Below are 144,179 nucleotides of genomic sequence, written 5' to 3'. Positions count from 1 at the left end.
TCCTTCTAGTTGTAGTATTTCCACTCAGCCAGCTTTCTTATGGTTCTGGATGGTGTCAGTTTTATCTTTTAGTTATAGTTTTGAAATTGTTGCGTGAAGCAGCAGTTTAGGTGTTTACTTATGCTGCCATATTGGTTTCTCTCAGGAATTGACTTTTAAGCCAATCGGCTGAGGACCAATTGCAACTAGAGTGGGAGAGCTGCTATGCAACTCTATGGAGCAGAACTGGCTTCAGTGGAGTATGGTGCTCACTGACTATGCCCCTTGAATGTGTCCCTCAAGGATGTGTAGAGTTGTAACCTGGTATGGTTTGAAGCTGTCACTCGTTGCACTGGCTTTAGGACCTCCCAGGAGGTACAATATTAGCCACTGCCTGGGGCCACCCAGCAGGAACTATAGAACCATTTTCAGATGGCTGCTGCTTGTGTTGGGCTTGGAAGTGCCCAGGCAAGGTCAAACTGTGAAGCAAGGCAAGCTGCTGTTTGTGCTGGGACTTGAGCCTCTTATTGAAAGGCATGGAGAATGCTGATTCCAGTTAATGCTGTTGCTTTTTTGAGATGTTTTAGGAAAGTCTTAAGCCTGAGCCAGGATAGAAAAGCCACTGGAAACAGCTTAGGTAACCTGCAGATTGGATGGGGTGGGATCTCAGGGAATCACCAAGGCAGAACGAACAGTATGATCAGGGTAATGGAAACTCAGATATGGCTGCCAGTCAGCTATGCAATGGGGAAGGACTTAGCACAGGAATAATGACTCCTACGAGCACCCCTGTCTTGGAGAAAGCTGCCCTTAAGTTTTTGCTCTTATGCTAGACAATCCAGTTCCTCCTTGTAAGTCCTTATATCTTCCTAAGCCACTTCCCCAGCACTAGAGTTTAGAGAGAGCAAGTCCATGTAAGTTCCTGCACCAGCCCTTTAAAAGGAACTGCCTGGGTCTACAGCAAACTCTGTGTCACTCAGACACAATACCTTCTGTTTTTTACAGCCCAAATTTATGGGGACTTCTCTCACCAGCACTAGAACCCTGGGCTGGGGGTCTATTGTGAAGCTGGGATCCCTTGCTCCTCACAGGAGGCCTCTGCAACTGAGATATCCCTCCTGATTTAAAAAAACAACAGCAACACAAGGCCATATGTAGGTATCAGGCTAGCCTATTCTGCACCTCCACCCTTTCTACCAGTTTGCATATGCTTTCTTCTTTGCTTCTCTAGTTGTAGGATTTCTTTTAAAAATATACATTTTATTGATTTTTTTACACAGAGGGAGAGAGAGAAATATTAATCAGCTGCCTCCTGCACACCCCCCACTGGGGACATGCCCACAGCCAAGGCACATGCCCCCGGCCGGAATGGAACCTGGGACCCTTGAGTCTGCAGGCTGACTCTCTATCCACTGAGCCAAACCGGTTAGGACTCTAGTTGTAGGATTCCATTCAGCCATATTTCAGACAGTTGTGAACAATGGCTGTTCTGTACTTTAGTTGTAATTTTGATGTGGTGGCGGAAGGCAGTGAGTACCAGCATACCAGCATTTATCTATGCCCCCATCTTGGTTCCCCACAAGGCTAGTGTTTAAAATTGAAAGAGCAATAAGTTCCTTCAGTCCTCTCGCCATGAGAGGAATATACCATTAAAACCTGGCTCATCACACCCCCAACAGCCCTGCCCTCATCTTACCTGCTGGCTTGGTGGGAACAGCTGGGTGCCCTACAGGTAAGGGAAAGGCCAAGGGCCCCTGCTGTCTTGGGGTCTGGTCACTCTGGGACTCTGGGGCTGGGTTTAACCTGCTGTTGTCGCCAGTGCCACCCACCAGACTGATGAGAACCATGGGCACCAGGGGCGGTGGCAGGACCTGGGTGACCAAGAGAATCATGTAATTGTATCAACCCTCAGCCCAGGCCACCTTGGGCTCCTCAATCTCAATCTCTCAGCATCCCCATGGGTAGGAGGTCAGGCAGGGGCAGGAATTGAACCTCCCCTAATGCCCAATTCTAGCTGTCAAGGACAGGCAGAATTGGGCTTAAATTCCTGCTCTGGTGGGCACGGCTTAACCCATCCGTTCCTCCAAACCCTTTTCTTTCAAGTGGAAATAATGAGTGCCTGCAACAATGAGTAATAACTTGCTGAATGCTTCCAACAACCCTGTACGGTAGGGACTGTCCCAGAGCCACAATCTCTTTCTTATTCAAAACCCAGGGCCAGCCGAAACCGGTTTGGCTCAATGGATAGAGCTTCGGCTTGGGAACTGAAGGGTCCCGGGTTTGATTCTGGTCAAAGGCATGTACCTTGGTTGCCAGCATATCCCCAGTAGGGGGTGTGCAAGAGGCAGCTGATCGATGACTCTCTCTCATCGATGTTTCTAACTCTATCTCTCTCCCTTCTTCTCTGTACAAAATCAATAAAATATATTTAAAAAAAAAACGAAAACAAAAAACAAACAAACAAAAATAAGTAAAAATAAAATAAAATTGAAAGAGCAATAAAAAGCTGCCCAGACAATAAAAAGCTAAAAGGGAGCTGGAACCAGTTTGGCTCAGTGGATAGAGCGTCAGCCTACGAACTGAAGGGTCCCGGGTTTGATTCCAGTCAAGGGCATGTACCTTGGTTGCAGACACCTACCCAGAAGGGAGTGTGCAGGAGGCAGCTTATTGATGTTTATCTCTCTCATTGATATTTCTAACTCTCTTTCCCTCTCCCTTTCTCTCTGTAAAAAAATCAATAAAATATATATTTCTTAAAAACCACCATGACCCGTATATCTGTTGTCTACAAGAAACGCACCTTTGAACAAAGGACTCACACAGACGGATTGTGAAGGGATGAAAAAAAAAGTTTTTCAAGCAAATGGAAATGGGGGAAAAAATCTAGAGTAGCAATACTTATATCTGGCAAATTGGACCTCAAAGTGAAGGCCATAACAAGAGATAAGGAAGGCCACTTCATAATAATAAAGGGAGCACTTCAACAAGAAGATATAAATGTGGTAAACATATATGCACCCAATACAGAAGCACCAAAATACATTTAAAAAAAAAAACTTCTGGAGGATACCAAGGGAGATATTGACAGCAATTCAATCATAGTAGGGGACATAAATACCCCACTAACACCACGGGGCAAATCCTATAAATAAAAAATCAGCAAAGAAACATCAATTCTAAATGACTCACTAGATCAGATGGAATTAATTGACATCTTAAGAACATTTCACCCCAAAGCCACAGAATATACATTCTTCTTAGGTGCACATGGATCATTTTCAAAGATAGACCATATATTGGGTCACAGGCAAGGTCTCTTCAAATTCAAGAAGATAGAAATCATATCAAGCATCTTCTCAGATCACAATGGCATAAAACTGGAAATCAACTACAATAAAAAATCAAACACCTGGAAGCTAAATAGCATGCTATTAAACAATGATTGGGTTATCAAAGAGATCAAAGAATAATTAAAAAGCATCATAGTAACAAATGATAATGAAAACACAACAATCCAAAATCTATGGGACATAGTGAAAGCAGTCTTGAGAGGTAAGTTCATAGCTCTACAAGCTTAGCTCAAAAAACAAGAAAAGATAATAATAAAATATCTAAGTCTATAATTCAAAGACTTAGAAAGAGAACAACAAGAAAAGCCCAGAATAAGCAGAAGGAAGAAAATAATAAAGATCAGAGAAGAGATAAATGACATATAGACCAAATAAATGAATGAATGAATGAATGAATGAATAAAACAAAAAATAAAAAATAAACAAATACAAAAGATCAACAAATCCAAGAGCTGGTTCCTTGAAAGGATAAACAAAATTGATGAACCTTTAGTCAATCTCACCAAGAAGCAAAGAGAGAGGACACAAATAAAATCAGAAATGAAAGAGGCAAAGTAATAACTGATCCCACAGAAATAAACTATTTTGAAAAATAATATGAACAACTCTATTCTAACAAAATGGACAACCTAGATGAAATGGACATATTCTTAGAAAAATACAAGCTCCTAAAACTTAATCAGGAAGAATCAGAAAACCTGAATAGGTCGATAACTACCGATAAAATTGAAGCAGCGATCAAAAATCTTCCAGCAAAAACAGAGACCATGCCATCTTGAAGAAGAAAACTGCTTGCGACTAGGATCTTAGCCTCACCACCACCACCCAGTCTGGTCTTGGTAGAAAACCAGGACCCTACAGCCACTCTGGTAGAAGACCTGCGACCACAGCTGCAGACCCAGGGACACTAAGACTCCAGGCATCTGGCTGCAGATTTCTGTGAGTCACAAAGCCAATCCCCCTCCCCCGCCATTCCCGTGGCAGTGGCATAGGAACCACCAGACCCTGGCTGCACAATAGGGCTTTCTGCACATATATAGCAGCGGCAGCTCTACCTGACTTTGAGCCTTGGTGTCGGACACGGGAAGTTTGTTTCCCGAAACCAGACTCCACACCCAGGCAGGGAAACTGCTGAATTTGAGCCTAAGTGCACATCACTGGTGAGATTGCCTCCAGATCCCACGCCTATGCAAGGCAGGGAAACAGCACTGAATTTTAGCCTGGACTTGTAAACTCAGGAAATTTGTTTCCTGCGACCTGGCTCCACACCCAGGCAGGAAGACTGTGCTGAATTTGATCCTAGGTGCGCATCTTTGGGGAGACAGTTTTCTGTGACCAGATCCCACACCCATGCAGGGCAGGGAGATAGCGCTGAACTTGAGCCTGGGTGCATGGACACGGGGAGTTGTTTCCTGCAGTGCACACCTGCATGACCAGACCTCACAAACACACTGAGCGGCAGTGCCACCTGACATTGATTCAGGGAAAGCGCACACAGAAACCTGTTTTCTGCAGGGCAGGAGTGGACTGCCTACCAACCCAGTGTAACTTTGTAACCCAGTCTTCCAAGCAGATAAGGATCCTGAATCTCCACGCAAGAGGCAGCAATGAGCACCACTGACTAGAGTCTGTTTCTTATTGCATGCATCTGGGATCCCTGATTCCCAGTACATTCACACTAAGAGTCAGCGACTCCAATTCTTGTCACATGCACACTCAGAGACCCTATTCCTGGTGCGAGATAGGACCAAGCAACAGAGACTCTGATACTTGATTCTCAGAGCAGACACAGGAAGCCTCTGACTCCTGACACACACTAGGGGACTTTGATTTTGCCACACCCCAGCGGGTTCTCTGTTTCAACATGATGCAGCCAGGGCCCCTGATTCTAGGTGCACACACAAGGCCACACTGAGTATCTGTGACTCTGACCCAGGGTGAGTGTGGCTACCACCAACCCACTGCAGCCACACGTCTTGGTGTCAGAGTTCCTCAGTGACACTTGGGGTGCAAAATTCCTACTGCACACGGCCGAGGGCCCTGCAACTAGATATGTGAACCTTCTGGTGATAGTCAGAATAGAGAGACAATGAAACAATCCCCAGAGGAGAGAAATGGAGGAATTTCCAAGTAAGGAAATAAGTGAAACAGAAGCATGCAACACGACAGAAAAAGAATTCAGAGTAATAGTCATACAGAGCATACACCAGATGGATAAGAAATTCAGCAACCTATGTAAAAATCAGGAAGAAATAAAAAATTATATAGCTACAATTAAAAAACACAACAGAAGGCTTCAACAGTAGACTAGAAGAAGCAGAGAACTGATTTAGTGAGTTAGAAGATAAAGTACAGAAACAAACCAAACAATCCAAAATGTATGAAGATACCTACTTTAATTACTTAAATAAATTAGATTATTAAATTATAATCAAGGTTTTCAGCTAAATGAAAAGCCAATAATTTTATAAATAATTCTAATAAAGACCAGAAACAGTGATTGCTTTATCAAATAAAAATTAATATATGTTACTTATATACATATATTTTAAATTTTATGAAGGTTTTGGCCTCTTTAGAAGGGCAAAACAAAGTAACTAAATATTTCTTCCAGTTTGAAATTGAATTATCATGGATTAAAGCAAAGAATATCCTTACATGATATTACTCTACAATGTCATTATAATTTTTGATATTTTATAACAGCATATTGTACATTTATCGCAAACAAACTTATAAACTAATTCTTTGAATGTTTGGCAGCAATTTTGAAAAGCATATGAAAGGATTTAATCCCTTCCACTGTGTGGAAGGCCCCTTGAGAAGGCACTTGGGCATTCTATATTGGCCCTTCTTGCTCTTTTTGCCGAAGAGGGAACAACTTCTCACAATCTGATTACTCACAGTTGTTGCCTAAGTTTTCAAATTATGCTGAGGTTGAAGCCTTGTGGTGGCTGGTACCATGTATCTGTCTCTTGCCCAATGGAATAAGCTGGACCTTCCCTAGAGAAGAAACTTGGGTTCCCCAAGATATGTGATCAATGCCAGGGCCCCGCCAGCAGGTGAGGGGATCCCAAGGCAGGTACTGGGCATGGAGGCCATAGAGGCATAAGCTACCAAGGAGACAGAACTGAACCTCACATCACCCTGCTTGGCCCTGGAGGATGGCTGGTTAGCCAATGATGGGTAAGATTCCTCAAGGAAGGAACAACCTAAGACAGGTACAGCCGCAGAGGGCCATCAGGAGAGAACTTGGGGGTCAACAAAGGTGGGGCACAGACCCTCACCCCCCCAACATTGCAGGGGCTTGAACCTTCACCTCTTCTGAGGGAGGTCTCCTGCCCCATGGCTGCTTTGTGTTTCCCATGCCCAGCTCAGATCGGGACCCAGGTGACTGACAGAGACTTTTCCACCTCAGATCGGGACCCAGGCAACAGAGACTTGGCCGACAACAGTTGCCCTATATCTAAATCTAGTCTAATACCAAGAATGTTTAGAGCCTTCTCAAGGATGCAAATAATCCCTTGCATTAATATTTACCGGGTAATCTAAAAATTGTTAGAATATTAAATTTTACAGTAAATAGGAAGTTTTACAGTTTTCAGATTAACTTAAATTGGTAATTGAAATAAGTAAATATTCAAGAAAATTTCATTATACAAAAAGTTGTTTCTAAAGTATTAACTAAAATTTCTATTGGTAGTTCATTCCATGGTAAAATTGCTTAACACGTAATGAACCTAAAAACAGTCATATTTTTGTGCCAAAAAAATTTTTTTTGACTGCATTATAAAATTTTTCCAAAAGCCACCTAATAATTAAATCAAAAAAGGGGGGATAGTGGGAAAATATTATGTAAGGAAACATATTCAAAAATTTTTTTTCTTTAAAAAACTAATTTTTATCTGTAAATGCTAATAGCAGAATGAAAAATACACATGATGTCAGAATAAGCCAAAGGAAAATATCATTTGGGCAAAAATTTAAAGGGATCCCAGGTAAAATTTATAGAAAAGATTCCATTATTAACTTTTGGTCGAGAATATGTTTGTATATTTTCAGGGAACAACTCCAAGACCATGTGGATTACTGCAACAGAGAAGAATTGACAGGAATACTCCAGCCATAAAGACAAGAGGGAAAACAGACCAGAGATGGAAGATGCTGACGACGCCTTGCTATATTAGCAGTCAGCAGATGTGCGTCGCTGCAGGTTGCCCAGGACCAAACCAGAGGTCGGACCTGCATTACCACTATTTGTCCACCATCCGGATACCATTGCTGACATAGACTCAGAACTGTTGGACATTAAAATTTGAACTCGGAACTTTGGACATTGACATTTGGACTAAAAAACTGTTGGACATTGAATCTGGGATTCAAAAACTGTTGGCCCAGAAAGAAACTTACTGCAGACTGATTTCATTTGACTCTCAGCATAGCCATTGTTGCTTGTTTCATTTTTTGTTTATTTCTAGTCTGCATATGCAAAAAATTTTTAAGGAAACGGGGGAGATGCTGGAAAACAAATCAGTTTCACTAAAAAAGTTGTTGATAGGAAGCCAGGAAGGCTGGTCAACAACCTTAATTGCTCTAACCTTTAGTTGAGATATTGTTAGCTGAAGCAGAATCTACCTTGTTTGTCCTGTGAAAGTTTCTTTTTTTTTTTTTTTTATAAAAATATATTTTATTGATTTTTCACAGAGAGGAAGAGAGAGAGATAGAAAGTTAGAAACATCAATGAGAGACGCCGAGACCGGTTTGGCTCAATGGATAGAGCGTCTGCTTGGGGACTGAAGGGTCCCGGGTTCGATTCCGGTCAAGGGCATGTACCTTGGTTGCGGGCATATCCCCAGTGGGGGGTGTGCAAGAGGCAGCTGATTGATGACTCTCTCTCATCGATGTTTCTAACTCTCTATCTCTCTCCCTTCCTCTCTGTACAAAATCAATAAAATATATTTTAAAAAAAAGAAACATCAATGAGAGAGAATCATCGATCAGCTGCCTCTTGCACACCCCCTGCTGGGGATGTGCCTGCAACCAAGGTAGTACATGCCCTTGACCGGAATCGAACCCGGGACCTTCCAGTCCGCAGGCCAACACTATATCCACTGAGCCAAACTGGTTTCTGCTGTCCTGTGAAAGTTTCTGTTATTTCCTGCCTAAGGGCTACATGTAAATTTCTGTTTATGTTGCCTAAGATGTTTTCCCCAAAGCCTCAATAAAAGGGGATGGCAGGCAAGAGCAGGGAGTAGTTCTCCCACTAGAGTTGGACTACCGCCTGGCCCCCCATCTGGCCAAATTGAATTTCTTCAAGTCCTTTTCATTTGTGTGTGGCCCTTTTCCAGAAGCTGAACCCTGAATTGGAACTCTTTCTACGTGGGCCGTGAAAGAGAGTCCTATAAGAGTTACCTACAAAGGAACACTCATCAGATTATCAAATGATTACTCAACAGAAACACATCAAACTACAAGGGAATGGAAGGAGGTATACAAAGTTGCAAAGCAAAGGACTCAATCCAAGAATACTCTATCCAGCAAGACTATCAATCAAAATTGAAGGGGAAATCAAGAGCTTCGAAGACAAAAAAAGGCTAAGGGAACTTATCACCACCAAACCAGCAATGCAAGAAATGCTAAAGGGAATACTGTAAAAAGAAGAAATAAACAGGTAAGAAGGAAAACAGACACAAAAAATAGATATGATGACAAACAAATACCTTTCAGTAATAACTAAATGTAAATGAAGTAAATACTCTGATTAAAAGACATCAAGTACCTGAATGGATTAAAAAAAAATGACCCATATATATGCTGTATGTATGTGTATATATATATATATATATATATATATATATATATATGTATACATACAAGGATTAAAAAAAAAAAAAGACCCATAGAACCACCTCGGTAAAAGGGGCTCACACAGATTGAAAGTTAACGGATGGAAAAATATCTTTCAGGCAAATAAAAATGAAAAGAAAGAAAGAAAAAAAAAAGCTGGGGTAGCAATACTTATATATGACAAAATAGACCTCAAAATGAAGACCATAACAAGAGATAAGGAAGGCAACTTCATAATACTAAAGGGATCGATACAACAAGAGGATATAACCCTGATAAACATATATGCACCAAATGCAGCAGCACCTAAATACATAACAAAACTCCTGGCAGATATCAAGGGAGAGATCAACAACAATACAATCATAGTGAAGCCGTTTTGGCTCAGCGGTAGAACATCGGTCTGCGGACTGAAAGGTCCCAGGTTCGATTCCGGTCAAGGGCATGTACATTGGTTGCGGGCACATTCCGGTGCGGTGTGTGCAGGAGGCAGCTGGTAGATCGACATTTCTAGCTCTCTATCTCTCTCCCTTCCTCTCTGTAAAAAATCAATAAAATATACTTATAAAAAATAATAAAAAGAAAGCTGCCAACAATACAATCATAGTAGGGTACTTTATTTTTTTTTTAAAATAAATCTTTATTGTTCACATTATTACAGGTGTTCCTTTTTCCCCCATAGCCCCCTTCCACCTGATTCCCCACCCCACCCTATGCCCTTACCCTTGCCACTGTCTTCATCCATAGGTATAAGACTTTTGTCCAATCTCTTCCCACAACCCTCAGATCCCCTTCCCCCTGAGAATTGTCAGTCCACTCCCTTTCTATGTCCCTGATTCCATTATATTCACCAGTCCATTCTGTTCTTCAGATTTTTTTATTCATTTGATTTTTAGATTCACTTGTTGGTAGGTATGTATTTGATGTCTTTTTGTTGTTCATAATTTTTATCTACCTTTTTCTTCTTCTTTCTCTTCTTAAAGAATACCCTTCAGCATTGCATGTAATCCTGGTTTGGTGGTGATGAACTCCTTGAGCTTTTCTAGTCTGTGAAGCTCTTTATCTGACTTTCAATTCAGAATGATAGCTTTGCTGGGTAATCTTGGTTGTAGGTTCTTGTTCATCACTTTGAAGATTTCTTGCCATTCCCTTCTGGCCTGCATAGTTTCTGTTGAGAAATCAGCTGACAGTCGTATGGGTACTCCCTTGTAGGTAACTGACTGTTTTTCTCTTGCTGCTTTCAAGATTCTCTCTTTGTCTTTTGCCCTTGCCCTTGGCATTTTAATTATGACGTGTCTTGGTGTGGTCCTCTTTGGATTCCTCTTGTTTGGGGTTCTGTGTGCTTCCTGAACTTGTAAGTCTATGTCTTTCACCAGGTGGGGAAAGTTTTCTGTCATTATTTCTTCTAATAGGTTTTCAATATTTTGTTATCTCTTTTCTTCTGGCACCCCAAAAATTCGGATGTTGGTACACTTAAAGTTGTCCCAGAGGCTCCTTACATTATCTTCATATTTATGGGTCCTTTTTTCTTTTTGTTTTTCTGGTTGGGTGTTTTTTGTTTCCTCATATTTCAGATCTTTGTTTTGATTCTTGAGGTATGTTGATTTACAATTTAGTTTCTGTACATTCTTTATTTCAGACAGTGTATGCTTAATTTCTGACTGGTACTATTCCCCCCCCCCCTTTTTTTTTCCATTCTCATTAAGATCCTTGAAGGTCTCATCAAGTTTCTCAGTGGTTTTTAGAAGATTCTTGAATAACCTTATAAATGTGATTTTCAAATCTATGTCATCCCTTAGTTTGCTTTCCTCCATTTCTTTCACTCGTGACATGTTTCTGTGTCTCTGCATTTTGGCTGCTTCCCTGTGTTGATGGAGCAACTTTTTGTGGTATGTGACCTATAGGGGCAGTAGCTCAGCCTCCCCAATCACCTGAGGTGAACAGTCTTGGAACATCCCTTTTTGGGCTGAGTACAAAGTCTTGGTGTAATTAAGCCTTGATTGCTGTTGGTACACTGAGAGGAATTGTCCTGGCCAATTGGCTGTGGGGATCTGCTGTGTCTATAATGGAAGAACTGCTGCGCTAGAGACACGCTTTTGGTGTAGGCCTTATTTCAGTGGGGCTTTGGTGCTCACTCAGTCTGCCTCTTGATGAGTCACTTATGGATGTGAGGAGTTGAAATCTGTGTCTCACACTGACCACTAGGTACTCTGGCTTCTGGATCTCCAATGGGGGGCAGGTCAGATACTGTTTCAGGCCACCCTGAAGGAACTACAGTGAAAACCAAAGTCCTCTCCTCCCTGCTTGGGATTTATAGATAATGGAGCTCTCTAAACTAGTTTGCAAGTTTGCTAGGTTAAGTGGCAATAGTGAAGGCCATTCATATGCAAAAGCCACTGCTTGGAGCTTGGGTGAGTTTGTAGGTTGTGGGGGGCAGGGTTTTAGGACGTCACTAGGCTAGGGCATGGCAAACAGCAATGGCTGGCAACCAGCTGTCCTGCGCCTCTATCCGTGCGTCCTTGCGCCTTGCATAGCAAACAATTATTCCTCTGCGCAGCTCTGCAAGCAAGCCACCCTCACTTTCCGGCCCTATGGCAGACAGCCCAGCTTCTCCCCATAGGAGTTTGGGTCCTGCGATCTCCCCTTCAGATTGAAGAAAGCAATGCCTGCTGCCAGCTGGGATCCGCCGCCAGATGTTATTGCGCGCACGTGTGCCCCCTTACCTCACCTTTTCAGCATTTGTGCACTGAATGCTCTTTTATCTTTGCGTCTAGTTGTAGAACTTCCACTCAGCCAGTCCTCCTATGGCTCTGGGTGATAGATGTTTTGTCCTTCAGTTGTAGTTTTGAAATTGTTGTGCACAGCCACAATTTAGGTGTTTACCTACGCCACCATCTTGGGTGTCCCCTCTGTAGTAGAGGACTTTAATACACCACTGACTTCACTGGATAAATCCTATAGACAAAAAATCAGCAAAGACACTGCAAACATAAAAGACTCACTAGATCAATGGACTTAACTGACATCTTCAGAACATTTCACCCAAAAGCCACAGAATATATGTTCTTCTCAAGTGCACATGGGGCATTTTCAAAAATAGACCACATATTAAGCAACAAGCAAACTCTTGCCAAATTCAAGAAGATTGAAATAATACCAAGCATCTTCTCAGACCACGATGCCATAAAATTAGAAATAAACTACAATAAAAAAAAAATCAAACACCTGAAGGCCAAATATCATGTTATGAAACAATGACTGGGCTACCAGAGAGATCAAAGAATAAACAAAAAGCACCCTGGAAACAAATGTTTATGTTCTCATAAAAAAAAGAACAAAAACACAAGAATCCAAAATCTATGGGACATAATGAAAGCAGTCTTGAGAAGGAAATTTATAGCTCTACAAGCCTACCTGAAAAAAAAAAAAAAAAAAAAAGTAGTAAATCATATAAATCTATAACTCAAACAATTAGAAAGAGAGCAACAAGAAAAGCCCAGAGTGAGCAGAAGGAAGGAGATAGTAGATGAGAGCAGAAATAAATGACATAGAGACCAAAAAAACAAACAAACAAAACAAACAACAACAACAAAAAACAATGAAACCAAGAGCTGGTTCTTTGAAAGATAAACAGATTGAGGAACCTCTAGCCAGGCTCACCAAGAAGCAAAAAGAGAGAATTCAAATGAACAAAATCAGATATGAGAGGGGCAAAATAACAACAGACCCCACAGAAATACAAAGGATGGTTAAAAAATACTATGAACAACTCTACTCCAACAAACTAGACAACCTGGAGGAAATGGACATATTTCTAGAAAAATACAACCTCCCAAAACTCAATTGGGAAAATTCTAAAGATTTCAATAGGCCAATAACTATGGAAGAAATTGAAGCAGTCAACAAAAAGCTCCCAGCAAACAAAAGTCCAGGGCAGACGGCTTCACAGGAGAGTTTTACCAAACATTCGAGGAAGAACTAAAACCTATCCTCCTCAGACTATTACAAATAATTCAAGAAGGAACACTTCCAAGTTCATTTTATGAAGGCAGCATCACTCTAATACCAAAATCAATTATAGGCCAATATCCCTCATGAACATAGATGCCAAAATCCTCAACAAAATTCTAGCAAATTGGATCCAGCAGTACATCAGAAAGATCAAGTAAGGATTTATCCCGAGGATGCAAAGATGGAAGGATGATACAATATCCACAAATCAATAAATGTGATACATCACTTAAAAAAAATGAAAGATAAAAATCATATGTTATCAATTGATGCAGAAATTTTTTTTAACAAAATCTAACACCTCTTCTTTATCAAAACATTCAGCAAGGTGGGAATAGAAGGATCATACCTCAACATAATAAAAGCCATATGTGACAAACCCACAGCCAACATCATACTCAGTGGACAAAAACTAAAACCATTTCCCGTAAGAAGAGGAACACAACAGGGATGCCCATTCTCACCTCTCCTGTTCAACACAGTACTGGAAGTATTAGCCATTTTGATCACACAAGAAGAGGAAATAAAAGACATTCAAATTGGAAAAGAAGAAGTAATACTGTCTTTGTTTGCAGATGACATGATATTGTACAGAGAAAACCCTAAAGACTCCATAAAAAATTATTAGACTTAATAAATAAATTTGGCGCTGAAACCGGTTTGGCTCAGTGGATAGAGCGTTGGCCTGCAGACTGAGGGGTCCCTGGTTCGATTCCAGTCGGGGGCTTTACATTGGTTGCAGGCACATCCCCGGTGGGGGATGTGCAGGAGGCAGCTGGTTGATGTCTCTCTCTCATCGATGTTTCTAGCTCTCTATCTCTCTCCCTTCCTCTCTATAAGAAATCAATAAAATATATTTTAAAATAAATAAATGAATTTGGCAATGTAGCAGGATAAAAAATTAATGCCAAGAAATATATGGCATTTCTTTACACCAATAAAGAACTTAGAGGAAGGATACAAGATGGCTGCACAGGTAAACACCTAACCGCAGACTCACACAACAATTTCAATAAAATACAACTAAAATATAAAATGGACATTACCCAGAACTACAGGAAAGTTGAATGACTGGAAATTCTACAACGAGAAGCACGGAGAAAACCAGAAGGAAGAGCGGAGGAGCTGTAAAAGCCTAAGGTACGGAGACACGCGGCGCATGCGGAGAGGACGGAGCTGGAGAGGAGGGCGGCTGAATGCCTGGCTGGCGTTCCCTAGTGGGAAGCAAATAAAAGCTCCGGACTGTGCTGAACCCCAGTTCTAGGCCAGACCCTGGGGACCCAGGCTCAAACAGATGGAGCTGGGCTGTAAAGCGGAAGCCCGGGGGAGCGGCCAAAGGAGGTCCCGGAGGCTCGCACATTGCGCGCAAAGAAGGGATGGTTGGCTGTGCCACAGGATTGCTCTGGCAGGAAGGAGACGGGCTCCAGACTGCTCTGAACGCCACCTCTAACTCCACTTCCAACTGAACTGAACCCCAGTTCCAGGCCCATTGGGGGAGAGACTATTGGGTAGCAGGCGAAACTCGAGAGCACCTCACTCTCAGAGGTGCTTGCAGTGAGTACTGAAGGACCCTGAGGAATACTGAGTCTCAGGAGCCGCATAGGGCGGGGCTGAAGGAAGCCAAGGCTGTAGGCTCCACCCTGAAACTCCGCCCCATCAGGGAAGCTGCCTGCGAAAATGCCGAGACAACGAAATAGATCACAAACGAAAGAAATGGAGGACAAAAAGTGACTGGATATAGAGTTCAAAACCACACTTATAAGGTTGTTCAAGAATCTCTTAGAAAAGGCCGATAAAATAAATGAGACCTATGAGGATATGAAAAGGGATCAACTAGAAATAATAAGGGATCAACAAGAAATAAAGAATACATTGCCTGAAATAAAAAATATTATACAGAGTCCTAAAAACAGAATGGAAGATCGCAAGAATCAAGTCAAAGATTTGGAACAAAAAGAGCCAGAAGACACTCCTCCGCAGAAGCAAGAAGACAAGAGAATCCAGAAAGTTGAAGATAATGTAAGAAACCTCTGGGACAACTTCAAGCGAACCAACATCAGAATTATGGGGGTCCCAGAAGATGAGAGCAAGATATCGAAAACATACTGAAAGAAATAGTGACAGAAAACTTCCCCCACCTGGGGAAAGAATTAGACTTACAAGTCCAGGAAGCGCACAGAACTCCAAACAAAAGGAATCCAAAGAAGCCACACCAATACAAATCATAATTAAAATTCCAAGAGCAAAAGACAAAGAGAGAATATTAAAAGCAGCAAGAGCAAAGCAGGTTGTTACCTATAAAGGAGCACCTATACGATTGTCAGCCAAGTTCTCAACAGAAACCATGCAGGCCAGACGGGAATGGCAAGAAATATTCAAGGTGATGAATAGTAAGAACCTACAGCCAAAAATAATCTACCCAGCAAAGCTATCACTCAGAATTGAAGGCCAGATAAAGAGCTTCACCAATAAAATAAAAAAAAGCTAAAGGAGTTCATCACCACCAAACCAGAATTATATGAATTGCTGAAGGGAGTTCTTTCGGAAGAGAAAGTAAATAAAGATAAAAACTATAAACAACAAATACGTAATTATCAACAAGTGAATCTAAAAACCAAGGAAATTAAAAAAAAAATCTGATGAACAATATTAACTGTTGAATATAATAGAATCAGGGGTATGGAAGGAGAGTGAACTGATGATTCTCAGGGAAAAGGGGAGAGGGGGATCTGGGAAGAGACTGAACATAAACTGTGCACCTATGGATGAGGACAATGAGGGGTGGGGGAAGGGTAGAGGCCAGGGTGGGAACCTGGTGGAGGGGAGCAATGGAGGGGGGGGGGAGAGGAACGTTTGTAATGATATGAACAATAAAGACTTATTTTTTTTAAAAAAACTTACAGAAAGAGAGACTAAAAAAGCAATCCCATTTACCATCGCACCAAAAAAATTAAGATACCTAGGGATAAACTTAACTAAGGAGGTAAAAGAACATATGTAAAAAACTACAGGACACTGAAAAAAGAGATAGAGGAAGACGTAAACAGATGGAAGAACATACCTTGTTGGTAGAATCAACATCATCAAAATGTCTATACTACCCAAAGCAATGTAAAGATTCAATGCACACCCCAACAGCATATTAAAATACCAACAGCATATTTCAAAGTCTTAGTAAGAACTCTCCAAAAATTCATCTGGAATAAAAAAAGACCCAGAATAGCTACAGTAATCCTTAGAAAGAAGAACAAAGTAGATGGGATCTCAATACCAGATTTCAAACTGTATTACAAAGCCACTGTTCTCAAAACAGCCTGGTACTAGCACAAGAACAGACATATAGATCAATGGAATAGAATAGAGAACCCAGATATTGACTCAAACCACTATGCGTAATTAATATTTGACAAAGGACGCATGAACATACAATGGAATCAAGACTGTCTCTTTAATAAATGACATTGGAAAATTGAACAGATACATGCAAAAAAAAATGAAGCTAAACCACCAACTTACACCATACACAAAAGTAAACTCAAAATGGATCAAAGACTTAAACATAAGACGGGAAACCATAAAAATACTAGAGGTATCCACAGGCAGCAAAATCTCAGACATTTGCAGAAAGAACTTCTTCACTGATACTGCTCCTAAGGCAATACAAAATAAAGAAAAAATAAACAAATTGGACTACATCAAAATAAAAAGCTTTTGCACAGGAAAAGAAACCATCAACAAAACAACAAGAAATTCCACTACATGGGAGAACATATTTGCCAATGACATCACGGATAAGGGTTTAATCTCTACAGGGAACTCACACAATTTAAGAAAAAGAAGATAAACAATCCAATCAAAAAATGGGCAATGGACCTAAATAGAAACTTCTTGAAAGAAGACAGAAGGCCAAGAAACATATGAAAACATTAGAGGCTTGGTGAACGAAATTCATGCACGGAGGGTGGGATGGTCCCTCAGCCCAGCCTGCACCCTCTCCAATCTGGGATTCCTCTCACAATCCAGGACTGCTGGCTCCCAACTGTTCGCCTGCCTGCCTTCCTGATTGCCCCTAACTGCTTCTGCCTAACAGCCTGATCACCCCCTAACCATTCCCATGCCAACCTGATTGATGTCTAACTGCTCCCCAGCCAGCCTGTTTACCCCCAACTTCCCTCCTCTGCTAGCCTGGTCACCCCTAACTGCCCACCCCTTAAGGGTTTATTGCCCCCAACTGTTCTCCCTTACAGGCCTGGTTCCTCTCAACTGTCCTACCCTGCAGACCTGGTGTCCCCCAACTGCTTTCCCTGCTTGCCTGATTGCCCATAACTGTCCTCCCTTGCAGGTCTGGTCCCTCCCAACTGCCCTCCCCTGCTGGCAATCTTGTGGTGGCCATCTTGAGTCCACATTGGGGCAGGAACTTTAACCACATGGGGCAGCCATCTTGTGTGTCTCAGTGATGGTCAATCTGCATATTACTCTTTTATTAGATAGGATAGAGGCCTGGTTCATGGGTGAGGGCTAGCTGGTTTGCCCTGAAGGGTGTCCCGGATCAGGGTGGGGGTTCCCTTGGGACGTGAGGCGGCCTGCGAAAGGGGCCTGTGGTGGTTTGCAGGCTGGCCATGCCCCCTGGCGACCCAAGTGGAGGCCCTGGTATCTGGAATGTATTTATCTTCTACAATTGAAACTTTGTACCCTGGAACAAAGGCCTGAGCCAGCCAAGGTAGCAGAAGCTTGACTTCCTTCATTGCCCGAGGAAACCCTAGCCTCCTGCTCTTCCAGCTCTGGGGCTGCCTCCATTTCTGTTGGAATTTATTTACCTTCTATAATTGAAACTTTGTACTCTTAAGTGGGGGCCTGGGCCCCCCAGGGTGTGTGGAAAGCTTGGATTCTTCCATTGCCAGGAAAACTCAAGCCTCCCTCTTGCTTTGTGGCTGCAGTCATCTTGGTTGGGGTTGGTTGGAGTTAATTTGCATACTCGCTTTGATTGGCTGGTGGGTGTGGCTTATGGGTGTAATGGAGTGCTGATTAATTTGCATATTACTCTTTTATTAGATAGAATGCTCAAATTCACTAATTATCCGAGAGATGCAAATGAAAATGATAATGTGGTACCATCTCACCTGTCAGAATGGCTGTCATCAACAAATCAATAAATGACAAGTGTTGGTGAGAATGCAGAGAAAAAAAGAATCCTTGTACACTCCTGGTGGGAATGCAGATTGGTTCAGCCACTGTGAAGAACAGTATGAGTTTCCTCAAAAAACTAAAAATGGAACTACTATTTGACCAAGTGATCCCACCTGTAGGAATATATCCCAAGAATCTAGAAACCAATGAGAAATAATATATGCAGCCCTATGTTCATCCCAGCACAATTTACCATAGCTAAGATTTGGAACAGCCTAATGCCCATCAGCAGATGAGTGGATTAAAAAACTATGGTGCATCTACAAAATGGAATACTATGCTGTGATAAAAAAAAAAAAAAAGGAATTCCTACCATTTGCAACAACATGGGTAGAACTGGAGAGTATTATGCTAAGTGAAATAACTCAATCAGAGAAAGATAAACATAACATGATCTCACTCGTCTATGGGAAATAATGAACAACATCAATTGTTGAACAAAAACAGACCCAGAGACAGGGAAGTATCGATTAGACTGTCAAATCTCAGAGGGATGGTAGAGGAGGGTGGGGGTAAGGGGGAGAGATCAACCAAAAAACTTCTATGCATGCTTATAAACCTAACCAGTGGACACAGACAAGAGGGGTGTGAGGGCATGAGTGGGGTGAGAGTTGGGAAGGTAATGGAGGGATGAGGACAAATATGTAATACCTTAATCAATAAAGAAATTTAAAAAAATTATTCCAGCAAACAAAAGCCCTGGTCTGGACCCCTTTACAGGGGAGTTCTACCAAGCATTCAAAGAAGAACTAAAACCTATCCTCCTCAGTCTATTCCCAAAAATTCAAGAGGAGGGCACACTTCCAAGCTCTTTACCCTAATTCCAAAACCAGATAAAGTCACCACAAAAAAAGAGAACTACAGGCTAATATCCTTGATGAACAAAGATGCTAAATTCGTCAACAAAATTCTAGAAAATTGGATTTAGCATTACATTAGAAAGATCAAACACTATGACCAAGTGGGATTTATTCCGGATACAAGGATGGTACAATATCTGCAAATCAATAAATGTGATACATCACATAAACAATCTGAGAGACAAAAATCATATAATCATATCAATCGATGCTGAAAAAGCATTTGACAAAATATAACACCCTTTCTTGATAAAAACTCTCAGCAAAGTGGGAATAGAGGGATCATACCAAAATATAAACTAAACTCATTTACCCTAAGAACGGGAACAAGACAGGGATGCCCTTTTTCACCACTCCTATTCTATATAGTACTGGAAGTGCTAGCCATAGCGATCAGACACAATGAATAAAAGGCATCCAAATTGGAAAAGAATAAATAAAACTGTCCTTATTTGCAGATGACATGATAGTATACATAGAAAACCCCAAAGACTCCATAAAAAAAAAAATTAAAAAAAAATAGAGCTAATAAATGCATTTGGCAATGTCGCAGGATACAAAATTAACACCGGAAATCTATGGCCTTCTTATACACTAACTAGAGGCCCGGTGCACAAAATTTGTGCATGGGGGGAGGAGTGTTTGTCCCTCAGCCCATCCTGCACCCTCTCCAATCAGGGACCCCTCAGGGGATGTCCAACTGCCCATTTAGGCTCAATCCCACCCTTTAGGGATCACGCCTAAACGGGTAGTCGGACATCCCTCTCACAACCAAAAACTGCTGGCTCCCAACTGCTCCCCTGTCTGCCTTCCTGATTGCCCCTAACTGCTTCTGCCTGCCAGCCTGATCACCCCCTAACCACTCCCATACCAGCCTGATTGATGTCTAACTGCTCCCCTTCCAGCCCGTTTGTCCCCAACTTCCCTCCTCTGCCAGCCTGGTCACCCCTAACTGCCCTCCCCTGCAGGGGTGATCACCTTCAACTGCCCTCCCTTGCAGGCCTGGTCCCTCAACTGCCCTCCCTTGCAGGCTTGGTGCCTTACAACTGCCCTCCCCTACTTGCCTGATCACCCACAACTGCCCTACCTTGCAGGCCTGGTCCCTCCCAACTGCCTTTCCTGCTGGCCATCTTGTGGTGGCCATCTTATGTCCACATTGGGGAAGGATCTTTGACCACATGGGGGCAGCTATTGTGTGTTGGAGTGATGGTCAATCTGCATATTACTATTTTATTAGATAGGATAGAGGCCTGGTGCACAGGTGGGGGCTAGCTGGTTTGCCCTGAAGGGTGTCCCTGATCAGGGTGGGGCAGCCTGAGTGAGGGGCCTGTGGTGGTTAGCAGACTGGCCACGCCCCCCAGCGACCCAAGCGGAGGCCCTGGTATCTGGTATACTTTCTACAATTGAAACTTTGTAGTCTGAAGTGAAGCCAAGCCTCCTGCTCACTCTGTGGGGGCAGCCATTTCTGTTTGGATTTGTTTACCTTCTTTTTTTTTTTTTTTTTTTAATATATTTTATTGATTTTGTACAGAGAGGAAGGGAGAGAGATAGAGAGTTAGAAACATCGATGAGAGAGAGTCATAGATCAGCTGCCTCTTGCACACCCCCGACTGGGGATATGCCTGCAACCAAGGTACATGCCCTTGACCGGCATTGAACCCGGGACCCTTCAGTCCCCAAGCCGATGCTCTATCCATTGAGCCAAACCGGTCTTGGCAGATTTGTTTACCTTCTATAATTGAAACTTTGTAGCCTTGAGAGGAGGCTTAGGCCGGCAAGGGCAGGCAGAAAGCTTGGCTTCCTCTGTTGCCGGGGAATCGCCTCCCTTCTGCTCTCTGTGGCTGTAGCAATCTTGGTTGGGTTTATTTGCATACTCACTGTGATTGCTTGTGGGCATGGCTTGTGGGCATGGCCTGTGGAGCAGAGTGATGGTTAATTTGCATATTACTCTTTTAGTAGGTAGGATAATGAACTCACAGAAAGAGAAGAGAAAAAAAAAAACAATCCTATTTACCATTGCACCAAAAAAGTTAAGGTACCTAGCAATAAATTTAACTAAGGATGTAAAAGACGTGTACTTGGAAAACCACTGGACATAGAAAATAGAGATAGAGGAAGACATAAACAAATGGAAGAGCATACCATGTTCATGGACTGGCAGAATCAACATAATTAAAATGTCCATACTACTCAAAGCAATCTACATATTCAATGCAATACCCATTAAAATACCAACGGTATATTTCAAAGATTTAGTACAAACTCTCCAAAAATTCATCTGGAATAAAAAAAGTCCCCAAATAGACACAGCAATCATAAGAAAGAAGGACAAAGTTGGAAGGATCACAATACCAGATATCAAGCTATATTACAAAGCCACGGTTCTCAAAACTGCATGGTACTGGCAGAAGAACAGACATATAGACCAATGGAATAGAACAGAGACCCAAGCCATTATGCTCAATTAATATCTGACAAGGAGGCAAGAGCATATAATAGAATTAAGACAGTCTCTTCAATAAATGGTGCTGGGATATTTGGTCAGATACATGCAAAAAAATGAAACTTAATCACCACCTTACATCATACACAAAAACAAACTCGAAATGGCTAAAGGACTTAAATGTAAGATGGAAAACCATAAAAATCCTACAACACTCCATAGATAAAAAAATAGCAGACATATGTCGTAGTAGTATCTTTAGAGACACAGCTTCTAGGGCAATAGAGATTAAGGAGAAAAATAAATGGGACTACATCAAAATAAAAAGCTTCTGCACAACAAAAGAAACCATCAACAAAACAATAAGAAAGCCCACTGTATGGGAGAACATATTTGCCAATGATAATTTCTGATAAAGGTTTAATTTCCAAAATTTATAGAGAACTCATACAACTTAACAAAAGGAAGAAAAATAACCCAATTAAAAAATGGGCAAAGGATCTAAATAGACATTTTTCAAAAGAGGACATAAAGCCCAGAGACATACGAAAACCGTTCAAAGTCACTAATCATCCAAGAGAGGCAAATCAAAACAACAATGAGATATTATCTCACACCTGCCAGAATGGCTCTTATCAACAAATCAACAAACAACAAGTGCTGTCGAGGATGCAGAGAAAAAGGAACCCTCGTGCACTGCTGGTGGAAATGCAGACTGGTGCATCCATTGTGGACAACAGTATGGAGTTTCCTCAAAAAGTTAAAAATGGAACTTCCATTTGACCCAGTAATCCCACTCCTAGGAATATATCCTAAGAAACTAGAAACACGAATCAGAAAAGATATATGCACCCCTATGTTCATAGCAGCACAATTTACCATAGGTAAGATTTGGAAACAGCCTAAGTGCCCAACAGCAGATGAATGGATTAAAAAACTGTGGTACATCTACACAATCGAATACTCTGCCACTATAAAAAAAGAAGGAACTTTTGCCTAAATCGGTTTGGGTCAGTGGCTAGAGCATCGGCCTGCGGACTGAAGGGTCCCAGGTTCAATTCCGGTCAAGGGTATGTACCTTGATTGCGGGCACATCCCCAGTGGGGGGTGTGCAAGAGGCAGCTGATTGATGATTCTCTCTCATCAATGTTTCTAACTCTCTATCCCTCTCTCTTCCTCTCTGTAAAAAATCAATAATATATATATATATTTTTAAAAGTAACTATCATTTGTAACAGCATGGATGGAACTGGAGAGCATTATCCTAAGTGAAATGTCAGAGAAAGATAAAGATCACATGATCTCACTCATATGTGGGATATAATGATCAACATAATTTGATGAACAAGAATAGATCCAGAGACAAATGGCAGGGGAGGTTGTGGGAGGACTGTTAGAGAGTAACCAAGGGATTTTTATGCATGCATATTAACATATCCAGTGGACACAGGCACTGAGGTGGTTGGGTTTACCTGGGGCGGGAATGGCTGAGGGGGGTCACTTGGGGAAAAAGAAGATATATGTAAAACTTTAGCCCTAATGTGTTTGGCTCAGTGTATAGAGCATTGGCCTATGGACTGAAGGGTCCCAGGTTCGATTCCAGTCAAGGGTATGTACCTTGGTTGCAGGCACATCTCCAGTAGGGGTGTGAAGGAAGCAGTTGATCGATGTTTCTCTCTCATTTGATGGTTCTATCTCTCTATCCCTCTACCTTTCTCTCTGTAAAAAAAAGAAATCAATAAAAATATATTTTAAAAAAACTTTAGACAATTAAAAAGAAAAATAAATCCTATCTAATAAAGAGGGAATATGCTAATTGACCTTCACGCCGTTGCAAAGATGGTGGTGCCCACAGTCAATAAGGAGGGAATATGCTAATTGATGCCCCGCCCTCAAAGATGGTGGTACCCACATCCAATAAAAAGGGAATATGCTAATTGACTGTCACGCTCTGAAAGTCACGCACCCATAGCCACAAGATGGTGGTGCCCAGTCCCCTTAGCCCCACTGGGGCAGAAGGCAGGTGGCAAGGCCAGGTCCACCCCCAGGCAGGCGCAGTTGCTCTGTGTGCCTGCCTCCAGAGTCCTCTCAGCTTCTCAGCCACCCAGGGCCAGCCCAAGTTGCAGGCAATCCTCGGTTGGTTGCTTCCCACCTGCCCAGGGCCGGCTTGAGGTGCAGGCATGCCTCATATGATGGCTGCTCAGCCGCTCAGGGCTGCCTGAGACTCAGGTAATCAGTGCTGCCGAGGCTTGTGCTGCTGGCAGTGGCAACAGCAGAGGTGTGATGGGGTGCTGCCTTCCCTTAATTGCCGGGTCGCCTCCCGCCCCTGAGGGCTCCTGGACTGTGAGAGCGGGCAGGCCAGACTGAGGGATACTCCCTCCATTGCATGAATTTTCATGCACTGGGCCTTTAGTAAACAAATAAAATACGTAGGAATAAATTTAACAAAGAATGTAAAAGACCTGTACTCGAAAATTGTAAGACACTGAAGAAAGATATTGAAGAAGATACAAAAAAGCATATATTGTGTTCATGAACAGGAAGAATATATTTAAAATGTCTATACTACTCAAACCAATATATATTTAACACAATTCCTATCAAAGTACCAGTAGCATATTCACAGAACAGGAACAAATATTCCAAAAATCTATATGGAACCACAAAAGACCCTGTAGAGCCATAGTAATCTTAAAAAAGAAGAACAAAATTGGAAGAATCACACTATCTGATATCCAAGTATACTACAAGGCCACAGTAATCAAAACAGTATTGTAATGGCAATAAGAAACAGACATATAGACTAATGGAACAGAAGAGAAAGCCCAGAAATAAGCTCAAACCTTTACGGTCAATAATTATTTGATGAAGGAGGCAAGAACATACAAAGGGCTAAAGATTGTTTATTCAATAAATGATGTTGGGAAAATTGGACAGACACTTGCACATATATGAAACTAGACCACCTGCTTACACCATAGACAACTCAAATTGAATTAAAGACTTAAATGTTAAACTTGGAAGAAAAGAAGCAGTAAAATCTCCGACATTTCTTGTAGCAATATTTTTTCTAATATATCTCCTTGGGTAAGAGAAACAAAGAAAAAATAAACAAATGGGATTACATCAAACTAAAAAGTTTTTGCACAGCAAAGAAAACCATTAACAAATGAAAAGACAACCCACTGAATGGGAGAGCATATTCACCAATGATACATCAGATAAGGGGTAATATCCACAATTCATAAAGAAATTATAAAATTCAACACCAAAAATCAAACAATCCAATTAAAAATGGGCAAGGATCCTGAATAGATACTTCTTCAAAGAGGAAATACAGATGGCCAAAAAACATGTGAAAAGATGTTCAATGTCAGTAACAGCAGAAAAATGCAAATTAAAACCACAATGAGGTATCACCCCACACCTGTCAGAATGGCTATCATTAATTAATCAACAAAAAAGTTTTGGTGAGGATGTGGAAAAAAAGGAACCCATTGTGCACTGTTGGTGGGAATGCAGATTGGTGTAGCCACTGTGGAAAGCAATATGGAGTTTCTAGAAAAATTTAAAAGTTGAACTGCCTTGTGAAAATATACAAAGAAACTGAAACACCAATTCAAAGGAATATAAGAACCCCTCTGTTCACTGCAGCATTATTTACAATAGCCAAGATTAAGAGACAGCCCAAATGTCCATCAGTAGATGAGTAGATAAAAAAGCTGTGGTACAGCCCTGGCTAGGTAGGTAGGTAGAGCATTATCCCAATGTGCTAAGGTTGTGGGTTTGATCACCAGTCAGGGCACATACAAAAATTAACTAATGAATGCATAAATGAGTGGAACCACAAATTGATGTTTCTCTCTCTGGCTCAATTGGTTGGAGTATCATCCTATACACCAAAAAGGTTACCAGCTTGATTCCCAGTCCTCGATTGGGGCAAATATTCCAAAAATCTATTTGGAACCACAAAAGACCTCAAAGAGCCATAGCAATCTTGGGGCATGTCTGAGAGCCAACCAATCAATGTTTCTATCTCTCTCTACCTATCAAATCAATAAACATATCTATCCTTGGGTAAGGACTGAAAAAAATAAGGAAATCATATCCTTTGCAAAAGTATCGATGGACCTGTAGAGTATTATGCTAAGTGAAATAAGCCAGTCAAAGAAGGACAAGTACTAAATGTTTTTACTTATATGTGGAATCTAATGAACAAAATAAACCAGCAAACAAAATGGAGATAAACTCATGGATACAGAGAACAGACTGGCAGCTGTCGGGAGTGGGGTGGGAGAGTGGGCACTGGATGAAAAAGGTGAAATGATTAAGCAAAAAAACAAAACTAAACAAAACAAAACAAAAAAAACCCTCAAAAAACAAACAAACAAAAAAAAACAGCTCATAGCCCTGGTCAGTTAGTTGGAGTACCATCCTGTGCATGGAAGGGTTGTAGGTTCGGTTTTCAGTCAGGGCCCATACCCAGGTTGTGGGTTCAATCCCTGTTTGGGGTACATACAGGAGGCAACCAATTAATATTTCCCAAATCAGTGTTTCTCTCTCGTCTTCCTTCCTCTCTATCTAAAATAAATAAAAAACATACCCTTGGGTGAGGATTAAAAAACAACAACTCATAAACAGAGGGGGATGGGAAAGGTAGGAGAGGGTAAAAGTGGGATAAGTGGTGAGGGAGGGAGACTTGACTTGGGATGGTGAAACACAATACAATATACAGATGATGTGTTATAGAACTGTACACCTGAAACCTATGTAATTTTATTAACCCTTGTCATCCCAATAAAGTCAATTCTAAAAAAAATTTCACCTCACACCTGTCAGAATGGCTATCATCAATAAATCCACACACAATAAGTGTTGGTGAGGATGTGGAGAACAGGGAACCCTTGTGCACTATTGGTGGGAATACACACTAGTGCAGCCACCGTGGAACACAGTATGGAGGGTCCTTAAAAAATTAAGCACGGAACTGTCTTATACTCCAATGATGTTCCACTTCTGGGCATGTATCCAAAGAAATCTGAAATACTAATTTGAAAGAATAGATATACCCCTATGTTCATTACACCATTATTTACAATATACAAGATATGGAAGCAGCCTGAGTGTTCATCAATAGGTGAGTGCATAAAAATGTGGTAATACATACATACAATGGAATATTATGCAGCCATAACACAAATGAAATCTTACCATTTGCAATAGCACTGATGAATTTAGAAGGTGTTAATTAGGCTAAATGAAATCTAAAAGATGAAAATAACAAAATTGAAACAGACTCATAGACAAAAAACAGATTGATGGTTGCCCCAGGGGAGATGGTTGGGGGACTAGGTGAAAAAAGTGAAAGGATTAAGAAGTATAAACTGCCAAAACCGGTTTGGCTTAGTGGATAGAGCGTAGGTCTGTGGATTAAAAGGTCCCAGGTTCGATTCAGGTCAAGGGCATGTACATTGGTTGTGGGCACATCCCCGGTAATGGGTGTGCAGGAGGCAGCTGGTCGATGTTTTCTCTCTCATCAACGTTTCTGGCTCTCTATTCCTCTCCCTTCCTCTCTGTGGAAAATCAATAAAATATATTAGAAAAAGAAATAAGTATAAACTGGTAGTTACAAAATAGTTATGGGGATCTAAAGTAAAGCATAGGGTAGAGAGTCAATAATATTGCAATAACTATGTATGGTGCCCAGTGGGTACTAGAAATATAGGGCGGGGGGGACACTTTGTAAAGTATGATTGTCTAACCTGAAACTAATACAAAATAATAATGAATGTAAACTGTAATTGAAAAATAAAGTTCCTTTAGAAAAAGAGATTTTATTGTAAGAAATAGGCTTACATAGTTGTGGGGACTGGCTAACCAAGTCCAAAATTCATAGCATAGTCTCTCAAAAAGGACAGGCCGGAACTCTTAAACACAGACCGAAGCTACTTACGGTTCACTGCAGGAATTTCTTCTTCATCAGGGAAGCCTCAGCTCTGCTCTTAAGGTCTTTCAATTGATTGGATCAGGCCCACCCAGATTACCTAGAATCATTTCCCTTACTTAAAGTCAACTGGTTATGGACTTTAATCACATCGACAAAATACCTACCTGCACATGAAAATTAGTTTGATTCAATAACTGAGGACTGAGTAAAGTTTCAAAAGAGTTTTATTGTAAATAAATATCTAACAATAAAAAAATAACTATAGCTTAACCAAACTGACATATCAAAATAACATTACAAAGTAGTAGGAGGAAGAGGGGATAGGAAAAGAAAAAAAGAGAAGGGAAAGGAAAATAAGAAGGAAGAGGGGGAGAAAGAGGTGTAGTAAAAAGGGGTTTAGGAAAAAGGAGAGGGAAGATTCTAGATAGTTAGCAGAGGGTTTCCATAACCAAGGTTATGATGATAAGTAGAAGAAGATGAAAAGAATAACAAGTTGAACCAGAAACATTACAACACAGATATGAAGCATAAGCATTCTCCATGAAGGTATTACACAGAACCACTAGACAAAATGTCTTATCACATACTCCGCAGAAGAGGAAGGATTCTGTAAGTAAAACAAAAAGAAGTGGAAACAGTTGCCCTTGGCAGCAGTAGCAGAAATGGATGTGGAATGGATGACTTGCTGCCACGGTGTTCAATAATCACTGGATAGAGCCTCCTCATGGCCAATCAAAAGTCATAGTGCCACTATGCTGCACACCTGAAACTAATACAAAATAACATTGAATGTAAACTGTAATTGAAATTTTTTGTTAATTTAAAAAAAATCATTGTGCTATAGTCTTTGATCTAGAATTCCACTTCAAGGGATGTATTCTATATTTAATTTCTTTATAATCTATATATTACTCTATATATAGCCTGTAAATACATGTTTGAAATGACACATGTACAAAAAGTATTCACTAAAACAACTGTTTGCAAGAGCTAAAAGTTGGAGGTAATCTAAAAGTTTACCAGTAGGAAATTGATTAAATAAACCATGGTACAGCTAGCAGTGAAATACTATGCAATCACAAAAATGATGAGCAACTCTATATGGACTTACTTGGGAAGAGTTCCAGCACATGCTGTTAAGTAAAAGAAGCAAGGTGCTGCCCTGGCCAGTGTGGCTCAGTTGGTTGAGTGTCAACCCATGCACCAAAAGGTCACTGGTTCAATTCCATGTCCAGGTTGATACGTGGGGGGCATGTGGGAAGCAACCGATAGATGTTTCTCTCTCTTGCTCCATCTCCCTTCCTCTCCAGAAATCAGTGAAGGAAAAAAAAAAAGCAAGGTACAAAACAGTGAGCATATAATGCTACAATTTGTGGTGTTTTTTTTTTTCTTCAAGGAATATATAAATATATGTTAATAAATTAATTTAATATTTTTGGGAAAATATTACAAACTGATAACTGCCTACAGGGAAAAAAAGTAAATTGAGGGATAGAAAGGGGAGGAAAACTTACTCTTTACCACATAGCTTTCTGTACATTTTATTTTTTGCACTATACATTATGTATACAAAAATTAAATACTCTATGTAATGTTATAAGGGGATGAGGTTGTTGTAAATACTGTGAATCTGTAGGATGTTATAGAATCAACCAACTTTCTGACCTCTATCTGCTCTCCAAGCGCCTCATACATGATTGAATGGCACTTCTACAAGTAAGTTGCAAAGCACTTCTATGGAATGATGCCTGGACAAAAATCTGAAAACTAAGGAGCATAAGAGGGCATTTCCATTTTCTACTCCTACTGAAAGCAGGGGTTCTGGAAGAGCAGGGAGGATATGATCAGTAGTGAATACAGAGCTATTTGATAGTGTCAGAGAAAACAATTTAGCCTCCTAAGATATTAGAATGAGAGGGTTTTTCTGCTACAGAGAGAGCACAATGCATAAGGGCTAGCGATATTATTTACTTAGAGACATCCTAATCTGATTATATGGATTTTAGACAGAAAACAAAGTAAGAGTTAGAAATATGTTCAAGTGAAACTAAAATTGATTGTAATAGAGCACATTAAAAATGGCATTAAACCCCTAGCTGGTTTGGCTCAATGGATAGAGCGTTGGTCTGTGGACTGAAAGGTCCCAGGTTCAATTCCAGCCAAGGGCACATGCCTGGGTTGAGGGCTTGATCCCCAGTTTTTGGGTGTTTTTTTTTGGGGGGGGGGGTGCAAAAGGCAGACTATCAGTGATTCTCTCTCATCGTTGACGTTTCTATCTCTCTCTCCCTCTCCCTTCCTCTCTAAAATCAATAAAAATATATATAAAAAAGAAAATGTCACTATAGTAAAACATCATTAAAAAAAAAAAAAAAAAACCCACAAGAATGACATTAAAGCCCTGGCCAGTAGCTTACTTGATTAGAGCATTATCCTGGTACGCGATGGTTGTGGGTTTGGGTCAAGGTACATACAAGAAGTAATCAATAAAATGCATAAATAAGTGGAACAACAAATTGATGTTTATCTCTCTTTCAAAAAAAAAATCAATTAAGCCCCGGCCTGTGTGGCTCAGTAGTTGGAGTGTTGGCCAGCACACTAGTCAAGACCATGTACCTGGGTTGTGGGTTTGATTCCTGGCCCTTGGGTAGTGCGCATGCGGGAGGCAATCAATCCATGTGTCTCTTTCACATCAACGTCTCTTCCCGCCCTCTCTCTGCCTCCCTTACACCCTTCTACTTTAAAAAAAAACAATGGGGAAAATATCCTCAGGTGATGATTAACAAAAAAAAAAATTTAGTCAATTAAAATTTAATAAATAAATAAGTAAATAAATAGAATGGCATTAAAGAAAGAGTGACAATACAGTAGTCCCCCATTATCTCAGGGGGTAGGTTCCAAGACCCGCAGAGGATGCCTGAAACCGCAGGTAGTACTGAACTCTATATACAAGGTGAAGCAAAAGTAGGTTGATAGTTGTGAATAAAACACAATTTGTTCTTGTATTATTATTTATTAATTATTGTATTATTTTCCATACAACTGTAAACCTACTTTTGCCCCAACCTGTACACTACGTTTTTTTCCTATACATAGATGCCTATGATAAAGTTAAATTTATAAATTAGGCACAGCGAGAGATTAACAATAATAAGAAAATAAAACAGTTATAACAATATACTATAATAAAAGTTATGTAACTGTGGCCTTTCTCTCCCTTTGATCATCAATCTTATAATGGAGAGGGCTACTACATGTTAATAGGCTGAGAGCATATAGCGTATTTATGCTGGACAAAGGGATAATTCATGTCCTGAGTAGGACAGAGTGAGATGGCTTGAGGTTTCATCACCCTACTCAGAACAACGCACAATTTAAAAATTATGAATTGCTTATTTCCGGAATTTTCCATTTAATATTTTCAAACCATGGTTGATTGGAGGTAACTGAAACCACAAAAAGTGAAGCTATGGATAAGAGAAGACTACTATAGAGAACAGAAGGGGTTGCCACCTTCACAAGATTGGAAAAGAAGTGAAAACTAATATTAGAGTCCAAGATGCTTTTTTTCCTCCACAAACACCCTCGACTTGTTTTTCTCACTGTTTGCTTTTCTCAGAGCCCTTTCCACTGCACTCTCTGGGGCTCCTGTTCCATGAAAAACAAACTATACTACGCCCTGGTTTTCTCCACTGAACAGTACCTTCCATCCCTTGCCTTTACTGAACTGCGGTTCTCTCCTGAAGCTCCTGTTTTCCTGCGTCTCCTCCTGAAGGAGACTGCCTCTTCTCTCACACTGACTCCCACAAAGACGGCAGTGGACAGATGAGGAAAGCTTCCTCCTCGCTCCTTGTTGCCAAGTCCATCACTCATGGGGAAATAATTTTTGTTCCTTTGAGGCTCATAGTACCTGGCTTCGTAACTGCTTACACAACTCTAAAACTATCACCCCAACCTCCTTATTCAGGAAGAATTCTTTAATCTAGCTTTCAGTTTTCATTTCTGCCCTGTGTCTTGTCATCAGCTAAAACTCCAGAATTAATCTAGGTAACCATCTGACTCCTGGCTTCCCAATTTCTTAACTTTTTCGATTGCCAGCAAGAAAATACCCAAATTCCTTAGTATGACAGAGAGCATCCTTCTAGTCACCAGTCTACTTTATTTCCTGACATGGCTTCTTAGGTACTGTATATTCCAGCTACAGAAAATACTTCACAGTTCTCCAAAACCACTGTTAATTTATTCCTTTTATCATTCTCATGCCCCTGTGATGACAGTTTCCACCCCCCACTTAATTTGTGTGTTGAGCAGAAATATGAATGATGCATCTAACAATCCAGCTTTCCATTTCCTACTCTGCCTTTATCCAGGAACTTTGTTTTCCATTCCATTTCAGCCTCCACTCTCGGAGCCACATCCTAGACTTCTTTGTTGCCCAGAAAAATATGACAGCTAAAATGTTAAACCCCCATATCACAAAAAGCCAGAAAAGACTTTCAATTCTGCCCAAGATTGACTAATTTATCCTCCTCCCTGAAATAACAATGGGCAAAGTATATGACACAACACTTTTCAGACATTCCACATCAGGCAGCACATAATAATGGTCACAGAAAGAGGAGAAACAAACCAGATGAGTCATATGATTGTCCTAGCATACTATCTGGAGATAGATTCTAAGCCACAGGACAGATAAGTGAAACCCAAGTGGAGCCCAGCAGTCTCTCTGAGTTGAGAAGACATAGTTGGGAGTCCAGGGAGGACAAGGAAGCTCAAGTTCACAGGACACTACAGGAGAGCAGAGAGATGTACAAAGAGAAAGCTCTGGAGATTTGCAGAGGATGCCCCTTGAGTATTGAGTAGCGAATGAAAGTAAAGAAACTACCTAAAGTTGGAGAAAGAACCACCTGAAAGTATTAGAGCGGAAAATACTCAAAGCTCACACAGGGACTAGATGGCTTTGTGTTCCCACCAGTTCAAGTGAGAAAACTTACATAACTCACAAGACGCTAGGTGGGCCAAAACCGGTTTGGCTCAGTGGTAGAGCGTCGGTTTGCGGACTGAAAGGTCCCGGGTTCGATTCTGGTCAAGGGCATGTCCGTTGGTTGCGGGCACATCCCCGGTAGGGAGTGTAGAGGAGGCGGCTGGTCGATGTTTCTCTCTCATCAACGTTTCTGGCTCTCTATCTCTCTCCCTTCCTCTCTGTAAAAAAAATCAATAAAATATATTAAAAACAAAAAAACAAGACACTAGGTGGAATACTGAGAAGGGCTTTGCCTAAGTAGTGGAGCAAAATTAGCCTGAGACTAACAGGCTGCTTTGATTCTGGCTCTAAAAAAGCTTAAAAGCTAGTCTCAGAAAGATAAAATTGGCCTGACTGGCAGGAGGTCATGGTTCGATTCCTGGTCAGGGCATATGCCCAGGTTGTGGGCTCGATCTCCAGTGTAGGGAGTGCAGGAGGTAGCTGATCAATGATTCTCTCTCATCATTGATGTTTCTATCTTTTTATCCCTCTCCCTTCCTCTCTAAAATTAATAAAAATATATTTCAAACAAACAAAAACTAGATATGCCTATAACCATGTTCAGACTTACTATGTGACAAAATGTATCCAAAGTGATGGTACACTTCTGTAGCAAGATTTCTATTGCACAACCTCCTCAACAACACCGGTGTTACCAGACTTTGTAATATTTGTCAGTCTGATAAGTATAAGTGATCTGATTGTGGTTGGACTTTGCATTTCCCTGATCTTGGTCATTTTTTCATTATTCATTGGTTTTTCCTGTGTCCTCTTCTGTGAAATGCCTATATATGTCTTTTGGTTAACTTTCTATTGGGTGGCTTGTCTTTTTCTTATTGATGTACAATAGTTTATATATATATATATCCTGAATAAATAAATAAATACACACACACACACACACACACACACACACACACACACACACAAAGGAAAGTTATTCTTTACCAGTTATATGAATTGCAAATATCTTTTGCCAGACCATGCAGCCTGTTTGTCTTTTTTTAAATATATTTTTTATTGATTTTTACAGAGAGGAAGAGAAAGGGACAGAGAGTTAGAAACATCGATCAGCTGCCTCCTGCATACCCCCACTGGGGATGTGCCTGCAACCAAGGTACATGCCCTTGACCAGAATCGAACCTGGGACCTTTCAGTCTGCAGGCCAACTGAACCAAACCGGTTTAAGCCGTTTATGTCTTTCTTAAAAAGTATATATTTATTGATCAATGAAGTCTTTTAATAGACGTTGGTATTTTAACACCGTCAAATATATCAAACTTTCTTTTATGGTTTGTGCTTTTAAGGTTTTGTCTAAGAAATCCTTCCCTAAACTGGAGTTACAGAAATATTCTCTCACATTTTTGTCTAAAAAGTAAAAAAATAAAAATAAAAATAAATTGCCTTAGCCGGTTTGGCTGTGAATAGAGCATTGGACTACAGACCAAAGGGTCCCCGGCTCCATTCCGGACAAGGGCACATACCTTGGTTGCAGGTTCTTCCCTGGACCAGGCCTGGTCAGGGTTCGTGCAGGAGGCAACCAATTGATATGTGTTTCTCTCACATTGATGTTTCTCTCTGTCTTTTCCCCTCTCTTCCACTCTCCCTAAAAATCAATAAGAAAATATCCTCAGGTGAGGATTAACAAAACAAAACAAAGACAAAGTAAAAATTTTTTGCCTAACACATCTAAGTCCTTAATCCATTCAGAATTGATCTATTTCCTATCCTACCACTCCACTGATCTCCCAATTGCCAAAATAATGGATACTTTTCAGTTCTTACTTGACTTCTCTGTTGCATTTTAAATACTGATTATTCGTTCATTCCTCATTCTCTTCCACCTTTGGCTTCTGGTTAGTACACTCTGAGTACTCTAGCTCCAGTTTCTCCAGCACATCAACCTCATTTCTGCCTCAGTCTTTGATTTTGCTGTTTCTCTTTGCCTAGATCGACCTTCCTTTGACTTGATAAAAAGCTGGATCTTTCTTATTTTCAAGTCTTAGCTAAGATGCTACCACCTCATTAGAGACTTTCCTGTCTATCCTATCTAAAACAGGACCATCCCCAAAACAACAATGCGGTACTATCTCACACCTGTCAGAATGGCTATCATCAACATATCAATAAATGACAAGTACTGGCGAGGATTCCGAGAAAAAAAACCCTCATGCACTGCTGGTGGGAATGCAGACGGGTGCAGCCACTGTGGACAACAGTATGGAGTTTCCTCAAAAAACTAAAAATGGAACTCCCATTTGACCCAGTGATCCCACTTCTAGGAATATATCCAAAGAAACTAGAAACCCCAATCAGAAAGGATATATGCACCCCTATGTTCATAGCAGCACAATTTGCCATAGCTAAGATTTGGAAACAGCCTAAGTGCCCAATCAGTAGATGAGTGGGTTAAAAAACTGTGGTAAATACTACGCTGCGGTAAAAAAGGAGTTCTTACCATTTGCAACAACATGGATGGAGCTGAAGAGCACTATGCTAAGTGAAATAAGCCAGTCAGAGAAAGATAAATAGCACATGATCTCACTCATTTATGGAATATAATGAACAACATAAACTTTTTGTTGAACAAAAACAGATCTAGAGACAGAGAAACATGGATCAGAACTTCAAACCTAAGGGAAGGTAGGGGAGGGTGGGGTAAGGGGGAGAGACCAACCAAAGGACTTGTATGCATGCATGTAAGTCTAAGCAATGGACAAAGACAACAAGGGGGTAAGGGCATGAATGAGGGGGATGAGGGGGTAAAGGGAGAATAAGGACACATGTAATACCTTAATAAATTAAAAATAAATAAATAAAACAGGACCATCCCCACCCCAAACCAGTCACAACTACTAACATATCACCTTCATATATATATATATATCTATATATATATATAGATATATATAGATATAGATATAGATATATATTATTTCAGAGAGGGCGAGGGAGAGAGAAACATCAATCTTGAGGGAGAATCATTGATTGGCTATATCCTGCACACCTCCTACTGGGGATCAAGCCTGAAATCCGGGCATGTGCCCTAGACCAGAATGAAACATGGGACCCTTCATTCCGCAGTCCGATGCTCTATCCACTGAGCAAAACCGGCTATGGTTTACCTTCTTTTATTTCTAATATAGTTTGTTTTGTTTGTTGTGTGTTTTCATAAAACGTATTTTTATTGATTTCAGATAGAAAGGGAGAGGGAGAGAAAGAAACATCAATGATTAGAGAGAATCATTGATTGGTTGCCTCCTGTACTCCCTTCACACTGGGGATGGAGCCCACAACCCAGGAATGTGCCCTGACCAGGAATCAAACCATGACCTCCTGGTTCAAAGGTCAATGCTCAACCATTGAGCCACACCAGTGGAGCAGATTTTTTTAATCCTCACTGGAGGATAGGTCTTATTGTTTTAGAGAGAGGAAGGGGCGGGGGGAGAAACATTAATGTAAGGAACTTCAAACGGTTGCCTCACATACACTCCCTGACGGGGAATCAACCTAGGTATGTGCCCTAACCAGAAATCAAACCCACAACCTTGTGATGCACGGTACAATGCTCTGACCAATTGAGCCACCCAGCCAGGGCTATGTTTATTTGTTTACTGTATGTCTCTTTTCCACTAGGGTAGAAACTCCATGAGAAGAAAAATTTTTACCTATGTTTGTCACTGCTATGTCCCAGTGCCTGGCACTTGGTAGGCACACTATAAATATTTATTGACTGCATGACTGAATCCTATATGCCTCCTTATTTCTTGCCTTCTATAACAATTAAGTCAGCAAGCACGGTTGAGTGTACTTCCTACATATCTCCCAAATAGATCCCATCTTCTTCAACCCAAGTAGCATTGCTTTACTTAAAGTCCTCATCACTTCTCACCTGAGCTAATGCCATAGCCTTGTAACAATCAACAATGATTTTCTCTGGTGGTGGGATTACAAGTTTATACCACCTTTTTACTTATCTATAATTTTCTACAATGAGCAATAACACTTGAACAATACTAATTTTTAAATTAAAAAAAAACATATACTTTGAACAACACGAATACTATCAGGTAAAATTATGCAATTGTGAGAGAGAAAAAGACTTGGAGGTAATGTGAAAAAATAAAAACGGTTGTTGTGAGGGGAGGCGGTGGGAAGCCAGTGCCGCTGCAGTGCAGGGACCCACTAGCCCTCCCCGCATTCTCTAGTCCCTGCTCCATCCCTCCAGCACCATCTATCCAGGATGCAGGATGTGAGCACCATGGCCTCACCACTGACCCTCCCGCTGGAGGAGAATGAGTCTGAAGGGGTGTAAGCTGTACGTCCAGAAGCACGGTGTTCAGCAGGTACTCAAGAACTGCATCGTGCATCTCCAAGCCTGAGAACCCCATGAAGTTTCTTTGCGAGCACTTCTTCTTTTTTTTTTTTTTTTTTTTTTTAATATATTTTATTGATTTTGTACAGAAAGGAAGGGAGGGAGATAGTTAGAAACATCGATGAGAGAGAGTCATCGATCAGCTGCCTCTTGCACACCCCCTACTGGGGATATGCCCGCAACCAAGGTACATGCCCTTGACAGGAATCGAACCCGGGACCCCTCAGTCCCCAAGCCGATGCTCTATTCGTTGAGCCAAACCGGTCTCGGCATCTGCGAGCACTTCTAAAGGCTGGAGAAGGGGCCTCCTGTGGACACAGAACCTTGACCCATAGGAATGAGTTTATTTCTTCCCTTTAAAGCAAGTTCTTAAAAAACATTTTTTTGAGCAATGCATACCTTTTAAAGAAAAAAGTTTCATGCCGAGACCGGTTTGGCTCAATGGATAGAGCGTCGGCTTGGGGACTGAAGGACCCGGGTTCGATTCCGGTCAAGGGCATGTACCTTGGCTGCGGGCATATCCCCAGTGGGGTGTGTGCAAGAGGCAGCTGATCGATGACTCTCTTTCATCGATGTTTCTAGCTCTCTATCTCTCTCCCTTCCTCTCTGTACAAAATCAATAAAATATATTTAAAAAAAAAAAAAAAAAAAAAAAAAAAAAAAAAAAAAAAAAAAAAAAAAAAAGTTTCAGAAGTAGAAAGGAGAAATATTAGGTCTAGTAATAATTAATGTCGTTTTCTAATACTTTTTTTAAATCAAATTTATTTAAACAATACAACAAAATTTAATCAACAATATAGTTGCCGTTGTTTTCTACTACTTGTGCCCAACGCTCAGGAAGCATTTTAATCCCTTTGTTGTAAAATTCTTGTGATTTTGATGCAAAAAATTCGGTCAATGCATTTTTGAGGCATTCTTCATTATTAAATTTTTTTCCAAGAAAGTTTTGCAAAGAATGAAACAAATGGTAATCGGAAGGGGAAATATCAGGAGAATATGCAGGTTGAGGGAGAACTTCCCATTCCAACTGGCGCAGTTTTTCAGCAGTGATTCTTGCAGTATGCGGTCGTGCGTTATCGTGGTGAAGAATTACGCCCTTCCGATTAATCAGCGCGGGTTCTTTTTCTCTTAAAGCTTGGGCTAACCTTTCCAATTGGGCACTATACACTGCACTTGTAATGGTTTGGGTAGATGGTAAAAGTTCATAATGAAGAATTCCTTTAAAATTCCACCAAACACACAACATCACCTTTTTCGCATACAAGTCAGGTTTTGGCGTGGGCTGCGGAGCCTCATTTTTGTCCAACCGTTGAGGCCGCCTTTTCAAATTAACATACAGCACCCATTCTTCATCTCCAGTAACAATTTGCTCTAAAAATGGCAAACGGTTTTGACGAGAGAGGAGCGAACTGCAAATTGTGACTCTTTGATTATGGTTGTTGTCGGTCAACTCATGAGGAACCCATTTTCCAAACTTTTGGACTTTGCCAAGTGCACGCAATTGATTGGAAATTGCTTTTTGTGAACAATTTAAAGTTGTCGCAAGCTCTTGTTGGGTAATTTGAGGATTTTGCACCAAAAGAGCTTGAAGAGCTTCTTGATCAAAATTGGACACACGGCCTCGACCACTCTTGTCATCTAACGAAAAATTTCCCTCGCGAAATTTCTCAAACTAACGCTGGCATTTTCTGGCGCTAACTGCATCTTGACCAAGAGCACTACAGATGTTTTTTGCAGCCTCACTTGCTTTTCTTCCTAATTGGAACTCGTAAAGCATGCAGTGCCGAATATGCTCTTCATCTGCCATCTTCTTAGCCCTAGTTTTGCAACAAAAACCAAACCAAACACAAACTTTTTCAAGCAAAACTTGTTAATTGCACTTCACACGTTCTGTAGATACCACGTGTTTGAAGGTTATGTCAATACAAGTCAACGCCAAGCAAGATTTTAAACGAATGTTTAAAAACGACATTATTACTAGACCCGATAAAATTAATTTGACACCTTCTTAAAAGACAGTTATTGTGTTCGAGTAGTGGGATTATAACTGAATTTTTCTTCTACCAAAATTTATTTTCAGTATTTTTTAGGATAAAAGTATGTTTTTTATAGAAAATTCTCTACATAAAAATTTAAAAAATAAAATGAAAACCACCTTCATCCAATTGTGAAGATATAAATACTATTATAAGTTTCCTATATTTCCTCCTAGACTTTTTCTATATTTATTTGTTTAAATCCTCACTAGAGGATATATTTCCACTGATTTTTTGAGAGGGGGGGAGGGAGTGAGACAGAGAGAAATAGTGATATGAGAGAGACAAATAAATTGGTTGCCTTCCATACACACCCTGACATTGTTCCAGGGATTGACCTTGCAACCTAGGTACATGCCTTTGACTGGAATCGAACCCGGTACCCTTCAGTCCACAGGCCAATGCTTCAACCACGGAACAAAACCATCTAGGGCTATATTTTTTAAAACAAAAAATGTGGTCATCTTTAATTCTGTATACTGCTTATCTCACTTGACATTGCATCATTTGAGCATTTTTCCACGTCCATCTTGTGGCTGTACCATAATTCTTTATTGTAATTTAATCCTTTATTGTTGAAGACTCATTGTTTCCAATTTTTAATACTAAAAATAGAGTACTTTGATGAGCATATATTATTTCCTTGGAATGATTTTATAGAAATAAAGTTACTTAAGATGAAAATTTCTTTTAAAAAAATATATTTCATCGATTCTTTACAGAGAGGAAGGGAGAGGGATAGAGTTAGAAACATCAATCAGCTGCCTCCGACACCCCCCACCCCACTAGGTATGTGCCCACAACCAAGGTACATGCCCTTGACCGGAATCTAACCTGGGACCCTTGAGTCTACAGGCCGATGCTCTATCCACTGAGCCAAACCAGTTAGAGCAAGATGAAAATTCTTAATGCTCTTGATGCACAGGGTCAAATACCTTTCATCAAAGTAATACTAACTTACACTCCCACACACAGTGTGTCAGTGCCTGCTTTATCACATCCTCATCACGACATTTTTAAAAAATAAGTATTGTGTTGGAGACTTCCATTCAAGATGGTGGCATAGGTAAATACAATACTCACCCCTTCCCATAACTACATCAAAACCATACTATAGAATAATCATCATTCAGAACCACCTGAAATCTATAGATGAATGAAAGTCCTACAACTAGGGAATTAAAGAAAAATCCAGTCCTCGCCGGTCTGGCTCACTGGATAGAGCATAGGTCTGTGGACTGAAGGGTCCCAGGTTCAATTCCTAGTCAAGGGCACGTGCCAGGGTTTCGGGCTTGTTTCCCAGTGCAGGGCATGCAGAAGGCAGCCGATCAATGATTCTCTTTCATCACTGATGTTTCTCTCTCTTTCTCCCCCTTCCTCCCTCTCTGAAATCAATAACATATATTTAAAGAAAAAAAAGAAGTCATATGCAGACTGGTAGGAGGGGCGGACACACAGAGTGGGCTGGTCCACCCCACACACACGTGGCAGATAAAAATCAGATGGACATCTCAGCTACAGAGTTCTCCCCTGAGGAATGAGGAGTCCCAGCACCACACCACGCTGTCCAGCACAGGATTCTAATGCCAGGAAGAAAATTCCCCATAGCTTCTGGCTGTATTGAAGCTGAGGGAGATGGAGGGCTTCTGGAGTCCCAGGCAGTTTCTCTTACATGGCCCATGCACAGGACATACTTGGGACTTACTCAGACTCACTCTCTCTGAATTCCAGTGATGGGGCAGCAGCCTCAAGGGCACCAGAGACATACAGGGAGAAACTGGATTGTTTGGCAGCAGGGCGAGAGCTGGAGGGGCAGCTTCCTCTTAGACCCATGGTTGGCAAACTGTGGCTCGTGAGCCACATGCAGCTCTTTGGCCCCTTGAGTGTGACTCTTCCACAAAATACCACGGCCTGGGTGAGTCTATTTTGAAGAAGTGGCATTAGAAGAAGTTTAAGTTTAAAAAATTGGCTCTCAAAAGAAATTTCAATCATTGTACTGTTGATATTTGGCTCTGTTGACTAATGAGTTTGCCAACCACTGTCCTAGACAGAAGTGCTGGCAGAGGCCATTATTCCTTTGATGAGACTCCCCCCAACAGAACCAGCAGGTGGGTGCCATATATGACATTCCATCAACCTGGTTCACACTGTTTGCCCCACCCTAGTAATCCCTGAGGCCCAGCCCCACCCAAATTTTGGACCAACCCAAAATTCCAGTGGCTTTCCAATACAAATGGCCTGTCTTGGCTCAGGCTTCAACTTTTCCTAAAATCTCTCAAACAAGCAGCATCTGGCTCAGCATGCCTCACACCTCTCGCTAAATTGTCCCAGGCCTAGCCGGCACCAGTTTGGCTCAGTGGATAGAGTGTTGGCCTGCGGACTGAAAGGTCCCGGGTTTGATTCCGGTCAAGGGCATGTACCTTGGTTGTGGGCACATCCCCAGTAGGGGGTGTGCAAGAGGCAGCTGGTCGATGACTCTCTCTCATTGATGTTTCTTACTCTGATCCCTCTCCCTCTCTGTGAAAAATCAATAAAATATATTAAAAAAAATAAAAATAAAAAATAAATTGTCCCAGGCCCAGCACTTGCAGCAGCCAGCCAGCCTTGGTTCCCAGCTTGGCCTCATCTAGGCACCTCCCAAGTCTAGTACAAGTAGCAGCCATCTGCAGATCGCTTTGTAGCGTATGCTGGGTGGCTCTGGACAGAACGCAGGTGGTAGTTGACCTTGGCCTGCATCTCCCAGGAAGCCCAGAGCCAGCATACTCAGTGGACAGTTTAAGACCATGTCAAAGCATTACCACCTAACTGCCTCCACAAGCAACATGCTCAAGTGGAAGACTCAGTGGGCATCGGAGCTCTACTGAAGGAAGTCCTGTTCTATGGGGTGGGTCTTTCCCAGCTGATCCTCCACAGTGGTCAGAGGTTGGTGGTCCTTGCAGCTGATTGGCCTGGGGGTAAATCCCTCCCATTGACTTGCCAACAGTAATCAAGGCTCAACTACAAGAGGAAGGGGTACTCAGCCCACACAAGGGGTTCGGAGGGCACAGATGCACTTCAAGTGCCCAGCTTAGGAGATTGGGGAGAATGTGCCACTGAACCCTTACAGAACATCTACTACATTAGGCCACCCTATATCAAGGCTGGAAGATGTAGCAGCTGTACCTAATATATAGAAAAAAAATACAGAGAGGCTGACAAAATGTGGAGACAAAGAAATATGTTCCAAATGAAAGAGAAGAAAGCGCCAGAAAAAAATTACAAAATGGAGACAAGCAATCTACTAGATACAGAGTTCTAAAGAATGATTATAAGGATGCTCAATGAACTTGGTAAGAACCTCAACAGCATAAAAAAGGACCAATCAGAAATGAAGGCTACACTAACTAAAATGAAAAATAATTAACAAGGAATCAACAGAGTAGATGAAGCCAAGAATCAAATGAGCGATTTGGAATATAAGGCAGCAAAAAGGACCCAATCAGAGCAACAAAAAGAATCCAAAATGTGAGGGTAATATAAGAAGCCTCTGAGGGTCCCAGAAGAAGAAAGAGAATAGTAAATTGAAAGTCTATTTGAAACAAGGGACAGAAAACTTCCCTAATTTGGTAAAGGAAATAGACATAAAAGTCAAAGAAGCGCAGAGTCCCAAACAAGATGAACTCAAGAGGGCCACACCAAGACAAATCATAATTACAATGCAAAAGTTTAAAGACAGAATCTTAAAAGCAGCAAAAGGCAAGCAGTTAGTTACCTAAAAGGGAGCACCCACACGACTGTCAGCTGATTTTTCAACAGTAACTTTGCAGGCCAGAAGGGAGTGGCAAGAAATATTCAAAGTGATGAAAAGCAAGGACAGCTTAAGATCATGTCTAAGCACCACCACCTAACTACTTCCACAGGCAACACGCTCAAGGGGCAGACTCAGTGGGCACCAGAGCCCTACTGAAGTAAGTCCTGTTCTGTTGTGACCAGAAGGAGAAGAAAGAGAACAATAAATTTCACTTCTTGGACTTTTATGTCTATTTCCTCTACCAAATTAGGGAAGTTTTGTCATTTTTTTCAAATAGATTTTCAATTTATTGTTCTCTTTCTTCTCCTTCTGGCACCCTTAGAGGCTCCTTACACTACACTCATATTTTGGATTCTTTTTGTTGTTCTGATTGGGTCCTTTTTGTTGCCTTATATACAACCAAAATTACTTAATCCAGCAAAGCTATCATTTAGAATCTAAAGACTATATAGTTTCCCAGACAAAAAAAAAAAAAGGATAAAAGAGTTCATCACTACCAAAGCACTATTACATGAAATGTTAACCCTTTGTATGCTATAAGCGTCTATAGTAACAAGCAGCAGACCTTACCCACATACACTTCTCGGAGGAGGATCCAAGATGGCTGCACAGGTAAACACCTAACTGCAGCCGCACACAATTTCAATAAATACAACTAAAATATAAAATGGACTTCACCCAGAACTACAGGAAAGTTGACTGACTGGAAATTCTACAATGAGAAGGAAAGAGAAAACCAGAAGGAAAATCAGAGGAGCTGTAAAAACCTAAGGTACGGAGACTCGCTGTGCGCTCGGAGAGGAGGGGGAGGCTGAGTGCCTGGCTGGCGTTCCCTAGCGGGAAGGAGAAAAACTAGACTGTGCTGAACCCCAGTTCCGACAGCACTGAACCCCAGTTCTGGGCCAGACCCTGGGGACCCAGGCTCAAACAGAGGGAGCCTGAGTGGTGAGGCGGAATGCCAGGGGAGCGGCGAAAGGCAGAGCCCCCGGAGTCGCGCACATTGCGCGCAGAGGACGGACTGTTGACTCTGCTGCCAGATTGCCCTAGCAGGAGGGAGACAAAAGCTCCGGACTGTGCTGAGCCCCAGTTCCGACTGCCCTGAATTCCAGTTCTAGGCCAGACCCTGGGGAACCCAGGCTCATCCAGAGGGAGCTTGGGCTGTAAGGCGAAACCCTGCGGGAGCGGTGAAAGGCAGAGCCCCTGGAGGCGCACACATTGCGCGCAGAGAAGGGACAGCTGGCTGTGCCACGGGATTGCCCTGGCGGGAAGGAGACAGGGGCTCCAGACTGTTCTGAACGCCACCTCCAATCCCACTTCCAACTGAACTGAATCCCAGTTCCGGGCCCATTGGAGGAGAGATTAGACTGTTTGGTAGCAGGCAAAACTCGAGGGCACCTCACTCTCAGAGGTGCTTGCAGAGAGTACTGAAGGACCCTGAGGAATACTAAGACTCAGGAGCTGCACAGGGTGGGGCTGAAGGAAGCCAAGGCTGTAGGCTCCACCCTGAAACTCCGCCCCATCAGGGAAGCTGCAAAAATGCCGAGACAACAAAATAGATCACAAACAAAAGAAATGGAGGACAAAAAGCGACTGGATATAGAGTTCAAAACCACACTTATAAGGTTGTTTAAGAATCTCCTAGAAAAGGCCAATAAAATAAGCGAGACCTATGAGGATATGAAAAGAGATCAACTAGAATTAATAAGGAATCAACAAGAAATAAAGAATACATTGTCTGAAATAAAAAATATTATACAGAGACCTAAAATAGAATGGAAGATCACAAGAATCAAGTCAAAGATTTGGAACAAAAAGAGCCAGAAGACACTCCTCCGCAGAAGCAAGAAGGCAAGAGAATCCAGAAAATTGAAGATAATGTAAGAAAACTCTGCGACAACTTCAAGTGAACCAACATCAGAATTATGGGGGTCCCAGAAGATGAGAGAGAGCAAGATATCGAAAACATACTGAAAGAAATAGTGACAGAAAACTTCTCCCACCTGGTGAAAGAATTAGACTTACAAGTCCAAGAAGCGCACAGAACTCCAAACAAAAGGAATCCAAAGAAGCCACACCAATACATATCATAATTAAAATTCCAAGAGCAAAAGACAAAGAGAGAATATTAAAAGCAGCAAGAGCAAAGCAGGTAGTTACCTATAAAGGAGTACCTATACGATTGTTAGCCAATTTCTCAACAGAAACCATGCAAGCCAGACGGGAATGGCAAGAAATATTCAAGGTGATGAATAGTAAGAACCTACAGCCAAAAATAACATACCCAGCAAAGCTATCACTCAGAATCGAAGGCCAGATACAGAGCTTCACCAATAAAAAAAAGTTAGAGGAGTTCATCACCACCAAACCAGAATTATATGAATTGCTGAAGGGGGTTCTTTTGGAAGAGAAAGTAAATAAAGATAAAAACTATAAACAACAAATATGTAACTATCAACAAATGAATCTAAAAACCAAGGAAATTAAAAAAAAATCTAATGAACAATATTAACTGTTGAATATAACAGAATCGGAGGTATGGAAGGGGAGTGAACTGACGATTCTTGGGGAAAAGAGGAGATGGAGATGTGGGAAGAAACTGAACATAAACTGTGCACCTATGGATGAGAACAATGATGGGTGGAGAAAGGGCAGAGGGTGGGGTGGGAACCTGATGGAGGGGAGCAACAGAGGGGGGGACAAAAAAGAGGAACATCTGTAATAATATGAACAATAAAGATTTTTTTTAAAAAAATCAATAAAAACATAATGAAAAAAAAAAAAGATATACTTCTCATTCCCCCTACTGCCAATGCCTCAGCCAGTTTAAGTTTCTGTTATCTCTCCTCCAGCATCACTCCTCCCTAGTCCACTCACTTTCACACTGCTGCCAGAGTAATCTAAAATGATGATTTGATCCTGAGCCTTGTAATCACCATGCTACATATGTTCTCTATATTCCACATCCAAAACTACGTCCCATGAACAGACCATGTAGTTTCTTGCCCCTAAGCACTGTTCCCTCTGCCTAGAATGCCCTGTTCCCTTCCCTCCTTCCTATTCTTCATAATCCATCACAAAGGTCTCCTTTGGAAGACTTCCCATTCTTACTCCATAAGTAGTTGGTAATTACTTCCTCTCACCACAGAACCTTATAAATATATATTGCAATGATCACTTTTTATTACTTATTTACATATATACCTCTTATTCTAGACCTAAGTTCTCTGCAATTAGAAACTATATTTTGCTTCTGTATCAGCATCTAGCAGATTGCTTGATAAAAATGGGTGGGTTGATAAATGTTGAATTTATGACTACCCTGAACCTACTCAGTCTCCCAAACCAAAATTCTAAAAGCCACCTTACATTCCTTATCTTCTTCCACCCCCAAATGCTAATTGCTAATTGGTCATCAAGTTCTACTGATTCTACCCCCTAAAGATCTCTCGAATGCATCCTGATCCTCCCATCTTAATGCCAAAGCCTTAGTTTGGGCCCCATTACTTATTACTTGAACTAGATTTGCTCCCCTCCAAACCACTCTCCACACTACTGCTTCATTTTTTTTAAAAAAAGTTTTTATTACAAAAATAATACATACTTGTAAAAAATCCAAACAATACAGAAATAAAAGCACAGTACCCCACCCAGCATACATACAACCATATATACCCCCTCATCTCCAATCTCATTCCCCAGGTTATATCACTGTGAACAGTTTTAGCAAATATCCTTTTAGACCCTTTCCTTTGCACACACAAATATATTTAAACACATATAAATATACACACATGATTTTGTATTTTACAAAAATGGGATCACACTTATTACATGATTCTTCAATTTCTTCATTCAATATACAGAAAATTTCTAAAACACAAACCTGATTATATTATTCCACTAGAGTTCCTCGTTTCCTATAAAATTCATATTTATTAGCATCAAAATCAAAGCTCTCAATATGCTTACTGTCCATCTTTCAGTCTCCTCTCTAGCCAATCCAGCATTAAAGGAATGGAATTAAACCACCTTAAATCCTTTCTGGAACAAGGCAGGTACAAACAAACAAACAAACAAACAAACTAGGAACACACTCTGCATTTCTAGACTTCAGCCTTTTCACTTCATGTTACATTCTGCCTGGACTTTCCCATCTGGCAAGCTCCTACTAATTCTTCAACAATCAGCTTATAAATTACCTCAAGGAAGACTTCCCTGACTTTTTCAGATATGATCACTCCTCTATTTTCTCCTATACTTTATATCTAGCTCTTGCACTTCTCTCGCAGAACTGTAATGCTTTATTAATATGTTTTGAATTTCACTCCCCTTCCCCGAACTTGATGGTGAGCTCTTTGGGTAAAAGGAATGTGTCTTATTTAGCTTTGCATCCCAAGGATCTGATAGAGTGCTTATAATGAAGCAGATGTTTTATAACAAATCTGTGGAGAATTTTATGATTTTAGGAACATTTACTGAGTACCTACTATGCACAGAACCATATCCTAAGCATGAAAAGAAACAGAAGACACAGTCTTTGCCCCAAAGAACTTACCATTTTCCTATCATTTCATGTGGGGTTGGGGGACAGAACACATTTACATGGCAACATATCACTTTTGACATACAGGCTGTTTCAAAGATTTATAATCATTTGCCTCATAACCCACTTAGGAATAAGGCATTGCATAATTAAATAAATAATAAAATGGGCAGTTTTTTTCAATAGGTTTATGTTTTCAGCGTGGCATAGAGACCACCAGAAAGAACCCAATTCCCTGTCCCAGCAGGGGGGCTGTCACCTGTTCCAGCCTGCTAGAAAACTGAAATGATACCATGCTTGGAAAATTTCTAATATACCAAGGGGACATAAACCTATTAGTCCTTTTATAATTTCTCCTCCTTCCACAGAGAAAAATAATACAAAGAAAAATAAATGAAGTTAAAGGCAGGCACTGAAGGAGGAGGAGATTGCTCTATTTTTATCAGTGGAAGGGGGAAGGGAGTTGCTTGATTTTAATTCAAAGGGTGACATTGCCCCAGGAAGATCAGGAGAGGCGATTAGTTCATTATTATTTACTTACTATTTTTTAAAGGCTAAGGTGTTAATCTGGTGATTTCAGGATCAGACACTGTACAAATATAAACAAATTGAATCACCTAGGCTGGAGAACAGGGAAGGCTGACCAAAGAGGCCCAAAGGAAGCCTCATTCATCAGAGTCCAAGTCACTGTCCCCAGCAATGGAGTGGAAATCCTCACTGTCCTCCTCGTCCTCTGACAGTTGGACCTGGCTTAGCACGCTCGGCCCAGAGCGCTGCTCTTCCTCCTCATCTTCTTCCTCCTCTGATACCTCATACCCACCGATGCTGCTGAAGCTTGTGTCTTGGGTGTTCGACTTGGGATCAGGCTCCTCATAGCTCCCATAACTGAGAAGAGAAACATGTCATCTCTCAAGCTCGGGCATCACCCTCTAGCTGACCAGTCCCGTTCTTGGTGCTACCAGGGGATCAGCCCATCTCACCTCCCATGGACACTAAAATGACTAGTTCTGGACTGTTTTACAGGTCCCTAAGAGAAAAGTGATCCTGTTCAAAAATGTCAACTTGCCAACTGCATATCCACAAGAACCTGAATGAAACTCCCCTATGCCTGAACAACACACTGCCAGCTTATGTAACCATAATGCTCTGATAGCCTCATAGTTTCCTCTACCACTCACTGCTTCACTCATATACATTTCTAATTAATCAATAGTTCTAAAGATTCTATTTCTTCAATATATCTTGTCTTTATCCCATTCTTCCCATCCCTACTCTGCATGCCTTGCCTTAATCCTTTGTTATCTCTGGCCATCACCACTGAAATCAGTCTTTATGCCTCTAGTCTTATTCTCCTTCATTTAATCACACTTCTGCCAGAGTGTGCTTTATTTTTTGTTTGTTTGTTTATTCTTAATTTTACTTTTTAAAAAGATCACATAAATAATGCACATTCACTGGTTTAAAAAAAATTAGAATACACAACCAGAAAAAAAGAAGAAAAAAATCACCAATAACTCCATTACCCAGAGGTAATCTTTTGATACATGATCTTCCGATTTTTCTTTCTATGCACTTCACTTAAATGTTTAAACATTTTTTTATTTACAAAGTTAAAATACTCTATATATTCTTTAGGAATCTGTTGTTTTCCCCCCCACTAATGATTATAATGAACATCTTTATAAACATACATCTACAGAATCATTTTTATAGATGCAAGGTATTCCACTGTATGGCTGTGACATGATTTATTTAACAGTTTCTCACTAAAACATTTAAGCTGTCTCTAGTTTTCCCACTATTAGAAACAATGCTGTGATAAACATCCTTGTACAAACATCCTGATGGTGTTTTATTATTCCCATAGCATTTCCTAGACATTAAATTTTGGGGCCAAAATGGATGCATAACTTTCAAAAATTTTTATTTCTGATTCAGCTCAGTTTCCTTCTCTAATCAGCTTCCCTATCCCACTTCTCCCAAGTCCCAGAAAAATCCTGTGGTTGTCTATCACAGCACTTTTTATGTCAGTCATTTGTTGACCTGTTTTAGGTTCCCCATGAACTCCACAGAGAAGGGATCACATCATAGTGACTTTTGTACCTGTGATAAATATTTGCTAAATTAATAAATTAAGACTACCTGGCTACCTCTGGCTAGATGTAGAATATGTATGTATTTTAAATCCAACATGTCCAAACACAAATTAATTTTTTCCTCCTTTCCCACCCCACCTTATGACTGTTCTTCCTCTTTTCCATCTCAGTGACATACCCATTCATTATATGCCTGATGTTCTGAATCCAGTCCATCTACCCACTAAATAGCTCTTAAATATGTCCCTTCCTCCCCCATCTCTAACAGATCCAGTTGAGATCCTTATCATTGTCATAGAGTTATTTAATACATAAAGTTGATATTACTTCCTTTTCTATAAATGATTCCCATTATACCAAATCCAAATGTTTTAGAAAGCCATTTAAGGTCTCCTGCAATATAAAATGTTGCTACCGTGTTTCCCCGAAAATAAGACATCCCCGAAAATAAGACCTAGCGCAACTTTGGGAGAAAAAATTAATATAAGACAGTCTTATTTTCGGGAAAACAGGGTACTTTTAGAGCCACATCTCCCAACAACCTCCCTTCACTCTGGAACATACTTTGTTACATTTCTGTGCCTTTGAACATATTACATCACTAAGGATCTCCTTATCTGCTGCAATTTATCTACTTAGTAGACTACTATTCATCTTGTAAGGCCCAGTTCAAATGTTACCTGTCTGTGAAACTTTCCCTGATTACTCCCAAGCAGGGTGAGACACCTCCTCCTCACTGGTGACTTGACACTTTGTACTTAAATTTTGTTATAGCACTTATCACATTGTATTTGTGATGATTTTGTTTGTATCAGTTTTTTCCACTAGACTGTGAGCTCCTCAAGGGCAGGATAAATCTTGCTCCTCTGTGTATTCCCAAGGACCTACCACAGTGCCTGGCCCTTGTAGGCGCTCAGGAAATATTTGATGAATGAAAGTAATCTGACGCTGGGCCCTCTGACATCATAGCTGGGCACTGATGCCACAGCCCTGTAGCATGTTGCTGTCGATTACCTGATGTTGCTATCCTCCAAACCATGAGAAGCCTCCCCACCGTCTCCCTCATAGGACATCATGCTTTCTTCATTTTCCATGCCCATCCTTGTATTCTCCTGAAGCATACGGGGCTGTTTGGGTATTATCCCACCAGATCCCACATCAGAGTCACTTCCACTTTCACTCAGTTGGATAGCTGTGAAAAGAGATTCTGAGATAAGCTTGACAGAATTAACATCTTTGGCTTGTTCTTCCAAAACTAGTTACCCCACACATGTATATAGGCATCTTGCCTGGACTTCTCACCTCACCTAGGGTCAATAATAGCAAGATCTGTAGTTTAGAAACTGAATCCAAATAACCTTTTCTCTTTTCCATCTCAGTCCAATCTATCTGTTTTACTCCTGTCTTGTTCTCCTATACTTTTCTCTTGCCATTGCCACTGACCCACAAAACATCTAAAAAAAAAAAAAAAAGGGATATTTTTTCTTAATTTTCCTTCCTTATTGCTATAATATAACACTTAGGCACTGTCATCTTTTGTATCTCCTGTGTTTTATTTCTTCACTTCCTGTAAGGCTAATGAGTTTGATCAGCCTACAACTGAGTCTTCTGTACTCTGAGGTTTATTAGAACTTCATTAAAAGAGCATATGTGGTCAAGAGCTTCCTATCTAGTCCTGAGGGTGCTATGGTGAGCTACCCAGTTACAGAAGCAAAGGAGCAAAACTTACCAGAGAAAGGATTATCTCCTTCTTCATCACTCCCAGCATCTTCCTCATCATCTTCTCCTTCAGACATAAGCAAATCCTCATACAGGACACTGGCTTGAGGCTGTTGCACGGTTCCTTCCTCTTCATCTGCAAGATCACCATCTGCATCTTCACCTTCCTGAATAGGACCAGTTGGGGGAGTTAAAATCCAATTAATCACCCAAGTAAGAGACCAGACACCATCAGCCCCCCTAGCTGCCTCACAAGAAACCAAGTAATTTTAGTAGCTAGACTTGTTTAACTGGTTCCAAGGATTAAAGTTAGACTGAGACTTACTATGGAGACTCTCTGATATTGCCTTGGGATTTGGCCTGCCCTCTACTGGTTGGGCTCCTAACATATAAAGGTATAATATAACCATAAGCTTTCTGTAAGCATACTCACTGGGGCTGGAGTCTTAGGTTTCCCATCCTCCTCCTCATCATCATTATACCCTTCAATATCTACATCAGAGTCTTCCTCGCCCAGCCTACCTCGGCCCTGGCAATCTGAGTCAGGAACACAAATAGCTCATCATTGAGGGAAGTGCCTGGAGGAGGAGTTAATGAGGACTCTCACGCTGGATGGATGCTCCTCCCTGATATCCTAGCCAACCCCACAGTTAGTGGGGGCTGCATTTCCCCCATTCATTCTTTGGAAATCACAGGGTAAAAAAAACAATGAACAGGAAGGTCCTTGGTCTACTCTTACTATATCATCAAAAGGAGACTCTTCCATTCTAATCCAAACTTTCCTTAGCTTGAGCTGAACTCGTTGAGATAGAAAAAAATCCTTTTGGGTTTTGCACTCTTCAGTAGAACCCCGACTGAGATCAGCTGATAGGATTTCTGGCTTCAGAACTATCTTCTGCCCTGGCCAATTTGCTCAGTAGTTAGTGTCGGCCCATGGACCGAAGGGTCTCTGGTTTAATTCCTGGTCAAGGGCACATACCTTAGTTGCAGGTTCTATGCCCAACCTCAGTCAAGTGGGAGGCAACCAATTAATGTGTCTCTCACGATTTTTTTTTCTCTCACCCTCCTCCCTCCCTTCTACTCTCTCTCTAAAACACAATGAAAATAAATATCCTCAGGTTAAGTTTTTAAAAATTAATAAAAATAAAGAATTATCTTCTGATACCACTAAAAACGGCCAATTAAAAAAAATAAATTTAATTTCATAAATAATTTTAATTGATTATAGCATATATACAGTAGAGTAGCAGAGCAATTATTTTGAACTCTGTCTCTGAATACAGCTGCTCTTTTTAGTTACCTGTCAGGTTACTCTGATGTATCATATACTTTTGACACTTGTGCCTTCCCTGAAGTTCTGCTGTTTCTGACTCTGCCCATGGGGACAGACAGTAGAGTAATTTTGGTAGATAGACTTACTTATCTAGTTTGAAAGATTAAAGTCAGACTGGGACTCACTATGCAGACTCTCTGATATTGCCTTGGGATTTGGCCTGCCCTCTACTGGTGGGGCTCCTATATCATATAAAGGTATAATGTAACCATAGCTTTCCATAAGCATACTCACTGGGGCTGGAGTCTTAGGTTTCCCATCCTCCTCCTCCTCATCAACATTATATCCTTCAATGTCTACATCAGAGTCTTCCTCACCCAGCTTACCTCAGCCCTGGAACATCATGCAACCTACCACCTTCCCACCTTGAAATCAAGCACATTCTTAACCTGCATTCCCAGGACCAATGAGCTCAATTATCCTTGACACATGTCATATATCACCACCACCATTCACACTGAACTATACTACAAATTTCACCAAGAGAAAAATAATATCCTACCTGTATTACCAGCTTTTCTGGAGTGGTAGTGGGAATATCCAGGACAGACATACTGCTCTCATCTTGAAATACAGAGGCATCTCGAGACATACTGAGAGATGTGTTGGTATCATACAAATCAGGTGGCTGTGGCACAAATCATATAACTTAGCTTCTATTTAGAACTACAGAGAATTGACCTTTAGAGCACTCACTGAAAAAAAAGGTCATGCAGACCAATCCAATTATTGAGAAATCACAGCTTGAAACAACTTTATCAACATGTTTTGGGGAATCTTACAAATGTTACTCTTTCTAATAAAGAGTTATCTAATGTGTATGCTCATTAGATGCCTGAAGCAAAAAGTATCAAAGTTATGGGACAATTCTATGTTCTCACAACCTTTCTGATCAACAACATAATTTCTTCTAAGCCTTGCCTTATTGTTTTTAGGCCCAGGGCTGCATAACAGTGCTACTTTGATTGGTTTAGAGATATCTAATAGGAAATGAGATTAAGAAATTTCAATACCAATAAGAGCTCATCAGAGGATGCTATGAGGCAAAATGGTGTGAAAACTCATGAACTTTGAAGTAAACTGCCTTGGGTTTGAGTCCTGGCTCCATCACTTGCTGAGTAACTTTAACAAATTACTCAATCTCTCCAAACCTTGGTTTCCTCAATTGTAAAACATGGTTGTTGGGAGATTTAAGAGATATGTATAAGCTCCTGGGATTCAATAAATTATAGATACCTTCTTCCCTTTCATGAAGAGAAGAAGGATTTAGCAAATAGACTTATTCAGTGACGGTAGGGCAGGAAGGACGACCAATAAAGTACAGGCTGAAGAAATAGGAAAATGTTCTCTGAGGGTAAAAATATGCTATAAAAAAAACCATGTTTTCACCGAAACCGGTTTGGCTCAGTGGTGGAGTCGGTCTGCGGACTGAAGGGTCTGGGGTCCGATTCCGGTCAAGGGCATGAACCTTGGTTGCGGGTGCATCCCCAGTGGGGGGTGTGCAAGAGGCAGCTGGTCGATGTTTCTCTCTCATCGATGTTTCTAGCTCTCTATCTCTCTCCCTTCCTCTCTGTAAAAAGTCAATAAAATATATTAAAAACAAAACAAAACAAAAACACCATGCTTTCAAAGACTAGTTAATAAAATAAAGTACTGCCGAAACCGGTTTGGCTCAGTGGATAGAGGGTCAGCCTGCGGACTGAAAAGATCCCAGGTTCGATTCCGGTCAGGGCATATACCTTGGTTGTGGGCACATCCCCAGTAGGGGGTGTGCAGGAGGCAGCTGATTGATGTTTCTCTCTCATCCATGTTTCTAACTCTCTATCCCTCTCCCTTTCTCTCTGTAAAAAAAATCAATAAAATATATTTAAAACATAAAATAAAATAAAGTACCTATAATGTGAAGTGAAAACAACAAAAGTCAAAACCTTCTTGACCAATTTCATTTTAAAAGTTTGTCTATAGGCCTGGTTGGTGTGCTCAGTGGTTGAGTGTCATCCATGAACCAAGAGGTCACCAGTTCAATTCACGGTCAGGGCACATGCCCAGCTATGGGCTTGATCCCCAAATAGGGGGTGTGCAGGAGGCAGCTGATTGATGTTTCTCTCTCAACAATGTTTCTATCTCTCTATCCCTCTCCCTTCCTCTCTAAAATCAATAAAAACATTTTTTTAAAGTTCTCTATAGCCCTAGCCAGTTTTACTCAATGGATAGTGTGTCAGCCTGCAAACCGAAAGGTCCCAGCTTCCAGTCCAGTCAAGGGCATGTACCTCGGTTGCAGGTTCCTTAGAAGCCCGGGCCCTAGTCAGGGCACATGCAAGGAGGCAACCAATCAATGTGTTTCTCTCACATCAATGTTCTCTCTGCCTTTCCATCTCTTCTACTCTCCCTAAAAATCAATGGAAAAATATTCTCAGGTGAGGGTTTAAAAAAAAATGTTTGTCTATAAACACACACAAGTGCATGTACACACATATATCACAGATTTGAAAGAAACACACCAAATGTGCACAGTGGTTAGCTCTGAGTAGTAAATTTTATTTTAGGGAACTTATTCTTTATATTTTCTAATTTTTTTTCTCAATGAACATGTTAATTTTATTAAAAAACCAACATGTTACTTTGTGATTGCTGGGTTTTTTTTTTGTTTGTTTGATTGTTTTGTTTTTTTTAACAAGCAATGCTGTCTGAAAAGAGGGTTTTGGAGAAAGGTAGGCCAAACAGAATTTAAAGGATTACAGAGCAAATAAACTAATTATGGAACAGAAGAGAAAATCAAGAAACGAAAGGCTCTGTGGGAAACTGCAAAGCAAGCAGTTTTAAATAAAGCATTAAGCTGAATGTATGATGCAATGCAAGCTAGGCAGAAATGGCTGAGTGAAAATAAATTGACTATCATCATTTAGAGCTGGAAGTAAAGTATAATTACTACAGCCATAATTGTATTATGACAGGTTAAACTTATGCAACACTCTAATAACACTTGGGTTTGAGAGTAGTAATGAGTAAAGACAATCACTCATGTGCATCTTTCCTCAGGTTAAGAGGTAATGAACTGGGCTTATTATTTTAAAATTTGTATGTATGAGTAAAGGCAATGATGAGAGGGTGAACTGGAATAATGAAAAGGAACTATCTATACCCTATTCTTCATAAAGACCCTCTAATTGCACCAAACTACAGCTACTGCTCAGGAGGGAGAATAGTTGCCAGGTTTTCTTTAGCCTTTTGAGATAGCGTGGGAAAGGTAGAGAAGAAAGAAGACTTTCAGGTTTAAGGCTCTGACTTACCAAAGAACTAGGCCATGCTGTCATACATTAGGCAAACCATGTGCCACTTTGTGGCTAGAATGTCCTGGGTAAGAAAGGCTAAAACCCAGGCTTTAACTTACCGGTACCAGAAAACACCTGTGGAAGCTGTAGGCCTATTATTAGCAAATAAGGCCTTCCTGGGCAACATCACTCACCCAAACCCCCTTGACCCAATCTGCCCAACACACTTCAAAAGCCTTTTCTTGTTCTGGGCCTGGAAGAAATATTTTAGGAGTCTTTATACATGGCCCCTCAGTAACCTATGTTTTGGAATGAAAGAGAGAGTAAAAGATAGATAGGACAAGTGCATGAATGATATAGACAGCAATAATCCAAGTGAAATCATTTAGGTTGCATTAACAGTAATTAGCAAAACCTCAGTAGAATAAAGTAAGTTTTTCAATGGGAACTGAGAAAATTTTGCATTAAAATATTTGGTTAGGCCAGCTAGCGTGGCTCAATGGTTGAACTTCGACCTATTAACCAGGAGGTCAACAGTTCAATTCCTGGTCAGGGCACATGCCTGGGTTACAGGCTTGGTCCCCAGGGTGGGGCGTGCAGGAGGTAGCCAATCAATGATTTTCTGTCATAATTGATGTTTCTATCTTTCCCTTTCCCTTCCTCTCTGAAATCAATAAAAATTATTTAAAAAATGAATTTCGTTAAATTTGAAAGGGCCTTTGAAAACTTTGTAGACAACTTTTGTAAAGAAAATAAACATTTACTGAATGTTTACTTAATGTGCCAGGCTAAAATTAATTCATTTCATATTTATAATAATCTGGAAAAGTACATTATAGAGAAAAGGAAACTGAGTTAGGAGATTAAGCTAACTTCCCAAGTTCACAAAGCTAAAAAGTAGCAGAGCTAAGATTCAAACCCAGGCCTACTTTATGTGAAACTGCATGTATCATACTTTCCACTTTACCTTAGTGCATCCAATATAGTAAGCAAGCTATATTCTGGGTAAGTTCTATTTTTCAAATATGCCATCTTTCTAAAAGTATAGTATTAATGAAATATACTCATATATTCAAGGGTAAGAACACAATCACTAAAATTTCTTATTAATCCTATTCTCTAGTCTTTGGGCATATAAATTTAAGATGATATTACCTGTCTCATTTACGAAGAGTAGAAATCAATCAGAAAAATAGGTGACATCTGAGCTACACTAAGATACTTTTGAAGGAATGAGTAACCAGGCATATATAAGGCATAGGAACAATGTGGCCCACATTTATAATTGAGAAGTCTATACTCTAGGGACGTACCAGAGCCCCAATTCATAGATAAGGGAGCTCCAGAGACTCAAGAGGAAGGCCTCTGGCCACAGTAGTCAGGAATCTGGTTTTCCTTAATACTGCTTAAACAACTAAGACCCACCCCCTCATTCATCTGACACCTGCCTCTTCTGAATTCAATAAGGCCACCAAGACCCATGGCCCTCACTCACCTTAGCCTTTGAGAAGACAATAAAGCACACGAAAGGCATATGAGGAGGAAGGACAGAGAAGAAGGGTATCTCAGTAAATACAGCTGTTAACGTGATCCCAATTTCCCAAACCAATAGAACTATAACAGGAGGTTCCTACAAGTATCACATGATCTCACTTATATGTAGAATCTAATTAACAAAATAAACTGATAAACAAAACAGAACCAGAGACATTGAAGCATGCAATAGACTGACATATTTCAGAGGGAAGGAGGTGCCGGTTGGAAGAGATTAAACAAAAAAAATTTATAAGCCTATATGCATAACCCATGGCTACAGACAATAGTGCAGTGAAGGCCTGGGGAGGGGATAGGAACAGGATGGAGGGGGCCAAGGGGAGGAAAAAAGGGGAATCTGTAATATTTTCAACAATAAAGATAAATTAAAAATAAAAAAATAATGAGGTTCCTAGTCCTCAGACTCACCTGAGGTGTATAAGGCCCTGGGGTCATTGGGTCCAAACTGTCTAGTTCTGCTTCTTCCAAAGCTGCTTCTTTAGCTGTACAAATATCCTTCTCAAGTTGAGTCAAATGCTCATCATACTGAGAAATAAAATCAATGAATTAATTAAAAATGTTTTAGGCACTAGGGATACAAAAGTAAACAAAGCAGACAAAAATTTGTCTTCATGGAGCTTCTATTCTAGAGGCAGGACACATGACAATTAAATAGTTAGAGAGTGTCCCAAAAAATGTATACACACTTTAATAGATGATAGCTCAATTTTTAAAATGAAATGTATTTTAATAAACACTGCCTTTATAATTATTTCAAGTGTGTGTACAGATTTTTTGGGACACCCTATATAGTTTGTTAAAAAAAAATTAGTCTTAGGTGGGAAAATAAAGCAGGGAAGGAAATAAGGGTTATGGAGTGAGGGTGGGGTGAGCATGATGTTACATTTTAAAATAGGATAGGCAGAGAAAGCCTGCTCACTCAAGGGAACAGTGGGATTCCATAAAGCTAAATCCCAAGGGGACCTCCTCTTTATCACCTACCTCAGTCAATGTCTGGTAACAGACATTCACAATCTCCTGAGCAGTCTTAGTATACTGACTTTCAGGCCCTATAAATGAAAAATGAAAATGCCATTACCTTTATAGACTTCAGTTCCAAAAATTTACATTCTTTCACCAACATTGGTATTCCATTATTATCTTAGACCAGTGCTAGGCAAACTGAGGCTCGTGAGCCACATGTGGCTCTTTGGCCCCTTGAGTGTGGCTCTTCCATAAAATACCACATACCCTAATTAAGTTAATAACAATGTACCTACCTATATAGTTTAAGTTTAAAAAATTTGGCTCTCAAAAGAAATTTCAATCGTTTTATTGTTGATATTTGGCTCTGTTGACTGAGTTTGCCGACCACTGTCTTAGACCCCAAATATCATGCTTCAGCCTTAACTTGGACTCTTGCTTTATTTTGGAGGTAGAAATTTTCAAACATGTTAGAAAACAAAGATTCTGCTTGCCAGCGTGGCTCAATAGTTGTATCAACCTATGAGCCAGGAGGTCACTGTTTGATTCCTAGTCAGGGCACATACCTTGGTTACAGGCTCGAGCCCCAATGTGGGGAGTGCAGGAGGCAGCCAATCAATGATTCTCTCTCATCACTGATGTTTCTCTCTCTCCCCCTCCCTCCCTCCCTCCCTCCCTCTCTCTCTCTCTCTCTCTCTCTCTCTCTCTCTCTCTCTCCAACCTCTTCTACTCTGAAATCAATAAAAATATACATATACATTTAAAAAAGATTCTAATAAACTACCATGTACCCATTATTCAGCTTCAATGACTATCAACACATGGTCAATCTTGTTTCATTTAAACCTGAACTTTCACACTCCTCCCAAATTATTTTAAAACAATTTCCAATATCATTTCATCACATCCATAAACAAGTATGCATCTTTAAGAACTCTTTTTAAAAATTAGTATGTATAGCTCCAGCTGGTGTTTCACAGTGGTTAGAGCATAGATTCCTGGTCCTAGTTGGGGCACTGGTGGGAGGCAACCAATAGATGTGTCTCTCCCACATCAATGTATGTCACTTTCTCTCCCACTCTCTCTCTTCTTTCACTCTCTCTAAAAATTAATGGAAAAATATCCTTGGGTGACAATTAACAACGAAGAAAGTATGTATGACACTATAATGCTGTCAAAACCCACAGAATGTACACCACCAAAATGTAAACTATGGGCTTTGGGTGGTAATGATGTGTTAATATAGGTTCATCGATCATAACAAATGTACCACTCTAATGCAGGATATTAATTGGGAAAGCTGTGCATGTGTTGGGGCATATGGTATATAGGAAGTGGCAAAGAGGAACTCCCTATATCTTTAGCTCAAATAAAATAAAGTCAATTAAAAAATCCAACTATAGTTGATAAGGGGGAGAGATCAACCAAAGGACTTGTATGCATGTATATGAGCCTAACCAGTGGTCACAGACAACAGGGGAGTGGAGGCATGCGTGGGCAGGGGTTTGGGATGGGAATGGGGAGGATGGGGACAAATATGTGATACCTTAATCAATAATGAAATTTTTAAAAATAATAAAAATTTAAAAATCCAACTATATTACATCTAAAATAATGAACAATTATTCAACTTTTTAAAACAGCCAATCAATATTCAAATTTCCCATAATTTAATAAATGTTCACTTACAATTGATTTCTTTGAATCATAATCCAAATAAGGCCCACACATTGCATTTAGTTTGATGTGTCTCTTTAAGACACTTACTTATTAGGTGATTTAAAAAAAAATCTTTATTGTTGAAAGTATTACATATGTCCCTTTTTCCTCCCATTAACCTCCCAGTCTGCTCCTGCCCTTATAAGGTGATTCTTCCTTTTTTTAATATTTTTTAATTGATTTTTACAAAGAGGAAGGGAGAAGGATAGAAAGTTAGAAACATCGATGGGAGAGAAGCATCAATTAACTGCCTCCTGCACGATCCCCACTGAGGATCCAGCCCACAACCAAGGTACATGACCTTAGCTAGAATCGAACCCGGGACCCTTCGGTCTGCAGGCCAATGCTCTACCACTGAGCCAAACCAGTTAGGGCTATAAGGTGATTCTTAACTGAACTACAGTTTTCTATATAGCCTTTGTCATAAGTTGCAAACTGGTGGCTTACAGGTCAATCCAGCTTTGTTTAGCCCATTAAAAAACTGTCCAGTTTGTGAAAATGGGTTGAGCTATACACCCATTATATACACTTTTTGTATGTAAATTATACCTCGATAAAAGTTTATCAACAATAAAGATTTTTTAAAAAAAATTTTTAATGTGAATTTGCAACATTTAACAATAGAAAGATTTCAAATAAAAAGACAAATATCTAATTCCTCTTAAAAACTGAAAAGATCTGGCAACACAGGGTCAGCATGCCCACAAGGCACCAATTGGCTGGAACTGAGCAACAGTTGTCCTACCAAGTCTGCCTAACTCATTTATATCTAGATCCTGAAGGCATCTGAGATTTTAATCCCTGCCTTGAGCACTTTATAATATTCTTTAATAAACTGTTTATTTACCCATTCATAAAACATTCTGAGTATCTTCTATGTGCCAGGCATTACATGCAAAAATGAGTGAGATATAGACCATATCCCCAAGAAGCTTATAGTCTAGCACAGTGAAATAGACTATAAACAAATATGGAATGCTATTTGTGAAAAAAATACATACAGGGTTCAGTAGATACACAGAGGAGGAAGTGGTAGATTCTGGGAGGTAAGAGGGAAAGATGAATTAGGAAAGGCTTCACAGAGGATGTGAAACCTGAGTTATACCTACTGTTTATCAAGAGGTAAAGGATAAAATATATAGCACATTTGCATGTAAAGCTTTCATGCCATACCCACTCTAACCATTATAAACTACAATATTATATGAACAAAGAAGTCTCTTTCAAGTAAAAACTCTCACAAATATATGCCATCTATTCTTTAAAAGATGTAAAATAAAGCTGTGCCCTCACACACTTTGTGCCAAATAAAAATAAATCAGAAAGAAAACTAAGTCAACTATCAGGATATTTAGGGCACATAAATACAGCCAGAGCTGGCTCACAATCAAGAATAGTCTGCGTGCCCAAGGTGGGTGGGGCTCAACTGGTGGGTGTGGCAACCAAAAGGTTGCTGGTACAATTCCCAGTCAGTACAATTCCCAGTCAGGACACACACCGCGGGTTTCAGGAGGCAGTCAACTAATGTTTTTTTTCTCTGTCGTCAATCTCTCTCTCTCTCTCTCTCTCTCTCTCTCTCTCTCTCTCTCTCTCGCGCCCACCCCCCCCCCCTTCCCTCTCTCTAAAATCAATAAAAACATCTATTTTTTAAAAAGAATAGTTTGAGTAATAAGATTGCAGCTCAAATTTCGAGTTCTAATCTCCTAGGGCCACCAATAGGTTGGTCTTCAAAATACCTACTCAAAATACTGACAGAGACAGATTACAAAGGTTATCAGACAAGCATTCATGTTGATAGTAATGCATGATGCTAGAGAAAAAGACTGTATACAGGTTACAGGCCTCCTTTGCTAAACAAGCCTCTTACAGTACAGTGGCTCTCCTTTTTACAAGGACCTGCCTCATGGCAAGATCCCAGACTACATATTAAGATTCAGCCCTTACTCTATCTCAGTTCTGAAGCCTAAACAAACTAATGCTTCAACACTGCAATGCTCTCATTTACAACAAAGGGAAATTTAGTTTTATACAACTGCAAAGTTTTCTCTGTTATTTTTTTGAGGATGGGACTTCTTATTTCCCCATTTTCTTTGCAACACACAACTCTAAAGAAATACCCACTAATATACCCAAAATACACTTTACTATAAGCAAAGTAGCATTGAAGTATTTTTGGTGAAAGATGGTGGTGGAGTTGGCAAACCACTCAACACCATTAAAAAAGGAAAAAATAAGTAGATGTTTACTTAGCTCTAGCTATACCAGAAAATTAATAGGATGGTAATGAGAAATTCATCAACCTCCTAAAACTGTAAACAAAATTTTGAATGTTATAAATTTTTCTGGGTACAAAATCTGTTTCTTCATCAAACTCTCAAAAGGGTCCATAACTACATCCAGAAAGCTAAAAATCTTGCTTTATATTCTGAAGCAAACAGGAGCTTAAAAGTAAGATAATCAGCCGAAACCGGTTTGGCTCAGTGGATAAAGCGTCAGTCTGCGGACTAAAAGGTCCTGGGTTCGATTCCGGTCAAGGGCATGTAACTTGGTTGCGGGCACATCCCCAGTAGGGGGTGTGCAAGAGGCAGCTGATCGAAGATTCTCTCTCATTGATGTTTCTAACTCTCTATTCCTCTCTCTTCCTCTCTGTAAAAAATCAATAAAATATATATTTAAAAAAAAAAAAACAACTAAGATACTAATCAGCTCTAGGTTTAACAGCTTAGGAAGAAGAGAATCCCAGTGAAGAGACATACAAAGATTACAGGGCTGCCCAACCACTGTGGCTCAGTGGTTGAGCATCAACCCATGTACCAAGAGGTCGCTGTCTTGATTCCAGGTCAGGGCACTTGCCCAGGTTGTGGGCTGAATCCTCAGAAGATGCTGTACAGGAGGCAGCAATCTATTTTTCTTTCTCATTGATGTATCTATCTCTCTCTCCCTTCCTCCTCTCTCTAAAAAAATCAATAAAAACATATTTCACAGACCTAAAAAACTCTTCAAAATTCATATGAAATTAAAAAAAGACCCCAAATAGCCACAGCAATCCTGAGAACGAAGAACAAAGTAGGAAGGATTTCAGATTTCAAGCTGTATTACAAAGCCACTGTTCTCAAAACAGCCAGGTACTGGCACAAGAAAAGGCACATAGACTAATGGAATAGAGAACCCAGACATCAACCCAAACCACTATGCTCAATTAATATTTGACAAAGGAAGCATGAACATACAATGGAATCAACACAGTCTCTTCAACAAACAGTGTTGGGAAAATTGGACAGATGCATGCAAAAAAGAAAGAAAGAAAAAGAAACTAGACCACCAACTTACACCATACATGAAAATAAATTCAAAATGGATAAAGGACTGAAACATAAGATGGAAAACAATAAAAATACTAGAAGAATTCACAGGCAGCTAAATCTCAGACATATGCCGAAACAATTTCTTCACTGATACCACTCGTAGGGCAATGGAAATTTAAAAAAAATAAAAATAAACAAATGGGACTACATCAAAATAAAAAGCTTTTTCACAGCAAAATAAACCATCAATAAAACAACAAGAAAGCCCACTATAGGGGAGAGCATATTTGCAAATGTTATCACTGATAAAGGTTTAATCTCCAACATCTACAGGGAACTTATACAACTTAATAAAAGAAAAATAAATGATCCAATAAAAAAATGGGCAACAGACCTAAATTGAATATTTTCAAAAGAAGACAGAAGGAAGGCCAAAAGGCACATGAAAACATGCTCTAAGTCACTAATTATCCGAGAGATGCAAATCAAAACGACAATGCAGTACCATCTCACACCTGTCAGAATGGCTATCATCAACAAATCAACAAATGACAAGTGCTGGCGAGGATGCAGAGAAAAAGGAACCCTTGTGCACTGCTGGTGGGAATGCAGACTGGTGCAGCCACTGTGCAAAACAGTATGGAGTTTCCTCAAAAATTTAAAAATGGAATTCCCATTTGACCCAGTAATTCCACTCCTAGGAATATATCCTAAAAACTAGTAACACCAATCAGAAAGGATATATGAACCCCTATGTTCATTGCAGCACAATTTACAATAGCTAAGATTTGGAAAACAGCCTAGGTGCCTGTCAGCTGATGACTAGATCAGAAAACAATGGCACAACTACACAATGGAATACTATGCTGCCATAAAAAAGAAGGGATTCTTACCATTCGCAGCAACCTAGATGGAAATGGAGAGCAGTATGCTAAGTGAAATAAGCCAGTCAATGAAAGAAAAATACCACATGATCTCACTCATTTATGGATATCAAAGAACATTATAAACTAATAAACAAAAAGATACAGAGGCAGTAAAGCATCAAACAGACTGTCAAATTACAGCGGGAAGGTTAGGGAGAGACAGGGGAGAGAAGAGATCAACCAAAGGACTTGTAAGCATGCATATAAGCATAAGCAATGAACGTAAGAAACTGGGGGTTGAGGGCATGTATAGGAGTGGGGTGGGGTGGGGCAATGGGAAGATATGTACACATGTAATATATTAATAAAAAATGGGGGGAAAAGATAACAGGGCCACTATCCTATATACCGTGTTTCCCTGAAAATAAGACATCCTCCAAAAATAAGACCTACTTACAGGTTTCCTTCTGAGTGAAATATAAGGCATCCCCTGAAAATAAGGCCCCCCCCAGGCTCTGTCTCAGAATGCTATTGCTAAATGTGAGAGATTTGGTCCACTGATTCTGAAAGAAATGGAGTCACAAAAAATTCACCAGGAAATTCAGGAATTGGATTGTTATGATGATGTTCCCGAAGATGATGACATGATTGTCATTGAATAAATTAGTAAATTCTTGATACTGTAGGATTCACTGTTTGTCTGGTTTATGTTGACAACTATTATACTACCGTACCGTATACAGGTAATAAATTTCCTTTACTGTATTTTCATTTAACAATAAACGTGTACCGTATTCTTCTTCATGGAAAAATAAGACATCCCCTGAAAATAAGACCTAACGCATCTTTGGGAGCAAAAATTAATATAAGACACTGTCTTATTTTCGGGGAAACAGGGTAATAAAAGAAAAATATGCAAATTAACCAAACTGTGGAACAACGGGTCACTATGACATGCACTGAACACCAAGGGGCAGATGCTCAATGCAGGAACTGCCCCCTGGTGGTCAGTGCGCTCACATAGGGAGCGCCACTCAGGCAGAAGCTGGGCTGAAGGCTGGTGAGCGCAGTGGTGTAATGGGAGCCACTCTCGCCTCTGGATCCCAAGGGCTTCTGGACTCAGAGAGAGCACAGGCCAGACTGAGGTACCGTGTGCCCCCCCTCCCCCCACACCGCATGAATTTCATGTACCGGGCCTCTAGTAGGAATAATAAAGTACTGAGGCTACTGAGGGGGGAGGGGGTGAAAGAGTAGAAATTGAATTCCAATTTCCCAGTCCATAACTGGTTATTATACAGGAAATCATAATTACTATATAGAAAGTAATTTTCAGAATGACTTGAAAATGAGTATGAAAGATATGGCTATGAATGACCACTGTACCCTATAGGAGAATAAAGTACCCATTTACGAAAAAAAAAGCTTTTCTGAATATATTTTGATGTCTCTCTCTATTAAATCATGGCTAAGCAACCATAAATGTCTTATCAAAAAATATTTATTTAGCCCTAGCTGGTTTAGCTCAATGGATAGAGCGTAAGCCTGCATACTGAGTGGCCCAGGTTCAATTCCGATCAAGAGGATACACACAGGTTGCAGGTTCAATCCCCAGTAGGGGGGCATGCAGGAGGTGGCCAATCAATGACTCTCTCATCATTGATATTTCTTTCTCTCCCCCTCTCCCTTCCTCTTTGAAATCAATAAAAATATATTTTAAACAATTTTTAAAATATATATTTACTTTAAAAAAGAGAAAGAAGTCATGGATATGGACAACAGTGAGATGACTGTGTGTGGGGGGAGCATGGAGGAGGGCATCGAGGGGATAAATGGTGATGGAAAAAACAAAAATGTCAAGTATATTTTGCCTCATTCTAAATAAGAATTGGCAGTAACCTACAGTATCACATATAATTCAAACCCAAATGTCCTTAAATAGTGGTAATTCCAATGACAGCTGTTGAAAGTTGATATTCCACTAAAATCAAGAAAATTCCTTATGTTGTTTCGAGTTAATTCACCTCTTTAGTGATGCAAGAAGAAAGAAATTACCAGTGTTATGTTTCTAGTTAGAGAGGGAAAACAAGTATCATTGCTATCTGAAAGGTTTCAGAGAAAAACAGCCATCAAGATAGTAAGCAGCCTTGCACAACTAAGGAGAAGAGGTTTGTGATCACTTGTAAGCTCACATTTCCTTTGAGAACCTTTCCACGAATACTAAAAATTACTCTTCCTACTGAGAAACAGTATTGTGCCAAAACAAGCACAGATTATTATCTTGACAGTAAACAAATGGTGTGGGTAATATACATGTATTCCAATATGAATCATCAAAATTAAAAAACAACACAATAAAATAAAATCTCAATAGCAACAGCCATCCCAGCCGGCATGGCTCAGTGGTTGAGTGCTGACCTATGAACCAGGTCTCAGTTTGATTATCAGTCAGAGCACATGCCTCAGTTTCAGGCTTGATCCCAAGTGGGGGTCATGCAGGAGGCAGCCAACCAATTATTCTCTCTCACCATTGATGTTTCTATCTCTCTGCCCCTCTCCCGTCCTCTGAAATCAATAAAACAATTTTTTTAAAAAAAGCAATACACAGCTTTAACAAATACCAGATTTAAAAAACATATTTTTATTGATTTTAGAAAGTGAGAGGGAGAGATAGAAACATCAATGATGAGAATCATTGATCAGCTGCATCCTGCATGCCCCCTACTGAGGATCGAGCCCCCAATCTGGGCATGTGCCCTTGATGGAAATCAAACCTGGGATCCTTTAGTCCACAGACTAAAGCTGTATCCTCTGAGCCAAACCAGCTAGGGCAAAAATACCATATTTTAAAAGAAAAAAACACATCTGCACAGCTAATTATTAAAGAAACTAGAATTACTAAATTCAAATATACATAGTCCAAAGATCTCAAAGAGATAAGATTGGGCTCTCCCAATCCTTATATATTTATCTCAAACTAGGTCCAGAAAAGGTGAAAAGGGAAGTAAATATAATTTTTCAGACTCTAGCTAGGGTCTTCCCATTACAATGAATACTAGAGACCTGGGGGTCCCTCTAGTGGGGATCGGGCTTGTGGGGATCGGGCTGAAACCAGCTCTCCGGCATCACCCAAGGGGTCCTGGATTGTAAAAGGGCAGTTCTCGGGTGAAGCACCCCAGAATTAGGGTCCCTCCTCTCTAGTTCTGGATGTGTCACCCCAACAGCAGCTGCCAGGTCACTGCAGATCAGCAGCTCATGTGTTGAGTGTCTGTCCCCTGGTGAACAATGCACTTCATAACTACGTCAGAGCATCTGCCCCCTGGTGGTCATTGCACATCATAGCTACCGGTTGGACGGTCAAATGGTTGGATGGTTGCTTAGACTTTTATACATATAGTTGAACCCAATGCAAATTAAGATTTTTAGTTTCCAAGATAAGAGGTTTGATCTCTCAAATCAGAATAACAGAATCTAGACTACCAACATAAGAAGCTATAAACAAGCAGTCACCAACAGGTGGTCCGTGGACCACTGGTGGTCCATTCCGAAAGATTGGCAACCGCTGCAATAAACTATCCATAGGGGAACTGGGGTAAATAAATCTCACTGGGCAAGTGTAAGATTTATATTCAGGATCTGATAAAACTTCCCCCCAAAATCTAAAATTGCTTCTTTATTTCCAAATGAACCACCATTCCATGTATATATCTATATCCTTGGCTAAACACACTAATCACATATCTCTACAATTAGAAAAGTTACAATATAGACACTTCAAAACACCTTTTTCTGTAGAGTAAAATTTGTAATAGGGCTTGACTCTTCATATGTAACCACATTGCTATTTGCTCCACCCTGAGATCCCGCCCCATGAAGCCATTGCTGTTTGCTCCACCCTAAGACTCAGCCCCATCCAAGCTGAGTGCAGAGGCTTTTGCATATAAATGGCCTGGTCCTTTGAAATTTAAACATACCTAACAAACTGCAGATGAGTCAGTGAGACTCAGAACATCCAAAAGAAGGCCCAAGGCTCTGAAATAGCTTGCCTTGCTTCACAGCTGGGCCTCATCTGGGCACCTCCAAAACCCAACCAAAGAACAGAAATCTGCAGATCTCCCCATAGCTCCTGCTGGGTGGCCTCAGGGAGAGCCTAAATTAGCACCTATTTAAAGATCCAAGAGCCAGTGTGCCCAGGGGTCAGAGTAGGACCATCCAGATTACAACTCCTCAGATCCATAAAGGACACACTCAGGGGGCAGACTCATTGAGCACCAAAGCTCTACTGAATCAAGTCTTGCCCCATAAGGTGTCTCCACCACATAAGTTCTACCATCACAGACACAGCTGATCCTCACAGCCAATTGGCCTGAAGGTCAATTCCCACCAATGATATCAACAACAATCAAGGCTTAACTACAACAAGACTGTGCACACAGCCCACAAAGGGGTGCACCAAGAGTGTCCACCTCAGTTAACTGGGGAGGCTAAGCCATTGGGCCCTATAGGACACCTAACACACAAAGCCACTCTATCAACTCATGGAAGCAGCCAAAATGTGGAGACAAAGAAACAGGTCAAAAATGAAAGAAATGGCCGAGACCGGTTTGGCTCAGTGGATAGAGCGTTGGCTTGGGGACTGGGGGGTCCCGGGTTCGATTCCGGTCAAGGGCATGTACATTGGTTGCGGGCATGTCCTCAGTGGGGGGTGTGCAGGAGGCAGCTGATTGATAACTCTCTTTCATCGATGTTTCTGACACTATCTCTCTCCCTTCCTCTCTGTAAAAAATCAATAAAATATATATTTTTTTTTAAATGAAAGAAATGGAGGAAAGAAAACTACTGGATATAGAGTACAAAACCATGGGTATAAGGTTTTTCAAGAATTTTCTAGAAAAGGCCAATAAATTTAGTGAGACCCTCGAGGATATGAAAAAGGACCAACTAGAAATTAAGCATACACCAACTGAAATAAAAAATAATATACAGAAATCCAACAGCAGACTAGAGGATCACATGAATCAAGTCAAAGTTTTGAAATACAAAGAAGCAAAAAAACACCCAACTGGAAAAGCAAAAAGAATCCAAAATTATATCCTCTGTGACAACTATAAGTGTACCAACATCCGAATTATGGGAATGCCAAAAGAAGAGAGCAAGCAAGATACTGAAAACCTATTTGAAGAAATAATGACTGGAAACTTCCCCCACTTGGTGAAGGAAACAGACTTATAAGTCCAGGAAGCGCACAGAGCCCCCAAAAAAAGGAATCCAAAGAGGAACACACTAAGACACATCATAATTAAAATTTCAGGAGCAAAAGACAAAGAGAGAATATTAAAAGCAGCAAGAGAAAAACAGTTAATTACCTACAAGGGAGTGCCCATGATTGTCAGCTAATTTCTCAACAGAAACTATGCAGGCCAGAAGGGAATGGCAAGAAATATACAAAGTGATGAATAGCAAAAACCTACAACCAAGATTACTCTACCCAGCAAAGCTATCATTCAGAATTAAAGGTCAGATAAAGAGCTTCACAGATAAGAAAAAGCTAAAGGAATTCAACACCAAACCAGTATTATATGAAATGCTGAAAGGTATTCTTTAAAAAGAGAAAGAAGAAAAAGGTAAAGATATAAATTATGAATAACAAATACATATCTACTGTGTTTCCCCGAAAATACATCCTCCAAAAATAAGACCTACTTACAGGTTTCCTTCTGAGTGAAATATAAGGTATCCCCCCGAAAATAAGGCCCTCCTAGACTGTCTCAGAATGAAAATTAATTTACCGTAAACTGATCACTAGGGCCGCCCCGATTGGTGTCTAGCAACCAGTGACGTTACGCAGAGTCCGGACATCACTGCTGTGTGGAGGTGGAGCGGAGGTCGGAGTGAGCGTTGAGTGTGGGGCGGGAGAGAGGAGGAAACTTTCACAGATGCGTGTAGAAGAACAAGAGGATTAGAGCAGACAGGATGCGGCAAAGGTAGTGAGTGCTGGTCTGTCTGTGGTGACACTACCTGATGCTCGAGGCCACCCTCATGATGACTGAAGGTTCTCAGTCAGTGGCAGACCCTGCTCCAGCCCAGATCCAGGCCCCAGCAAGCCCAGTGACAGTCCCCAGGCAGGGCCCGGGGGTAAACGTCTGATAAAGAGGTAGGGGGGATATCTGGTGAAGGTGTTCAGTGGCACAGGGGTGGGGGGAGGGGGATCACTTAAAATGACACAGGAGGATCAAAAGGGGTTACTAAAATGGTAATCCCCCCTCTGATTCTCCTGTGCCATTTTGATTCCCCCCTCTGATCCCCCCTGTATCATTTTAAGTGATCCCCCTCCCCCACCTTGATACCCCAATTCCTTTTTTTTAATCCCTAGAAATGAGCACAAAAAGAAAAAGCTACTCTGTGGAGTACAAGAAAGGAATCGTGGAAGACTCTTGGGGCTAAAATCTTACTGCTTTCTGCAAAGAGATGTTGAGTATCCGATTGGTCTGAAAATGGCTAGCAGAGTATGGTAACCTCATTGAACAAGTGGACAAGGGAAATGCTAAAAAGCACAAGTGTGGATCAGGTCAGCAACCATTATTTTCCAAGCTGGAAGACCTGATCTGTGAATGGATTGTTGACAGGAGAGTAAAGGCTTTGGTTGTGAATAGGGCTCAGATTCAAGAATTTGCCCTTGCAATGGCACCACAGTTTGGCATAGCCCCCGAAGGCTTCAAAGCATCACAACACTGGCTGGATAATTTCCTTCAGCTAAGTGAACTGTCTTTAAGAAGATCTACAACATTGTTTAGGTTGGAAAATACTCAAGTTATTAAGCAAGCACTTGCATCCAAGTCCTTTATTGATGATGCTGACTTCTCTAAATACAATCTTTCCAACATGATTGCTATGGATGAAACTGCAGTGTTTATGGGCCAATCATCTCAAACAACAATTGAACAGCGGGGTGCCTCCTTAGTGTACATTCCCTCCACTGCTTATGAAAGTGCACGTGTTTCCTGTATTTTGGCAATTCGTCTGGATGGCACTAAAATCCCACCTTTAATCATTTCTAGGGGCAAGAAGGAAAAGACTGAACGTGTTTTGGGTGATTTTATTCTTGAAACTGGAAAAGCATGGGCCACACAAGCAGTTATAAGGAAGTTGGTCGATTTAATGCTGCCGCTTGTTATGTGAGGGAGCCAAATAGGTCTGCTAGTCTGGGATGCAGCCAGCACTCACTGCGCTAAAGACATGGAGACATTTCTTCACGAAAGAAAAATAGATCAGATGATTCCCGCAGGAATGACGTTCTATCTCCAGACTCTTGATATTGCAATAAACAAGCCATCAAAGACAATTTGCGCATGGAAATTAATGACTACATTGAAAATAAAATGGAGAGATATCTGCGTGGAAACTTTGTGAAACCTAAACTGCAAGAAGTTGTGACTTGGGTGAAGAATTCATGGGAGAAAATCACTGACAGTTGAATTGCAAATGCACTGCACGCAGGCTACCTTGACAAGAAGTACTCATTTAAACATGAGAGATTTGGTCCACTGATTCTGAAAGAAATGGAGTCACAAGAAATTCACCAGGAAATTCAGGAATTGGATTGTTATGATGATGTTCCCAAAGATGATGACATGATTGTCATTGAATAAATGAGTAAATTCTTGATACTGTAGGATTCACAGTTTGTCTTGTTTGTGTTGACAACTATCGTACTACCGTACTGTATATAGGTAATAAATTTCCTTTACCGTATTTTCATTTAACAATAAACGTGTACCGTATTCTTCTTCATGGAAAAATAAGACATCCCCTGAAAATAAGACCTAACACATCTTTGGGAGCAAAAATTAATATAAGACACTGTCTTATTTTTGGGGAAACGATATCAACAAGTGAAATCTAAAAATCAAGTGAATAAAAAATCTGATGAACAAAATAAACTGGTGAATATACCAGAATCAGGGGCATAGAAAGGGAGAGGACTGACAATCCTGTGGGGAAAGAGGTATTGGAGGTGCGGAAGAGATTGGACAAAAATCATATACCTATGGATGAGGACAGTGGGGGGAGGGTAAGGGTATGGGGTGGAATGGGAACCGGGTGGAGGGGAGCTATGTGGGGGGGAAAGGGGGCAATTGTAATAATCTGAACAATAAGGATTTATTCTTAAAAACAAAAAAAAAGCCTAAGTGACCATTCGACCAGTAGCTATGATGCGCACTGACCACTAGGAGGCAGATGCTCAATGCACAGGCATGGAAACACAGAACTGATGAATCTCAGAGGCAAGGGAGGAAGGTGGGAAGAGATTAACCAAAGATCTTACATACATATTAGAGGAGAATGCATGAATCTGTGGGGTCCATTGGCTGGTTTAAGTTATAGTCTTAAGTTTTACAGAAAAATATTCAATTAGCAATGATTTTAAAATATTGATAATTTCCAATGTTTGGAGAGGTTTTGGATAAAAAGCCTTCTAAGCCGGGACTGGTTTGGCTCAGTGGATAGAGCGTCGGCCTGCGAACTGAAAGGTCCCGGGTTCGATTCCGGGCAAGGGCATGTACCTTGGCTGCGGCCACATCCCCAATAGGGGGTGTGCAAGAGGCAGCTGATCGATGATTCTCTCTCATTGATGTTTCTAACTCTCTATCCTTCTCTCTTTCTCTCTGTGAAAAATCAATAAAATATATAAAAAAAAGCCTTCTACATCACTATTATTTTTACTATAAACAGGTATAATGTTTTTTGAACACTTACCAAAATTTGCTACAAAAATGTTCCTACAATGCATAATGACATCAATAAAATATAAAACTAGTAAAAAGCTGCTTGCAAACCAGCAATATAAATGCTCAACAAAAGAATGATTATATAAATTTATGATACATATATCTATACTATGGAATACATTAAACAGTGATAGATATCTATCTGTATTAACGTAAGACAGGATAAGTAAAGTTGTCAATTCCCCCCAAATTGATCACCAGGCTTAACTCAATTCCTATCAAAAACTTTTTTATAGATATAGATATTTTTCTAAAATTTATGTGAATTTTAATAAGAAAACAAATTAGAAAAATAATAAAGTATGTCAACTGTAAATGAAAGAATTTAAAAAATGATTTACAGCCGAAACCGGTTTGGCTCAGTGGATAGATTGTCAGCCTATGGACTGAAAGGTCCCAGGTTTGATTCCGGGCAAGGACCTTGGTTGTGCGCACATCCCCAGTAAGGGGTGTGCAGAAGGCAGCTTGTCGATGTTTCTAGCTCTCTATCCCTCCCCCTTCCTCTCTATAAAAAATCAGTAAAACATATCTTACCTAATAATAGACAAACATGTAAATTGGCTGTACCTCCGCTATGCCCACAACCAATCAGGAGTATGCAAATTAACCCAACAAAGATGGCAGGTTAATTTGCATATGCAGGCACAGAGTGATAGGCCTGGGCAGGATGCCCGCTATGAGGGGGAGAGAAGAGGGCAGAGGGAGCATCAGGAGCGGTGCTCTGGCTGGGAGTGAGGACTTGGTGGTTCCGAGGCAGCTGGGAAAAAAGCCAGGGTAAGGAAGGCCTATTCTTGCATAAATATTGTGCGACAAGTCTCTAGTTTAAAAATAAATAAATAAAATGATTTATAAAAGAATAAAGTGAGGGGTAAGTTACTCTACCTCAAGCATGTCAAACTCATGGTCTGCATGCAGCCCACAACGAATACTTTTGCAGTCCAGCCAATGTAACAATATGTAAGTTTTAATAAAAATTTCATAACTTAATTTTTACAATGTCCTGTTATACATAACTATTAATAACCAACTAAAACATTCGCTGATGACTAATTACTATAATCCTGTTGCATTCATTCCCCATATGCACCATACGCACAGGCGCACTATTTCTCTCCACTAATACTAGCAGCCAATTGTCATGTCATTAGTCTTACACTGACTTGTTTCATGTGCGCAACAGGAAATAGTTCTCTTTCAGAGAACAAGAAAAAAAGTTTTGTGTTACACTTATTAATTTGTGCAGTTAATTCAGTGTCTGCTAAGTTAATGTTCAAGAAAAAGTATTTATTAAAATGTTCTATTATTTTATGTTAACGATTACTCATTTATTTCAGCCCTTTTATTGAGCATGTCTCTATCTAAATAAACCTACGTTTCCATAAAAATTGAAGCTTTTCTTTTTGTGGCCCACATAAACTTAAACCTTATTTGGCCTGTGTTAGCCTTTGAGTTTGACATGCTTGCTCTACCTGATGAGACATACTATACAGCTCCAGTTATCATGCGATAATCCAGGGAGCACACACGGAATATGGTGGGCATGGAACATGGTGGGTATCTGCTGCAGCAGACTATGGAGCAGGTGAGTAGACCAAGGCGAGCCACTGGTCGCTGTCATCAGGGCAAACCTCTGTTGGTTACTGAAAATTCTTTGTTCCTGCATGCTGCAGTCCCACTGGGCACTTCACCCAGTGCTGGTGCCGGCCATGATAGTTTAGTAGGTGTAAGCAGCGGCTGCCAGCCCCAATCACCCATGAAGGCTTCTGCATCTCTCCCTGCTCCTGAGGGGCAATCGGGGCAGCAGCTGCCACTTGCACCCAAAGACGGTGCTGGCCTTGCTCACCCCCGTGGCAGGAGGGCCAGGTGGAGGCAAGGAGGATGGGCCAAGACCCACACCTGTGCCCACTGCAGCCTCATGGCTCAAAGTTCCTTCCAAGGTGCACAAATTCATGTACTGGGCCCCTAGAAGATATATAAGATCAATGGAACAAAATAAACCCAGAAATAGATCCACACACTCAACTGATTTTTTTTTTTTTTACACAAAGGTCCTCAAAGCAATTCAATGTAGTAAGGATAGTCTTCTCAACAAATAGAACTAGACATCTATAGGCAAAACAAAACAAAACAAAACAAAAAACCCCTCAACCTAAATCTCATACTGTATACAAAAATGATTTCAAAATGGATCATGAATTTAAATGTAAAACTATAATTTTTTTTTAAGTATGAGAGAATCTCTGTGACTGGGTTAAACAAAGAATTCTTAGACATATACCAGAAGCACAATCTATATATATATATATATATATAAAAAGGCTAACATAATATGCAAAGTGCCCCCTCAGAAGTTCGACCAGGAATTTGATCATTAGCTATGATATGTGCTGACCACGAGGGGGCAGCACGGAACAAAGGCAGGCCCTAGTTGCAGTTGGAAGACCCTGAGTGGCCCTGATCGCCAGCCAGGCCTAGAGACCCTACCTGTGCACGAATTTCGTGCACGGGCCTCTAGTACATAAAAGAAAAAATTGAACAACTGGACATCATCAAAGTTAAACATTTCTACTCTTCCAAAAACATTGTCAAGAGATGAAAAGACAAGACACAGACTGGGAAAAAAATCTCTGAAAAAGGCCATGTACATAAAATATATAAAGAACTCCCAAAACTCATTATTAATAAGAAAGCAATGCAGCTCAAACTTGGGCCAAGAAGTGAACAGGCATTTTACCAAAGAAAACACACAGATGACAAATAAACTCATGAAAAAAATGTTTAACATAATAACCATTTAAGAAATGTAAAGTAAAAACCATAGAGATACTAGTAGACCACCAAGTAAATTTTTTAAAATAGCAGTAATACTTAATACTGTAGAGAAATTGAATCTTTCCTACATTGCTGATGGGAATGTAAACGGTACAGGCACTCTAATAGTGTGGCAATTTCTTATAAAATTAAACATGTTTATCATCACACTCTTAGGCATTTATCCCATAGATATGAACATTTATATTCACACAAAACCCTGTATATGAATGCTTACAGCAGCTTTATTCATAATCAGAAAATACTAGAAATCTGAATGTGCTTCAGTAAATTAAACAAACTCTGGTACAATGGAACACTAACTCAACAATCTTTAAAAAATGAACTGATACATACAACAATTTGGATGGATTTTAAGAGATGCATAGTGGGAAAAGTCAATCTCAAAAATGTAGTATTAGTCTTTATCTCACACGCTCAAAAGTCAAAACTATAGAGAGGATCACATAAATGGTTGCCAGGGAAGAAAGACATTAGTGGGTGGATGTGGAGAATTGCAGATACAAAGAGGTAACATCAGAGAGTTCTTGTGTGGTGACAGAACAGTTCTAGTAGTATATCTTGTCTACGGTGGTGGTTACATGCTGGCATAAAACTGCATATAACTATACACACATACGCACAAATGAATATAGATTTTTTTAAAGGTACAAAGTGCATAAGGCCCATAATCTTGTTAATAGTAATGGACCAATATTAATTTCCTGGTTTTGATTTTGAACTACAGCCATGTAAGATGTCACCACTGGAGGAAGCTACATAAGACTCTTAGTATTATTTGTACAATTTCTTGAGTTTATTTTAAAATGGAAGTTTAAAAAAGAGGATCAGGATATATTCATGAGCAAATAGCAAATTATAGAATAATTATGAAAATGACAATTTCTTAAACAAAAATTTAAAAACACTACTTATGTTTGTTAAACATGTTTATGTAAGTATAGAAGAATATGGAAAGATATACACTGTTACTTCTGAGGAATGAAACTATGGGAGATAAAAATGAAAGGGTAGGCAAAAGCTTTCATTTTCAATTTTATGTATTTGTTTAACTTTCATTTTCAATTTTATATATTTCTTTATTGTGTAACTTTTTGTTTTTTAAATAAGTCTACCTTACCAGGAATATGACAGGTTAGAAAGAGGTTAAGTCTACAGGTGGAGACATACGCCAGTTGACTATTATATTATAATAATCTAAGAGGGCTTCAGTGATATATTGGAAGTTGGGGGTTTATTCAAGGGAATAAATGAGGTTTCCAGATGTAGCTACTGGGCGATGCTAGTGTCCCATTAAATGCAGATTGGAAATAATAAAGGACTAAATTGAATAAAGGACAGAGGAAGAAAGTTTAAATAAGGAAAGGATGTTTCGTTTGAGGTATGTTTGAAGTTCCACTGGGACAGCCAACAGGAAATGTTCGGCAGATGGTTGGAGATATTAGGTCTTTGCCCATAATTGATGAGTCATCAGGAAAAATATGGTGGTTGAAGTTACAAAAATAGGCAGAATATCATTCAGCAAAGGATAGAGAGAATCACATAAATGATTGCCAGGGAAGAAAGACAGTAGTGGAGGAAATGGAAAAGTAATGGAATGAGGTAGGAGAAATATAAGCTTAAAGTTATAAAGCCAATCATACTATAGTTTCAAGAATCGTCAATGATGTCAAATACTAGGGTGTAGTCAAGATAAGAACTTAAAAGCACCCACTAAACCTGGCAATTATGTGAACCTGTTCACTTAGTATGTTGGGCAGGTTAGGAGCCAAATTAAAGCTACGTGAGGCAGGTTAAAGAATAGGAGAGATGTTAGGTACTCATTAAAAAAAATCCAATCTATGCTACAAAATTAAGTGAAATAAGAAACAAAAGAACAAATATTCTATGTACTGTATGCCTCCACTTATATGATACTCAGAAGAGAAAAACTCATGTACAAAAAGTAAAGTAGAGATTACCAAGGGCTGAGGGAATGAAAGAATGGGGTTATTCTTTAATGAGTACAGAGTTTCTGTTTGGAGTGATGAAAAAGTTCTAGAAATGGATAGTGGTGATTGCACAACACTGTGAATATACTTAATGCCACTGAATTTGTTTTGTGTATGTTTTACCACAATAAAAACAAAAGTCTGGCTGTGAAGAGCAAGGATGACAGCAAGAGGCTGAAACAGGATTGCAGCGGATTTATTGAAATATTTCTTCAATGATATGAGACTTAACTTTCATATAAGAAATTTCTTATACCCCTAATTCACTGGTGAAGGAAGGGCGATTTCAGCCTTATATGTTCTCCACTGCAGCAACCAAATCATTATTTACTTTCCCTTGGAGAAAAAGAATATCTCTACACTGAGGATCGTTTTCTACTATGCTAGAGGTTGAAAACCAGCTTCCTTGGAGCCAGATTTGGCCTCTAGATAGATGTTTTCATTTGGCTCACAGAGTTTGAAAATTTTTTAATGTTTTTATTGATTTTAGAGAAAGAGGAAGGGAAGAGGATAGAGACATAGAAACATCAATGAGAGAGAAACATCAATAGGCTGCCTCCTGCATGCCCTTACTGGGGATCGAGCTAGCAGCTCAGGTATGTGCCCTGACCAGGAATCAAACCAGTGACCTCTTGATTCATGAGTTAACCACTGAGACACAATGGCCTGGCTAAAAACTTTTTAAAACTATTACAAATATGTAAACATTGGAATGAAAAGAATGTCACCAAAAATTCAGATTTCCAGCTTCACTTGAAAAATTAAGAGCTAGCAACACTGGCTAGTCATTTCCTTAGGACAACAATCAGATTGAAGTACATGCCACTTTAAATGGAATATATACTGTTACAGATTACACAATCTACACTTGGCCCACTTCACTCATTTATATTACCTGCCTGGCCCCTCCCTAAAGATCACTTAAGTTGGAGATCTCTGCTCTTCACCTTTACTCGCCACCAATCCACTCACATTCACCAAGGACTTTCACACCTAGTATAATTTTCCTTTTGGCTCCAAATCCCTCCAGTCATGGTGGGTTACTCTAATGTTCATATGTACTACCTCACCAAAATCCTTACAAATCTTCATAATGGTTTGCACCTTTTACTCCCAGGAAAAAATACCCCTGGCTATATCCAGAATGTTCTTTACTGTAAACTGCTTTGCCTCTGATGTTTCAATTCCGATATCCTTCTTTCTCATCACAGTCTTGTATCTGTCCACCCTTTTTGCTCTCTCTCTGACCTCAAGGACACTTACAGGCCCATTAATTTGGGTTTCCCAGTCTACCAAGCCTCTTCTGGATTTAGTTTCTTCCCTAATTAACCCCTATGCTTTGAAAAGTAAGGTAATGTTCAGTAGTATGCCAGAGTTATGATATAAGATCATTATAATATATTTTCCTTCATCAGCAATTTTACTTGAAGATGGAAGTTGGGTGGGATATAAAATAACAAATTTGAAACAGGACAAAATATAAACAGAGAAGCCTAATACTAATTTGCAAGATAAAACATGAGTTACCAAAGAAATTACAAGCTTTTATAGAGCTGCTTTGGATACTCTTCCATAGAGACTATGCAAGTGGCAATCTTCTGCTACAAAGAGTTCTTAGGTGACAAAGTTTGAGAAGCTCAAACTTTTCCTTCTTGTTAACACCTTCAATTCTCGATCTTTCCCACATCCAGAAAGCAAAATCCCAATCCTGAAACAATGATGTCATCTGCTTTCTCAGTTCCCTTACTTGGTTTGATGAATACTGACAATGAAAATTACACAACTGTGCCAACTGATGTTCCTATAAAAACTAAGTCTCCAATTTCAGCTGGACCCTCAAAGGTTGCTCAACATTTCTAAAATGTCCGTAAGTCAGCTCCATTTCAAATTCCCTACAACAGATAATTTAACCACTAACCTACATTTCTCTTCAAAATCTCTCTCTCACCATCTCACCCACTCTTAGCGTAAGACCCTGTTTGCTACTCTAGAGAGAAAGAGAAGCATAAACTTTTCTTTGTCTATCTTGTCACTTCTACAGGGACATTATTTCATATCCTCATTTTTCCTTCTCTTTCACCTACACAAAGTTCCACTCTGTCCAACATATTGATTACAGTCTTCCTCCTTCCTGTCACAGGCAAATTTCAGTTTCCACTTTCTTACTTCCTAGTCATTCACATCCAAGTCTGGCTTCTGATTCCACCAGTTCACTGAAATAGTTCTTTCAATGACCATTCTGTTTGGTCTCCTCTATGCACTTGACCTCTTCTTATAGCCATTTCCTCTTCTGTTTGTTTCCAGGACATTGCTCTCTTCTGTTTCCCTTCTTTCATTGTGGCCACTCCTCAGTAATCTCCACCTGACCCCTTAGATGTTGGAATTTGTTATTCTATTCTCATCCTACATTCTATCTTAACAGTGGCTCTTAACTTTTTTGAGTCACACACAGCTTTGATAATCTGATAACGTTTTGGTATTTCTATCCAAAAAACATACAGCCGTATTTTATTACAGCATCAGGGGGTTCAAGAAATGCACACTATTCCCTATTTGAGCTCATCTATTATATTTTCATATGGTGGTAATTTGAAAAAATACCCTATTTACAGTACAAACTTCTCTTTTGAGTTTTAAACCTGTTATATAGCTAGCTATCTCCTAAAAACATTCACTCAGATATCCTACCTCAATACAAAACAATTCTCCAAAACCACTTCTCCTATACTTTCTATAATTAGTCTATGGCACCACCAGTTGCCCAGGTCAGAATTCGGGATGTCATATGATTTATCCATCCATCCAAAAGTGGAAATTTGTTTTTTCATTACGAAACTATTATGTGCTCAATTTGAATAATTAAAAAACCTACATACAAAAAAAGTATAAAGAAAAAACTATACTCATCTCTCCTTTTAGTAATCCTACTCTACAGCAACAATTGAGCTAAACAGTGACTGATCCCTTTAGGTAGGGTATGTGCTCTCCAGTTCATCAGTCTCTATATTGAGCCCATTTCACTCATTTATGTCTGGCCTCTATAGTATCTGAACTTACAACCCCTTCTGTATATACTGTTGAGTAATCTAGTTTCCAGTAATACATATACTATATCTATATAAAATATCTATATATTGATAAAATATAAAGTAACTTTGATACTTTTATTCTCACCTGAGGACATGTTTATTGATTTGAGAGGGAGAGAGAAAAAAGCATGTGAGAAACATCAATCAGTTACCTCCTATTCACACCCCAACCAGGGATTGAACCCACAACCTAGTTATGTGCCCTGACCAGGAATCAAACCCACAACCTTTTGGTGTAAGGGACGACACTCCAACCAACTGAGCAACCCAGCCAGGACTACACAGAATATATTTTTATATCAGCTTATACAAATATACCTTACTTATTAAACTACCATTTTGATAGCCAACCTGTATTCCATCATATAGATGCACCATAATTTATTCAATCAATTTCCTATTGTTGGATATTCAGAATGCTCCCATGTTTTTGCAATTATGAACAATGTTGGATTTATACACACACACACACACACACACACACACACACACACACACACAAGTGCCTTTGAAAACTTGTGTGGAGTATTCCCTGGAGGAAAAATTGCTTAGATAAAGGAATGAACACTTATACTCCTCTAAAAAGTTAGTACCAATTTATGTTTTCACCATCAGCATTTGAGTACTTGGGATCATCTTGAATTTTCTGTCTTTTATCCATACCCCCAACTTTCAACCACTTATGAAGATACCAATTCTACTTCCTCAGTACCTTTTTTTTTCCCAATTGAACTGAGAGAGGAAGGGAAGGCGGAAGGGGAGGGAGAGGGAGAAGGAGAGGGAGAAGGGGAGGAGGAGGGGGAGAAAGAGAAAGAGGGAGAGGTGAGGGAGAGGGAGAGGGACAAATAGACGATTGGTTGCCTCCCACAAACACCCAACCAGGGATTGACCACTAACCTGGATTATGTGTCTTGAATGGAAATCACACCCACCACCTTTAAGTGTATGTGACGATGCTCCAAACAACTGAACCACACTGACCAAGGCCTTCCTTACTATCTCTAAAGTATGTCCCCATCTTTCCATTCTTAATGATACTTACCTTAGTTCAAGCCCTCAAGTGTTTTTAACCTGGATTGTTGGCAAAAGTTTCTTTGTTAGTCTCTAATCTCATTCCCCTTTAATCTATTCTTCAAAGAGCTTCCAGTATGATCTTACTAAAATAACTTTTTCCTTTTCCTTTTTAAATATCTATTTTTATTGATTTCAGAGAGGAAGGGAGAAGAGAGAGATAGAAGAATCAATGATGAGAATCACTGATCAGCTGCCTCCCACACACCCCACACTGGCAATGGAGCCTGCAACCCAGGCATGTGCCCTGACCAAGAATCGAACCATTACCTCCTGGTTCATAGGTTGACACTCAACCAAAGCTACACTGCCAGCCCTCTTTAACTTTTAAAGATTTAGTATGCATACTATCTATGCCTTTCATAATTTGCCCACATATCTTTAAAAACTCATTTCTTCCCACCAAAACTAGCTCCTACTCTGCAGCCTAGACAAACTCAACTACTTTTCACTTCCTTTTCCAAGGCACGCATCTACTTTTGCATTTGTTCTGGGTATTTTTTCAAATTATCACCTACCTGGAAAGTCTTCCCTACTCTTCTCCACTTGATTATATGCTTAGGATAGTAGGTGATCAATAAAGATTACCTACTATAATCATCATCCTTTAAAAGTTAGCACAGAGGTCACCTCTTCTAGCCCAGCTGGGTGGCTCAGGTGGTAGGAGTATCATCCGTACACCAAAAAGGTTGTGGGTTCCATTTCCGGTCAGCACACATACCTAGGTTGAGGATTCCATCCCCAGTCAGGATGCATTTAGGAGGCAACCGATTGATGTTGTTCTCGTTCTCTCTCTCTGACTCTCAAATCAATGAACATATCCTCTGGTGAGGATTAGAAAAAAGTCACCTCCTCTAGGAATAGTTTCCAGTTTTCCATACTAGTATAAAACTTGAAAAACATGCAAAAGATGAAAGTGAAGATTATCCCAACCTTTTATCTCAGAAATAACCACTATTATCACATTCATGTTTCCTTCCAAATTTTTATATATACATCTTTTTTAAAGCATAACTGAGATAAAATCAAGTTCTGTTTTCTACTTTTCTTACTCAATATTGTGAGCATTTTTGTCTTGTGTTTTTTATTTTATATTTTTATTTCAGAGAGGAAGGGAGAGAGAGAAACATCAATGATGAGAGAGAATCATTGATCAGCAGCCTCCTGCACGCCCCCCTAATGGGGATCAAGCCCTCAACCTGGGTATGTGCCCTGACTAGGAATCGAACCATGACCTCCTGGTCCATAGGTTGATGCTCAACCACCAAGCCACAACGGCCAGGCCATTAGTTTGTTTTATAAAGAGCTTTTAATCCTTATATAATAATCCATCACACAAATGGCACAATAACTAAACATTCCCTTTACATTAACCATTCAGGTTATTTCTCATTAATATAAATAACATTATCAGAAACATCATTGTCTTCATCTCTGACTAGGATAGATTATCATCCTATCACCATGTACTAATAAGCACTCACATGCATCTTATTATTTAATGCTCAAAATAAGCCTCTCAGGAGGGCATTATTATTATTCCCATCATACATATGGGAAAGCAAAGGCTGAGTTACTTACCCTAAGACACAATGCTATAAAGCAGTGGGGCTAATATTCAAATTCAAGCCTACGGGACTATAACCATTTTTAAGTCTCTCAATGCTGCCAAAGAGCTTTCCAGAAATGTCTTACAATGTAATACTGCCAACAGCAATATGCAAGAACACCTGCCTCAGTGGCATTGAATATTCCATTTTCAAAAATTGAGCTCAGCCCGGATGGCATGGTTCATTAATTGAGCGTCAACCTATGAACCAGGAGGTCATAGTTTGATTCCTGGTCAGGGCATATGCCCAGGTTGAAGGCTTCATCTCCAGTGGAGGGCATGCAGAAAGTAGCCAATCAATGATTCTCTCTCATCATTGATATTTTTATTTCACTCCCCTCTCCCTTCCTCTCTGAAATCCATTAAAATATTTTTTTAAAATTGAGCTCATCTAATAGGTGAAAAAAAGGTACGACTGTTTCAATTAGCATTTTCTGGGTTTTTCTTACTGCCTTATATAAATAAGCTCCTTATCTTAAGCCAGCTAGCCCCTGGCCAAGTACCCTTTCTAAAGACTCCTGCTTACTAACATTTGTTATAATCATTATTGCACATCTGCGAGCCTACCAACACATCTATATTACCAGAATTATGGCTGATTAGGTTTAGGTGTTTTCAGGAGACAATAATGGATAACTGACATAAGGGCATTTCCTCTAATTTCCAAAGCAATAAGGAGATCTCAAGAGAGAAAGTACATTATTTTAACCCAACCAAAATAGAACAAAAATCGAGGATTCATCTTCTACCACTTCCCTTGAGGAAATATACAGGTAGTAGTTAAATACAGTTCACCAAACTTATCCTGTTCTTTCATTCCTCCATGATATTGAACATTCTGTTCTCTCTGCCTAGAATGCCCATTTTTTCATGTCTTTCTGGGTTGTCCCTCCTTTCACCTACCCCTCCAACTCTCTGATCCTTCTATCTGGCAAACTTACAGCCATACTACATGAGCTGCTAAATATTGCTATAGAAAAGCCCTACAATCATGTGGATTTTTAAAAAATATATATTTTATTGATTTTCCACAGAGAGGAAGGAAGAGGGATAGAGAGCTAGAAACATCGATAAGAGAGAAACATCAACCAGCTGCCTCCTGCACACCCCCTACCGGGGATGTGCCCACAATCAATGTACATGCCCTTGACCGGAATGGAACCTGGGACCTTTCAGTCTCCAGGCCGATGCTCTATCCACTGAGCCAAACCGGTTTTGGCAATCATGTGGATTTTTTAAAAAAATATATTTTACAGAGAGGAGGAGAGAGCGATAGAGAGCTAGAAACGTCGATGAGAGAGAACATCGACCAGCTGCCTCTTGCACACCCCCTACCGGGGATGTGCCCGAAACCAACGTAAATGCCCTTGACCAGAATCGAACCTGGGACCCTTCAGTCCGCAGACCGACGCTTTACCACTGAGCCAAACCGGTTTCGGCAATCATGTGGATTTTTAATTGAGATCTCAGTATGCTAGTCAATTCTCTCAAATGCCCCCAGGTCCCTCTTCTATTTTGCTTAATGAGTTATATGTGATCATCATTTTGCTACTTAATTCCTACAATGTCCTCTCATTTAGGATAAAGTAAAAACTCTTTGTTAAGTGTGGAATATGACACACAGACCCTCTATGATTTAACTCCTATGTACCTCTCTACATCTAACCAGTCATTTACCAACATGCACACTTAAAACACCCCAATTGTTTTATAAACTTATAATGTAATTTCAAGCCTCAGTGCCTTGACAAATTACATTTCTCTCTAATTCCACTGATCCTTTAGAATTCAGCTTAAGAAAACTTCCAAAAGATTCTTCTAATCTTACTCTGATTTAGATACCGTTTTTCTGTTTCTTTGGCACACTGGATGCATCTAGCATATTTAACCTGTTAACCGAGCGGGACCTATAAATACGTCAAGCATAAACACTATCGGGAACGGGTAGGACATATGAATACGTCCTTGAAATATATGTTGCGCCCTGAGAGGGACGGTATATTTTTTGTAATCTTTTTAAAAATATATATATTTTATTGATTTTCTTACAGAGAGGAAGGGAGAGAGATAGGGAGCTAGAAACATCGATGAGAGAGAAAAATCGACCAGCTGCCTCCTGCACACCCCCCACCAGAAATGTGCCCGCAACCAATGTACATGCCCTTGGCCAGAATAGAACCTGGGACCTTTCAGTCCGCAGACCGACGCTCTACCGCTGAGCCAAACCGGCTTCGGTTGTAATCTTTATAATTGTTTGTAAAATTTATAATTTTTTAATTCGATGTTTCCATTTTTTTGTTGGTCTTTTCTATTTGTTTGTAATTTTGTATTTTACTTTGTGCTTTATATATAAATAAATGAAAAAATATATATTTCATTTATTTTAATTAAGTGTAAATAAAATTACGTCCGCTGGGTGTGACGTACTGACACGTCCTAGTGAAAGAGTATGCGCCCGTTGTACGTTGCTTAATTAAAAAGGGAACTCCCCGGTTAACAGGTTAAGTTCCATAATTTTTCTTTTGTTTTGCCTACTAAACTATAACCAAATTGGGGGCAGGGACCATATCTAATGTGATTTTGTATTTGCAGCATCTACCAGTGCCAACACACATTAGATGCTCACTCAATATTTTCTTAACAAGTGAGTCTCTCAAAACAGAAATTTATTGCCCAGCCGGCATGGCTTAGTGTCAACCTATGAACCAGAAGGTCACGAGTCAATTCCTGGTCAGGGCACATGCCCAAGTTTTGGGCTCAATCCCCAGTAGGAGGCATGGAGGAGGCATCAAATTGATTCTCTCTCATCATTGATGTTTCTCTCTCTCTCCCTCCCTTCGTCTGTGAAATTAAAAAAAAAAAAAGCCTGCCTTAACACTTAGGTGAAGGTACTGCTTCCTCTCCTCTAGTGCACTTGCTGCATTTTAATGCCTTTCCCTTCAATTGGATTGTGAATTACATGAGGACAGTGACTATCAATAGATTAAGTAGCAGCACAGAACCTGGTATATATTATTCAATCAGTTCATATATGAGCTCACCATGATCTATGAGTCACACATTTCCCTAAGCTCCATCTAAGGGCCTGGGGCATAGGTGAGTTTTCACATCTCATGGAAAGCAGTGATGACTCAAAGTCCAAAGTAATATCCACTTGATTTTTATTCTCATCTCATTTTTCTGTTCTTTGCAAAGTTTAAAAAAAATAAATGTGCATTGCTTTTCCATCATTAAAAGTTATTAACAAACTTTACAGAACACATACACTAAAATATAAAGAAAACCATTATTTTAAAATAAATAAAAATGTGTGCCTGCTTAAAAAAAAAAAAAAAAAAAAAGGCAAAGCAAGCCCTGGCAGGTTTCTCAGTGGTTACAGCATTGCCCGTGGACCAGAGAGTCTCGGGTTGGATTCCTGGTCAAGGGCACATATCTCAGGTGTAGGTTTGATCCCCAGCCTAGGTCAGAGCCCAATGCAGGAAGTAACCAATCAATGTTTCTCTCTCTTTTGTTCCCTCCCCTCCTCCTCCCCTTCTATTCTCTCTAAAAATCAATGGAAAAAATATCCTCAAAGTGAGGATTAACAAAAAAAATTAAAAAAAAAAATAGAATAAGATACCTGACTGATTTTGCTATCACTGCTCAAGACTTCTTCATGCACTTAAATTTTAATAATGCTAACTAATTAATGTTAGATGGGACAAACTGATGGAGAGAGAAAAGCAAGGAGACATACCCACCATTGTACTTAACACTGTTAGCAAGGATAAGGTTGACATCATCTAGAAAGCTCTCTCGACTCTGATACTTGTGCTTGGAGATATTCTGTGATTAAAAGAATCAGGCACTTAGATATATATACAAAGTTATATGATCCCAAAAATACATATTAGAACAAATCACTCACCTTACGTATAGTCTCTAAATCCATTGGACTGACAATCACTTTATAATAATCTGGGACAAACTTCTTATTAACTGGGTGATGAAATGGCCAAGACTAGCAAAAAGAAAGCATGAGAAATTAAATAAAAACCATTCTTTATATTATACTAGAGATTCTCAACCTTCATTGGGACACAGACATTCCTAAAATTGACCAAAACTAATGACCCTTTTCCCAGAAAAACACATAACCACACGAAACTCTGTATGTAATTTAAAGTGTTCATGTATTCCTTTAAGGGTTCCTATGCTCTGAAAGAGTAAGAACCCCTGCTCCATACTCAAAATTCCTTATTCCCTAGAGTCATGGTCGGCAAACTGCAGCTCGCGAGCCACATGCGGCTCTTTGGCCCCTTCAGTGTGGCTCTCCCACAAAATACCATGGCCTGGGCGAGACTATTTTGAAGAAGTGGCATTAGAAGAAGTTTAAGTTTAAAAAATTTGGCTCTCAAAGGAAATTTCAATCGTTGTACTGTTGATATTTGGCTCTGTTGACTAATGAGTTTGCCAACCACTGCCCTAGACCCATCCAGAAGTATTATTGCATTACACATATACAACACAAAAGGAAACTTAGAACAGAATTCCTAGGCAGGATCCTTATAACAAAATCGTGCATTGAATTAACATAGTAGCTTTGTCATAAAGTTGCAAAAGAAATGAAACAAAAGACAACAAATACTGGATAATTATCAATCTGTCATTTTTCAAGAAGCAACTATATTTTCAAAGCTTCTGTTGGCTGGCATATTAGTTTCTATCCAGGGCTATTTGGGAACATTCAAGTACTGAATGCAAACAATAGGAAGAAACAACCTCTTATGTCCACAGATTCCTGGCCTCTTTGATTTCAAAGATAATGCACATATAGAGCAAAAAAGTCAGTTTTGATATTTATATACCAATTTGAATTAACAAACACCACCCTCCACCAAACTCCCCAATATACATACACATGTATACCCTATTATCCCTTCCTTTCCCCTATACTATCTTCACAATATTTAGTACCGAGACCACTTACATCAGGAACTGCCATCATTTTCTGGGTGACAATATTATCCAGAATAAAAGAAAATGCCACTTGGTCATCATCATCCAACAAGGGATTGATAGCTTTCTCTAAACGAGCCAATTTGTCTTCTTTCTGACATGAAACAAAGCAAAGGTTTCCGTGAGGTATGATCACCACAGAAAATTAAGGATAATTTAAAGTTCAGTTTTCCATTGCCGTTGTCACAAAAAGTCTAATTGTCGATTATTCAGTTTCAGGCAAAAAGTCAAGATAAATGACATTCCAGTAAAAGGATCAAACAGGTTGTACCAACCACTCCTTTATGTATTTTGTATTCTACTCTATATTCACCAAAAATATACATCCCTGGGCATCAATACCTTAGCTTCCATAATAGAAACACCTTTATTAAGTTAGATTTTACCATCACACTGTTTTTGCTGTAAAGTTATTGTTGAAAACACTGAACATATTACTGTTGATTAATGACTTCTGTGTAAGGAAATCTAAATCAAATTCATTTCACACTTTACGGGGGAAAAGTTTATGTACCAATTGTTCCACACCTTTACCAACCCTTAGTATTATCGATCTTTTTTTAAAGTCTTTTAAAAATTTTAGCTTTTCTAATGGGTATGTAGTGGTATCTAACCATGGTTTAAATTTGCACTTCCCCAATAATCAATCAAGTTCAGAATTTTTTCATGTTCACCGGCCATTTGATTATCCTTTTATGAAATATCTACTTCAGTATTATCATTATCATTATATCATCAATGTGTTTTTGTAAACGTAAGGTGCCATATTCTTTTTTAGGTAAGAAGATGGAATATAGATAGATTACCTTTTAAAAATTAAAATTCCTCCCTGCCAAAACACAGCCTCTTAACTCCAGATGACTTCCTAGAAAATCACTTTCCTTGGCCTTTCCCAAAGAGACATGTGGGTTATAGATTTTAATCCTAGCTCTACTATTTAAAAGTCATGATGCCCAGGACAAGTCATTTTCTTCAATGGACCTCCGTTTTTCCATCTACAAAAGGAATTGGCTTATAATTTCTAAGGTCCTTTCCAGACTCTAACATATTAAAGATCTGCTACTCCTACATTACTTTACTTTCTTCCATTGCATTCCCTAATTCCTTAACCCTGCTACCCACCACCTTCTAATTCCATTACCTTTCTCTCATTTTACATGTCTTACCTCTTTGAGTTTTTCATCACAGAGATCCAGCATGGATTGAGAGATCTGGGTCAATGAGTGCTTTGGCCCTAAAATATAGAGCAAGAAGAAATGGAACTGTTAAAAAAGGGAGGCAAGCCCAGCCAGTGTACCTCAGTGGTTGAGCCTCAACCTATGAACCAGAAAACCAGGTCACGGTTGGATTTCCGGGCAGGACTTGTGCCCAGGGTTGCAGGCTCGACTCCCAGTAGGGGTCGTGCAGCAGACAGCCGATCAATGATTCTCTCTTCACTGATGTTTCTATCTCTCTCTACCTATCCCTTCTCTGAAATAAATAAAAATATATTCTTTTAAATGGGAGGCAAGAGCTGCCAACACTTTTCCACATTTACTTGATCACCAAATATGTGCCAGGCATCAGACTAGCTGCTGGGTTACACACATAAACCAGTCTTATCTTTATTTTTAGTGCCTAACAAATAGTAGATACACAACAAATGAACAAGCTTAATTTTAACTCTCTTCCGTATTTGTGTATATCCACACATAGTAGTACAACTGTTGATACTGCTGTCTTTAATACCTTGAAAATGATACCATGGATGGAGAACAACAATTATGTTTAAGGGTGGCTGAGATCAATTCAGGATTTAAAATCTTTCCATACTTAGCATATAGAATTTGCCTCTAATTTTTATTTGCAGAACTCAGTTTGTGATGTCCTCCCAACATATGGCTAATCCAAAGCCTTTCTCATAAAAGAATATCTCACCTCAGAATATTACTTTAGTTTCCCTGATATCTGTAACAAGAGCTTCAGAAACCATATCCTACACTCCCTGTTTATGGCTACCCTAATTTAAGCTCAGCAAGATAGTTAAAATATTTTCATCTAGATTAATAATTTTGACTACTTCCTTTCCGTATTTCTTACCTTTCCCTGTCTATTCTTTCGTGTAAGTACCCCCAAAGCCTAAAAATCTTCAGCTCTTTTCTCAACCACTAATTCATTTAGCATTCATTCATTTATTCATCAACAAATGTTTAATGACATGTTCAGTAAGAATGGGAAAATAAGACACCATTGCCCCATGTTCACAAATGAGAAAACTGAGTATGAGCAGTTAAAATGATTTATCTAAGGTGACTCAATTTGTAGGATTCAGAGCCATGACTCATATGCTACCTGTACTCTTTTTTTTCCCCTCTTTCTTTAGCTTCCATTGCCCTAGGAGCAGTATCAGTGAAGAAACTGCTTTGGCATATGTCTGAGATTTTGCTGCCTGTGGATTCCTCTATTATTTTTATGGTTTCCCGTCTTAATGTTTTAAGTCCTTTATCCATTTGGAGTTTATTTTTGTGTATGGTGTAAATTGGTGGTCTAATTTCATTTTTTTGCATGTATCTGTCCAATTTTCCAAACTCCATTTATTGAAGAGATTGTTTTGACTCCATTTTATGTTCATGCCTCCTTTGTCAAATATTAATTGAGCATAGTGGCTTGGGTCAATTTCTGGGTTCTCTGTTCTGTTCCATTGGTCTATATGTCTGTTCTTGTGCCAGTACCAGGCTGTTTTCAGAACAGTAGCTTTATAATACAGCTTGATATCTGGTATTTAAACCCCACCTACTTTGCTCTTCTTTCTCAGGATTGCTGTGGCTATTTGGGGTCTTTTTTTATTCCAGATGAATTTTTGGAGAGTTCGTTCTAGGCCTGCAAAACATGCCATTGGTATTTTAATGGGGAGAGCACTTAATCTATAGATTGCTTTGGGTAGTATGGACATTTAATGATGCTGATTCTACCAATCCATGAACACGGTATGGTCTTCCATCTGTTTATGTCTCCTCTCTCTCTTTTTTCAGTGTTCTGTAGTTTTCCACACATAGATCTTTTACCTCGTTAAATTTATTCCTCGGTATCCTAATTTTTTTGGTACGATGGTAAATGGGATTGCTTTTTTAGCCTTTCTTTCTGTAAGTTCATTATTGATGTATAGAAATGCCACAGATTTATAGGCGTTAATTTTGTATCCTGCTACATTGCCGAATTCATTCATTAAGTCTAGTAATTTTTGATGGAGTAAATTTTTAGGGTTTTCTATGTATAGTATAATGTCATCTGCTAATAAGGACACTTTTACTTCTTCTTTTCCAATTTGGATACCTTTTATTTTTTCTTCTTGTCTGATTGCAATGGCTAATACTTCCAGTACTATGTTGAACAGGAGTGGTGAGAGTGGGCATCCCTGTCTTGTTACTATTCTTAGGGGAAATGGTTTTAGTTTTTGCCCACTGAGTATGATGTTGGCTGTGGGTTTGTCATATATGGTTTTTATTATGTTGAGGTATGATCCTTCTATTCCCACCTTGCTGAGAGTTTTTATCAAGAAAGGTGTTGGATTTTTGTCAAATGCTTTTTCTGCATCAATTGATATGACTATGTGATTTTTATCTCTCAATTTGTTTATGTGATGCATCAAGTTTATTGATTTGCAGATATTGTACCATCCTTGCATCCCTGGGATAAATCCTACTTGGTCATAGTGTATGATCTTTCTGATGTGCTGCTGGAGCCGATTTGCTAGAATTTTTTTGAGGATTTTGGCATCTATGTTCATGAGGAATATTGGCCTGTAGTTCTCTTTCATTGTGTTTTTTTTTTTTTTAATCTGGTTTGGATATTAGGGTAATGCTGGCTTCATAGAACGAGGCTGGAAGTGTTCCTTCCTATTGAATTTTTTGGAATAGTATGAGGAGCATAGATTTTAGTGCTACCTATACTCTTAACCCCTATACTAATCTGTGCTCAAGGACATAATGGTAACTAAAAAAGTTTATTCTTTACATGCACAAGCTGTATTGTTTCACCCCCTTTAAAGACTCAGAAAGATTTCTTCCTCCTTGCCTTTCCAGCTTTTAAGCAAAGTGGATATATAACATCCCCGGTAATAGATTTGTAGACCAAATCAAAGATTCACACAGAGCAAATATGTCAACACGCACATACTCTGCACAGGTTTCATCCACATTGAATGCTTCTCCCTTCTTTTTACCTAGGCCCACTTCTTAAACTTCTAGTACTCCCCATGTAATAGTTTCATTTCAACAGATACAGACTCCAAATTCCCCAGAGGATACATTAAAAGTGGTAATAAAAAGAAGCAATATAAAGTTGACCCTTGAACAATGTAGAGGTTAAGGGCACTGACTACTCACACAATAGGAAATCCATTTATAATTTAAGTTGGTTCTCTGTATATTCAGAATTCCACTACCAGTTGACCATTGAACAATGTGGGTTTGAACTGTCAAGGCCAATTCAAAAATCAGATATAACCCTGGCTAGTTTGACTCAGTGGATAGAGTGTCGGCCTGTGGACCGAAGGGTCCCAGGTTAAATTCTGGTCCAGGGCACATGGCTGGGTTTCAGGCTCGGTACAATGTGCAGTAGGCAGCCAATCAATGATTCCCTCTCTTCATTGATGTTTGTATCTTTCTCTCCCTCTCCCTTCCTCACTGAAATCAATAAAAAATATATTTTTAAAAATCATATATAAATGAACCCACACAATTGAAACCCAGATTATTCAAGGGTGAACTATATATTAAATGACTAAAATGTGTACTATTGGATTTTCAAAACTACAAAATGCACTAATACATTTTAGTCCTATACTGTCTGAACTTATGAGGATCTGAAAGGTGACTTCTTCAATCAAAGAATAGATGATTCTTACCATTGTAGGTTGCACTATTTTTCACAATGAGTTCCAAATGCTCTCTGAACTCTTCCCGAGATGGGTAGAGGCGTTTACGCACATTTTCACGGAGTGTCTGTAAGTCCATTGGTCGAGTAATAATTTTGTAGTAGTCCTTTACAACCTTTCCATTGACTGGAGTGTGGAAAGGGTATGTCTGTGCAAACAAGAGCCAGCACCATCCATAAGCAAAGAACACTTGTCAGAGCCAATTCATGAAGATTCTTTCACCTTACCTCTCTACCTGTTCATCAACTCTCAAAGTATGTTTTCTAAATGGAACAGGTCTGACTGTTTCTTTTACTCAACTGTTTTATAATAAAACAATAGAAGCAAAAAACTATAACCTAGCTCTGGCCAGTGTGGCTCAATTGATTGGGCGTCATCCTATGCACTAAGCTTGCCAATTTGATTCCTGGTCAGGGCATATACCTAGGTTACAGGCTCCATCCCTGGTACAGGGTGTTTAGGAGGCAGCTAATTAATGTCTCTGTCTGTCTGTCTGTCTGTCTGTCTCTCTCTCTCTCTCTCTCTCTCTCTCCCCCCCCCCCCCAAACATCAATAAAAATATTTTTTGCCCTGGCCAAGCACTGTCCCGTACACCAAAAAGGTTGAGGGTTCGATTCCTGATCAAGAGTACAGGTTCAGCCAAAGCAGGTTTGGCTCAGTGGTAGAGCATCGGTCTGCGGACTGAAAGTCCCAGGTTCGATTCCGGTCAGAGGCATGTACATTGGTTGCGGGCACATCCCCGGTAGGGGGTGTGCAAGAGGCAGCTGGTCAATGTTTCTCTCTCATCGACGTTTCTAGTTCTCTATTCCTCACCCTTCCTCTCTGTAAAAACTCAATAAAAAAAAAAAAAAGTTCAGGTTCAATCCCTGGCCCCAGTTGGCAGCATGTGCAGGAGACAACCAATGTGCCTCTCTCACACTGATCTCTTTCTCCCCCCGCCCACTCCTCCCTACCCCCGTCAAAGAAAAAAAAAAAAAAGGAAAAACATCTTCGGGTGAGGATTAACAACAAAAAGAAAAAATAATTTAAAAAATAACACTATACCCAAAAAAATTAGGAGTTCCACATACCTATGACTGTACTGTCCTCTATCTGAAATCACAGACAGAAAAGGCTTTTTATCTCTACTGTAGATATGAATGCAATGAACTCACATTTGGAAGATCTCTCATGTCGTTGATGATAGATTCCAAGATGGATGACAGAGTCACCATGGGGTCTGTCCGGCGCCGGTGGATGGACTTATGAGGTCTCTAAGGAAAAACAAGGAATCAGAATGCTTCTATAGATTAAAAAACAATACTTTCTAGCTAGACAAATACGTTTTGGAAGTCTTACAATGAACAATACACATAATTTTCAGGGAAAGGACAAAGGCTTTCAGAATCTATATCAGGACCATGGCTTAGAGGGCTAGGGGAATTAATGAGAAGCTCATCTAGTCAGAAAGAAGCAATGCAAATACTCACATTCAAATAGTCACAGTGAACAGTGGTTCCAACTCGCCGTTTCTTCTTAGGAGGGAGTTGCTGTTTAGGGAACTTGAGAACCAGAGATTTTCTTCGAACCTCATCTGCACTGCAATCAATAACACTTTCATAGCATGCAGTCCCTATTTCTAGTCCCCAGGGATAAAAGCAACTATAGTGAAAAAGTCCAAAGTCCCTGATAATAAGCCTGGGGAGGAAAACGCCAAACTAAAGGCCAGATATCCACATTCTAAGGCTCAAATCAGGCAAGGCCTCATAGGATCTCCAAGATAATAACGAACTAGGCAAACCACAATTTCACCTCACTTTCCTATTTAGAAAATAAGGGAACTAGCCCTAGCCAGTTTGCTTAGTGGATAGGGATAGAACGTCAGCCTGTGGATCAAAGGACCCTGAGTTCAATTCCGGTCAAGGGCATGTACCTGATTTGCAGGCTCAATCCAGGACCTGTCGGGGTCCATGCAGGAGGCAACCAATCAGTGTCTCTCTCACATTGATGTTTCTCTCTGCCTCTCCCCGTCCTTTCCACTCTCTCTAAAAACCAATAGAAAAAATATCCTTGGGTGAGGATTAACAAAAAATAAAAAAAGTAAACAAAAAAGAATTCAAATATATTTTTAATATAATACCCTGACTGTACAACTTCAGTGGCAGGACAACTACAAAAAACACCTGACTCTATAGGTTTGTTGTTGGTAGTAATATTGGTATTGTAAGTCTCAAACTATTTTGTATGTATCTTAGGATAAAGCAAATGAATCAATATATTGATGTTGGAAATCAGAGAAAAGATACAAATATGAAATGTAGGAAGATATGAGGAAGAAACTATAGATACAATTTGAAACTCTATGAATTGTGCTTTACAATACATGTATACTTCTTAGTTCTGTCCACTAAGAGCCTAGTAGCAATGGCATCTAGATGGATCCTGATTTCTAAACAGCATTCCCCAATAAATGGAACCAGGGCTCCTTTAGAGAAATGGCTGATTCTAGGTCTGGGACAGGGAAATTTCAAGGACATCCTAGAACATCTTGTGTCAGAAAGCAAAAAAGTTATCAAATATTTATAGAGTCATTTAAAAAAGACACAGGATCTGGTATGAAGGGGTAAAATTTGGGACAATAATGGAAATCAAAATTAATAATGAGGTAAAGTTTACAAAAGAAAGAAATTTCAAAATCTGTAATGGTACTCAAAAAAAGGGGGAACCTTTTCTTTATAGAATGCCATTTAATGTAAAAAGAATGTTAGAATTAGAAGAAAAAAAAACACATTGTTTTGCGACCCCAATGTAATAATGGATCATCAATGGATACCAAAACCATTGCGAGAATAACTGTTACGGATCAAGATATTCACCAACATATTCATTACAAAGAGAATAACATAGCTTTATCACAGAGAACAAAATGATTAAAATAGTATGGAAACCTGACAATATGAGCTTCCTGATGTGGTGTATTAACTACATAATACCACCTATGTAGTAACCTTGCCAAAGACATTTAATCTGAATATAATCAAAGAGAAAACAACCAGACAAATCCAGATTGTGGGATATTTTGAGACAATTGGCCTGGATTCTTTAAAAAAAAAAAAAAAAGTCAATGTCATAAGAACCAAAAAGGATGGGGAAGGCAATTCTAAATTAGGAAAGACTCAAAATACTTAAATGTTTGAACTAGAACTGGATCCTGAATTTGGGGATAGGCAATAAAGTACTTTGAGACAACTAAGGACATTTGAATAAGAACTGGATGCAAGATACTACTGAATTAATGGTAATTATGTTCTATGTTGTAATGTATCATGTTGTTATGTCCTATGCTAAAGAATTTATAAGTGAAATATGATGCCTGCAAGTTATTTCTAAACAGTTCAGCAAAAGTTTAAATATATCAAGATGAAACAAATGGGACAAATGCTTACAGCTGGTAAATTTAGAGGAACAGCATGCTGTAATAATCTTTAAATTTTTCATAGGTTTGAAATTTTTAAAACTAAAAAGGGAAAATTTTTTATTTAAAAACTTTTCCACTTCTCCTGAGGGCATGAGACAGGTATGTATAAGCATCATTTGTCTCAAACTTTTTGGATGGTCCATAATTAGAACATTCTGAGATTAGGGACCTTACAAATAATGAGTACCTGCAAAGTAAAATATGAAGAGCATCTGCTATATGCCAGGCACTATGCTTTATATAGTCTCTCTCATTTTTATTTCATAACTACCCTAGAAAGGGTGGTTTTATTTTGTAAATAAGAAAACTGAAAAAAAAAAAAAAAAAAAAAGAAAACTGAGACTCAGAAAAGTAGGTACATGCCCAAGAACAAGTGGTGGAACTTAGTGCTTTGCAACAAAAGATTGTAATTTTCATACTGGAACAATTACAGAGGAAAATCCATCCAAGTTCCTATGCCCTCGGCACATCCACCTGCTGCCCATCAGTATCACCAACCTCCAATAGATCTCTTCTGTGGCACTTCCTATTCCTTACCTCTCAATTAGCTGTTTCCCCAAGACAATCTTGGTCCCTTCAACCTTGATAAGTTCTTCATTATCATTATGAATTACTGTCTTTTCCAACTCCTCTTCCTGTTCCTCTGTCATGGCAACAGGATTGGAAGGTGGAGCATTTGTTTGATAATAGAGGGGGCAGAATTTGTTTGTCCTCATGTGCCCAATGGCTCCACAAGCCCCACATTTCAGCTGCAGGAGGAAAAGTACCAATATCAGAGGTAAGCAGGCTGCATGATATCAGCTTTAAGAAATATATACAATTTGAGTAGTTCAGCCAATGATCTTTCTGGAATAAAATTAACTTAATTTCTATGAAAATTATTTTTGCATAGAAAACTAAAGTTCAATAAAAATCTGCTAAAAAATACAAGGCAAGGGAGAAACAAAGGCAAGATCAGAACTTTGGTTTGAAAAGAACTGTTAAAACACCTTCAACCAGAGGCATTGGACAAAAGTGCATATGTATGGAAAAAGCACATTAAAAAAATAGAGAAAGAAAATTTCTATAAAACTCAAAGAAAGAAAACAGAGAGGATTTCCACTCCCAATTTAAGTTGCAAACTATGAAAACAGTAAATGTATAGAAGAAAGGCTGCTGGAAGCCCAAGGCTGCACTTGGCAACACAGGCAGTCAGCATGGGCCTATTCCCATCTGTTTTGCAATTGACCACATGTTCATCTGTGAAATGGGTTCAATGTTGTATCATCCTATCTAATAAAAGAGTAATATGCAAATTAACATCACTCTGCTACACCAACTGCCCACGCCCACTAGCCAATCAGGAGCAAATATGCAAATAACCCCAACCAAGATGGCTACAGCCACAGACAGCAGGAAGGAGGCTTGGGTTTCCCTGGCAATGGAGGAAGCCAAGCTTTCTGCCTCCCCTTGCTGGCCCAGGCCTCCACTAAAGGCTACAAAGTTTCAATTATAGAAGACACATAAATCCCAACAGAAATGGCTGCCACCACAGAGCAAGCAGAAGGCTTGGCTCCACTCCAGGCTACAAAGTTTCAATTGTAGAAGATAAATAAACCCCAGATACCAGGGCCTTTGCTTGGGTCGCCAGGGGTCATGGCTGGCCTTAAAACCACAGGCCCCTTGCCCAGGCCACCCCACACCCCAAGGAAACCCCCACCCTGATCTGGGACACCCTTCAGGGCAAATCAGCTGGCACCAACCCATGTACCAGGCCTCTATCCTATCTAGTAAAAGAGTAATATGCAAATTGATTATAACTCCAACACACAAGATGGCTGCCCTCATGTGGTCAAAGATCCTGACCCCATGTGGAGATAAGATGGCCACTACAAGATGGCCAGCAGGGGAGTGCAGTTGGGAGGGATCAGGCCTACAAGGGAGGGCAGTTGGAGGTGATCAAGCCGGCAGGGGAGGGCAGTTAGGGGTGACCAAGCCCGCAGAGGAGGGAAGTTGAGGGTGACCAGGCCTGCAGGGAAGGGAAGTTGGGAGGGACCTAGAACTGCCAGGGAGAGCAGTTGGGGGCAACCAGGCCTGCAGAGGAGGGCAGCTAGGGGCAAACAAGCTGGCAGGCAGAAGTGGTTAGGGGCAATCAGGAAGGAAGGCAGGCAGGCGAGCTGTTGGGAGCCAACAGTTCTGAATTGTGAGAGGGATGTCCGACTTCCCGTTTAGGCCCAATCCCACCCGGCCTAAATGGGCAGTCGGACATTCCTGGAGGGGTCCCAGATTGGAGAGGGTGCAGGTTGGGCTGAGGGACACCCCCTTCCCTGTGCATGAATTTCGTGCATAGGGCCTCTAGTATTCACATAAGATCACATACGTTAAAATACTTTTAATGACCTCATGTAAACAGTAGTTTAAATTTATAGAAAATTTCATAGTTTATAAAGTGCTTCCCATGTATTATATCACTTACTACAACAATACTGTGAGATAGGTATTTTATAGAAAACAGGTTTGAAAAGGTTAAGATCACAGAGCTATTAGATGGCAACCAGACTTGAATCTATATCTTCTGTTTGCAAGTCCATGGCTCTTTCCACTGTACCACAGTTGCCTCATTTTATGGTATTGAATAAATATTACAATTAAACTGCATAGAAATATATGGAATCCTACCTAAGTTATGTAAAGCAACATGTATTTTATATTTATTTCTGTTGGTTCTTTTAATATATACAATTTAAAAACAGGATGTATGTAAATGCTCATATGTACATAAATATAGATGTTAAAAAATCTTGCCCTAGCCAGTTTGGCTAAGTGGATAGAGCGTTGGCCTGTGGACTGAAGAGTTCCCAGTTCAATTCCCAATCAAAGGCACATGCCCAGGTAGGAGGCAGCCAATTGATGGTTCTCTCTCAGCATTGATGTTTCTCTCTCTCTCTTTCTCTGAATAAAAAAATATTTTTAAGGCATCCACCAAACCTATTTCAACTCCTAGAAAAATATTTCCAATGGATGAGGTATGAAATGATACCCAATGGTACTAGATTAGGTCTGGTGGTATTCGTACCAGTCATACTAGTACTGAAAACACCCAAGTAGCTATGTCGATTCAGACTAGCTTTTGACAATTCTGCCCTCATCCCCTTTAAGGGAGGATCCAAAATCTAGGGAAAAAGTATGCTTTCTTTCTTTGCTTTGTTAAATATGAATATACCACATTATACTTACTTTTAGGTCAGGACGTTCCTTCAATTTTTTTGGCTTTTTCTCAGGAGGACCCTTAAGCTTCTCCTTCTCCTGGTTCCGCTTAAGCCGCCTCAGCTGCTCTTGAATCCTCCGCCGTTCTTTTCGCATCTCTTCTCGATGCTGTTCATCAAAAAGGGCAAATTTTCGACTAAATAACAGGGAGAGGGAAGGTGTAAAAAATAAAAATCACAGGATCATAAGGAAACCTAAACCAAGAAGACTGTCTAATAGCTAAACATGTCCAAACTAAAGTAATCCATCCATCCTATATAATAAAAGGCTAATATACAAAGAGACCAAACAATGGAACTGAACAACCGGTCACTATGATGTGCACTGATCACCATGAGGTGTGTGCAGAACAATGGTGGGCGTTGGCCATGGCAGGATGGTAGAGCAGATGAGTGGGGATGCCAGACCAAGGTGGGGCATTGGTCACTGTCATAGGGGAAAGCCTCTGTGGTTACTGAAAATTTATTGCTCCCACACACCATGATCCTGCCCAGTGTTCACACCTGCTGCTGGCACCAGCCCCACTCACACCCACTGCCAGTGCCAGAGCCGCCACTCACACCTGTTGCTGTTGCCTGACACTGGTCCTGATCACTGAGCACCATCAGTGGGTACGAGCACCAGTTGCAGGCCCTGATGGCTCCTGTGGACTTCACCACCCCTGAGAGGCAATTGGGGGAGCAGCCACTGCTGCTTACACCTGCTGCTGGCGTCAGCCCCAATTGCTCCATTCCATCAACAGGTGTGAGTAGGGCCAGCACCGTTAGCGCCAATGGCAGAAGTGGCACTGCCCACAGGTAGGAATGGCACTTTCTGCAGGCAGGGAACCAAGGGCTGCAGTGGAAGGGGCTGAATAGTGGCACAAGGGATGGGCCAAGACCTGATCCTGTCCCTACTGCAGCCTCTTGGACCACAGTTCCTTTTATGGTGCATGAATTCGTGCTCTGGGCCTCTTGTACTAAAACAAAAGAGGTCATCTGGCATTCCCATCTCCCCCACTCATCAGCCTTTTAGTTGTAGAGTGGCACTTCTCTCAGAATGAGAGTAATCCCTAAGATTTCTGCTAGCCAACCAACTAACCAAAATGCAAAGAACTCAGGTAGAACTGAAAATATCTTTGTTTTGTGGCAAATTTGGAATTCTCCGTGATTTGGCAACACTTGAACCCAAAAATCTAAAAGGCAAGATGGTTCCCTATTAGTGGACTTCCAGTAGACGAAAGTGCTCAAGCACTCACCCTCACTCCCATTTCCCACCATTTATCAATCTTAATCAAAGTGGAAAGTGGTGAGATACACTCACATGAACTCCTCATCTTTTGTTGTCCGTATGCGCACATAGGCATCTATGACAGCTGGCTTTCGAACTGTCTCACAGCGAACATATTCTTTCCCCTCTTCATCTCGAAATGTGCGATAAATCTTGAGACAACGGCCAGTGGCAGAGGAGTTAAGGCTAGTCACAGAGGCTGTATCATCATCTCTGTGATTGTTTCCTGCTGCTGCCGAACCTGCTGCTGCAAGGCAGAAAAAGATTTCCACACATTCCCCCTGCCACTCAATGTCCCTTTTCTTGGGGTTCAAAGAAAACCTCAAAGCTCAACATGCCTCAAAACCATGGTTCTACAGAAAGTATAAAAGTTCCCACCAGCCCCCAAATTGTCCTTTCCTGGCTTCATTTTACCACTGCCAATGTTCCCATTTTTTTTAGTACAAAGTTTTTAAAGGATTTCAATGAACTACATCTTCAGCCTATCATCTCTCAGTATCTACATCCAAGTTTTCAACTGACTACTTGAAATCCATACTGGGAAGTGTCATGGGTGTTGGGAGAATGAGAATTTTTGAGCATGTTTCCAGAGAGGCCATGGACTATGCCCCAGATAGAGTTATCAGTGCTAACACCAGGCCAGGCCTTGAGATAAGGTCTCATGGCCCCTTCCCAGCATGTAGGCCTTCTTTCATAGAACACTGTCAGCTTTCTGAAAAACAGGATGACCCTGTGAATAACATGTTCATCAATGGCATAATCCTGACATAGCTTAGGAAAAACTTTTTGTCTTGGGTTACTTGTTCTGCAAAAACAGGATGTGGTAAATGGGCTTAAAAGCAGTCCTACACAAAGGGTCGCTGATGCTCTCTGGACCCCCTGCTTGGAGAAAGGCAGAGGAGTAGCCGGTTGGCTAATAAAGGCTCCCTAAATTTTAATTTGGTCTGGGCTCCAGGGGTTGTTCACTCATGTTCACTTCACAACAATGGGGATATCTAATTCCACACATTACACCTTCCCTTCTTAATACTACTTCTTTAATATTTACTACTTTAATCAATGGTACCACCATCTTTCTACCAACACTAGAGTGAAATTTTAAGGTCACCTTGGTTTTTCTTCTTTTCATTCTAGTATCCATATCACAAACCAGTTCAGGCCTTTATATCATCCCCACCCTCAATTTCTGCAATATTTGGTTCATTATTTTAAACCCTTTTTTAGGATCTAAAACTCCTTTTGAGAATCTTATGAAATTCATGGATCCTCTCCTCAGAAAAGGCACACTTGCACAGATTTTACATGTAACTTCTGAGGGTTCAAGAACAACCACCCAAATTCATCCATGGTCTCTGTATTAAAAACTCTTACCCTCTAGGATGAATACCCAGAAAGCTCACTTGATGGACATAGCCCTGGCTTGACCAGGCCTGGCACAGACAGAAGCAGTTAATAGACTGGCATCTCCTCTTCAATTTGTGGCCTATAGAAAAACCTAAAGACCAATTTTCAGTGCTATCTACCTCATCTACAGAGTTTTCTACACTCATCCCCTGCTACTTCTGCCTCTGATTTTGCCTCAATTATTAGTCTAAAGTTATTTATACTTTTTCAATCCTCTTTTTTGTCTGTAAGGCCACTACCCTCACCCAGTAACATCCTCTGTAGTTCCTTCCGCTCCTGCTCCTCCCGTTCACGTGACAGCTGAGAGCTGGTTTTCTTATTCTGCAACATGTTCTCAATATTCTTTCCCATTTCTTCAAAGTCACTATCTTCAGCTGAGCTGCTATCTGTATCAGTTGATAATATTTCAGTTGATGACAAAACCCTAAAAAAAAAAAGTTAAAGACAAGGGAAAATATGAAAGTGTAAAAGAGCTAAACATATACGGTTTAGGCAAGAGTAGGAAATTAGAAAATCAACTTTAAAAAGGATTACTCAGCCAAAACCGGTCTGACTCAGCGGATAGAGCGTAGGCCTGTGGACTCAAGGGTCCCAGGTTCAATTCCGGTCAAGGGCATGTACCTTGGTTGCGGGCACATCCCCAATAGGGGGTGTGCAAGAGGCAGCTGATCGATGATTCTCTCTCATTGATGTTTCTAACTCTCTATCCCTCTCTCTTCCTCTCTGTAAAAAATCAATAAAATATATATTAAAATAAAAAAGAAAAAAGAGAAAAAGGAATACTCAATGTCCACTAATTCATAGGACCCTACCAAAAAAGCTTTACAAATTTTTCCTAGCCTGGGTAGTGTGGTTCAGTGGTTGAGCACTGACCCATGAATCAAGAGATTGTTGGTTCAATTTCCTGTCAGGGCACATTTCCCAGGTTATGAACTCAATCTCCAGTAGGAGGTGTGCATGAGGCAGTCAATCAGTGATGTTTCTCTCTCATTGATATTGTTTCTCTCTATCCTTCTCCCTTCCCCTTTCTCTAAAAATCAATAAAGACATTTAAAAAAATTTTTCCTACACATTTAGTCAATAAGGCAAGTTTGAAATATGAAGTAGTACAGCACTTCATATTCAGAATCCCTGGAGAAAGCCTGAGAAACAAATTAGCACACTGCCCATTTTTTAAAAATATATTTTATTGATTTTTTTTTTTTACGGAGAAGAAGGGAGAGGGATAGAGTGTTAGAAACATTAGTGAGAGAAACAAACACCGAGCAGCTGCCTCCTGCACACCTCCTACTAGGGATGTGCCTGCAACCAAGGTACATGCCTTTGACTGGAATCTAACCTTGGACTTTTCAGTCCACAGGCCGATGGTCTATCCACTGAGCCAAACCGGTTAGGGCACATTGGCCATTTTTAATAGGGCATTACCATCCTCTCACCAGTAAGCCTTCAGAAAGAAACACACGTATCCCCTATTTCCATTGTGGTGCCTGCCAGGTCCAAGTAGACCACAAAAGTTGCTATGGAACCAAAGCTCAAATCTAGCATGTCTTGCTATTCAAAATCTTTGCCAAGTTGTTTTGAAGGAAGTATTCTAGCAGTATTATGAACAGATACCATATTGAAATCTCAGACACCTGACTACCTAAGTCACATTATTAGGTGACCTCCTATTCATTATAAAATAGTGTCTAGGATAGGGGTGTCGAACTCAATCAGAGAAGGGGCCAAAATCTAAAATCCAGCCTAAATCACGGGCCGAATGGTTTACTCAACAGTCATAAACTGTCATCGTGATGGAAACGCAGCGGAGTGCAGTGATGACAGCGCGGTGCGGGCCACATTGCAAGGCCTGGCGGGACGGATTTGGCCCGCGGGCCTTGTGTTTGACACATGTGGAGGACCTCAACCCCCTTTCCCAGCTTGGATTTTCTGCAGCTGAAATAACATTGTTCAGTAAAATAACATACTTATTCTGTAGGTCAAAGATGCGTTGACATTCCTCTTTGTAACGTTCTTGATGCTCAGCCACAGAAAACCTTGATCCACGGGCAAATTTACTCATTGGCCCTTCCCCAGAGCGGGCCTGTTCTGTTGACATTGTGCGTACCACATCAATCACTTCCCAGCGGGACAACTTTTTAATCTACAGGAGATACACACACATACACATGCAAATCATTTGGAGAACTGGTAGAATAAATCAAGGCACAGTGAGAGACATAGATTAAAAAAAAATTTACCCAAAGTAGGTAAAACAGAAAGCTCTGGGAAAGTTAACTCCTAAAAAAAGTATTGAAGATCCAGTCAGCTATAAGCTACCCCACAAAATTCTTCAGATTGTTCCTTACATCTGCCTCCTAGCTTCTCCCTCTTTATACAAAGACCCTAAGAGCATTTAAGTTTCCTCTTCCACACCCACCTCTTCCTCAGGAACGCCAAATTTACGTAGAAGTTGCTTGGCATTTTTCAAAGAGAGGCGACGGAGGTCTGCATCTGTTCCTGTCACCGTTTTCTTCACTGGCTGAGGCTCTTTATCATCCTACCTCAAAAACAAAACAAAACAGGTAAGAATCCCAGTAAGTTTAACAACTTAAATTAGGATCCAAGGTCATCCTTGTCAACATAATTGCTTTCCAGATCCTGCATACCATTCATCTCCAATATTTAACCTCCATTTCGTTCTCTCTTAATTTTTGCCTTCTAGAAATCCAAGTCTCACCTTCTGTTGTGTTGGTTTGTTTGGAATCTTCACATAGGAAAATCCTTCACCACACCCTGTGGGATCTGCCACACCAGTAACCTCCAAGAGACACTTGCCCTTCATGGCTGCAATGAAGGCCCTTGTGGTGTTCCAAGGAGCAGTGCGAACCTGAAGTATAGAAAAAGATCCTAAAGGCTACAGGAACTTTTGTTGTATGCCTAACCATACTTAGATGGTTGGAATGATTGCAATAATGTAAATTTGATGCTTTCTTAAACTGTCAACAAAGTACAATAGTTACATAAAGCTACCCAGTACTCAGCTTTTTCTTCTTTCCTATGGTACTTAAATTGTGTTTAAATAGAGGTCAAGATCTCAAAAAGTCTGAGGAGGAATATGTGGAACAGTGATACCCTTTAGCACCATATGTCTTGGGCTTAACTGGGTTTTCAGACACTGTTGTCCACACCCCTTTGTGATGTACAAAGAAGTTAGTGATTTTGATTGTCCAATGGCTCAAATGGCCTCATAATCAAATGATAAGCACGCTTTACAAAGCACCAGTCCTAACCCCAGCAGCACTAAACCAAAGTCCATCCCACCTCTGCTAGTTTTGGTCAAAAAGGCCTGTCCTTGCCCTAGACGGTTTGGCTCAGCAAATAATGTCAGACTACAGATTGAAGGGTCCTGGGTTCAATTCTGGTCAAGGGCACATGCCATGGTTGTGGGCTCATTGCCTAGTAGGGAAGATGAAGGAGGCAGATAGTCAATGATTCTATCATCATTGATGTTTCTCTCTCTCTCCATTCCTCTCTGAAATAAAAATATATTTAAAAAAAGGAAGCCTGTCCTCTCCTGGGACTCTAAATATTGTTTACCAACTCACCAAAATAATTGAGGAATTAAGACAAATGAAATGTGCTTATCTACAGAGGTCAGTCAGAGTACATGATTAGCTGGAAAATGACCGATTCTCTATTCAAGACCCAATCTTGCCGAAACCAGTTTGGCTCAGAGGATAGTGTCGGCCTGCGGACTGAAATGTCCCAGGTTCGATTCCAGTCAAGGGCATGTACCTTGGTTGCAGGCACATACATCCCCAGTAGGGGGTGTGTAAGAGGCAGCTGATCGATGTTTCTAACTCTCTATCCCTCTCCCTTCCTCTCCGTAAAAAAAAAAAAATCAATAAAATATATATTTTAAAAAAAGACTCAATCTTGAAGGCCATGCAATAGAATCCTTAATTTCTGAAATTCTTAGACATCTAGTCATTTTTCACTCCAACCTCAAAGGAATAGTACATCAATACTTCTTTATTCATCGAATCACCTCATTTACAATCGTTCCCTCAGTTACTGATTGAGTATCTATCATATGCCAGCAGTATTTTTTCACGGACCTCATATTAGTGAGGAAGAGACAGTCAACCAACCAAATTCAACATTGTACGATCAGAGCTATGATAGGAAAGAAAAGTATTATCCTACAAAATAAAAGCCTAATATGCTAAGAGTCCATTTGACCCGTTGGTCATTCAACCAATCAAAGTGTAATATGCTAATGGATATGCTAAGGCCACTCAACTGCTTGCTATGATGTTCACTGACCAGCAGCGGGCAGATGCTCCAACTAGTAGGTTAGCTCGCTGCTGGGGTCCGGCAAATCCGGACTGAGTGAGACTGGCTGGACACTCCCATGGTCCCTCCCCGGCCCAGATTGTGCACCTGTGGGGTCCCTTGGCCTAGTTTGCACCCTCTGACATTCCAAAACCCCTCGGGGGATGTCATAGAGCTGGTTTCGGCCTAATCCTACAGGCCAAGCCAAGGGACCCCACTGGTGCATGAACTCATGTACAGGGCCTCTAGAATGTGCATAAAGAAGGGAAGGTTAATGATCTAATCTAAATGAAGGGTGAGAATCAGGGCAAGAGTTAGGCAAAGCTTCCAAGAGAATGTAACTTGTATATGAAGGTCAAATGGTAGGAGAGTGAAGAGAAAAATATTCTAAGCAGAGGCAGCAGTTACAAAAACCTGGAAGCCAACAAAAGAAATTTAGGGAAGTGATTGAGTTTTAGTATGTTTACAGCTTAGGGTACACAATGGATAATTACTGGAGATGAGAGGAAATTAGAGTTATGTACACAGCACAAGTCATAAAGATCTTTGTAAATTATGTTAAGGACTTCTTCCTGAAAGAAAAAAGGCCCCAAAAGATGTCTTTGGGCAAGAAAGCAATATGATGAATTTTTTGTTTTAAAAGATTATTCAACTTTTTAACAAATGTGTTAGATTTATTGGACATGCATTTACATGCAAAGAAGAACCTTAATCTATCCCATGTACGCTACCTAAACAAAAATTAATTCAAACATTAAGATATAAAACTTTTATAAGAAAATCTATATGATCTTTCTCAGATATAACATCAAACCTATGAGAAACAGAGGAAAAGACAGACAAATTAGTCTGCTACTCTTCATAAGACACTGTTAAGACAATTAAAAGAGCTACAGGCCCTTTCCAGGTAGATCAGTTGGTTACAGCATTGTCCCAATACACAAAGGTTGTGGGTTCAATCTCCAGTCAGGACATATACAAGAATCAACCAATGAATACATAAATAAGTAGATAAATCAATCCATGTTTCTCTCTCTCGCTCTCAAATCAATAATTTTTCTTTTTAATTTAAAGAAAGAACCACCGCCGAAACCGGTCTGGCTCAATGGATAGAGCGTTGTTGGCCTGCGGACTGAAAGGTCCCGGGTTCAATTCTGGTCAAGGACATGTGCCTTGGTTGCGGGTACATCCCCAGTAGGGGGTGTGCAAGAAGCAGCTGATTGATGATTCTCTCTCATCGATGTTTCTAACTCTCTATCCCTCTCTCTTCTTCTCTGTAAAAAATCAATAAAATATATTAAATTAAAAAAAAAAAGAAAAAGAAAAAAGAGAAAAAAAGAACCAAAATCAGGAGAAAATCTTTGTAATTCACATACCCGATAAAGGACTCAGAGCTCGAATACATAAAGAAATTTCAAAACTCAATAATAATAAAACAAGCAACTAATTAAAAATGGGCCCTAGCCGTTTTGGCTCAGTGGATAGAGCATCAGCCTGTGGGCCAGTGTCCTGGGTTCATTCTAGTCAAGGGCATATACCTTGGTTGCAGGGTCCTCCCCAGCCCAGACCCTGGTCAGGGAGTGTGCAGGAGGAAACCAATAGATGTGTCTCTCTCACATCCATGTTTTTCTCTGTCTCACCCCCTTCCATTCTCTCTAAAAATCAATGGAAAAAATATCCTTAGGCGAGGATTAAAAAATAAAAGATAAAAAAATGTGCTAAAAAGATGAAAAAACATTTGACCAAAAAAGACATCTGGATGATAAATAAGCACATGAAAAGAATCTCAACATCCATCCTTTGCTATTAGAGAAATATAAATTAAAAACACAACGAGAGACCATTTTACAATTTCTAAGAGGGACATAAAAAACACACAGAAAATAATAAGTGTTGATAAAGATGTAAAGAAATTGCAACTGTCAAACAGAGGTGGCAGGAATGAAAAATGGTGCAGCCACTTTGGAAAATAGTTTGGCAGTTCTTCCAAGAGTTAAACATAGAATTACCATGATACAGAAATTCCACAGACAAAAAGGAAACATGTCCACACAAAGATTTAGACATGAATATCAAAGCAGCTTTATTCATAATAGTCAAAAACTGGGAACAACCAAAATGTCCTTCCATGGTTTATTAAAGTATGGTACATCCACCCAGCCAGAGTGGCTCAGTGGTTGAACAGCAACCTATTAACTAGGAGGTAACAATTTGATTCCCACTCGGGGCACATGTCTGGGTTCCAGGCTCGATCCGCAGTGTGGGGAGAGCATGCAGGAGGCAGCCAATCAATGATTCTCTCTCATAATTGACATTTCTAGTTCGTGCTCGCTCTCTCTCCCTCTGTCCCTTCCTCTATGAAATCAACAAAAACATTTTTTTAAAATGAACCAGCGCTAGCCAGTTTAGCTCCATGGCTTGTGAGCTGAAGGGTCCCGGGTACAATTCTGGTCAAGGGCACATGCAGGAGGCAACCAATTGATGTGTTTCTCTCACATCAATATTTCTGTTTTTCCCTCTTTCTTTCACTCTCTAAAAATCAGTGAAAAAATATCCTTGGGTGAGTATTAAAAACAAAAAGATTCAAAGACCTAAATATAAGAACTAAATGCATAAAACTCTTAAAAAAGAAAACAGAGAAAATGTTTCATGACACTGGATTTGGCAATGATTTCTTGGATGTTGAATAAATATAAAATTATATAAATTTGACCATCAAAATTAAAAACATCTCTGCATCAAAGGACACAACAGAGTGAAAAGGCAACCTACAGAATGAAAGAAATTATTTGCTTGACACATCTAATGCAAGGTTAATATCCAGGAACATATAAAGAACTCCTAGTCCTGGCTGGTGTGGCTTAGTTTAGTGGGAGCATTACCCCATACACCAAAAGGTCACGGTTCAATTACTGATTAGGGCACATACCCAGGTTGTGAGTTTGACTCCCAGTGTAGACGGTATGGGAGACGACCAATCAATGTTTCTCTCTCTCTCTCTCTCTCTCTCTCTCTCTCTCTCTCTCTCTCTCTCTCTCCCCCCCTCCGGCACTCTCTCTAAAGATCAATTAAAAAAAAACTGCAATGAACAAAAAAACAAACAACCCAATTAAAAAATGGGCAAAGGATGTGAATAAACACTTCTTGAAAGACATACAAAAGGCCAGCAAGCACACCGAAACCTATTTGGCTCAGTGGATAGAGCCTGTGGACTGAAGGGTCCTGGGTTCGATTCCGGTCAAGGGCATGTATAATACCTTGGTTGTGGGCACATCCCCAGTGGGGGGTGTACAGGAGGCAGCTGATGGATGTTTCTCTCTCTCATCGATGTTTCTGTCTCTCTCCCTCTCTGTAAAAAAAAATCATTAAAAAAAAAAAAAAAAAAAAGGCCAGCAAGCACATGAAAAGATGCTCAACATCACTATTTATTATACAAATGTAAATCAAAACCCCAATGAGGCAGCTAGCAGGGGTCAGTGGTTCAGCATCGACCTATGTACCAGGAAATCTAGGTTTGATCCCCAATCAGGGCATATGCCCGGGTTGTGTCCTCAATTCCCAATGTGGGGCGTACAGGAAGCAGCGATCAATAATTCTCTCATCATTGATGTTTCTCTCTCTCCCTCTCCCTTTCACACCCATTAGGATGGCTATTATAAAAAAAAACAATAAAAAAACAATAACAAGTGCTGGCAAAAATGTGAAATAACTAAAAGTCCTATATATCATTGATAGGAATGTAAAATGGTACAGCTGCTTTGAAAAACAGTATGGATGTACATAAAAAAAACTAAAAATAGTACCATATGATTCAATAATACCACTTCTGGGTATATATGCAAAAGAATTGAAAGCAGTTTTTGAACAGATATTTGGACGCCCATGTTCATAGCAGAACTATTCACAATAACCATCAGATGTCCATCAATGGATGAATAAAGAAACAAAATGTAGCATGTATGTCAATATATACAATGAAATATTTAGCCTTAAAAAGAAAATTCTGATACAAACAAATCTTGAGGATATTATGCTACAGGAAATACACAGTCATATAAAAACCAAAACTGTATGATTCCACTTAGGTGAAGTACCTAAAGTAGTAACATTCATAGAGACAGAAAGTACAATGGTGGTTGCCAGGGGCTAGAGAAGGAAGGACTGGGAAGTTCTTGCTTAATGAAGACTAGAGTTTCAGTTTTATAAGATGAAGAGTTCACCCTGGCCAGTTTGGCTGTTAGTTGGGCATCATCCCATGCACCAGGAGGTTGCCGGTTTCATTCCAGGTCAAGGGCACATGCCCTGGTTGTGGCCTGGATCCCCGGTAGGAAGTATACAGGAGGCAGCTGATAGATGTACTCTCACATCAATGTTTCTCTCCCCCTTCCTCTCCCTCTCAAAATCTAAATTATTCTTTTAAAAAAATGAAGAGTTCTGGAGATTGGTTGTACAACAATGTAAATGTACTGACACTACTGAACTGTATATATAATACTTAGATTAAGATCGTAAATTTTGTATAACGTATATTTTAACACAATTAAAAAAAGAGGATGTATACTATATTATTTCATTTACCTAAAATTCTAGAAAATTAAAACTAATCTATAGTGACAGAAAGCAGATTAATAGTTGTCAGGGTATAAGGTGGAGAAAAGAGAGAAAAGGATTTCAAAGGGGCACTAAGATGAGAATTTCATAGGTATAAACATTAAAACACACCAAATAATATATTTTAAATATGTGCTCTTTAGTCAATGTGAATCATATCTCAATAAAGCTGCTTTTTAAAAGGATAAATGGGCGTCCTAGATGGTTTTGCTAACTGGCTAGAGTGTCGGCCTGCGGACTGAAGAGTCCTGGGTTCGATTCCAGTCAATGCCACATGCCTAGGTTGTGGGCTTGATCCCCAGTAGGGGGCGTGCAGGAGCCAGCTGATCAATGATTCCCTCTCATCACTAATTTTTCTAACTGTCTCCCTCTCCCTTCCTCTCTGAAATCAATAAAAATATATTTTTTAAAAAGGATAAATTGGGTGTACTAATAAAAATTAGTGTAAAGCCATACCTCATCATCAATCTTCATCTGGAAATCTTCCTCATTTTCTTCTTCTGGAGCAAAAAAGGACTTCTCACCATAGCCAGCATCCTGGAAGAGAAGACAAGTCCACCCATAAATCAATTAATAAGTTAAAAAACACAAGTTTCACTGAATACCAAGTACAGAATATCAAAGTCCAGTTTGCATACAGAATGAATTTTGCATAGTTTTTGCTGAATCGACCACCATTCTACATTCCTAGGCTATCAGAACATAAAGGAAGCTAAATAGAAATGCTCATTAACTCAGGGAAACTGAGTTTTACTATCCTACCTTAGCTAGATCTTGCCTATTTTGGCCTGGTAAGAATACTGTGCTTCCTCCCCCTCTCCCCATTTTATTCATTTATTTCTATTTCAATACTGTGCTTATATAAAACACGCGTAGCACTTGGAAGCTGTGGGAAACAACTGAGAAGTACTTTCCCTGCTTACATTCCTGTCTTATAAAGAATAAAGTTTAAAGTTACCACCCAATGGACGAGTAACCACTTTCAAGGCAAAACAATCTGCCCTAAATCCCTCATTAAGCCATCCCACCAATATTAGCTACACTATAGTTTTCTCCAGAACTGATACACCTCATACAGCTAGAATTTTGAAATAACTGGTAATAATCTAGTAACCATCATTTCTAAACCAGTGAAAATAGTCTTCATCCTCGTCTCTCTGAAAAAACACCCAGAAGCATAGGCAGTGCCCAAAAGGAAGATGTTCACCTTCAGTCGCTGCTCTGCAGCTATCATACTGTAATAAGCACAGCACTGTTCTGGAGACACCATAGCTCTGATCTCCTCTTCAGTTGGTAAACGAAAATCAGACTTCAGCACCCACCAATTTGAGTCCATCCCTAGAAAAGATAGAGAATAAGACTGTTCTGACTTCCAAAGACCCTTTTATTGACAGCAAACCAAGACTGAACCATGAACCAGGCAATGTCCTAGGAGGTACCAGGCCTAGCCAGTTAGCCTGGCTAGTTAACAAAATCCCTCCTGCTAATTTTCCTACATCTCATGTACGACATCCACCACCCTAGCTGGTTTGGCTCAGTGTTTGGAGCGTCGGCCCAAAGACTGAAGGTTCCCGGGTTCAATTCTGGTCAAGGACACAATTATACAAAATTTACTATCTTAATCTAAGTATATACAGTTCAGTAGTGTCAGTACATTTACATTGTTGCCAAGTCGATCCCTGGCCCTGGTTGGGGCTCGTGCAGGAGGCAATCAATTGATGTGTCTCTTTCACTTCAACGTTTCTGTCTCTCCCCCTCCCTTCTACTCTCTCTAAAAATCAATGGAGAAAACATCCTCGGATGAGGATGGACAACAACAAAAAGATATACACCGCCGGGACGGGTTTGGCTCAGTGGATAGAGCGTTGGACTGCGGACTGAAAGGTCCCAGGTTCGATTCCGGTCAAGGGCATGTACCTTGGTTGCAGGCACATCCCCAGTAGGGGGTGTGCAAGAGGCAGCTGATCGATGATTCTCTCTCATTGATGTTTCTAACTCTCTATCCCTCCCTCTCTTTTCCTCTCTGTAAAAAATCAATAAAATATATATTAAAAAAAAAAAGATATACACCACTTTGCATTTCCTAACAGGAAAAATCAAAATGCAATCCCAATTTCCATAAGTAAAAGATATGCTATTTCCTCCTTTTGATGACTATCAATTTCTATCGATTTTATTAGCCGTATGGTTATCCTTTAACTGAAAGCCCTAATTCTTTTTTTGGAAAGAAGCAGAGAGGACAAATAATCAATCACAACTGATGACCTGTGCGTTTGAAGTCAGCACAAAGCTTTAGCCTCTTCCGTATACTGCTTTCTGAATGAGAGGGAAAGGCTTTTTTTATATCTTCCATTCGGATTCGCCGTGGCCGATCTGCACTCTTCCAGAAGAGGCGGTAAATAAAAACCTACCCAACAAACCAAATATATTTTAGGTGGCAAAATAAAGAATAAAAGTTACCAGGGACCCTCCCTCTACACCCCTGTGTTTTGACTTTTACCGATGTGCCCCCAATACACATACTCTTTTATGTGTATCCTGATCCCCTCCTTATTCTATCCTTCTTACCTGGAGAAAATCTCGAATATGTGTATTGGCCCTTTTGGAGTTGGGCCCAGGAACTTCAAACAAGGGGCACTGCTGGCCAACCACAAAGATATCCACTAATTCCCGAATGTAGTAACCTTGCCTTGTCCGAATGATAAGGAAATCAGTTTCTGGCATCTTATGAAGATAAATTGGGGCACGAAAAAGATTGTTCTCAAATGCCTAACAAAAGTAAAAATACAAAAGTTATATATGTGTGTGTGTGTATGTGTATGTGTATGTATATGTATATACGTAGTGGCCAGATTATTATAATCTCTGAATGCATAATAATCTGGCCACTCAGTGTACTTATATATATAAGGGAAAGTTTGCAAATCTTGATATGCCAAGAGACCAGGAGATAGTGAACCCCAGCCTCTGGCTAGTAAGTACTCTGCTTCTTTTTAACTACCCACAATGCAGTTCTTACACATAGAAAACCTTATTTTAAAATCCCAACTCTGTGGTCAGTCTACACTGAGTGGCCAGATTATTATGTGTTCAGAGATCATAATAATCTGGCCACTCATTGTACACATACACACACACACACACACACACACACACACACACACACACCCAGGAAATTTAGTCAACTTATGATAAAGGAAAACCACAGTAATTTGCTCTCATCCCCATTCTGCCATCCACCCAGCAATATAAACAAATTATAATAAGGAACATCGAATTGAATTAAATAATTTCCTCCCACTGATTATTTTTAAGAATCAAGAGTGGGGAAACTAAAGGATTTAGATTCAAATTACATTGACTGCTCTGCTACTATTCACTGTAGGATGTCAGATTAAATTAGTATCTCTGAGCTTAATTTTCCTCATATACAAAACTGAGATATTGAAAAAGCCTAATACCTCACAGGATTGCTATGAAGATTACATATGAAAATCACTTTTAAAAACTAACAAGTACTATGCCAGCTACCCTAGACCCCAGCATAGACCCTGACATAATATAGGTGAGATTAAAACATTTATTAAATAAACTAGAGGCCTGTTGCACAATATTCGTGTAAGAATAGGCCTTCCTTCCCCTGGCTTCACCCCCAGCCGCCCAGGAGCTGGCACGTCCCCGCTCCTGGGCTGCCCAGAGCCAGCAAGTCCTCACTTCTGTCTGGAACACCACTCCAGTAGCTCCCTCCACCAACCCCTTCCCCTCATAGCAGGCTTTACAACACTCTGTGCATGCATATGCAAATTAGCCTCCACTTTGTTGGGTTAATTTGTATACACACTCTGATTGGCTGTGGGCATAATGGAGTGGTGGTTAATTTGCATGTTTCTCTTTTATTAGGTAAGATTTTTTTTTTAAACCAACAAAAACAACTAATGAAGTAGAAAGTGTGCTAGAAAAGACATTAAACATAAAAGACAAAAACATCTGACCTTAAAGTAGCAGCCAGATGGGAATCACCCGTTACAAAAAGCCTGTGATTCTAAGGAAAGACTTCTCAGAAAACCAGAAAAATGAACAGAAAGATCTTCAATAGATGGATGTGATAAGAAAATTCTCAATGTGAAATGTAGAGGAAAAAAACTATAGAAGATAAAAAAAAAAAAGTATCTTTAAAAAACTACAAAAGCCACAAATGAAGGGGATGGATTGATTAAAAATCTCAAAAGGAAATTACAAGGCTAGAATGCCAGGAACAATATAAAAATGACTAGAGACTCGGTGCACGAAAATTCCCAGGGGATCAGGCCTAACCTGGCAGTCAGACATCCCTCTGGCAGCCTCGAAGCCATTAGTCGGACATCCTTAGTGCTACCGTGGAGATGGGAATGGCTCACACCACAATCACTGCGCTGGCCAGCCATGAGCTGGCTTCTGGCTAAGCGGTGCTCCCGCTGTGGAAGTGCACTGACCACCAGGGGGCAGCTCCTGAACTGAACATCTGTTCCCTGGTGGTCAGTGCATGTCATAGCAACCGGTAATTTGCCTTTAGAGTCAATTTGCATATTAGCCTTTTATTATATAGGATACTCAAAATATGGTGGGAAATGGACTATAGATGTAAAAAAGAAAAAAAGGATTTGGCCAAAACCGGTTTGGCTCAGTGGTAGAGCATGGGTCTGCAGACTGAAAGGTCCCAGGTTCGATTCCGGTCAAGGGCATGTACCTTGGTTGCGGGCATATCCCTAGTAGGGGGTGTGCAAGAGACAGCTGATCGATGACACTCTCTCATTGATGTTTCTGACTCTCTATCCCTCTCTCTTCCTCTCTAAAAAATCAATAAGATATATTTTTTTAAAAAAGGATTTGGAGAGGCTTTAGAAAAATAAGCAATAATAACGAACTCAATACAAGAGTAGGGCAAGTGTTAAGGTTGTTAAGAAAAATGGAGTGGAGAAAAAAAGAAAAGTGCTGGAGGTTTCCTAACATGACACTTCCGCTTAATAAAATATGTAAAAGCTAGGTTACCAGGGAGATTCCAAGATGGCAGCATAGGTAAACACCTAAACTGCTGCCTCCCACAACAATTTCAAAACTACAACAAAAGATAAAACATCTATCACCCAAAACCATGGGAAAGCTGGCTGAGTGGAAGTTCTAGAACTAGAAACTAGAAGACAAAAGAGCGTTAAGGTGTGCACAAGTGCTGAAAAGCTGAGGTACGTAGGCACGCGAATCGGGCTGGCACGGGTGTCTGGGTGCGCTGCTTCGTTCAACCCGAAGGGAGACAAGCTCCTAATTACTCTGAACTCGTTTCTGGGGAAACACTGGGGACCCAAACTCCTACGGGGAGAAGCTGGACAGTCTGCCATCAGGTTGGAAAGTAAAGGTGACTTTCTTACAGTGGTGCACCCAGTAATCATTGTTTACTGTGCTGGGGTTCAGGGACTTGGAAATACAGAAACAGACTGCTGACTGGCAGCCATCGCTGTTTGCCATGCCCTAACCTAGTGAGTCCCTGAAACCTTGTCCCACACAATCTACAAACCCACCTAAGTTCCACACAGTGGCTTTTAAATATAAATGGCCTGCCCTATCGCAACTTAACCAAACCAACTGTAGCTCTAGTCAGACAGCTCCAAAACCTCCATACCCCAAGCAAAGAGGAGAAAACTAGTTCTTGCTATACCTCCTGCTGGGAAGCCTCAAGACAAAAGCTGACCTGCACCCCATTGGAAATCCAGAAGCTAGTGTATCTAGTGGTCAGTGTGAGATGACACCAGATTTAAATACTCACATCCAAGTGACACATTCAAGAGGCAGACTCAGTGAGCACCAAAGCACCACTGAAACAAGTCTTGCCCCATAAGCATGTCTCCAGCACAGCAGTTATTCCATTATAGACACAGCGGGTCCTCACAACCAATTGGCCTGAAGGTCAATACCTCCCAGTGATACCAACAACAATCAAGAATTAACTACAACAAGGCTGTACACACATCCACAAAGGGGTGCACCAAGAGTGTCCACCTCAGGTAACTAGGAGGCCTACCCACTGGGCCATATAGGACACCTAGCACACAAAGCCACCTTACCAACTCAGGAAAGCAGCGAAAATTCAGAGACAAAAAAAAAGATCACAAACAAAAAAATTGAGGAAAACAAACAACTGGATAGAGTTCAAAACCACGGTCATAAGGTTTTTCAATAATTTCCTAGAAAAGGCCGATAAATTTAACAGCTTTTAAATATAAATGGCCTGCCCTATCGTAACTTAACCAACTGCAGCTCTGGTCAGACAGCTCCAAACCTGCAGATCTTTTCCAGGTTTCATATCCTCAAGGATATGAAAAAGGACCAACTAGAAATTAAACATACACAGACTAAAATAAAAAATATTACACAGAGACCCAATAGCAGACTAGAGGAACACAAGAATCAAGTCAAAGATTTGAAATGCAAAGACGAAAAAACATTCAACCGGAAAAGAAAAAGAAAAAAGAATCCAAAAAGTTGAAGATAGTGGAAGAAGCCTCTGGGACAACTATAAACGTACCAACATCCGAATTATGGGGGTGCCAGAAGAAGAAAGAGAGCAAGATACTGAAACCTATTTGAAGAAACAACGACTGAAAACTTTTCCCACCTGGTGAAAGAAATAAACTTACAAGTCCAGGAGTGCACAGAACCCCAAACAAAAGGAATCCAAAGAGGGCCACACCAAGACACATCATAATTAAAATGCCAAGGGCAAAAGACAAAGAGAGAATATTTAAAGTAGCAAGAAAAAAACAGTTACCTACAAGTGAGTACCCATCTGATTGTCAGCTGATTTCTCAACAGAAACTATGCAGGCCAGACAGGAATGGCAAGAAATATCCAAAGTGATGAGTAGCAAGAACCTACAACCAAGATTACTCTACCCAGCAAAGCTATCACTCAGAATTGAAGGCCAGATAAAGAGCTTCACAGATAAGAAAAAGCTAAAGGAGTTCATCACCACCAAACCAGTATTATATGAAATGCTATAAGGTATTCTTTAAGAAAAGGAAGAAGATAAAAATTATGAACAACAAATACATATCTATCAACAAGTGAATCTAAAAATCAAGTGAATTAAAAATCTTGAGGAACAGAATAAACTGGTGAATATAATAGAATCAGGGGCATAGAATGGGAGTGGATTGATAATTCTCAGGGGGGAAGGGGTGTGGGGAGTACAGGAAGTTACTGGAGAAAAATCGAACACCTATGGATGAGGACAGTGGTGGGGAGGTAAGGGCGGAGGGTGAGGTGGCAACCAGGTGGAGGGGAGCTATTGGGGGGAGGGGGGGTGGCGAGAAACAATTGAAATAATCTGAACAATAAAGACTTATTAAATTAAAAAGCTAGGTTACCAGAGGGCCTCTCTACATCTATCAGGACAAAGAGGGGATTAAAAAAACAAACAAACAAACAACAAAAAAAGCGATTCACTATGTGGCTGAGGACTATAAGGTTCTGGTGTGGTTACAACTAACACAACTAAAACATACCAATTTGACACAAAATTAACCACAGTAAATTATCAGTCCAAGGTTGATTTCCCTATACCACCCAGATGCTTCTGGACTTCTTATCCAGTGGGTCTTTTCAAAAAACTATTTTTTTTCAAAAAACTATTCTAAATTTACCTTATGAATAGCATAATTAGAAGCCAGTTTTAATAAAAGATCAAAACACTATTTGGATTATAATGATCTTCCCCATATTTGGTGTGAAAGTAGTTATCTGAGCTTACTAGTTACTCATTTTGTCAATTTCCTTAGGTAAGAATTATAACAGGAAAAAATTTCTCACCTGCAGCAACTGGCCAGGATGGAGAGAGCCCAGGAAAGGAGAGGTATGACAGTAAACAGTTTCTCCATATTTACAATCTGGAGCCCCAGGATCTTTTCCAGGTTTCTATAAGAAACACAATAGACCCAGTCACTACCAAAGAATATAATCAATAAACCTGCAAAAATAATTCATGAACTTCAAAAGATACCATTCTTTGTTCTCAAGAAATTTATAGTATAAAAAATGCAAAATATATGTTCACAGATTATAACTAGATATTGAACTATAGTTGTATTAATAAAGATTTTCTGAACAGAGACTCACCCGCTTATAATAGTTTTTTATCTTGGTTGCCATGCCAACCTGCATCATTAACGGTCCATTTTCCTCACTGTATTCTGCTAGAATAAGATCTCCATCTTTGCCTGTGAGGTCCTGAGGGGTGCGCATAAAAAACATCTCTCCACCACCTGAAGCTTGCCTCTCTTGTTCTCTCATCTGCCCAGAACAAAGAGATATAGTCCAGCTCTTCATAAAATAGACATTGACATAGTTCATTTCAAGACAATTAACACCAAGAACAATTTACCTTGCCTTTTCAATTTCACTGAAAAGAAATTTCAAACGCATGAACATTTATTATCCCACATCCTAGATGCAAATGTTTTTATTTTGCTATGTTTTACCTATAACTATCTCTCTACAGATTTTGCTGAACCATTTTTGAAAGTTGCAGTCATCATGACACTTCACGCTTAAGTATTTTCACATACATCTCCTAAGAATAAGGATATTCTCCTAAATACTGAGCATTCTATCACATTTGAAAAAATAAACAATAATTCCCTAATATCATCTAATAGCCAGTCCATTTCCCCAATTAATACATTCAATCATACCTTAGCCTTCTTTTTTATGTGCTTTAGCAAGGGTTGGACTGAGTGAGGACCTGGCTGAGACAGTGCCCCAAAGGAGTACTTCTTCAGAGCTGGGCGATGGAATTGTCGGAGTTTGATGGGCCCCATATGGGTGGGAAAGAAGGGCTGCCGTAATTCCACAGCAGGAATTGAGTGCTAAGACAGAAAATACAAGGATTCAAATTAAAAACAACTCCAGCCCAGGCAAGATTGACTCATATGCCCCAATAAAACAAAGCAGTGGTTCCCATCATCCACAGAAAAAATGCTTTTACCTGAATAATATTTCCTCCAAAAGTGCCTCGAAGACCCTGTTGCTTGGGGTAGTAATATTCATCATTGGAGAGATTCCATGGATCTTTCACTTCTGGCTGAGACATGTTCTAATGACAGGACATCAAATAAACCTTAGTCAGACTTCCCTTCTCCGTTACTTTTCTTTGTTCTTCTAAATACTTACACCCTTTTCCCTTCACAGACCTGCTGTGGTTCCTCCTTGATGACTCCTGTTTTCCCTAAGAGAATTCGACTCTTCTTCAGAGATGATTCCTTTTTACTCTCCTTGGAGGGGGAGTTAGGTGTGGCTTCTTCCTTCTCATCAGGAATTTCTGAGGATGAAACAAAATCACTCTGGAGTTGCTCTCTCTGAAGATTCACCTTTCTACTGATGCCCTTGCAGTTCTGAACCAGATCTCTTACTCCACCCCAGAACATTTCTACTCCATGATTCACTCTAACCAAACTATAACCCATGACATATGAAAAGTACTACTTTCCAACATTTCTACCTTGTGTTTTCCCTAAACAATACATAAATATCAGAAACTGGCCACAACTTTGATCTCTCAAACTGCTATATAGAAGCTTCTAGATTTGACCTTCCCAAAACTTTTTATTCCTGCTCCTTGACATTAGCTGCAAGCTGTCAATTATGAAAGAGAAACATTGGTCCCTGTCAGTATCATACCCAAAATGAGATTCTCATCATTGGGATCAAGTGTTAAAACAGGAGGTTCCAACAGCCGGGGCATGGCCTGAGCATCCCAAATGATGTTGTCCTCCCAACGTCCATATACCAGTTCCTCATTGTCAATGGGAAAGATGGAGTACCAAGGCTTATCATCATCCAGAGTGGCTGTAAAACCTAGTCAAAACAGAACACTCAATAGCAGACAAAACATTTATGTTCCTTTCAATCATGATTCTAGCAAAGGGAAAAAGAGCAAATGTTAGTAAATCAAGTGACTGAAAAGTTACTTGTGGTACTGAACAGAAACAGCAGAGTATATTTCTCATTTTAATAAAATATTGCAGACAAAAAGTGTTCACTGTAGTATTTTTGTATTAGTCAAAACATTAATGACCAAATAAGGAACTGGTTAAATTATGGTAATAAATAATATGGTGAAATATGCTAACAATAATAGTAAATAAATTAGAAATATAATCATTTTTGGTAAATTATTAAAACATCCATATAAGAATACTATACAACCAATAAAGCATTTAGATAGAATGGAAAGAAGGAAAAAATTTTTCTTAGACTTAAAAATAAAAGACATTTTCCTCCATATTATAAAAGTAATCCAGGTTAATTAAGAAAAATTTATTAAAAAAAAAAAAAAGAAAAATTTAGAAACTATAGAAAGGTATAAAAAAGAAAACTGAAGTTTGTGATATTACAAACCAGAAATAACCACTATGTACCCCATAGTATATATTCTTTTAGTCAGCTTTCCACATTTATATAGGTTTTTTTTTTCATTTACACAAACAGGATATTCAATATATTACTTCAAATTTTTTCCATTTAAAATGAGCTTCCCATGTCATTAAACATTTTTGTGAAGAACTTTGAATGACAAAGAATATTTATGTTAAGAGAAAAGCACAGCATACAAAACTATACCTACAGAGATAAGTTTACCTATATACATGCACAGAAAACAGAAAATCGAAAACAAAATACACCAAAAAGTTAAAAGGTAATCATCTCTGGATAGGATTACCAGTGATTTTTGATACTGTATTGCATTTTCAAAGTTTTCTACATGGCATACGATTTTTGTGCATATTTAAGGAGAGAAAAAGCAAATTCTAGAATGGTAAAGGCAAAGGGGCTTTGGAAACAAAAATAAACTATAAAGATAAAGAATTATTATAGTTCAGAAAGATCTTTAACTTCCAAGTGTTTTTCACATTTTTCTAATGGTGATTCCCATCCTAGCTTATTAGTATAAAAAAACTATTACAGACCAGAATCAGAGTTCAGATCCAAAACATTTCACTATACCTCAGCAGCAGCAAAGCTCACAGCTAAGCCCACTTAGGATTATTGAGATGCAGGGCAGTGTGCTGGACACAGCTGGCAAGGAAGCATACCTTGCTGAACATTGTAAGCCATGGCATTTCTAGTCATGCTGGAAGGAAGCCAGCCTGCCAGGCTTGCACGCTGAGGTTTTGTCCCTTTGTGTTTGACATCCTCCCCATCCCAGATGATATCATCCTCCCAATGCAGTTGTGTCACCATCAGGAAGTTTTCATCAGCCAGAAGATCAGCGCCACTGCTTTCCTCAAATTTCCTAAAGTCCTGTAGAAGCAGGAAAGGAACAACAAATTCCTGAATGGTCATGGGTCAAAGTTCCCACTCCAAATCCCACATCAAATACATCAAATATGGACCTTGACTTGAAAGAAAAACCTGATAATGAAGGGGTATCTGCCTCTTCATACTCCTAGTCTAATATACCACTCATTTCACAAACAGAATTCTTACAATGGGGCCTATTTGCCAGGGTTATATACCATACCAAGCAAAAGGCTTAGACACATAAATTTCCCACCAAAGAAACCCTACCCAGTATCTTCCCAATTGAAAAGTAAAGTAAAACTGATAGGACCTTCGTTACCCTGATTCTTTTATTACACACTAGTGTTGCTTACCTCTATCATTCTACCTTTTATCACAGGTTCGTGTTCCATCTTTCTCAGTTTGAAGCCATAATCAAACCCACTGCCATCTTCAGGGACACCCAGCATATCATACCACAGTCGGGCAGGCCCATAACGCCACTCAGCTACTCTTGGTTTGGTATCTGTCACTTTATCTATATCTCCAGTAGACTGGGAAAACTTGGACTCCACAGGAGCCATCATTGTGATCTGCAACAGAAGAAGTAAAAGGGGAAGAGGCTTTCCTAACCACAGGTGTCCTAAGAGGAGTCATAAGGATACTTCTTGAACGGAACTGGAGTTAGAATACAAACAATGAAGTTTTATCATGGCACACTGCCTATCATCTAAACTTTCTTATTTACCAATGTGTATATTACCATTTGCCTCCCCCCAATATTTTTCTATTACAATAGAGAAGGGACAGCCACTGGGATTGAACCCATCATTACTCATTGATAATCAGCACAGGACTCAGCCTGCTAAGATGTTATATCCAATTTAGACATGAACTAGGGAAAACTTTTTTGTCCCCTCATAAATCTTAATCCCAGGTCTATTTTGCCTACTTCATCATCAGAGAGACACTGCTCTGGAGGTGGTGGTGGTGCATAGTCGTAGATCCATAAAGACTTCTGGTTGACTTCTGATTCTACTGAGCACTCCACCTCCTGAATCTGTTCTTCCTGTATCAGCTCACGGTGCTTCTTTTTCCTCTTTCTCCGAGCACTCCGCCAAACAGATGGGACATTCTTTCCTGGTCCAAAAAGACGTAAGAAGCGTAACACCTAAAACACAGAACATTTTACTGTATCAGAGATTCATGGAAATTCCCTTGAGGGGTCTATTCAACCATCAGAGAGGGATTAAGAAGTGCTGAATTCAGATTTAAAACATCTATCCAAAAAGTAAAGAAGTGTCCCTTAATAATTTGGACTAGTTCTTTTAAGACAAAAAGACAATTTATAGTGAGAACTATATAAATCACATGTATTACAATACATGCAACTTTTTTAAAAGACCTGATACAATGTCATTGAATAGGGAAACCTTTAAATCTTATCCATTCTATATTCAGCATTTTAACAACAGACTTCAGTATTTAGAAGAGGTCAGTGATTTTCAATATAGATATTCTCCATAGAAAAAAAAAAAAAAAAAAAAAAGAAAGTACCTTGCCAGGCCGAAATTCTGGGAAAAGTTCTGTGACACTCGGCAACAGCTTGGTGGCATCATGCTGCATAATCCCAGCCAGTGGTAGGGTCAGCTTTCCATCCTCAGATTCTGCCTGTGTTGCTTCATGAGGTCCCATCTCAGATTCTGAGTCAGAGGAACTACTGAAGTCCACTTTCTCTGAGGCCAAAGAGGAAGGGGCAATGATGGAGGGCAAGATGATGCCTTCTCCATCTTCAGACACTGCAACAAGGAAGAAAAACCCCCTTGGCATGTAACTATGAGCTTATTTCCTTAAATTCAGCCAACACTAACTCCAGGTACTGTGCAAGGCTCAGTGGCAGGGGATATAGTTCCAAGCACCCAAATTACTAGCAGTATGCAACCCAGAAAATTCATTCCAACTCAGCATCACCCACCATCCCCAACTCACCTTGTACCTGGTACCCTAGGGTTGTGATGAGAGAAAACAAACACTATTACTACATTTACTACTTTCTGTGAATATGTCAGGTTCAAGTATTATGACCAATAGGAAATTTATAGAACACTTTTATACCAGACAAACCTTACCATGTCTAGTTCAGGGACCCATAGCTGGAAAAAACTTTAAGTCCACAAGATAATGAAATTATTTAGCATAAAATAAGAACTACGACATAAAGTTAACCAATGCTATTTAGCCTGCAGACTAAAAAGAAATGACTTAAAGCTCTAATAGAAATTTAGGTTAACATAAACCTCAAAATATAGGAAGATCAAACACACTGCTCTTTCCAATCTACTGTTGCAGATACAGAAATAGGTGAGAGTATCCCTGAAGATCCTGCCTTTGAAATCTCTGAACCTGATAGCTAGCTCTATATGATCCATACACATTATTGGGTGCCTTCCCTATTTAACTATTTATTTTCAAGAGACTCATCTAAACAAGTAGTTCCCAAGTACCATTATGCAGATCAGTTGCTTCAGAAATTACTCTGGAAATGCCTTAAAATTCCTGGGGTCTACCCCAGATCTTCTAAATCACACTTTCCAGGGGACAGTCAGAAATCTGCATTTTTAAAAAGACCTGTGGTAATTCTGACAGGCAGGCAGATTTGAGAACCACCGACCCAAACATTTTCTTAAATGCATGCTAAAATACTGCTGTCAAACGTTCTAAAAAGTAAAACTTCCCTTTAATATGGAAATTTAAAAATTGTATGAATCACTTCTGGAAGTTATAGCCTTTACCAGCAGCTTAATTTTAACAGCCCCCCTATGTGTGCTAAAGCCTAGATTTAGGAATGGAACTTGTTACCTAGACAAAAGTAGACTGTCTCTGCTTACCACCAGTAATAGCATCCTGGTCCTTATCCTTCTTTAATGGTCCTGAAGGTGGAGGTGGAGGAGGCATCAACTTGTAATCCATGTCTTCACAATCAGCATCATAATCATCATCATCACATTCTACCAAAAACAAGGTGATCTCAATATCCAGAATGTCAGAAAATAACCCTGAACTCCCTTGTCACTAAAGTATCACATGAAGCACTATACAAATTCCTTAAAAACACACAGAAGATGCAGCTTCTGCCTTTAGAAAGAGATGATGTGATATCACCAAATGCTGTAACACTACATACAATTCATATTGGTGAAGGAGCTCACAAGAATTGCTTGAAACCTTTGCTCCTGCTCCTGATCAAATCCTATGTTATTTTTTATTTTCACCCTGATCAATCTCATAATTGAATTTAACATTCTCTGTTGGTTTCCTTAAAGACAGGACTTTCTTCTCACCTCCCAAATCTTTGACACATTTTTTTCTACCTTCTACAGTTTATTATTCTCTTCAAGGGCATCACTCAACACTTGATCCTGAACACTCTACTTTTATTCCTCTACACACTTCTCCATTCCCTTTTCTCAATAATCACCTTTTCCAGATTTAACCCAAATCTATGTCTTGCCCTGACATACCCCTTGCACAATTGCAACACATGTTCTGCTGCCTAAAGAACCTTCCCACTCAGATATTCAAACTGCATCTCATATCACACTAAAATGTCCTTCACCTCTTTTAAAATCCTTTTGGTCATTATATACTACCTCCATTCTCATTTCCTGAGCTTATAATTTTAGTCTTCTTCACCAATCTCTTACCAACACACCTTTTCTAATCAATCATTAATAGTCATTATAGCAGTGTCCATTTATTGAGCTCCCATAATGTGCTAGGTATTTGTAGCCATTTTATCTATAATCCTCCCAATAATGCAACAATGTAGAATTATTCTGAGATACAGAAGTTAAGCAACTTAGGATCATATGGTTTTAAGTGACAAAGTCAGAATTCAAGTCTGGTCTAATAACAGAGCCTATACTCTTTCAAACACATTTCCTCACTCACCAAGCCCACTGATCCTTTATCAGCAACTCTCAAGCTTGAGCCTGCCTATCATTTTCCCATACTGTCACTCTACTCTAGTCCTTGATACATCCAGCCTGCAAGAACAATCTCCAAGTAACTCTGCCTCTTTAGCCTTTTTCTAACCAAATCCCCAAAGTATCAACTATCACTTTTCATTTTCACTTAGGGAAGCGACTAACATTAACAGAGATCTATCATGACACTGTATTATGTAGGTGCCTTCACACCACTGATAATGATCTTAAATTTCCCCACCAAAAGCCCTATTATTAATGAGGTAGGTATTATCACCTTTATCGCAGACAGAAAAACTGAGGGATTATTACAAATGAGAAGTCCAAATCTCAGAAAATAAGCAACTTTCCCAGGGCAAATTAAATATGGAGTTGGGATTTGAACCTACGATATGCTGACTCCAAAGTCCATTTTCTTTTCATTATACCACACTACCTCTTACCTAACAATCTATGTTGGTTCACAATCCTTTAGGGCCGTGGTTGGCAAACCGCGGCTCGAGAGCCACACGCAGCTCTTTGGCCTCTTGAGTGTGGCTCTTCCACAAAATACCACGGCCTGGGCGAGTCTATTTTGAAGAAGTGGCGTTAGAAATTTAAAAAATTGGTTCTCAAAAGAAACTTCAATCATTGTACTGTTGATACTTGGCTCTGCTGACTTAATGAGTTTGCCGACCACTGCTTTAGGGCATCAATTCCCAAGTAATACATACAAAAAGGTGCCATCAAATTGTTCTATCCTTGGTTCTTGCTATTTGGCAGTGTTTTCCATCCCTTTCAAGAAAATCTGCTGGTCAAATTTCCATACACACGATTTCTATTTTCAAACCTTTAGACAAGCCATGTTTCCAAGCCAATATGCCCTGTTGCTTCCTCTCCATCAGACCTTGTCTTTCAAAATTTTACTTAAAATTCACCTTCGTGAGGCCTTTTCTAATGACCTCCACCCACTTCCAATTATTCCAAAGAAACACCCTTGGAAATCAAGCAGTGTGAAGAGGCCAATGCCAGGGAAGGAGGAAGCTGAGAGCATAAAGGCATCCTCAGAGGACAAAGGAACTTAGAAAAGAACATGTCAGCATCATCTTTTCCAGGTCAGCTCATAAAATCCAACTAGGAAACCCCCACCTACCCTCTTCCTTACCATCCCCCTAGCCAAGACAATAAATCCACCTGAAAAGTACATCATCCTCTAAAAATCAGAGCTGCTACCACCTTTCCCTTAACCTAAGTCAGGATGCTCAAAAATAATAGTTACAGCCTAGCCAGTGTGGCTGTGGCTGAGCATCAACCTATGAACCAGGAGGTCACGGGTTCAATTTCCAATCAGGGCGTATGTCTGGCTTGTGGGCTGGGTCCCGTGTGTGGGGCATACAGGAGGCAGCCAATCAATGATTCTCTCTCATCACTGATGTTTCTATCTCTCTCTCTCTCTCCCTTCCTCTCTAAAATCAATAAAAAATACATATTTTTAAAATAACAATTATGCTATTTGACTAAGCTATTTTGGCAGCTCCTCAAAACTAAATATAACACTCTATACAGAAACATGAGCTTGTAGCTGATTTGTCTTATGATGAATAACTTTGCTTTGCACTCATTTATCCCACCTTCCCGAAATGATAACAATATCCTTGAAGGTAAGTCTGTAGTTTCTATTTTTCTGGGTTACTCCTTCTATCTGTGGTGCAGTTAATTCTCTTTATACAAGCAGCATTCAAATCCATGAACTGGCCCTGAAGAAACTAAATTCAAATACTAAGGTTTTATCTACCTTTCTCAGCAGCCTGAAATCTAATTCAAAGAGGTGGACAATGAGCAACTTCATATAAAATTTTCAAGGAGGAAGAGGTAGTGTGGGGCTAACCTAGGTTCTAGACCACAGAACTGAGCTCAAGGTCAGAATATGGATCTTATTATCTTTGTACCACGCTGTCCATCACAGTTTATAGCACATGACAGCTGCTCAATCAAAGTTTAGTAAGTTGTGTTGCTGAATTACTCCAGGTCTGCCACTAGCTAACTGTATAACTTTTGATAAAGTTCCACATTTTATTAAAGTTCTCTAATATTCAAGTTTTGCTAATCTTTGATGAGGTTAAGAATAAGTAATCACGAAGACCCCTTCCAACTCTGACATGATTCTATAATGCAGCACGTTACATATGTGGTAAGCATTAAGTGCATTGTGGAAGCATACAGGTAGTAAGTGACTAACAGAAGTTGAGTCAGCAAATACATGCGCTCATTTATATGACACTGTAGCCTTAATCCTTCCTTAAGGACAAAGACTGAGTTTAAATAGCATCTAAAACAGTGCCATGAACGCTTTAGTGACTAAAATACCAGATGATAAAAAGCAAAGTATTATCATCCTTACTTGGCATTCCTCAAGAATTTGGGATTAATCATTATGAGAAATGAAAGCCTGACTATGGTGACATACTGTGCCCCAGAACTGAGCTCAAAAAGGGAGAGAAGCAGAACAAAAGCACAGAGGGTGAGAACAATGACAGAAACCGCGTAGACACACAAAGTGGACCCAACAGCAAGAAAATGCCCTGGGATGCTCCGATGAGGACACCAAAGAATCACCTGCTTGGCAAAGGAGCTGCAAGCTCCCCATTGTCTGGTGGTATCTTCGACTTTCGTCCTCGGCTACCTCGCTGATGTCTGAATAGTCCACAGCATCTTCCGTGCTCCTAATCCATCCTATAAATGATAGCGGGAGGGCAGAGCTCAACCCAGAGCAAGTGACTCTCCGCCCCTTAGGTGATTCCCACGGAAAAGCACATGGACTGGAAGTGGCCGGCCTCCTCCCCCGCCTTGCTCCCCATGACCCACTTCACCTTCATCATTTACCAGAGCACCGTCATTCCCAGTCAGTTCTTCATTGGCCGTGAGTTCAGTGATCAGGCTGCCCAGCCCCAAAGCCCCCAAGCCTGCCAAGTGCTTCTTACACTCCTGAAAAAGGACAGCACCAGAGTGGAGGACAACAGCTCAACACAAGCTTCCCACACCCCGAGGCTGATCTCCCCGCTCTGCGTAACTATAGACACACAAGAAACAGGACTCCGCTGCATCCATCACATTCAAGTCTGGAAGGGAAATCTTCCTTCCACTACGCTCCACGCTGATCAGACCTTTATGAACATCCGCCCGGTTTCACCACCACGTTTTATAGTAACATAAGAAAAGAGAACGTAAAAGAACCGCCACCAAAACGAAATGAATGGAACAGTAGTCCCATGCATAAACACGAAGGCAACCGAGGTCACGTGGGATCACAGAAAACGAGGCGGGAACTTTTTTTTGCCAGCGTGGGGGGGGGGGGGCGGGGTTGCAGGGGAGGAGGAATATCAATCGATATTTCCTCCGAGATAAAATGAACCAAAACAAGTAACTGAGTTTCCGTTGGACACGGGAAACAATTCCATGGATGTCAGGGGACACCGGGAAAACTTCCCAGCGGGCGCACTGGGGCCACAAAAGGGCCGCCCCGGAGAGTGTGAGCATTCACCGTCCTCAGAACCGGGGCCCGAATCACGCGATCTGTTGCGGGCTCTGTCCGGTCCTCCAGCTCGGAGCCACGGTAGTGCAGCCATGTCAGAAAGCAAGCGATTTCAAGAATCCCTAGAAACTGAGCTATTTTTCCTCCTGCCTGGGCAGGAAAGTTGTTTCCAAAGCCACCCGCATCAGCACCCCTGCACTTACAGGGGCTCACCTGCCATTCTCTCTGCTCCCCACCCTCGCCCTAAACGGAGCCCCGCACTGTTACTGCACGCTCCGCCAGGCTGGCATCTGCTTAGCGATCCCGCTCCTCTCACGCCCCATCGCCCTCTGTTCTCGGGCCCTGAGCACCCTCTGCTCTTCTCCACTTCCTCTCCTTAGTCGCACCACTCCCAGACCTAAGCCCACGCCAATCCCCTCACATCGTCCAAGACGCTTTCCCCCTCCAGCTGCCCGGCTCCATTGATATTGCCGAAAAGGAATCCAGTTAAAGAAAATGGGCCGCCCCCAGAAGAATCTTCGTCGCTGTCCGTGTCTGACATGATGGCGGCCGTGGTACCCGCAGAGGCTACGGGAACCAACAAACCCCTGTTTGGACCCATGTACCGGATATACGAACATTAGTCGCACAGAAGTGACTCAACGTGCTCCCTGACCTTACCCGCCCCTACCGGAAACGGAATAAGGGGGGAGGGGAAAAACCCGGAAAGACCGGTTTTCCTACAAGAAAGTAGAATTGGTGTTACTACTTTACTAACGGCTTTTGATTCGACCGCACACGATCAGGAGGCTGAGTATGTAGAAAGCGATTGGCCAAGGAAAATGTTTGGTCCTGCCCCTTATGTTTACCTGCGCAGGAGCGTTCTCATTGCTCCAGATCTTTCACCAATCGGGAGGAGCGGCCTGGGTCACGTGGCTACGTCAGGTCCCACGTTAGGCAGTACCCGGAAGTAAGGCTGAGAACCGGCGGTGTTTGTGTGCGGTTTATCTGCTGTGGCACTGTGCCCGAGGTGCCTTTGTAAGTTGGTTTTTGCCATTTCCCCACACAAATGGATTTTTCTTTTCGTTTTATTTAGGGGAATGTGAAAGTAAAGCATGAGTAAAGTGAGCAGCCGACCCTTTACCTAGCTAGATTCACAGTTAATATTTTGCCGGGGGTTTTTCTGAACCATTTGAAAGTGGGCTACAGATATCGTGATTCTTCACGCCTAAAAATAAGACATTTTCTTACATTGCCACATAAGCACTATCACATTTTTAAAAATTACCATTGCCCTAGTTCCGTGGTCAGCAAACTGCGGCTTACGAGCCACAAGCGGTTCTTTGGCTCCTTGAGTGTGGCTCTTCCACAAAATACCACGGCCTGGGCTAGTCTATTTTGAAGAAGTGGCGTTAGAAGAAGTTTAACTTTAAAAAAAAAAGTGGCTCTCAAAAGAAATTTCAATTGTACTGTTGATATTTGGCTCTGTTGAATAATGACTTTGCCAACCACTGCCCTAGCTGGTTTGGCTCCGTGGATAGAGCACGGGCCGCAGACCAAAGGGTAGGAGGTTCGATTCTGGTCAGGGGCAGGTACCTCGATTGCAGGTACACACACACACCCAGATGCCGGAGGAGGCAACCAACACATAGAAGTTTATGTCTCTTCCCTGCCCACTCTCTAAAAATCAATGAAAAGATGTCTTCTGGTGAGGATTAACGAAACAAAAATTTCACCATTAATCCAATGTAATTTAACATCCGGTCCATATTTAAATTTCCCCAATTACCCTCTAATTGGAACATTTTACATTTCAATCCACTCAATCAAGGTTTCTGCATTGCACTTGGTTATCTTCTTTTAGTCTTAATCCAGCCGTTTTGTGTTGTATGACATTACATTTTTTTTTTTAATCAAGGCAAGTTGTCTTGAGAATATTCCATATTCTGAATTCCTCTAGATTGTTTCTTCAAATTGATTCAGGTTAAATATTTTACCAGTTGCCAAAACCGGTTTGGCTCAGTGGATAGTGTCGGCCTGTGGACTGAAAGGTCCCAGGTTCAATTCTGGTCAAGGGCATGTACCTTGGTTGCAGACACATCCCCAGTAGGGGGTGTGCAAGAGGCAGCTGATTGATGATTCTCTCTCATCGATGTTTCTAACTCTATCCCTCTCTCTTCCTTTCTGTAAAAAATCAATAAAATATATTTTTTAAAAATAAAAATATTTTACCAGCTACCTGAAGACACCAATATGGGTGATGCTAAATTTGATAACATAAAAAAATAATAATAAAAAAAAATGGTTACCACCAAGGTCTTTCTACCGCAAAGGCACATTTGTTCTTTTGTAAGTAATCTATGGGATGATACTTTGAGGTTGTGTGAATATTGTTTCCCATAACCCTTGCACCCAGTTTTAGCATCTATTGATGATCTTTGCCTGAATCAATTATATTGGGAGAGTGCAAGAGGGTGATTTTCCTAATTCTTACATTTATTAACTGGACTTTATGAGTAAAGCACTAACACCTTTTATAACCCTTCTCACATCTTTAATGTGTTATAATCTAGCACTATCCTTTTTCTTTTTGATGCTCAAACTCCCCCAAATGTGTCCAATGGGAACCACTTCACTCTGGCTCCTATGCCCTTTCAACACAACCCACTAGTTTTTGAGCACTTTATTTTTTGACACAAGATGTTCAACGTTGACGGTGTACATTCTCTGCCCAGGACCTGAAATAAACTATTTCTCCAAGTGTTATATTGTAAATCAGAAGATGTCTTAATAAGTCAAATTAATTTGGAGTTTTTTAGTATTACACCAGCACTATCGGGCTCAGAGTATATTGTCTCTGTCAAATTCTGGGCCCCAACATGGTAGAAGTTTTCCCTGTTTATACTTTTTTCAGTTCTTTGTCTTCCAAATTTGGAACAAGACTTCCGGACCTTCTGAGAAAAAGTCCTGTGTGCTGGGTCAGGGCCCTGAGACCATGTCTCAAGGCCAGGCCTGGTGCCAGCACTGACAATTCTGTCTGGGGCATAGTTTATGGCCTCTCTGGAATGGTAGTAGTCTTATTTTTCCCTTTTATTTAAGCAAGCAAACGTTTACAGAAGCCAGAATAGCAGGGTTAAAATTTCAAACAGCAGTTTTTACACAAGATGGAGGTTACTATGCTTCATTGAGCCCTGGTTCCTTTTAGTGGGAAATGGTGTTTAGAAACTGGGATATAATTGTTTGTATGCCTTCTCTGGAGACAGAGCTAAAAAATGAGTTTATACTAATATCTCCAAATCTAATACCACAAGATTCTCCCTCGCTTTCCCTATTTCATATTCATATCTTTTCTTACAATAAAAATTCTGGTTCCCAACACCAATATATTTACTTATTTCAAAATTACAAGGCCCATACCACTCCAATAAACTTTAGTAGGTTCTTTTCTATTTTTCTATCCTTTAAATACATCCTGCTGAAAATATACTAAAAGTTACTTGAATCATTTTCCCCCCTGTGGAGTTGTTGCCGTTTGTATTCAACTTCAGGATATTTTTATTACCCTTTTTATATAATTTTGTTTTTAAAGTATGTAAACCTTTACATGGTTCAAAGTCAAAACTATATAAAAAGCTATTCCCAGAGAAGTTTTGCTTCCATGTCTATGCTCTGTAACACATTCCTACCCACTCCCTATAAGTAACCATATACATTGATTTCTGGTTTATCCTTCTTGTGTTTATTCTTTTCTATTGCAGTATAATTGACATAACGTATTAGTTTCAGGTGTACAACATGTAGCCAAAAAGTAGAAACAATCCTATGTCCATCAACTATGAGTAGATAAAATAGGGAAATCATATAATGTAATATTATTCAGTAATAAAAGTAAATGAAGTATCCATCTATGCTACAAAATGGATGAACCTTGAAATCATTATGCCAAATGAAGGAAGCAAGTTCCAAATAACCACATATTGTTTGGTTCCATTTATATGAAATCTTCAGAAAAGACAAAGTAGATAAATGGTTGCGTAGGGCTGATGGGTAAGAACAGGGATTAACTGCATGAGGGATCTCTTTGGGGTGATTGAAATGTTCTAAAACTGTACTTTAATGATAGTTGCAGGATTCAATAAATTTACTGAAAATCATTAAATTGTACTCTTGAAATGGGTAAATTTTATGATATATAAATTATCTCAATAAAGCTATTTCCAAAACAAAACAAGTTTTTACTCTTCCTTACTAGTGCATTTAATAGTGCACCAGCACTATGTACAATTACCAGCCAGGATTAGCTCATTTTTATAGTAAACAGGAAGAATCTTTTCCTGAGATAACTGGGAGAGGCAAAGGACATTAAAAAACATGTCTTATTTTTATGATCCCAGACCCTAGTACAGTACCTGTAATACAGTAGGAGCTTGATAATTGTTTATTAAATATAGTGCAATGAGAAAAATCCCCTACAGTGAACTAACTGCTCCATCATCAGTGAAAACCAGAAAATGAAGCTAAATCCTAGAGATGAGTAGGGTTGAGGGGCAGAAACTAGATAATCAATGTTAGCAGGGCAGCCATTTCCATACAGTCTGATGTAGAAAAAGAAGTACAGTTACACACAGGTGCAGTGTTCAATACAGCAATTATAGTTATACTGTCCTTTGTAAGTTGACAACCACTGCCTGGGGGTTGTCAGGTTACCCGGCAAAGCACTGCCCAAAACTCAAAATGGGCCAATAGACCCAGTAAAATCAGAAAAGTGTATTACCATCCATTATGAATAACTGAAAAGTGATACTAGCATGTTTAGTCTTCATACAAATTCCTTTTAAGTATAAAAATCAAGATGTCAGTGTATGCTTAGGATCATCAAATCTCTATCAGTCTTGTAGCTCACACCTCCATTTACTAAAGGACACAAGTTGACCCAAACCAAACCTAGGCTTTACATTTGCGAACTTGCCAGGCAAGAAGAGCAGAAGATGCTATTAAATTAAAAGCTACTTAGCCAACCGGTGAGTATAACTCAGTGGTTGAGTGTCGACCTATGAACCAGGAGTTCATGGTTCAATTCCCGGTCAGGGCATATGCCTGGGCTGCAGGCTTGATTCCCAGTAGGGGGTGTATAGGAGGCAGCCAAGAATGTTTCTCATAAATGATGTTTCTATCATTCTTCATCTCTGAAGTCAATAAAAAATAGATTTTTTAAAAGCCACTTAGCCCATCTGGTGTGGTAATGATGGAGGAAAAACAAAACATTTGAGTACCTGGTGGGTGCAAAGGAAAACCAGCCGAAACCGGTTTGGCTCAGTAAATAGAGCATCAGTCTGCGGACTGAAGGGTCCCGGGTTTGATTCCGGTCAAGGGCATGTACCTTGGTTGCGGGCACATCCCCAGTAGGGGGTGTGCAAGAGGCAGCTGATCGATGACTCTCATCGATGTTTCTAACTATCTCTCTCCCTTCCTCTGTAAAAAAAAAAAAAGAACATTAAGTTTAAAACAATCTAAATATGTAGTAAGGAAAGTAGTTAAATAAAATTTTGTATGTGAACGAAAAAAAAAAAAAGGAAAACCAGAAGAAAAGCAGGAAGACTAGAGAGTTGACATAATATTTCATCTTCTATCAATACTTGCTTTCTCCTTAGTTGTGGCCTGGCCAGGGCAGGAAAGAACAGTGGTTGGTGGTGTTTCTTACAACTTTGATGGGAAACACATACTTAAACTTCCTCCAAACGGTTGAGACCAAACTCCAGAGTAGCCAAGAACAGACTCATTCCTTCAAAAGCTGTGTAACCTGGAGCCTAGGGTTTCCAGGAGAAGAGACAAAGTGGCTCTGCTGGCATTGTTAAATGATGTCAGAAGAATCCCCCTTGCCGAAACCGGTTTGGCTCAGTGGATAGAGCATCGGCCTGCGGACTGAAGGGTCCCAGGTTCGATTCCGGTCAAGGGCATGTACATTGGTTGCACACACATCCCTGGTAGGGGGTGTGCAGGAGGCAGCTGGTCAATGTTTCTCTCTCATCGAAGTTTCTAGTTCTCTATTCCTCTCCTTTCCTCTCTATGGAAAATCAATAAAAATATATTTGGGGAAGAAAAAAAAAGAAGAATCCCCCTTATTCTCCTTGGATTCGGTCCCCCTTATTCTCCTTGGATTCAGTCCCTAAGTACCACTCCAAAAACTATGAGAGGACACACTTCTTGGTGTTCTTCTTTTTGGCAGGGTAAAAGCACAGCCCAGTTTCCAAAAATACCTCATGTACCCTATCCTGCATAAGGGCAAAACATTCCGGATACTTCACCTACTTAGCCAGGTACATGCCTTGCTGAGGAATTATGGGCCCTTGGCTCTGTTCCTTCAGCTTCTTCACTATCTCAAGGTCACTCCACAAGTCCCTCTTGGTGCCTACTGGCAGAGCAGGTACATTGGGGCAATGATGGGAGACCTCTACGTACCATTTACGCCTCACATTGGCATAAGAGGATGGGTTGCCAATGGAAAAACAAAAGACAAAGATACTGGTCTGGGGATAGGAGAGCGTTCTCTGTTGGTCATATTCTTCTTGACTAGCTGTGTCCCACAGATACAGGCTGATGATTTGGCCATCCACAGATATCTCGGTACTATAACTGTCAAAGACAGTAGGGATATGTTCTTCAGGAAAGGCATTTGCTGTGTACTGATGAGGAGGCAGGTCTTACCTACAGCCCCATCTCACAACCACACATTTGATCATCTGCATTCTTCCCTTTGGAGTCCTATGTATAATATAAGAGAGAAATGAAAATGTTCCCAGATGCTTGGTTAATTAAGGGAGCCTAAGGTTCTAAATATTTATCTCTGAGGAGAAAGAAAGGAGGTGAGACCCCCCCCCCCCCACTGCCCATCCCCTTTACACCATAGAAAAATCAGCTGGGAAGTATAGGACAAGTTCTTACCATGGACTCCTAGAGAACAGGCTTCAGTAGGTCCTAAAAGCCTCCTCTGAAGTTGTGTGCAACCGTATATGTACGTACCTGAGTGAAATTTTTTTTAAAGAAGAGCCAAAGCTGTTATCAGATTCTTGAAAAGGGCTGTGAATCCAAAAATATTAAAAACCATTCATATATGTAGGTATTTTGGCTACATTGTTGTCATAAGATCTGAATATATTGTATCAAATTTCTTTAAAGGGTTGGGAACTCGGAGAGAAGACTAATAGAAGAGAAAATCAGAAAGGCAAATACTCTGTTCATCACCTATACGAGAAAAGCTTGTTTACTTCAGTTCCAGGATCCAGCGCAATGTTGTCCTCTCCCCATCACCACCACTAGCCATACTCCCAATACTACTGTGGGCAATGAACTGCTAGGTGGGACTCAAAAAAGGGTACACAAAAAGAAAAAGAATGCTAGAAGCTTACCGTCCTGGGGATAAGGGCAGGACGTCTAAAAAGGCAAATAACAGTACACAGTAATGCACAGCTGGAGGGTGGGGGGGAGAGTTGCTATGGGGAAGCAAATAGAAACTAAAATTTGAGAGCCTGCTAGAGGCATTGTGTACAAGTAAAGTACTTGAACCCACCTTCCCTTATTTTAACCTTGTAGTAGCACTGTCAAGTAGGCATCAGAATAGCTCAAAGATCTTTCGGATGCCTCTAGGATTGGAAATTGGGTGAGGCCTGGAGAGGCAGACACCAGCACCCCAGAAAGCTTCCTTCCATGTTAGAAATTCACTGCTAATCTTGGAATTATAGTTTCTTCTAAATCTTCCCGTCTCATCTGACAGTATCCTTCTTCACATGTACAGTCTGCACAGCAGTCAATTTTCCCCTAAGTTGGACACATAATTTAGAAGACCCAATAACAGTGAAGACAAGAATGCGGCTCAAAGTACTACTGTTTGTAGCTCGTTCTCCTCCAAGTCTCACCCTTTCAGTAAGTCTCCGTTTAATCTACTGGAAATCACTCTCCGAGACCAAAACAATTCAGCAGAAGACCCCCATTTTTATTTACTACTTTCTGCAACTTAGTTATTTTATAAATCGGGGGAATTTTTTCACATTGAAGACAGATTTCTTTGGTTCAGGTGCAAAGAAAACTTCAGACAGCTGGGGCCTAAGGAAGCCGTGAACACTCCCCAACAGGGAGCCAGGAGTGACTAACCAGTGCCTGGCAACTTCAAAAGAGATAATCCCAGGAACCCATCAGTAGCCACCATAAGCCCGCTGGGCACATCCCTCACATCCCTCTCTCCCAGGGTGCTGAGTTCTGGGACTTCATCTGGACTCGAGCTTGGGACAGAGGGGTGCCCTACATTGGATGCACAAATACAGCTGGCTCACCCTCCTCGGTTACACATACAGCCCATGCCACCCTCAGATTCCTTTCATCCAATGAGTGGCTCATATACTAAGGACCCAGGAACAAGGAAACTCGAGAAAAGAGCGAAGGTGGGCATTGCCTGGGGGTTGTCAGATTACCCAGCAAAGCACTCCTTGTACTGCGCGGTTTAACCGCCACTGCCTGCAGAGCCTCCCAGCATCTCTCGCCCGACCCGGAAGCAGACACAGCGCCACATTCGGATAGCCTAGCGACCAAGTCCCATCCCGTCATCGGAGGCCTCCTGGGAAATGGAGTCCTGAGGCCATCCTCGCCGCCTACAAGTCACAAGATCCTAAACTACACCTCCCGGTAATCGAGGATTACTTAGATCCTGACCCCAGGACCAGTTTCTTGGTTTGAGGGTCCCTTGGTCTCACTTCCCCTTGGCAAAGTGAGTTCACCCCTTCCTCTGCAAGCCCCTGTTTTTCCTCAAGATCAAAATTAACATAAAGAGGCAATCGGGGAACTGAGAAAAGGAAAAATGGAGGCGATAAAAGAAAATGAGGTAAATGAACTAATTAGGGTTGCTCTCTGCACCATATATTAGTTTGCATTTTCTAGAGTTTTCTACAAATGAAATCATACAGTACGCACTTTAAAAAATATATATTTTATTGATCTTTTGGAGACAGAATGGAAGACTGAAAAAGAAATGTGGATCAGCTGCCTCCTGCACGCCCCCTACTGGGGGATCGAGCCCACAACCTGGGCATGTACCCTGACCAGAATTGAACCTAACCTTTGTGCATGGGAAGACACTTAACCAATTCAGCCAGGGCCAGTATGCACTTTTAATAATAGCTTTATTGAGATATAAATTCACATACCATACAGCTCCACCATTTAAATTGTACAATTCAGCCCATTAGCCCAGCCAGCATGACTCAGTGGTTGAATATCGACCTATGAACCAGGTCACGGTTAGTTTCCGGTCAAGGCACATGCCCTGATTTATGGGCTCGATTCCTGTGGAGCTTGCAGGAGGATGTCAATCAATGGTTTTCTCTCATCATTGATGTTTCTCTCTCTCTCTCCCTCTCTGAAATAAAACATATTTTTAATTAAAAAATAAATTGTACAATTCAATGGTTTTTGGTATGTTATATTTTTTTTTAACTGTGATAAATATATATAACAAAATTTGCTATTTTTACCGTTTTAAAGTGTAAATTTCAGTGGCATTAAGTACACTCACAATATTGTGGAACCATCACCACTGTCTATTTCTAAAACTTTTTCATTAACCCAAAAGAAATTCTGCACCCATTAAGCAATAACTCATTCACTCCTTCCCATGGCTCTTGGAAACCAATCTTTAATCTACTTTCTGCCTTGATGAATTTGACTTTTCTGGCTACCATTCATCTATTCATGGACATTTGGATTGTTTCTAACTTTTGACTATTATGAATAATGCTGCAATGAACCTTAGTGTATAAGAATCAGGTTTTGTTCACCTTCTCTATTTTTTTCCTATTTCACGGATAGCCACTTTGTTCTTCATTATTTTTTCCTCGTAGACTTCAAGTTTTACTTGTTCTTCTTCATTGTTTTGAGACCTTTCTGCTGATTTAATAATATAGCTGTTTAGTGCTTGAAAATTACCTGCTAACTACTGCTTTAGCAGAATGCCATAAATTCGTGCTTTCATTTTTATTCAGTTCAAAATATTTGCTAATTACCCTTTTCACTTATTTTTTGACCCATGTGATATCTAAAAGTGGATTATTCAGTTTTCAAGTAATCGAGGATGTCCCAGAGAACTTTCTGTTTCTGTTTTTCTGATAACCGACTACCATTGGTCCAGCCTACTTTCTGTTATTGATATGTGATTTAATTCCATGTTTTCAGAGAATATACATATTTTGTTTGACTTAAATCCTTTTGAATTCATTGAGACTTGTTTTGTGGCCTAGAATATTTATCCTGGTAAATACCCTGTATTTACTTGAAAAGAATGTGTATTTTGCTATTACTAGGTGGAATGTTCTATAAATGTAAACCAGGTCAATTTGGTTAATAGTGTTGTTCATTTCTACTATATCTTGCTGATTTTATGCCTACTTGTTCTATCAATTATTGAAATCTCTGACAAGCATTGTGGATTTGTCTATTTCTCCGTGTAGTTTATCAGTTTTTGAGTCATGTATTTTGGAGCTCTTTTATTAGGTGCACAATTAGAATTATTACATTCTCCTCATTAATTCACCTCTTTATCATTATATCACCTTTTTATTTATTAGTGTTACCTTTACTCTGAAATCTACTTTGACCAATATTTTTTTCATTTTTTTATTTCAAGAAAAATTATTTTAAATATAATAATGTTACATACAATACACATTAATATCTCAAGAAAAAAGATTTTAAATATGATAATGTTACGTGAAATAAACACCAATTATTCAAGAAAAAATATCTTACATATAATAATCACATGCAATAAACATTAATATTTCAAGAATAAAAGAATTTTAAGTATAATAATATTACCAAAACTGTACTAACATAGTATGATATCACAAAAGTTGTAGGAAATATTAAAAATCTGAAAATAACAGGATTACTTCTGTTATATTCTAGTATATGTTTTCCCCCTCTGGCTCTATTTTTGTTCATTAGTTTATATTGTTCATTTTTTTTCCAGAAATGAGTGAGATCATACAATATTTATCTTTCTCCAACTGGCTTATTTTGCTTAGCATGATGCTTTTATTTTATTTTTTAATATATTTTTATTGATTTTAGAGAGGAAGGGAGATGGAGAGATAGAAATATCAATGATGAGAGAGAATCATTGATTGGCTGCCTTCTGCACACCCCCTACTAGAGAGCGAGCCCACAACCCAGGCATGTGCCCTTGACTGGAATCAAACCTGGGACCCTCCAGGCCATAGGCTGATGCTCTATCCACTGAGTCAAACCAGCCAGGACTTTTTTATTGTTTAAAGTATTACAAATAGTAGTACATATGTCTCCTTTTTTCCCCCGATTGACCTTCCCCCAGCCTCCCCTATTCCGCAGCACAAGCCCTCACCCCCCTCACAGTGTCTTGTGTCCATGGTTATGCTTATATGCATGCATACAAGTCCTTCGGTTGATCTCTTACCTCGCCCCCACCTCTCAACCCTCCCTAGCCTTTCCACTGTAGTTTGACGTCTGTTTGATGCTTTTCTGCCTCTGTATCTACTTTTGTTCATCAGTTTATAATGTTTTTTATTATCCATAAATGAGTGAGATCATGTGGTATTTTTCTTTCACTGACTGGCTTATTTCACTTAGCATAATGTTCTCCAGTTCCATCCATGCTGTTTCGTAGATGTACCACTGTTTTCTAATCCACTCATATGCTGATGGGCATTTAGACTGTTTCTGAATTTTAATTGTGCTGCTATGAACATAGGGGTGTATATATCCTTTCTGATTAGTGTTTCTGTTGTCTTGGGATATATTCCTAGAAGTGGAATTACTGGGTCAAATGGGAGTTCCATTTTTAGTTTTTTGAGGAAACTCCATACTGTTCTCCACAGTGGCTGCACCAGTCTGCATTCCCACCAGCAGTGCGTAAGGGTTCCTTTTTCTCCGAATCCTTGCCAGCACTTGTCATTTGTTGACTAGTTGATGACAGCTATTCTGACAGGTGTGAGTGGTACCTCACGGTTATTTTGATTTGCATTTCTCAGATGATTAGTGACTTTGAGCATGTTTTCATGTCTCTTGCTTTTCTAAATGTCCTCTTTTGAAAAGTATCTATTTAGGTCATTTGCCCATTTTTTATTGGGTTGTTTATCTTCCTTTTGTTAAGTTGTATGAGTTCCCTGTAAATGTTGGAGATTAAACCCTTATTGGAGATAACATTCACAAATATGTTCTCCCATGCAGTGAGCTTTCTTGTTTTGTTGATGGTTTCTTTTGCTGTGCAGAAGCTTTTTATTTTGATGTAGTCCCATTTGTTTATTTTCTCCTTAGTTTCCATTACCCTAGGAGCTGTATCGTTAAATATATTGCTACAACAAATATCTGCTATTTTGCTGCCTGTGGCTTCTTCTAAGATTTTTATGGTTTCCCATCGCATGTTTAAGTCCTTTATCCATTTTGAATTTATTTTTGTTTATGTTATCAGTTGGTGGTCTAGTATCATTTCTTTTTCAAGTATCTGTCCAGTTTTCCCAACACCATTTATTGAAGAGACTGTCTTAACTCCATCATATGGTCTTGCCTCCTTTGTCAAATATTATTGAGCATAATGGCTTGTGTCAATTTCTTGGTTCTCTGTTCTGTTCCACTGGTCTATATGTCTGTTCTTGTGCCAGTACCAGGCTGTTTTGTGAACAATGGCTTTGTAGTATAGTTTGATATGTGGTATTGTGATCACTCCAACATTGGTCTTTTTCAAGATTGCTGCAGTTATTCGGGGCCTTTTTGTATTCCAGATAAATTTTTGGAGAATTTGTTCTAGGTCTTTGAAGTATGCCATTGGTATTTTAATGGAGATGGCATTAAATGTATAGATTGCTTTGGGTAGTATGGACATTTTAATGATGTTGATTCTACCAATCCATGAACATGGTATATTCTTCCATTTGTTCATGTCTTCCTCTATCTCTTTTTTTAGCGTTCTGAAATTTTCTGAGTACAGGTCCTTTATCTCCTTGGTTAAGTTTATTCCTAGGTATATTAATTTTTTGTTGCAATGGTAAATGGGATTCCTTTTTAAATTTCTCTTTCTGTCGCTGAAACCAGTTTGGCTCAGTGGTAGAGCATCGGTCTGCGGACGGAAAGGTCCCAGGTTCGACTCTGGTCAAGGGCATGTACATTGGTTGCGGGCACATCCCCGGTAGGGGGTGTGCAATAGGCAGCTGGTCGATGTTTCTCTCTCATCGACATTTCTAGCTCTCTATCTCTCTCCCTTCTTCCTCTCTGTAAAATATCAATAAAATATATTTAAAAAATAAATTTCTCTTTCTGTGAGCTCATTATTGGTTTATAGAAAAGCCATATACTTCTGGGTGTTAATTTTGTATCCTGCTACATTGTTAAATTCATTTATTAAGTCTAGTAGTTTTTTATGGAGTCTTTGGGGTTTTCTATGTACAATATCATATCATCTGTGAATAAGGATAGTTTTACTTCTTCTTTTCCAATTTGGATGTCTTTTATTTCTTCTTCTTTTCTGATTGCTATGACTAGCACTTACAGTACTATATTGAACAGCAGTG

At 40.0% G+C, this 144,179-nt stretch overlaps 1 protein-coding gene, 1 long non-coding RNA gene and 1 pseudogene across 17 annotated transcripts; all 3 read right to left on the bottom strand.

Moving 5' to 3' along the window:
- Positions 1 to 27,832: 27,832 nt before the first annotated feature.
- TAF1 (TATA-box binding protein associated factor 1) lies at positions 27,833 to 131,261 on the bottom strand. 16 transcript variants are annotated; one of them, XM_036411498.2, is made up of 39 exons: positions 131,036 to 131,234; positions 129,953 to 130,067; positions 129,699 to 129,815; positions 126,006 to 126,128; positions 124,675 to 124,916; positions 124,070 to 124,288; positions 123,492 to 123,710; positions 122,931 to 123,138; positions 121,516 to 121,692; positions 121,029 to 121,156; positions 120,824 to 120,931; positions 120,531 to 120,704; positions 119,956 to 120,129; positions 119,650 to 119,754; positions 114,379 to 114,579; positions 114,076 to 114,217; positions 113,018 to 113,148; positions 112,267 to 112,347; positions 105,602 to 105,751; positions 105,302 to 105,421; positions 104,850 to 105,025; positions 103,128 to 103,306; positions 101,512 to 101,725; positions 100,180 to 100,345; positions 97,501 to 97,712; positions 94,976 to 95,084; positions 94,661 to 94,759; positions 93,477 to 93,654; positions 89,758 to 89,825; positions 88,563 to 88,685; positions 87,501 to 87,593; positions 87,334 to 87,418; positions 58,344 to 58,411; positions 57,771 to 57,887; positions 57,304 to 57,309; positions 53,039 to 53,164; positions 51,214 to 51,370; positions 50,499 to 50,676; positions 27,833 to 28,393 (listed from the first exon to the last, which is right to left on the bottom strand). In XM_036411498.2, exons 1-39 carry the CDS (start codon positions 131,213 to 131,215, stop codon positions 28,375 to 28,377), a joined length of 5,487 nt encoding a protein of 1,828 aa, XP_036267391.1. In that variant the 5' UTR covers positions 131,216 to 131,234; the 3' UTR covers positions 27,833 to 28,374. The 16 variants fall into 16 exon arrangements, 15 of the variants coding, with proteins under 15 accessions (XP_036267391.1, XP_036267383.1, XP_036267385.1 ...); XM_036411490.2 differs by lacking the exon at positions 27,833 to 28,393 and adding an exon at positions 46,402 to 48,273; XM_036411492.2 differs by lacking the exon at positions 27,833 to 28,393 and adding an exon at positions 46,402 to 48,273 and having other exon boundaries at positions 101,512 to 101,722.
- On the bottom strand, positions 90,732 to 93,157 carry LOC118704170. Its single transcript, XR_004983315.2, has 2 exons — positions 92,515 to 93,157; positions 90,732 to 90,922 (listed from the first exon to the last, which is right to left on the bottom strand). It is a non-coding gene; the product is annotated as an uncharacterized LOC118704170 (long non-coding RNA).
- Positions 131,262 to 136,199: 4,938 nt separating the features above from the next.
- On the bottom strand, positions 136,200 to 139,132 carry LOC118704160 (annotated as a pseudogene).
- Between the last annotated feature and the right edge of the window lie 5,047 nt (positions 139,133 to 144,179).

The sequence above is a fragment of the Pipistrellus kuhlii genome, unplaced genomic scaffold (assembly GCF_014108245.1).
Source record: "Pipistrellus kuhlii isolate mPipKuh1 unplaced genomic scaffold, mPipKuh1.p scaffold_m20_p_40, whole genome shotgun sequence".
Taxonomy (NCBI): Eukaryota; Metazoa; Chordata; class Mammalia; order Chiroptera; family Vespertilionidae; genus Pipistrellus; species Pipistrellus kuhlii.
The sequence above is the reverse complement of the archived record's forward strand: the minus strand, read 5'-3'. Positions and strand labels throughout refer to the sequence as shown.

What these genes read in the sequence shown, in the direction of transcription:
- TAF1 (XM_036411490.2), bottom strand. Translation starts at nt 131,215, where the DNA reads ATGGGTCCAAACAGGGGTTTGTTGGTTCCCGTAGCCTCTGCGGGTACC. An exon ending in TAAAAGGTAGAATGATAGAG is followed by an intron (nt 123,139 to 123,491) that starts GTAAGCAACACT and finishes CTGCTTCTACAG; the next exon opens with GACTTTAGGAAATTTGAGGA. An exon ending in ACAAAAGATGAGGAGTTCAT is followed by an intron (nt 100,346 to 101,511) that starts GTGAGTGTATCT and finishes CCTGTTATTTAG; the next exon opens with TCGAAAATTTGCCCTTTTTG.